Source organism: Oncorhynchus gorbuscha, linkage group LG02, assembly GCF_021184085.1.
Source record: "Oncorhynchus gorbuscha isolate QuinsamMale2020 ecotype Even-year linkage group LG02, OgorEven_v1.0, whole genome shotgun sequence".
Taxonomy (NCBI): Eukaryota; Metazoa; Chordata; class Actinopteri; order Salmoniformes; family Salmonidae; genus Oncorhynchus; species Oncorhynchus gorbuscha.
The window spans coordinates 38,464,722-38,582,189 of record NC_060174.1 but is presented as its reverse complement, the minus strand read 5'-3'; the positions used below and the strand labels follow the sequence as shown (position 1 = coordinate 38,582,189).

General features: G+C 44.4%; 2 protein-coding genes across 14 annotated transcripts; both read right to left on the bottom strand.

Moving 5' to 3' along the window:
* Window positions 1-1,048: 1,048 nt before the first annotated feature.
* LOC124002080 (PHD and RING finger domain-containing protein 1-like) lies at window positions 1,049-19,876 on the bottom strand. Of its 4 annotated transcripts, none has more exons than XM_046309352.1 (19): window positions 19,737-19,876; window positions 18,582-18,722; window positions 18,356-18,460; window positions 18,020-18,216; window positions 17,652-17,735; window positions 17,256-17,389; window positions 16,961-17,052; window positions 16,640-16,812; window positions 16,039-16,174; window positions 15,837-15,952; window positions 15,531-15,724; window positions 15,176-15,304; window positions 14,931-15,076; window positions 9,204-10,920; window positions 7,782-9,070; window positions 7,410-7,486; window positions 5,055-5,243; window positions 4,516-4,644; window positions 1,049-3,452 (listed from the first exon to the last, which is right to left on the bottom strand). In XM_046309352.1, exons 2-19 carry the CDS (start codon window positions 18,667-18,669, stop codon window positions 3,303-3,305), a joined length of 5,145 nt encoding a protein of 1,714 aa, XP_046165308.1. In that variant the 5' UTR covers window positions 18,670-18,722; window positions 19,737-19,876; the 3' UTR covers window positions 1,049-3,302. The 4 variants fall into 4 exon arrangements, with proteins under 4 accessions (XP_046165308.1, XP_046165299.1, XP_046165325.1 ...); XM_046309343.1 differs by having other exon boundaries at window positions 18,582-18,754; window positions 19,737-19,869; XM_046309369.1 differs by having other exon boundaries at window positions 16,655-16,812; window positions 18,582-18,754; window positions 19,737-19,869.
* A 7,970-nt stretch (window positions 19,877-27,846) lies between these two features.
* LOC124002038 (ras association domain-containing protein 8-like) lies at window positions 27,847-99,403 on the bottom strand. Of its 10 annotated transcripts, XM_046309263.1 has the most exons (9): window positions 99,218-99,402; window positions 92,978-93,085; window positions 83,733-83,818; window positions 59,221-59,312; window positions 35,909-36,115; window positions 34,068-35,044; window positions 30,352-30,517; window positions 30,164-30,271; window positions 27,847-28,495 (listed from the first exon to the last, which is right to left on the bottom strand). In XM_046309263.1, exons 5-9 carry the CDS (start codon window positions 36,009-36,011, stop codon window positions 28,464-28,466), a joined length of 1,386 nt encoding a protein of 461 aa, XP_046165219.1. In that variant the 5' UTR covers window positions 36,012-36,115; window positions 59,221-59,312; window positions 83,733-83,818; window positions 92,978-93,085; window positions 99,218-99,402; the 3' UTR covers window positions 27,847-28,463. The 10 variants fall into 10 exon arrangements, with proteins under 10 accessions (XP_046165219.1, XP_046165261.1, XP_046165252.1 ...); XM_046309305.1 differs by lacking the exon at window positions 59,221-59,312 and having other exon boundaries at window positions 99,218-99,403; XM_046309296.1 differs by lacking the exon at window positions 83,733-83,818 and having other exon boundaries at window positions 59,251-59,312; window positions 99,218-99,403.
* Window positions 99,404-117,468: the final 18,065 nt, after the last annotated feature.

Genomic DNA, 117,468 nt, shown 5'->3' with positions numbered 1-117,468 from the left:
AATAACCAGCGGTTATATAGGGTCCAGCTGTTTAACACCTCAGGAGTAAGTATTTGTATTAAACAGAAATCCCCTCCAAGTGTTGAGGTCGAGAGCAGGTCAACAGCAACAGCAAGTCCCGGACAAAGTAACATGTCCAGTGACACCAGTCGGTTCCATAGTAGCAGGCAGAACTGTATATGACAGGGTGGCTTGGGGACAGCCAGGTAGTCCTGAGGCTCCGAGTGGTTACTTTTTGCTAAAAAAAAAACACAATTGCTTTCATCTAGGAATGATTTTCACTGCTCGTAGTACTCGTCAGTTTTATAAAGTTGTCATGCTTTGGGTTAACTTTAGCCTTGAATAAACAATTTGAGATGCATAATACCCTGGAATTTCAATGGTGAGAAATAAAATGAATACCAATAAAATGATTTTATTAGATTGTCCTAGATATGTACAGTCGAGTTGGACCTCCAGGCCCAGTACGACAGTCAAGGCAGTAAGTATAGCACAGAGCAGCCAGAGGGGCAGAGAACCCTCTCCACTGGCTCAGAGCAAACCATTACTCAAACTTACAGAGTAGGTGAAAATTCCAGTCTTAAAATGAATTCCTTTGGAGAAGTGTAATGCCTGCTTTAAAGCTAGAATGTACAGTTGGCTGCTTGGACTGACCATATCAAAATTAGTTTTAACCATGAGGCTATACAGTGTTTGCTTATATTGGGTTCTGATGGGGTACAACAGTTGAACTAAGCTCATGAGGCATTTAAGTTATATTCAAGAATCAATGGGTACATATAAATTTAAGTCCAAAAATGAATGTAGCAACTGAGGATTCTAGCTTTAACATTTGACAGGACTTTAACTTCAATTAATATAACCCCCAGCCATATCATTTCATCGCAGTTTGAGATTAGCTACTTCTGTAAAGATTAGTAATATCCTGTTAAATATTATGGTATTATGTTAGTGGGTTCCTTTTTCAAAATGTTGCCCATTCAGTCACAAAATATATCTTCAGCCCACCCTTACATTTTGCATGTTAGTAAAACATGAACACAAAAAGTAAATTGGGACAAAAATGTATTTTATTTTATCATTTTGTGTTCCCTCTGAAGCACTTGCCCTAGGAGATCAAGTAATGAAGGAGAAAAAAACATACATTTAACTCAAGCACCTCCTTTCCCCACTCCTCTCAAAAACAAAGTAGGTAAGCTCAAGTCCAATCAAACCCTAGACACTTCAAGTAGATCTGAAAGGATCAGATACTGCAGGTACAGTATACACAATTTGGTAGCAACTCCATCTGGCCCTCTGATACACCAATCCAATCCTTTTAGGTCTACAGAAGTGACAAGCAGATATAATCTAGGGATCGATTTGAAATGTGAATATAGGTGTAGGACAAGACAGGTGCCCAGTCCAAGGCAGGTCCACACACATCCATTCTACTACACACACAGAATGGGAACATGCCAACGCCAAAATTGAAAAGATAGGGGGATATTCTTTAACGCACATTTCTACAAATAAACTTTTAGAGATCTAGAGGAGTCTTTGAAAATAAGTAGAGAAGGCCAACCGTTTTCAGGTACAGTTGTAAGTATTCATTAGCAGGAAGGAAGTGAACCACTTCCAACCAATGAGAAACAGTGATTACAGATGGCATGAATTGAATACCGTATGACTAGGGCCAGGGGTTTCTCCCATCTATGATACCTGACTAGGAAATCCTTTGGCCCCTTGTTAAGAGTGTTTGTCATGTCGTTACCAAAAACATCCTGGCCTTGACTAAGATTATGGACTATTACTTGATTAACAATTTCCAAGTTAGCAACTACAAGTATGGCAATATTTGCAAGGACTAAAACAAATCTAGTTTGTTTGTGACAAAGAACAAACTCTGGCCGACCAGTGTCAAGAATAAGGGTTATTGCACATTATTCAAACTGGAAAATAAGCGTTTGGAATTAGTCTTTCAGAAGAAATGTGAGCAAATAGTTGAGTTCATAACCAAGTGTGAATGTGTGAAGAAATGGGAAAAACATTGATTAGGTTGCAAGACAGGCATGATATGCTTTGTCTTATGACTTGTTAGCCTGCTACAAATATACAACAGAACTAGCCAATTGATTCTAGATGAAACGTTAAACTAAGAGAAAACAGGTGAAGGTGCAGTATTCACAAAACTTATATAAACTCCAGTGTCTGCTGGTTTTCACTAATCATTGGCAAATGACTGGTCAATTGATCAATTAAAGCTGATGATTGCAGTCACCTCACCTGGTTTCCTGTCTTAATCAAAACCTGATGAAAAAGGTAGGATTAAAACCAGTAGACACTTTGGGCCGAGTCCAAACTTAAGAAAATTCACAACTCCAAACTTTCTCAACAAACATGCATTGATTATCAATGGGAGATTTTTTGAGGAAGTCTGAGTTGTGTGCCTCATCTCAAGTTAGTATTCTGCCAATAGAGACCAGAGGAGCGTTGACAATCTGAGCACCACTGAAGAGGACAGCCACTATGTGCAGAGCCACATACTGTATGGTCAACCAGCACTCCATCGGATCCAGTTCCATAGCACAGAGACATTCACGAAAACAACAAACTTCATCCAGAACCATGAACAATATACATCTGTGAATTCCCGTTAGGCAGCTAACAACTGGAAGGGCGTACATAATGATCATTCAAAATCAATATTTACACCAATTCTAAAATAATTGTTTCTCCTTTTCAAAATAAATTGCCTACTGGTATTTTTCTGCATTGTGGCGTTCTTTTAAAAATACCCCTCTACTGCCCAAAAGATACAAAATAAAAGCCACCACTGCTTCTATTCAGACATTTTGCCAGTAGAAATAGCTGCTTCACATTATCCCTTAGCCTCTCTTGACTGAAAGGTGATCTGACAGAGCTGTCTCTTTAAGACAGAATCTCTGTGTTAGCCTCATACAGAGTAGACCAACAAAGTACATCTACATGGTCTGGCCCCGGGTGAACCTGGAAACAAATTCAATTCAAAACAGATGTTTGGCAGTCAGTGGTAATCAAAGTGCCAGACAACATTGGGTGCAGTAAAAGTTACTTGCACATCTTTCAACGAAACGCCTCTACCATGATTTTGTGAAACTGTGAATTCCCATGGACAGAACATAACTTTATCGCACCTAAAAACTATGAAAGACAAATCAAATTTGGAGCCACTCTTTCACTAAGTCCTTGCTTGAGTCCCCTTACAATCCTGTGACATAAGATAACAGAAATGATTAAATGAGTGAAAATGGCTGAATATGGCTGAGTGCTTGTGGATGATTTCATGGGGTCTCTGGATCGTTTATTCTATCAGTTTCTGCCTCCTCCTCTCCTTTCCTGTGTTTCCTGTCATGTTTGTATTTGTCCACATAGGCTTTGACCAGGTTGGCCACTTTCACTGGGTTGATCTCTCCACTCTTACTGTGGCAGACCTGGAATCACAATGGGAAAACAAATTATATACAAGTCAGAGAAGCAATTTACAAACAGTCAAATTATTTTATTTTTAATCCACTGTGAAACAAGGGCTGCATTCCAAACACTTAAAAGATACCCCCTATCCTCTCAGCCCTCAAATGAAGTGGACACTTCTGATGACATATCATGACATCTGATGTGTTTACACCTGCAGAACAAGGGGCGAGGGAGGAAGGAATGATTTTTAAAAGGACCACCCTTGCCCGGAAATTCGTCACTTGTTCATCCCTTGATGATTGTGTTTTCAGCCACCGGTAGCTTGTGGGTGCTTTATATGCACTACAGTCAATTATGATTGCATGTTTACTTATATTAACTATAGAATTATTAATATACGCCTACTTTATGATAGCTAGCAAATTAATTAGCTAACTAATGTTAGCCTGCCTAGCTGGAACTGCTGAAGAAAAATGTTTTATTTCTACAATTTCCAAAACAAAAACATTATTTTTACTAGACGTGTTTGTGCCATCATGTGCATTAGTAGCACAATTTCTAACCTTTTTACATCCGTTTTTACTTACACTTGTATGTTGACTTCTCCATATTGACATTGAGGTTTTAAGTTTTGGCTGACTTAGCGGATATTACAATCATCGCAAACTGAATTATGGGGTGTTTCAGGCCCCGGAGTGAACATTATTGTACATTCACAAACTCTATCAAAAACGAGGGCTGAGGGGCTTACATTCCAATCTTCCCAAGGGCATAAGGCGACGGTAAGTGGATGACGGTGTGTCTTATGAGTTTGAAACACAGCCACAGGCTGTCTTTCGTCATGTACTGCAAGAATTAGTGGAAGACTCAGTTGATTCTTGTAAATCTAAACTCTCATTTGCACAGGTTGAGACAAGCCCCTACATCAACCAATGAAAGACACCTGATCTAAAGATTTACTCCCATGATAAACATCTTTGGTATCATTATTATGTGCACGTTCTCCAGTTCCCGTAAAAAATCATTTTAATTCGGAATTGCATACCACATGACACAATTTGATCCAATTATCAAGTCTACCTTCTGGACAGCCTTGCGTACGATTTCCTTGTACTCGTCCTTCGTGATGTCTTTCTTCTGGTAGAAGGGTTTGATTGCCAGTTTCACCTCCTTTATGGCTCTCTCCTGCATGTGAAGCTTCTTTATGTACTAAGGATAGACACCGGTGATTAGTCAACATACACTACTACACAATGAAGGGGACTGGTCATTTGTTGTCAAGAAGTATATAAGGACATATATATATATATATATATATATAGTGCATTCAGAAAGTATTCAGACCCCTGGACTTTTTACAAATTTTGTTACGTTACAGCCTTATTCTAGAATTGATTAAATTGTTTTTTTTCTTCATCAATCTACACACAATACCCCATAATGACAAAGCAAAAAACAATGGACATTTCAATCAATTTTAGAATAAGGCTGTAACATAACAAAATGTGGAAAAGGTAAATGGGTGTGAATACTTTCTGAATGCACTGTATACACATAGATATCACCCAAGTGTGCATTGATACATTTGAAGACCATAATGGTCTTTCTCTCAGACTCACATTATCATTTCTGGAAGCATCATCCTCTCCTAGGGCTTCATTGGGTTCCCCCTGAACAGGTTTGGAGAGCCCTACTTGTGGTAGGCTGTTGGAGCTGGAAAGCGCACTGGGGAGCACTAGAGACGCACTGGCCCTCTTGGTGCTCTGAACCTTGGGGTCAGTGAGTGATGTAGCACCCAAGGCGGCCTCCTATGGGTGGGAAGGTTAACTGACTATGGGTGAATCCCAATTTGAGATGTGTGCGCAAGTTAAATGTTCACACAAGAATTAAAGATTTTAGGTATTGGTAAATTACAGTACAATATTAACATTTTTATTTTAAATATTGTATTTCATGTTCTTAAGTCACAACAGCAATATTACCTAACTAAACTAAATTACAAGCATTTCGCTACACTCGCATTAAATCTCAAACATCTATTGTCTCATCGAGACCTAACAGGAAATATGTTATTGTGCTGTTATTTCCAGCACATAAAAGCCTCTGACGTGTAACATTCCTCCGTTCTAAAGTTTCTATTTCCCAAGTAATGCTTCTACTTTCATTTCACTGTGAAACGCTGCTTTATCAGTTTCAGTTTCAGTTTCACATGAGCTCTCAAAAGACCCATGTGATCAGCAATGGCTTTACGCTGACAGCCACAACAACTGCTCTCCGAGTAAAAGAAAAGACAGACTGCCACCCTGTGGCCTGTCAGGAGAGATGCATGTTAATTACAGAAACATTTTGTGCTGAATGTTTTGGAGCACTAAATCACAGATATCTGTAAAGATCAACAGTACGTCTACTTTATATTATTGATATGACCAACCGGCAGTATGATGCTGTGACTAGGTGCCATTTCATAGTGAATTCCATACTGATTGATCATAACCAAAGTTCCCTCTAAACTAGACCCGAGACTGTTATGCAGCTCCCCCAAACTAACACACACGGAGAGAAGCACGATATTGAACTTCACTCAACTTTATAGAGTTTCCCTTTACTGTTGAAATTGTGAACAACTCAACGTAATATTAGCCACTTTCCATGCAACATATCGAAACAAAACGATCTATGCAAGAGAAGTTGCTGTTCGCAGAACGCTTCGGAGTAGGTTTATATTGCGCAGCCTATTCTCTACAGTCTACACAGACCAGTGCGGCGGCATTACCAATCAGAGCTGCAGTAGGCCTATATGCAACTAGGCCATTGCCACATATGGAGCTGTGCCATTTACATTGTACTGGACTGTTTTTACAGCTGTCGTCTTGAGTAGATGCGTTCGTTTTGAGATCAAAGCAAGAGCTGCATGTAGCCACGTATGCACATTTTGTTCATATCCTGTCAGTTAGTGAGTTATTAGCCCAGTTATATATTGCTGACTACAAGAACACAAAACGTGTACATTTCTAGACTTCTTTGAAAAGTGAGTTAAGTAAAGAGCTTTTTTTTTGGTCTTAAAGGGGCAGTGTTGTATTTAGAGACAACCAAGTAGCCAATAGGCTGAGGGTAGCATAATGTGTCTGATTCTCTGTAATAATGGTATGGAAATAATAACATATTTTATTTTGTAAAGTTGTTTTCTGCATCAAACAACATTTTCAGTCACATCCTTGTCTGAAGAACAAGTGGATAAACAGGTTAGTGTCCAGCCATGCATGTTTTTTTCTAAAGTCTCATGGAATGTAGGCCTACATTGAACACCACACATTGGCTGCTACTGTAGGCTGAATGATAGAACAGTTATTTCCATGTTAAAATGGGATGCATTTTGTCCATTGTTTTTGAATGGTAGGCCACTCTGGTAGACATACATTATCATCAAATAGCCACAGTAGCCTACTTGACCAGTATAAAAACAAACTTAAAGTGGGTACAGCCTCAGTGTTCACAGTAAACACGCTCTAGAAGTTGCACAGAATTTGAACTCAACAGACCTGAAATTTGCTCAGTGTCAAAAAAAATGAGGGAAAACAAAGTGGCCTTTTATTGTCCCCAGCACAAGGTGCACCTGTGTAATGATTATGCTGTTTAATCAGCTTCTTGATATGCCACACCTTGGATGGATTATCTTGGCAAAAGATAAATGCTCACTAACAGGGATGTAAACAAATTTGTGCACAACATTTGAGAGGAATAAACTTTTTGTGAGTATGACATTTCTGGGATTTTTAGTTCAGCTCATGAAACCAACACTTTACATGTTGCGTTTATATTTTTGTTCAGTGCACATATAAGCAGGAAAGAAAGGCAGCATACAGCAGTAGAGGCCTGAAGCACAAAATAGTTATCTAGGTGAGTAGGCACGAATGCATCTACGTTTCTGAGAAGTAAGGAAGAGGTGTGTAGGTGACGAGGTGGCTGAGCCATACCTGATTGGAAGCCTGGGCGGAGGAGGCAGGTCTGCGAGCTCCCTCCTGTTTGAGCTTCAGTTTGTAGAGGGCCAGCTCTGAGACAGAGAAAACACACACCCTATGACCCTCTCTGTGTTATGTGAATTAGAGGTAGTTTCTGAACCGGAGATAAACAGCTGACTAGAAAAACATTAAAGGTCTCTGATTGGGCCAATCCAGATTGGGGTAGGCTAAAATTGTATACAAAGTGAATTATGTTTCTTTGTCATATGCACAGGAACACTTGGTGTACACAGTACAATGACATGCTTACATGGAGGTTCACCTCTCCACAATGCAACAACAATAATAGAAAAGGTAGAATATTTGAAAATGTACAATAATACTCACTACTGCCAGTCTTCTCTGGCTGTGGTCCATCTGGTTCCTGTAGGTTCCAGGTGACTCTCTTCACCGAGGGTTTGGCTTTAACACCTGGCGTGACTGTCTTCACCTCTTCGCCCTCCTTCGCCTCTTTAACCCCAGCCTCCCCTTTCTCTTCTCCTGGCTCTGCTTTCTCACTCTTCACATAGTCCAGACTGTCCAGCATCATGTCCACGTCCATGTCATCAAGTTCATAGTCGGAATGCTCCTCTACCTCTTCCTTCACTGGGATGGTTTGGACAGATGGAGGGGTCTCTGTGAGGGCCTTTGGTACTAGAGGCAGGGATGGTGCCACCTGCTGGCCGGCTGTAGTCACTTCAGCCTGAGAAGGAGCACGGACAGGGTTGGTGCGGAGTGTTGAGAAGCTGGGGCTGGGTTGGCCTGTGGGGGGAACAGTGATGATGGAGGTCAGTTGTTGAGGCAGCTCAGGCCAGATGTGCTCATTCTTAGTTTCCTTTAATAGCAGGTCTTTTTGTTTGGTTATGTCTGAGGTGGGGAGGGCGCACGCCTCATTTATGAGGGGGGGAGGTTTTTCCGTTTTGATCTCCTTGTGCTCTTGCAAGTCCTTGAACTCGCTGAACATTGACAGAGGTTTTTCTTCCTTGATTGGTTTACTATCCAGTGATTCTTCAAACATATCAAAGGCAGGCAGTATCTCTTTTTTGATTTCTTTGAGCAGCTTCGACTCCTTGAGCAGTTTTGCTGAGAGAGAGGCGTGCTTCTCTGTTCTAAATTCATTGCCGTCACTCTCCTTTTTCACCTGGCAGACAGAGAGGACAGAGTGAGGTTTGAGTCCTGAAGAAGAAGGCGGCATCTCTTGTTTGATCTCTCGCTCTTTTCTGTCTTCTTCAGCCTCTCTCTCCTCTTTCAGAGTAAGCCCTTTCTCTTGTATCTTCTCTTTCTGTTCTTCTAGCTCTTTGGAGGAGGTGGTTGAGAAAGACCCTGGTCTGTGTGTGCCCTGTGACGACCCCTCTTCTTTTCTCCTCTCTCTGGACCGCGACCTGGACCTCGGCCTCTTCTTGTCTTTTGACCGCACCTCAAACCTGTTTTTTGACCCAGAGGATGATGGTTGTGATCGTGAGTAGTCTTTCCTCCTCTCCCTGGACCTGGACCGCGAGCGAGACTGCGAGTGACCTCGCTTCTTGGCATTTGATGGCCGACCCTTCTCTCTCTCTCTCTCACTCTCCCTGCTCCCCATCTTCTGCTTCCTACTCTGGGACCGCTCTCTGCTGCTGGAGCCGGACCCTGACCTCGACCTAAATCAAAAAATAAGAGTTATTATAATAACAGTATATACTAGAACACATTTCATAATTTATTATATTATTATTAAAAGCTCACAAAATCACTGCACACAGAATTTACATTATCACAGATTTACATTAGTACCTGGAGCGCCTCCTGTCTTTGGAGAGCGAGCATGACCGTCTCTTCTTCTTGCGAGACCTCTCAGAGGTCTCAGAAGTGGAGCTGTCTGATGGAGAACAAAGCAGTCTCCCCTCCCTCGATTCTGAACGCCTGGACCTTCTCTCACCCCCCTCTTCTCCTCTCTTACCCTCCTTGTCTCCCCTCTTCCTCCCTTGCTGCTCCGGGGCCTTGTCTCCTCTTCTCCTGCCTGCCTCTGGGCTGTTTGAGGTGGACCTCCGTTCCGTGGAAGACTCCCCACCTTTGGATGTTTTCCTCCCATGGCCTGAGGGCCTGGAGTTTGATTTAGACAAGGACAGGGACTTGGGGGGGCTGTCCTGGGGCTCTGACTTGATCTCGGTCTTCACCATCTTGTTGTTGTGGTGGCTGGAAGCTGAGCTGGATGACAAATTATCAGTCTTCTGGCTCTGGGGCTCTCGATTCTTGCCCCCTTGTTCTTTCCTCTCCTTCTTCCCAGGGACATGGCTCTGGGACAGGGGTGTGCTGGTGCCAGTCATCCCAGACCTGGGTGCGTTGTGTGGGCCGTGACCAGGCTTTGCCGTGTCTGCCTCGCTCTTCACATCCAGAACTTCTCCTGAGCCCTCATCCCTCTCCAGTGACACCCTATTTTCCAGTGCCTCAGCTTTCACCTGGTAGATGGTACATTCCTTGTGCGCCATGGATGGTTTCCCCCCAGCATGGCTCTCTCCTTCACTTTCTGAGGCGTTGGAGTCTGAGCCTGTTGGGTGGAAGGGGTCGTATATATCCCCCTCCTCCTCTTTGACCTGTGTGTGTGAGGTGGCCAGGGGCCTCTGTTTGCTGCTGCGCTCCTCTCTTCTCCTCTTCGCCGCCTCTTCTTCCGTGGACAGTGGTTCTTGACTGTTGCCGGTGGCAAACATTGCTGAGGCGTTGTTAAGCTGTCGGGCGTGCCACGCATTCCCACTGGCATTGATCCGGAAGCACACTGTGGATGCCAATGCCGGGTTGACTGGGGAATCAGAGGAAGAGGAAAAGGAGCTGGAGAAGGCAGACGAAGAGCCTGCTTGCTCTGGTCTCTGTCTCTGGCCCTCTGTCCTGCCCTGCTGCTGCTGATCCACCCGTGGCTGCCTACCCCTGTTCCCACCCAGGCTGTTCACACAGGCCTCAGGGAAGCCATTACCATTAGCACGGCTACTATTATCCCCCCTACTGACAATGCCATTCGTTAGCCCACCACTCTCCCGTTTTATCTTTGGTATCCTGGGAAGCACCGATACTGGTGCTTCCCATACTGGTTTAGGTGCAGCCTTCTTAGCCTGGGGCTGTGGTGGCACGGTCTCCCTCCCTCTTGACCGAGAGTCTGGGGTAGGAGTGGAGGTAGAGGTGGCTTCCCTCTGGGTCCTATGGGGAAGTTGTACACCAGTGGCCCCCCAGTGGCTCTGTCCAAGACTAGGGCTGGGTCTGGGAGGCGGGGAAGTCTGGCTGTGGCTGGCCGGGCAAGGGGATGAGGGGGTGAGAGGGGACGAGCAGGGCCCTGGGGAGCTGAGGGAGGGCCTGTTCAGGGGGCTACAGGAGGGTCCCACCACCAGGTCTCCGTTAGTGGGGAGAGAGAGGGTGCTGACCGCTTCTGGGTTAGGGGACATCCCTGAGTGGTTCTGGGCTACTGATTCACCAGAGCTGCTGCTCCTACTGCTGCCCAGCCTGGACGAAGATGACACACCCACTACAATACAAACACAAGACATCCATTTACTAACCCTTATTATGCTGTTTAACACAGAATCCAACAGACTTCAAAATGAATGATAGACAAGCAATAAAACTAGGGCTGTCCCAAACTATAAAAAAATATTTGTCGATGAGTTTTGTCCTGTCCCTGTCCTGTCCCATGTTTAAACTTATTTTTACATATATAGACAGACCCCCCCCCATGTGTTTGAATAAAACCAACTATATATGCACTGAGCTTGTCTGATGCTTTAAGCACACTGTTTGATTAAATGATTAGGACACACAAATTACTCAAGAAAGAGCCCAATGGTCACATGGTTAAAAAAAAGTGACAGTGTGCCTGTGTGACTGGCGCACGTTGTCTCCATCTCCTCCCTGCTGCAGCGAAAAAGCATTTTAGTTACTAACTGAAAAGTTCTGTTAACTACAGTTGAAGTCGGAAGTTTACATACGCTTAGGTTGGAGTCGTTGAAAAATGAGTTTTAATCACTCCACAAATTTCTTGTTAACAAACTATAGTTTTGGCAAGTCGGTTAGGACATCTACTTTGTGCATGACAAGTCATTTTTCCATCAATTGTTTACAGACAGATTATTTCACTTAATCACAATTCCAGTGGGTCAGAAGTTCACATACACTAAGTTGACTGTGCCTTTAAACAGCTTGAAAATTCCAGAAAATTATGTCATGGCTTTAGAAGCTTCTGATAGGCTAATTGACAACATTTGAATCAATTGAAGGTGCACCTGTGGATGTATTTCAAGGCCTACCTTCAAACTCAGTGCCTCTTTGCTTGACATCATGTGAAAATCAAAAGAAATCAGCCAAGACATCAGAATTTATTTTGTAGAACTCCACAAGTCTGGTTCATCCTTGGGAGCAATTTCCAAATGCCTGAAAGTACCACGTTCATCTGTACAAATAATAGTATGCAAGTTTAAACACCACGGGACCACGCAGCCGTCATACTGCTCAGGAAGGAGACGCGTTCTGTTTCCTAGAGATGAACGTATTTTGGTGCGAAAAGTGCAAATCAATCCCAGAACAGCAGCAAAGGACGTTGTGAAGATGCTGGAGGAAACAGGTACAAAAGTATCTATATCCACAGTAAAACGAGTCATATATATCGACATAACCTGAAAGGCCGCTCAACAAGGAAGCCACTGCTCCAAATCCACCATAAAAAAACAGACTACGGTTTGCAACTGCACATGGGGACAAAGATAATACTTTTTGGAGAAATGTCCTCTGGTCTGATGAAACAAAAATAGAACTGTTTGGCCATAATGACCATTGTTATGTTAGGAGGAAAAAAGGTGAGGCTTGCAAGCCAAAGAACACCATCCCAACCGTGAAGCATCGGGGTGGCAGCATCATGTTGTGGGGGTGCTTTGCTGCGGGAGGGACTTGTGCACTTCACAAAATAGATTGCATCATGAGGCAGAAAAATGATGTAGCTCTATTGAAGCAACATCTCATGACGTCAGTCAGTAAGTTAAAGCTTGGTACCAAATACTAATTGAGTGTATGTAAACTTCTGACCCACTGGGAATGTGATGAAAGAAATAAAAGCTGAAATAAATCATTCTCTCCTATTATTCTGACATTTCACATTTTCTAAATAAAGTGGTGATCCTAACTGACCTAAGACAGGGAATTCTTAATGGATTAGATGTCAGGAATTGTGAATCTGAGTTTAAATGTATTTGGCGTAGGTGTATGTAAACTTCCGTGTTCAACTGTATACATACAAAAACATATATGGGGGATTGAAAATGACAATTACATTGATGGATCAACAATCTATCCGCAACATTAAAGTTGATCCACCCACTAAAAAAATGAATTTAAAAAACCTCAGCAATGAAGTGGTAGGCCACACAATCTCTCAGAACGGGACCGCGAGTGCTGAAGCACCTAAAAATCGTCTGTCCTCGGTTGCAACACTCACTACAGAGTTCCAAAATGCCTCTGGAAGCAACGTCATCACAAGAACTGTTCATCGGGAGGTTCATGAAATGGGTTTCCATGGCCGATCAGCCGCACACCAGCCTAAGATCTGGAGCAGTGGAAACGCGTTCTTTGGAGTGATGAATGCTTCACCATCTGGCAGTCCAACGGACTAATCTGGGTTTGGCGGATGTTAAGAGAACACTACCTGCTCCAATGCATAGTCATAACTGTAGAGTTTGGTAGAGGAGGAATAATGGTCTGGGGCTGTTTTTCATGGTTCGGGTTAGGCCCCTTAGTTCCAGTGAAGGGAAGGCCCTTTTTCTGTTTCAGCATGACAATGTTTGGGATGAATTGGAATGCCTACTGCTAGCCAGGCCTAATTGCCGAACATCAGTGCTGACCTCACTAATGCTCGTGGCTGAATGGAAGCAAGTCCCTGCAGCAATGTTCCAACATCTAGTGGAAAGCACTCCCAGAAGAGTGGAGGCTGTTATAGCAGCAAAGGGGGACCAACTCCATATTCATGCCCATGATTTTGGAATGAGCAGGTGTCAACATACCTTTGGTCATGTAGTGTATATATGGATGATTTATAAAGCCAGGCACATTTAACTGTTAGATTATTGATTATAGACCTAATTAAGTTGGTTTGCCCTCTCCTCAATTTGCTTAGACAATCAGGCAATTCGCAATGGGACTAGTATTAATAGAGAACGTTGGTTATGTAATTATTACCCCAGAATATCCATTATTCCAGAGGACGATTCGGATGGGATTTGTTCTTTCTAAACTGCCCCATGTAATTATTTTTTCCAATAAAATGACAGTTATGACGGAAGCCTGGACGTGTTTTTCTAGACGTGAATATATTTCAACAAGTCGAGACGATAACAGGTTACACTGATAACTCCAGCTTGGCTCCTAAGTTGCTAAACCATACCAAACCATCTTTGGTATAGTGTTTCCATAATATTTTAATTGAGGAAGTGTGATCGTAGGATATTTTAGCGATCTGCAGCAGACGTCCTAAATGCCCCACAGCCTTCAGACGTGAGCTAAACAGTGCACTTGCACTTGAGATGCATTTTAAGGCTATGGATGCGAAAGTGAACTTTTAGGTCACGTTTAGGTCAGTTGTACGCTGCTTTGAGATCTATTAACAGCAAGGGTTACATTGAATAGGTGTAATATTTTTTACTGGTGCATTTGGCAATATGTTATTCATATGCACAAAACATATGAACAAAAGCAATCACTGTGAAAGTTGATGCATATATATATATATATATACACACATGCTATGCGCAGCACTTCGTTCAATTTATCGAATCAGTTATTGTTTTCTTGTTCAAACCGTGAGCAACACCTGTCCAACTAGATGTAGATTATTCTGTCTGGAATTGTTATTCTCCTGCCATTTACAAATTACTGACATGGCAGATTCAGACAGGACTAAAATGACAGATGTGGTGTTGTGCTTGTGCACATAATTACATTACCCGACCAGCCCCAGTAAAACTAATCCTGTCTGAATAGGGTTTAAGACAAGGGCTGTTTCCTCGTCTCTGCTGCTGCTGCCTCCCCCGCATTGTTCTCAATCCCAATATGCTGGTTCATTTTGCTGTTATGCACAGAGCAACATAGGGAAAGGCGCCAGTTCTACGGCACGCTGAAGATGATGTTTCAGTACTGTGGACAGTGACCATATCCATAAAATAATGGTTATATTACATAATATAACCATATTGAATTTCAGTGTCATGTCTTAGAGTGATGGACTATACCATCCACGTGGCCTCCGCAATGGATTAGTCCATTGAGACAGGCACGAATCTGAGTGCGACTGCTCGACTAAAGAAATCTTGGTCGACCAACAACCTATCGACCAAACCATCGACCAGTCAACTAAATGAGGTCAGACCTAAATAAGATGTTCACTAGTTCTTGAATAGCCAGGTATTAGATACGGAAAACAAACAAAAAATAGCAGAAAAAAAGAGAAAGGACAAGGGATTGAACTGAAGAAAGGAAGAAACCCTAGCAGCCCACCTGGTTTGGTAGCCTTGAGGGATCCGTCTCTGTTGATGACCACGTCTGAGCTGTCCATCAGCAGCATGCTCTGTCCTGATAGGATGCTGCCCAGAAGGTCAGGCACTGGGGCCAACGCCGCCACCTGGGGCAGGCTTGGGCCCCGCCTACAACACCATGGCAACCACAGGTCACACATGTACCATATTGAAGGACGTAACAACATAATGTGACAACATAACGTGGGAGGAGATGAGAAGGGGTACCTAGAGAGGCCAGCAGTGATTGGTCGGGCCACAGGCTGGTGCGAGCGGAGGGCAGAGCGAGATAAGCCATGCCTCTTAGCCTCCAGCAGTGATGTCATGGCCGAGGCATGCTCTTCCTCCTCTTCATTCCTGGGGTGGGATCAACAACCAATCAACATTCAGAACAGGGTTGGAGTGCATTCCACAATTGCTTGTTATTTTCCGAGTTTCTTTTTCTTTTTTAATTCATGGTTTTGTTAAAAATGATTGTTGTATATATGTTCAGTGTTGTTCTGACATTAGCTGGGGATTTCCACTTCCTGGTTGAATAAAGTACTATGTTATCTTATGGTTGTGAGTTGTGCCTGAGACAGACCTGTCAGTGAAGGGGTCCAAGTCAAAGGGGTCTCCATAGACAGAGAGCGAAGCAGCTCCTATGTCAGTTCTCATACTGCCCAGAGTGGTTTCTGTAGGCCGATACACAGAGGGAAGGGATGAGCCCCATTTGGGCTTCCCTATCCCCAGGTTATGGGCTATACGACCACGAGACGTAGGCTCCTTCTTCACCACCTAGAAACACACACGCAAATACACACAGCCAGATTGAACATGAGCACTCCTATCAATCTGTTTTAGGTACTATACTTTTCCTGCTATACGTGTTAAAAATGTAAAGTCTCACCATTTTCCTTCTGGACTTGGACCTCCTCACTCTCCGTTTCCTCCTCTTCCCCCCAGTGCCTGCAGCTTTGCCCTTCTCACCCGATGTCCTCTTACTACTGCCTTTCCTGCGCTTCACTGTGGGCACAGAGCAAATGCATCTATTTTAACAACCCAGATAGGCTGTGTATGTGTGGGGTGTGTGTGAGAGTGCGTGTGTTCACCTGTCCTGCGTCGTCGGCTGGATGGAGCACGGGGTGTGAGGTCCCGTATGTACACGGCTGTGTTGAGTCCTGCCACTACTGCGTTGATTGTGTCATCCAGCCAGGTGGACTGTGGCATCAGAAAACTGGGGGCAATCTGAGACCAGAGGTACACTGCATCACTCTACTGATTCTTGGTTGTCTATAGACAGGCTTTACTTGACATGAACTTCACAGCAGTCTGATGAGGCAGCCTGCAGCGTCACTATGAAGAGCCACCTCTCTCTCTCTGACTCTCTATTCTATTCCTGCATGTCAAATGTTACTTGGTGCAAGTAGCGCATTCAAACGAGACAAAATAACAGTTGTCATTCATCAAATGTTATGTAATACAATACTACATAGAACTACCCACCATACACGTTTCAACCCATGAGGGAAAACATCATTTTTCATTCTGTATGTACATTATCATGCTGCTCAATAAACAATCTTTGCATACAGCGTTCATATCAATACTGCATATCAGTACTACAGAGTACGGGATGCTGACACTAGTGGTGAGTAGCGGAGTGAGGGAGAACAAAGAAGCCAGTAGGAAGCAACACGCCTCATGCCAAACCTGTGCAGTGCGTGCCTGGGTGATGCGGTGGCGGTTGACACTGGCGCGGACCCTCTCGCTTTGCTGGGTGCGGGCGATGGCCCGGGTGGGGCCCGTTGTGCGGGGGCGGGAGCGACTGGTTGTGGGACGGGCGCTGCTCAGACTCTCCACGTCGCTCTGCTCCTCTGAACCCCCTGAGGAGCAGGAACATTGATGAGCTCTGGGATCTTGGTAAATGGACTGACCTGTACTGCACAATACCTGTTCTCAGGCTTTATACAGAGAGTATTGTCAACTTTTTTTCCTCAGAGGAAGACGTAATGACTCAATAGTACTGATTACTTGAATGGCGGTTGTTGGCTTGACACTCTGGGCAGAACCATTCCTCCACAGGGACAGCGTCTAGCGGGGGGGTCAGGCACTCCATGTGGTACCTTCCATGGAGCACAGACATGATGGGTTAGAGATTAGGGGTTAACATGGACATGATCAGATCATCATAAAAAAACAGGGGGAAAAGGCAAAAGGGTTCATTTTAATGACCAGAAGGATGTATTCTGATTTGCCGATGTCGTACAATCAGGAATTCATCATGAAAAATCCAAGAAAGATCAGGTGGTGTGTGTAGCTTGTGTACCCTGCATCACAGCCGTCACAGAGCAGCAGTCGGTCTTCACGGTCGCTCCCCCCACACACCTCACAGCTGGTCTGTTCCAGCTCCAGGTCTATCACCTCTTCCTGGCCCTCCTTCACTGGCTTCTGCACTGTGATCTGCACTCAACCATCACCACACACACATAGAGCAATGAGAGGATAGTGACTGTCTGCAGCTCCCATGCAGGATCCATATTTGGATACACAATGTTTGGACCATAATGTTCTTTGCCACAAAATAAATCAAATACCCTTCATGAGAAATGCACATGACATCTGTAGTAGCTCAAAGACATCCCCACCCCAACATGAAATCATGATCAAAGGCAAATATATGACTTATATTCAACTACAGAAAGTCTGAACTTTTATAACTCACCATTTTCTGCACTTTCCCACCATAACATTTTCTCAGGTAGATGTTATTGAAGACTATTCTATCCACAGGACAGGAGTTTGCATTCTGAGGGAAGAACAAAAACACGCTTGGAAGCACAACATTTGGACACACTTTAACATATCATGATTGTCTGACTTAACAAAAACTCAGTTTATAGGTTTGAAAGTGAAAGCTGAGGTGTGGTGACTCTTGTCCATAGTTTCAGTGATGATCATCAATTTGACAGGTTAATGTCTTTTAGTTCTTACAACAATATCATAATTTTGAGTGTGTACGAAGACTGAAGTGGGTAAAAGGCTTTGACCCCTTGACCCGTCTTCTTGCCCCCTCTGATGTCACCCACCTACCTTGGACCACTCAAGGATGCAGTCGAGGCAGAAGTAGTGTTTGCAGCTCTCTGGTGTGGCCACAGGCTGGCTGTGGAAAGAATTGAGGCAGATGGGACATTTCTCTGTGTCCTCATCTGAGCTCAGGCCTGCCAAGTCAGCAGACACTCCCCCCACTGCACCCTCACCCTCCTTCACAGCATCCTCCTCTTCATCATCTGAGAAACAAGTATGTTGCATGATCAGAGGTTATGAAACTCAAGTGGTAAGTTTATAAAAAGATACTAAAAGTGTATCCTGAACCATTACCGATTCTTTCCTATGAATACAATGGCCTACATCTCAATAACCTCTCACCATCACTATCATCCTCCTCATCTTCTTCTCCATCGAGGTGTTCTTCCTCACCACTGTCAGATGCTACCTCCTCAGATTCCTCCCCATCATCATCTGAGTCTTCATCTGGATGTTGATAAAGAAAAGTGGATGTACAGCCTTACAAAGTTAGCTCTCAGATTATTTCCAATAGTACTAAGATTCAATCATTAGGCTATTCATAAAATGTGGGGAAACGAGCCCATACCTGAGATTGCCCACAATGCTGGCCTTTTCCCTTTTCCGTGGGTAGCATTCCGGTTGATCAGCTCATCCTGGCTGTCCTCTTCGTCCATGGCTGAACATCAGAGAGCCTCCAGCACCAATATCTTGCTAAATCCCAAAGGCTCTGCTTAAGTGAGAGTTATGAATTGTCAGTAGCTGGAAAATACAATGACATTTAAATGAGTGCCACAGCTCTTCACCTGGTCCACCCGCAAACAAAGCTTTCCTGTGTACTCAGTATTGACACCTGCTACAAACAAGGACGCTTGTAGAAATATCAGACTAGCACTTCATTTAAATAGCGGTATGTGAAGGAGGTATATGAAAATCAGCAAGCATGTCACAAGTCAAGTGCTACTTGAAGTGGGCAGCTAGTTAGTCCATTGATAAGAGATTTAACACAAAGGTTAAAGTCTGCCAGACATAAATAACAAGCAGACTGACAAACGAGGTAAAAATGTATACCAAGTTCTCGTTTTCAAGATTATAGTAACTGTTTAGCTTAACTAGCTAACAACTGTTGCTGCTTCAGTTTCCTCAACAACAAACACGCTGCGCGACTGTGGTGGTGCGCTGCTGTGCATACATGCTGGCTAAAAGAGTTGCCTGTTGTTAATAGGTAAACTTAAATACGCTTCGTTACCTAACTACTTACCTTCTTGCAAATAAAACGTGCAATTTATGGAATATTCTTAGCTAGCTATGCAACACTAGCTAGCAATGCATGTTAGCTAGATATCTGCATTGTTTTGGAGAATAACCTGCTAACGTTAGCCTGCTAGCTAGCTAACGTTACCATTATTAGCTTGAGTCTAAATATAACTTGCAAGCTCGTTATCTTCGGTGCATGTGACATTCTTATACTATAATGTTGGTACATTAACAATTTCTCTTTATTTAGGCATACTGGGGCGGCAGGTAGCCTAGTGGTTAGAGCGTGGGCCAGTAACATGAAGGTTGCTTTGATCGAATCCCCTAACTGACAAGATAAACATGTGTTGTTCTATAGCTGAACAAGTCAGTTAACCCACTGTTCCTAGGCCGTCATTGTAAATAAGATTTAGTTCTTAACTGACTTGCCTAGTTAAATAAAAAATAAAAAAAATACTTCGAACATGCAAAGTGTGTTTACACCTACCCTAAACAGTTGTGAGTGACATGTTTGGCGTAATTTCTCAGTCCAGGATTTTTCTTGAGTGACATCGCTGGCTGGAGTGACGGAAATGGCCGAACGCACTCTTCTTCGTCTTTGGGATTGGGCTGGTGGATCGCATACACCACCACCTACTGTACTGGAGTGTGAGGCCAATCACAGCCTACCTACATTAAATTATCTTCATTATTTCTGTTCCTCTAAGGAAGTGAAATAGAGCCCTAGACAACACTTCCCTCCCCTTTCCTCCCCTCACTACACCACCCAAACCCCTAACCCTTCACATAATCTCTCCCTATCACACAGTTCACAAAATGTCAACACATGCTCCACCTTTTCCTCTGATAAACACCCATCACACAGACTTGTTTCATGTCTCCCTACCATCCAAAACGTGGCATTCAAACCTGTGTGGCCAAACCCTAGTCTATTCCACATAACGTCCTCACTGCTACATCACATTCTCCCCACTTCTTCCTTTATTGACCGGTGCATGCAATACAATTGCCTCCTTTGACTACTTGCATCCCACTCCCTTTGCCAAAGATCGAGCCCTTTTGCCCAGCTCAAGGACTTGAGTTCACTGCGTACCAGGTGGACCTGAATATCTACCCCCTCTCTCCTCACAGAACTCTTAGCCACCACATCGTCCTTCTCATTATACTCCACACCCAGCCAAATGCACTCAAATCGCTGTAACACTCTTAAAGATACAGTGTACCTGAAAATGTATCCATTCAATAACTCTTTGATACAATGTATGCCATTTGATACACATATTTACCAAGTATACTCTCATGTAGTGTGTTATTTTGGCTATAGGGGGCGATGTAGAGTGGCAGACCAATCTAGGTTGGATAGGTGAAAGCATCTTCGCCAGATAACGCAGGTTTGGTTGAAACTATTTTATACAAATGTCCATTTCTTCCAAGCCTAGATGAATAAGATTATGAAGTAGATCAGGCCAATTTGATTTAGGATTCACCCCTAGGTCTTTTGACAATGTCAAACTGCAGTGACTAAGCTCACTGACATAGCACACACCCCTGCAGCCACTGCAAGGGAATGTCATGAACCATTTTTTTTTAATGACAGGAAATTCGCTCTAAACTTATTTTTTTTCTCACAACCTCATGGCAAAATGTGTAGAATAGTAGGAGATTAGCTCTAAAACTGACATTTTTTTTATTATCACTGCCGCATAGAAAAAATGCTTTATAAAAAAAATGTTTAGTTGGGGGGGGGGGGGGGGGGGCGTCTTGCTCGTACCTTCCGGGGCCCTGAGAAACTGCGCTATGCCACTACCTATGCTAACCATTATGCTGCCTATTAGGCTAGCTAGTTTTCGGTTACCCATGCAAAGTCATCCAATCGTACAACTGTACTGTAGGCTGTGTGTAGCCGGACTGATAATAAGACTAATAATGGGCATTCCGGTTGCCTACATACTATGTGGCTCTGCCGCTCTCTGCTGGTTGAAGTAAAAATGACGTATTGCCTGGACGGGCCTGTAATAGGCTAAAAGCGTAAGACATTCCTGCTTAATTGTTGCTTTGTATCGTGTAATAATTTGTCCCTGTATCCGATTGTATCCAATCAAGTAAATGGTACGGTCTGGCATTTTCGACCAGACAATGTTATGTTCCTTTGATGTTGATAGCTTTGGCTTCGACTTCAAACAGGTCACTTGGTAATGTTATTGAACCCGCGCGCCAGTATCAATAAAGCTTCAGACACACACAGCACTATTTAAATATGTTTTTATATACACCGAATTATATGGTTGAATGAATAATGCAAATAGTGTCACGATTAAGAGAAAATTGTGTGAATGAAATGTATTCTGATTAACCCGCCTGAGTTGCCTCTCACTACCCCACTGACCAGACCACTGTGATCTGGTCGGACCAGACAGTACAGTAGTTAGAAGAAATGTGGGAATATTCAAGCTAGAAATATGTGTACAATTATTATGATTATGAAGAGAATTGTCAACAGCACAAGGAGGGAAGTACTAAGAAAACGGTAATATAATATATCAGAAAAATGTGAGTATCAATCTGTTTAAAACGTGTATTAAATAATGGTATTGAGTGTCGGGCAATTGTATCTGACATGGCACTTTGCGTCTTGCAGGGCATCTAAATAATTTAAGATGCTCCGTAACGCGCCTTGAATACTTCATGATTTCATTACCACATTAGTCTAGAATAGATCATACAGTCTGTGCCATTCGCGCTCTCTCGTTCTGGCTTCCACTACTGTAATGCAGCAGCATCCTTGGTACGTGCACAACCACACTCTCCTCATGGCAACACCGATCACAAGCGAACAGAGTTCAACCACTTTCAGTAGTAGAACGGGTAGAGCGCTCTTTCTCAAAACTGGTTAAATACACCTCCCTTGACTCAAGTGACCAATGTTGCATCACAGTTCGCCCGATTTTTTTCACTGGGGGAATCTAGTCGTGAAAGCCTTTCTGATTAATGTTGCCGATTGCAGAACATGTATGTCGTGGAAATGGTTCATTCCTAATGTAAGACGTGCAGAAATGAACGCGCCGCAACCCAACTATAACTCAGGAAATCCACCCAACCCATTGGTGGTGTTAAGCACACCCCTTGGAGCTGTAATTCGATGGTTGTCTATTGGACGGCCTGTACAGTGGGAATATGACTGCCCACTGGCTTTACGAGACGCCAGTCTCTGTTTGATTTGCATATGCAGTTCAGGTTGCAGATGCAGAGGAGATGGCATGGTTGGGGTGGCGCAAGTGGACTGAACTTCTGCGTTTGTCTAGGCCACACTGCTATTCTTTAAATGCACTTCACTTTAATGAAATATTCTACCTTCTTTTTCAGAAAACAGTTACAGTGTTTGCATGCATTAAAGTGTAGTACTCATCAGAGCTATTGGAGTTATGTTCTGTTACAAATGACCTGTTCAAAAATAAAACTTGGGAGATTGGTGAGTAGGCTGGCTATATTGTATATTTTTATCTGGTGAAATGTTGTATTCTGTTCAAAATGAGAATTATTTTCCAAATGTTTTTGAAATAGCTAGATACAATGTTTCACAGGGTGTATGATATGTTATAGGCCTGTGTTGTAGAATTAATCACTAGTGTTGATCATATTTGTCATTTTGACTGATAAGATTAAAAGAGAACCATGCTAAATATTTTACAACTGAAATGTATCGAGAATTCAGATGAAAATGCCAAAGAATAGCCTGCCAAACTAACTGAGATTGCCATATAGTTTTAAATCCAAAAGTTATTTTCAGCATTTGGAGTCACACTATGTAGGCAACTGCTTTGCCAAATTCCTAAGGCCACAATTAAGTGTACATCTGCATGCCATGTTGATGTCAAATAAGACGTATGATAAGGCTACTATTATTATTATCACTATGCTATTATTGTGTTTTACACACCTCCCCAGCCACTCATGTCAGCATTTAGTAGGATATCTTACAAATCTGAAATCAGGTAAGCCACTGACTAACGTACATTGCGACTATCACAATTCCACTGTGCGTGTGACAGCGGCTAACCTGGTTTTAGGGAGACTTCCCTGCCCCTCCTGCCGTCGTGGGAACTGCCCTGTCCAGACAGACTTTCTCTAAATGTAACGTATATCCATCCGCAAGCTGTACATCTAGTGCTATCTGACACCTATTAGCTTTTACTGCCCTCCTTGTGGCCTTTCTGAGTACTGTATTATATCCCAGGACACAGTCTCTGGACAGACTGTCAGTCAGAGGCCTTTATCATTAGCTTATTATGGACCTGCCGTCCTGTAGACCTTTCATGCCATCTACTGGGACTCTACTGGTGGTGAGTTTTTCTTTGGCATTGCCTTAGTTGACTTTTCTGTGTATTTCGTTAATTAGCATAGATACTTGTATCAATGTATATAACTATGTATACTCAGTTCCAAAACAATTAGCTTGACAATGTGTCCCCATGGGGGGAAAAAAAGTTAAATTTCTATTGAAATCATGTGGCCTCAAGTATATTTATTTCCTTCTTACTGTACAATTAAAAGCCTGTGTGTTGTTTCAGTATTGACTTTATTGCCTCCTGGATGACTCCCAGTAGATACTGTAGATATGTAAGTGATGTAAGTCAGACTCATTAACAGTGGCTTACTCAGCATGATGTGACCGTGCAAACGCTCACAGCACCACCCCATCAACAGGCAGTCATGCAGGCAGCAGGGCTATATCTAGAACATTCAGGACCGGCTACAAACAGCCTCTAGCCCCCTACCTCTTAGACCCAGGCACACGTGTACAGTACATTTGAAATGATTGGATAGGTATAAGCAGTATGGCAAAAGTGGAACTACCATCATAGGGCTTATACCTATCCAACCCTTTCAGATCTACACAAGTAAGTCTGTTTTTGGCAGGGCCCCCGTTCTTTCTAGTGATAACAACAATCAATGCCATGCCATGATTTCCAACCCACGTCTTGTCTAGATACATATTGATCTGTCTGGTTAAGGTCATTCTTTATAAAGTTTCTATATTTAAAAGGCAAAAGTTTCACCGGCCTCTTGCTGAAACATCCTAAACAGATTAGTTGAGAGAGGATCCATGATGAGTGGTACTGTATCTGTGAGCAAACATAATGCCCTCATTAGGTTAGCACCCTGCCAACCCATCCTAATCTGTTCATGTTCTACTGTTTCAGATTGCTTTCCTCAGGGCTAGATTTTGAGTGGGTGAGGTTGTGTGTGTTTGTGTGTGAGAGTGGTAGTGCCCTTGTGACTGTTCTGTCTGTACAGGCCACAAAGGGGATGTTTCCAAAGATTAGAGACTAACTGGATGTGTTTAAACTGCTCCTGAACTGGAAGGCCTTCCTGTGTGATAATCCCTAATAGGAAAACATCCATTTTACTCAGTCTGTGTTTTGGTATTTGTTTTTCCCCCACATCTCTCTCTTATCTTCCCATGAGACTATCACACAACATTAGCGTTTAGTGTTTCACTTCCAGTGCATACTCATGTCAATGTGACCCTGCAACAGCTCAGTGTGTGTCTGTGTGTGTGAGCCTCCCTTTCCCAGGTGTGGTTTAGTGAAGTCATACCAGATCAGAGAACTGTCCCTCTCTCTCCTTTCTTTTCCCTCTTCTCCCGCCCCCACCCCCCTCTCTGTCTCCCTGTCTCTCTAGACTATGGGAATTGTAGGGATTTGGGGCTTATCTATCCCCAGTCAAGCCAGACATGTCCTGATTTTATCACTATGATCCAATTCCACATAATTCATCTTAATATCAAAACTGTTATGCTCTTTCAAGTAGCTCTGACAAACATACACTACCAGTCAAAAGTTTGGACACACCTACTCATTCAAGGGTTTCTCTTTTATTTTTACTATTTTATACATTGTAGAATAATAGTGAAGACATCAAAACTATGAAATAACACATATGGAATCATGTGGTAACCAAAAAAGTGTTGAACCAATAATAATATATTTTAGTTTCTTCAAAGTAGCCACCCTTTGCCTTGATGACAGCTTTGCACACTCTTTGCATTCTCTCAACCAGCTTCACCTGGAATAACTTCCCAACAGTCTTGAAGAAGTTCCTACATATGCTGAGCACTTGTTGGCTGCTTTTCCTTCACTCTGCGGTCCAACTCATCCCAAACCATCTCAATTGGGTTTAGGTCGGGTGATTGTGGAGGCCAGGTCATCTGATCCAGCACTCCATCACTCTCCTTCTTGGTCAAATAGTGGCACACTTACTGGTTAAGTGTGCCTTGATTTTTTTTTTTTTTTACAGACAGTGTCACCAGCAAAGCACCCCCACAACATCACACCTCCTCCATGCTTCACAGTGGGAACCACACATGTGGAGATCATCCGTTCAAAAATCTCAAATTTGGACTCGTCAGACCAAAGGACAGATTTCCACCGGTCTAATGTCCATTGCTTGTGCTTCTTGGCCCAAGCAAGTCTCTTCTTATTATTGGTGTTATTTAGTAGTGGTTTCTTTGCAGCAATTTGACCATGAAGGCCTAATTCATGCAGTCTCCTCTGAACAATTAATGCTGAGATGTGCCTGTTAATTGAACTCTGTGAAGCATTTATTTGGGCTGCAATTTCTGAAGCTGGTAACTCTAGTGAACATATCCTCTGCAGCAGAGGTTTCTTTGGGTCTTCCTTTCCTGTGGTGGTCCTCATGAGAGACAGTTACATCATGCTTTTTGCAACTGCACTTGAAGAAACTTTAAAAGTTCTTGACATTTTCCTGATTTACTGACCTTCATGTATTAAAGTAATGATGGACTGTCGTTTCTCTTTGCTTATTTCAGCTGTTCTTGCCATAATATGGACTTTGTCTTTTACCAAATAGAGTTATCTTCTGTATACCAACCCCACCTTGTCACAACACAACTGATTGGCTCAAACGCATTAAGAAGGAAAGACATTCCACAAATGAACTTTTAACAAGGCACACCTGGTAATTGAAATGCATTCCATGTGACTACCTCATGAAGCTGGTTGAGATAATGCCAAGAGTGTGCAAAGCTGTCATCAAGGCAAAGGGTGGCTACTTTGAAGAATCTCAAACATAACATATATTTAGATTTGTTTAACACTTATTTGGTTACTACATGATTCCATGTGTTATTTCAGTTTTGATGTCTTCACTATTATTCTACAATGTAGAAAATAGCACAAATCAAGAAAAATCCTGGAAAGAGTTTGTGTCCAGACTTTTGACTGGTACTGTGTGTGCCTCAGCTACTCCCCCAACCACCGAGGTAAGGGTTACAACAGGCATGTAGAGAAATGCCTGACATTGACAAAGTCATGAGACAACTACTGAAGGGTGGAAAAAAGGTCTAAATATATGGGTGCACATACAGTATGTAAAGAGATGAGGAATCTTTTGATGTGCTTTTCTTGGGATTCCTAACAAGTGGTAGCAAGGACAAATATGTACAGAGCTGTGGAGCAGCTAAGCAGAGTTTGTTTCAGGACAGTGGTGGTTCATGTCAATCGTTCCGTCAGACAGCCACCGTGTTTACACAGGTAAACACAGAGAGAGGGAGAACGGTGGGACTGAGTCATCTGACGTGGGTCCAGAGAGAAGTGGGTTCGATCACTGTTTATGATATCACTTCCTGTAGTGGTGAAATCTCTAACAAGCTACATTACAGAGCAGAAAACTGAATAGACATTTTACTTTCAATGCTATCTAGTCTGCTAAATACACTATCAGGACCAGGGCTGCTTATCATAAAGGGTTGGATAGATTTCATTTGCATTTTTGATCATTTGCATAGTCTGTTAAAAGTAGATTGTACTTGTTCCTAGTTATGCACTCGTGTCATGTTTGCTTTGTGAATAAGTTCCTTTTTATTTTCCATGTTCAATTACCGAAGCAAGTCACTGTGGTTGAGATGAGAGAAGAGGTCTAGACTGGAGCCTGGGAAATGGCCAGTATATGGTAGGAGGAGGCACTTGAATAGAGAATGAGCATGCATTAAATGTGTATGTTCAGCCATTTTGTGAGTGGACATGTCAACATAGCATAGTAATCTCCATAGCAATCGGTGCTAGGTCACACATACTCTATGTCTATTGTATTATAATCACCCCCTCCTCCCCATAGCTGCAGGTGCCAGGATGTGTGCACTACTTCCCTGCCACACCAAGAGAGACATTTTTGTAACAGACTGTGTGAGCCACCTGTGTGTAATGAATGTATTGTGCTTTCTGTCACTCACAGTGCATTGGAAGACTTGCAGTAACCATTCAAAACAGCTCCTTATAGCAGCCATTATTCATCTAGGAATACCTATAATAAATGTATAATGCGTTAAACAAATGTGCCCCGTAGAAAGAGCGACTTGAGTTTTGAGTCAGCTTTATGCACTAGCATGTGAAATATTTAGAGTTGGACATTCCCAGCAACGGCCCATCCTTGCTATATGCTATTGTGTCACTAAACCAGGCCTGTATATGCAAGTACATCTGCAAATATGATGTGGTTTCTTCAATTCTTCAAAGATGACTTTCAGAGGCTTGAACGTTTTCATTCATTCAAAACACACCAACAACAGCCAGATTATCTAAAACATAATGCCTCATCTTTTATTATATTTAAATACACAGAAAAAGTAATAATTCTCTAGGTAAAAGGTTTCCTAAATTATTTTACATTTCATACATAGGTACTATGTATCTTACTTCATATGGTATACAGTAGCCAAATGCTGTAAATATATTTATGTAGTATATACAGTATGTATATAGTATGTCAGTGGAGGCTGCTGAGGGGAGGACGGCTCATAATAATGTCTGGAACGGAGTAAATGGAATGGTATCAACCACATGCGTTTGATACCATTCCATTGACTCCATTACAGCCATTATTTTGAGCCGTCCTCCCCTCAGCAGCCTCCACCGTAGCATATGTGGTAATCTGGATAATAATAATGACAGACAGTAGTTATAAAGACAAACAGGGGTTAAATAGAATATGTGGTGGTGACATTAAAGGGATAGTTCACCCAAATCACAAAAGGACATATTGGTTTCCATACCATGTAAGCAGTACAGACAATGCATGACAACAATCCATGCTTTGGATTAGTGTTCCTGGCACTGTTTCCTGTAATTTTATAATTTGGGTGAACTATCCCTTTAACTGAACAGTGAACAACTCCTTGGCCCTGCTGTCCCTTGTTTTATCTCCATGACGATTCTCTGGATGTCACGACTGCAAGACACACAAAAATAAGTGGGGATGATGTCTCCATTCATTTGGTTTGGTTAGGAAAACACTTTTCTCGAAACCAATTTTCTTTTTAAGGCGGAAGGAGAGCTTGCTAGATAGAGACAGTAAAGCATGCCCTGGTAGTGGGTAGAAGTTGGCCCTAACCATTGATTCAGAGTCTGATTCTGAGTTATTTAACCACCTAATGGATTGGGTCATAGGGACAACTTCTACCTCAAGCATGCTACTTATATTTCCCCAATAAAGCCAGAGAAATAGTCCAAATACCTCAGCAACCGGGAGGGAGGAGGTAGAGCGCGCACACACACACACACACACACACACCGTGGAAACCCATTCCAACCAGTTAGGAGGAAACCCAACATCCCACATATAGGGCCATGGCCCTGTTTTAGTACTTCTGAAATGCATTGTTCCATTCTCTCTCCTTAGAAGTAATCACTCATCTGAAATATCATGGAAACTTTACACTATCCAATCAAGTTGGATCAGAGATTACGTCATGGAAGGGAGGAAGGAAGGATGCATGTTTAAAGTTTTCATACAGGGCCCATGACCTCACACGGGAGAGAATGGACTGTGCAATACACCTTACAGAGTTCTGAGGTCTGGCTCTCTCTCTCTCTCTCTCTTTGGAAGTCAAAGGTCACCAACATACAAGATAATATGGAAGTAATCTCCCAAACAGAAACATAAAAGCCTCTCTGACACAATAATCAAAAATATATATTTTACACTACAGCCCGATTGGTCAGTCGTTGAGCCTCTTTTATCAATTGTAAGCAGCAAAAATGTGTATTTTTATTTATTTAAATGAGGCTCACTCTTTTATACAGAAATAGAGTGGTGACGGTGTAACAGTGTGGTTGTGTTGAAACACAGCTGTCCGTAGAGAATAAGCCTGTTGTTCTGAGGGTGGAGAGACACCCTGCATCGCTGGACTGACTGGGGCAGGGGACACAGCGACATACTGTGGGGAATCATGAAGCACTCACAGCTGCACCACCCGTCTGGATGTTATAGCACAGCTGGAGTGGAGGGAGCAGCAGGAGGCAGAGCTACTGGTAGTCCACAACATGCACAACACACAGAGACAGACAGACAGACAGACAGACAGAGAGAGTGGTGGAGAGTGGATAAACAGCTAGAGAGAGTGGTGATCGAGAGAGACAGACAGACAGACAGACAGAAACAGCTAGAGAGAGTGGTGATCGAGAGAGACAGACAGACAGACAGAAACAGCTAGAGAGAGTGGTGATCGAGAGAGAGACAGAAGTCAGGGAAAGAGAGAGCGGTTGGGACGAAACAGAAAGAGAAGAGGGAGGGGAGATGTGCAACTAAGATGTTAGCAAAGCAGAGTTGAATACCATGATTGTAGATGGACCAATTTAACACATAACCAGAATGATCAGGGAATCAGATAGCATTAGAGGCGTAAAGGGGCAGTCAGAGGACAGAAGAAGGTCGTTAAGGGAAACCTTCAGGGGCAGGGAGTGGGTTGAGTGCTCCATGCAGGGACCTCCACCCTTAGTAACAGAAAAGAGGGGTGTGGCCGCCAGGCATGGCCCAAAAAAATCAAGCCGAGGCAGGGGGGCAGAGCGGAGTGAGACAGGGCGGGGTAGCGGCAGGTAGAGTGTCACACATACACACCCTCAGGGTTGAGGCTGGACACCAGCGGGTTCTGCAGGTTGCGGGGGTGTCCCAGGAACTGCTTGGCTGTGGGGCGGGGAGGCGACTCTGAGGGGAGCAGACTCAGGCCTGGTGGAGAGAAAGATAGAGGTTTAAGGTGAGCAATCATCTGAGTGAGTGTGTGTGTGTGTGTGTGTGTGGATCCATACCTCCATTCCTATATCCTTCCTGTAGCAGGTGAGCTAGTTCTAGTTGGTCGCTGAGGTCTGTGCGTGAGTGTGTGTGTGTCGGCAGGACGCCCGCCTGCTGGATGAACTGCTGCAGGTTACACTGCCTCAACTCCTTGTTCAGCTCCTCCAACTCCTCCTGCTTCTCCTAAGGGACATAGAGAGGGGGCCAGAACAGTCACACCTAATCCCAAATAGACCCCTAACCCCTACACTGACACACTTAATGATCCTATAGGCATAGGTGTTGTATAGGTCAAAAGTTGAGAATGGGCTTTAATGAGCAAATCTCTCTCCTCATTTCTCTCAAGGGAAAGAGGATACCTAGACAGTGAGACAATTGAATGCACTCAAACAAAATGCGTCTTCCACATTTAACCCAACCCCTCTGAATCAGAGATGTGCAGGGGGCAGCCTTAAATCAACAGCACCCAGGGAGCAGTTGTTGGGGGTTAACTGCCTTGCACGAGGGCAGAACAACATATTTTTCCAACTTGCCGGCTCAGGGATTCAAACCAGCAACATTTTAGTTACTTGCCCCGCGGCGCCCCGCTGAAACTGTCCTCTGAAATGTACATAGGACAGTTTCAGTCATGTTTGTATTTAGATAAAGAAGCGGTGAGGTATTTCAGATAATCTGAAATGCTTAGTTGGAATATAAATCAATCACAAATATAGAGCTGACTGGCAGAGACATGAAATGTAATTTGCAAGGTTACTTGTGCAAGTTACATAATCATAGGAACAAAGGCAGACTAACTGGCGCTGAGTTCTTTCAAAGGCTGTACTTCCTATTCTCACCACCAGAGGGCAGCAACAGCCACAGCATTCATCTCAGATGTCAGATTTATTTAACTCGGCAAGTCAGTTACAAACAAATTCTTATTTTCAATGAGAGCCTAGGAACAGTGGGTTAACAGCCTGTTCAGGGGCAGAATGACAGATTAGTTCCTTGTCAGCTCGGGGATTTGAACTTGCAACCTTTCGGTTACTAGTTCAACGCTCTAACCACTAAGCTACTCTGCCGCCCCAGGGTGGCTTGTCATCATTAACAAACCTGCTGCATAAAACTCCAGCTCGCCACTGCTGCCTGCAATGGTGTAACATTCATGAACATACAGTTCATAAGCTTGTTGCAATCAGCAAAGTATGTTTAAGTGTATAGATGCCCATCAATTTGAATTGAACTTTGAATTGAACTGGATGAAAAGAAGAGAGAAGCCACTTGTCTTGCCAACGTCAACTCTAAAGTCGCTCTCGGGGGGGGGGGTAGATAGAGAGAGATGTGCTCTACACCCTGCCGGAATGGATTAGTTGTGGGAAACAATTGACACCTGCAGGTGTGTTTATAGTCACATGTACTGGGGTTGCAGTTGTGTTTGCAGTGTACCAGGCAGCAAGTGGGTCCTTCCTCCTTGGAGAACCGTTTATATAGGGCCAGGTAGCGGAGTGGTTAAGAGCGTTGGGCCAGTAACCGAAAATGTCTTGGTTCGAATCCCCAAGCCAACTAGGTGAAAAATCCCAATTGCTCCTGTAAGTTGCTCTGGCTAAGAAATGTTGTGACTGACTAAATGAGTCAATCATCATGACGATGTGGACCAAGTCACACTCCCACTTAGATGATCGACTTGCCTTCTAATGTAGCACAGCCATTACTTATGGATCCCCAGATGGGTTGTAATAGTCTAAGAGCGCCCATGGCCCTTTCTTAATGTGGGATGTAGCAAATGCACTCAACCCACATGAAATACATTAGAATATCATTAGCTACATAATAAGATGGGGTATTTGGTATTTGCACAATCAGAGTAGCCTTCTGTTTGTTTTCTTGGATAAACCTTCCAAAACTATTCTCCTACCTTGTCAAAAGCTGTTCTTCCTACTGAAACAGAATGTACAATTCTGGGTGTATCTGACCTGAACAGTAGCCCTGATCCACAAAGTGGCTCTGGTCGAGTATCAGGTTTCATGTGAATTATGATGAGGCTTGTGTTTCCCTCCAACTGGGTAAGGCCATTATTCCCCAGGCACAGCCTCACCACAACAGCGACATTAGAGCCTCACCAATCTGTTTTTTGGGGGGCAAAACCTTCCGATACTGATATATCTGCCAATACACTGTTTTACAGCTGGGAAATAAAACAAATTGCCACCCAAAAGAGCAATTGTCCACTAACTATGCTACAGACTTTGTGACAATAATGACACATAAGAATGTCCACAAGTGTTCAGATAAGCATGAAATTCCCTTTTTTTTCATCCTATATTTGAATATCAGTTATTGTGGAGTTATCAGCCGATACCGATAACATTAAAAGGCCGATACCGGCCGACAATATCAGTGAACCGATATACCAGTCCGGCTCTAAACAACATTACCGCCTCCAACTGTAAGCAACCAGACCTGCTTGTGTCCAAGTCAAGCCAAGAAAATGCAGTTGTGCAAATGACCAGTGGTGGAAAAAGTAGCCAATTGTCATACTTGAGTAAAAGTAAAGATACCTTAATAGAAAATGACTCAAGTAAAAATGAAAGTTCCCCAGTAAGATACTACTTGAGTAAAAGTCTAAGTTTTTGGTTTTAAATATACTTAAATATCAAAAGTAAATGTAAAAGTATGAATTGAAAATTCCTTATATTAAGCAAACCCAGACAGCACAATTTTCTTGTTTTTCAAATTGACGGATAGCCAAATTTACAGATAGCACACTCCAACACAAATGAAGCATTTGTGTTTGATGAGTCTACCAGATCAGAGGCAGTAGGGATGACCAGGGATGTTCTCTGGATAAGTGTGTGAATTGGACCATGTTCTGTCCTGCTAAGCATTCACAATGTAATGAGAAAATGTATGGAGAAAAAGTACATTATTTTCTTTAGGGATGTAGTGAAGTAAAAGTTAAACTTTTCAAAAATATAAATAGTCAAGTAAAGTACAGATACCCCAAAAGGTACTGTAAACTATTTTTACTTAGGTGCTTTACACCACTATAATTGAATAATGATCTTTATTCTGTTTTGATCATTTTCTCCATTTAAGATACAAGGATAGAAGGAATTAGAGGCACTGTCAATGTCATACGAATGAGAGTACAGATTCGTATATGGGAGAGTATATCCAATCGGTCCAGATGAGAACTAGGCTGTCACAGCTAATCATACCAGTCAAGCAAGTTCAGTCAGACACCCAACAGGGGTCACATTACAATTCATAGCAAACATTCTTCCAATTAGATACAAGTTGGATTTAAGTACAAAACATTGTTTAATTTTGAGAAAGTTTTTTTCCCAATAAATATACTGTAGATCTCCCCATCACCATTGGAGTCAGAGATCATATTTACTTGTTGTTGAGTGTCATTGCACTGATAAGTGTATACGTGTGTGTTTGCTGCAGTGTGCTGGCAAGAGGGAGCGAGGGTTCCTACACCAGTGGTTCCCAAACATTTTTGATAAAGTTTTTCAAATGTTCTTGTGATCTACCAGATCACAACGTAAGAGATCACTGCAGCCCACCATTAATTGATTGACTCACTTGGTTTCCCAGGCTTGAATCAGTTTGTTCCACACCATTGACCCCCCATTTGGGTACCACTGAGCTACACCCATTGAGCTTCTTGTGGGTACTGGGTAGGTGTGTGGGTGAAGGAGAGAGCAAGCTACACACCTCTCTCTAGGGCCCTGCCCTCTCTCCTTACCTGCAGCAGTGTTTCGGCCTTCCCCAGAGCCTTGTCCGTCTCTGATAACGCCCCCTCCAGCTCCTCGCTGTGCCTCCCCTGGCTCTGTAGCTCCGCCCTGATCGCCCCTAGGGACTCCTCACCCCCTGCCTGATTGGCCCTCCCAGGCTGGGCGGCGCCCCCTAGGCTCTCCCGTTGGATCTGCTGCTCAAGCTGGGCGGAGCGAGATGAGAAGTCGTGGAGTCGCCTGCCGCAGTCGTCCATCTTGGAATGGAGCTCCCCCAGCCTCCTCCTCATCCCCCTCTCTCTCTCCACCTCCGCCTGCAGCTCTTCCTCCCAGAACGTCTCGTGGGCCAACTCGGCCTGGTTCCTCCTGGCTGCCTGCTCCAGAGCTTCCATCTCCTCCGGGAGACGAGCCTCTGGGACAGGGGAGGGGGCCGGGGAGGCCCTGTTCCAGGACCGAGAGTCTCTCTCCATGGTTTCCAGCTGGGCCTCAATGGCCCTCAGCCTCTCCTGCTGTTGTAGAACCTGCCGGAAAACCTCCTCTTTGGACGGGCCCACTGGAGGGGAGGGAGAGGGAGAGTGGGGGGAGGGAGAAGAGGAGTGTGAGGAGGCAGCATTTTGGGGAGGGATGGGGCTGGGTGAGGTCCTCTGTTCGGGGGAGTCGCGGGGAGACTTTCTGATGAGCTGCTTGGCTTTGGTTCTGGGGGAGGTGGAGGGCCCCAGGTTGAAGGTGAGGGACTTCTTGGGCTGGTTGTGTTTGAGGGGCTCTGGGTCGGGGTGTTTGGGCAGGGGAAGAGGGGTGACCCGGTCCTGGCTGGTACCAGAACCAGACCCTGGTCCATCACTGCTACTGGGGCCGGTGCGGCGCAGGAAGAACTGGACATCGTTGCTGTGCTGGCCCAGCTTGGCCAGGGACTCAAGGGGCTTCTCATTGGCTAACAGTTGCCTCTCTGAGTCCCTCAGTCTCTGGATTAGCACATAGCGACCTGTCTGACCTGTGGCAGGAAGAGAGCGGGAAAGAGATCGGGAGAGAGAGGGAGAGACAGAGAGTCACAAATCACCACACATACCAGACATCACCACACAAATACACAGTAAGTGGGCATCATGTTGACACCCAAAGTTCCATAATATATACAGTTAACTGCTAGTTGCTCTAAATCTAGGTCTGCAGTCCTTCACTCATCTCTCTCTCTCTCTCTCTCTCTCTCTCTCTCTCTCTCTCTCTCTCTCTCTCTCTCTCTCTCTCTCTCTCTCTCTCTCTCTCTCTCTCTCTCTCTCTCTCTCTCTCTCTCTCTCTCTCTCTCTCTCTCTCTCTCTCTCTCTCTCTCTCTCTCTCTCTCTCTCTCTCTCTCTCTCTCTCTCTCTCTCTCTCTTCTCTTATCAATGAAAAATATGAGTAGAAGGCTGTTGTATAAGTCTTATACAGCATATAAACATGTTCAAACAAAGTGAAATCTCCATGAGGACTCTGAAATGAGGACAAGCTCTCCCTAATGACCTGGCAGCCGCTCACGCACAGAGGAAAGGAAACTGCAGTATGCGGCTTCAGTACAGCCTGAGGGTGTGGTGACAGAAGCTTGCTCCATACCAAGTCAACCCCTTGCCCCGTTCCCCCTTGGCACTTCTTTGAGGTCAGAAAGGATGGGATAGGTGGAAGACATATGGTAATACAGGAGTTCCACCTTGCCCTATGATCAGTGGGATTTTCACCATATTGCTGAATCCTATCCAATCTTTTCAGATCTAGTTAAGTGACTATGGTGTAGGGGCCAGTCAGGGTTGGTTTGGAAAGAGCCTTAAGGATGTTGAGGGACAGAACTTGCACCCTAGAGAGGAAGAGAGACTGAGATACTGACCAATGGCCTGAGCCAGTGCGATGACCACATCCTGGCAGGAAGTCTCCTCTGATAGGCCACAGACCACGCGCACCACTCCATCCACCCACACCTTCAGCTCCATCTGAGACACCACGCTATGAGATGTGACAAGGACTTCCGTTCAGATCCGCTTGGCTTGGCTCGGATTGGCTCAGTTTAGCATTGCATGGTACTACTGACTCCTCTCTGCAAGGAAGAGAAACATGGATAAGATTAAACAACACCCTCACAACCAACCAAACTATTATACACATTACACGGAACACGTCGAACTTCCACAACGGTATCTAGCCAAAGGGGGTGAAAAAAAGTAATCCCTCAAGACACAGCAGCATAATATTGTTGCTAACTTTAACACACCCTGTAGGCATCTGTGTCACATACAAGTGGCCCATTTCCTTCTCCATCTGTTGATTATTGAGGCTATGGGTTTAGCATCTCTCCTGCAGGCTCTATACATAACAGAGCCGTTTTGACGTCAGGCCCTGCGTATGTGTGACTGAGTCTACCAGTAGTGAATGAGGTTTATATTTCCAGCCCACTGCTCCTGGGGAGCTGAGCAGAGCCGAGTATTAGCGTTCCTGAAGTTTCCTGTTGGTTAGTCAGAGCTCTGATGGTACCCTCACGGACCCGAGAGCGTCAACACAGATCTGTAACCCCAATTCAATTCTCCACTTCCCTCCTTCAAAGACGTTAAGACAGCTTATTGCCAAAGGGACAGGCAGAATGCACTGTAGCCACTGTGTGTGTGTGTGTGTGTGTGTGTGTGTGTGTGTGTGTGTGTTCCACTTTGATGCCTCCCACCAGGAGCTGACCTGGCAGACCTGGAACTTCAGAGACGGTCTCTGGGAAGAGCAGCGCAGCCTAACATAGGATGAGATTTACCTTAAGCCTGAGTGTATTTCACAGTGACGAACAGGAACAGCACTTACCACTTCCCTGTGTGCCGATTTATGACTATGCTTGATCTGCTCTACACTAATAACAAGGCAATAACATGCGCAGCCTGACTCAAAGTCAATAAAGCACACACAGAGACCTTTTTTGATTTCTATGACAGTAGTAGTAGGCTAGGCCTATAAAGTGTCTCATTTGGCACATGATAACTCAGTAAGGCCAAGGACACCAATATGGCAGTGTGATCCTTAGAAAGGTTCTGTCAACATGAGTAATAGAACATATGACCCACTTGCTGTGTAACTGGCACACAGCACAGCTAGTGTTCGAGCTCCTCCCCCTAGCCTAGCTCCTCCCCCTCCTCTCGCTGAGGTGTTTTAACCCAAATCCTTTATTATCTCCTCCCCATTGAATGTTGACTGTGGTCCAGGCGCCACCTATACGGGAGCTGCCCAGCAGGAATGCAGTGACTTCATCTGACTTCATCCAGCTTTCTTAACAAACGTCATTATTACGGTTTATATACCATTACTAGCTCCCCTCCCTGTGACCTAGCTACCCCCAACATTACTCATGATGTGGTATTTACAGGCCAAACACTGGACGAGCTGGGTAGCATCAGGGGAGCTCATTTGGCAACAGGACACAGAACTATTCACAACACCACCACACGAAGGAGTCAAAACTAAACATTGCCACATTTTTATCTATCTTCCAGTTACTCACACAGGCTGTTTACATTTATAATGCAAGTCAGGGAGGGAGGAAGGGTTCATCTGCGTATCAACCTCACCAAAAGAGAATTCTAGCACTATGGTGGAATTGTCACGACTGGCCAAAATATTTTTTCACTGTACTGCAATAACTGTGTGCACATAAAAAACTCACACACAGACCAAAGTGTGTTCACTCTAATCGCGATGAGATAAAATGAGTCATCAATCTCTATCGCATTGCTTATCTCCTTCAATAACAGCCCTCTTTCCTTCCTCTGGTATCGGTCAGGCCGAGAGCAGTGGAATGCTACCTTACAGGCCTGTGTGAGAGAGAGACGCTGGAACAAACTCTCCTTTGTCTGTGAGAAGACTAGGACTCTAAACATATACTCAGTAACCCAGTAAATCAAACATGGCATCCAACACCAACCCATCACAGTGGCCTGAGAGAGACACACCGCTCAACACACTCAGGTAGGAAATGGGAACAAACACTACACCTGAATTCCACAAAATGGCTTCCTTTCCTTGTCACTTGTATTGAATCTGCCAAACTGGACGATAGATGGAAGTGTAAAAGTTGATATAGGCCTCCAAAGATTTCCTTTAATTTATCTAGTGTTTTCAGATGGTTGTAACATCAGGTGGTGAGATAAGGTGAGGACATATTAGATAAGAAGAGGGTAACGCTTTGGATTAACAGAGGTATCTGTCCCCTGACCCCTATACATTAGCTCAATCTCATATAGCCCCTCACCAAGTCTTATTATCCAAACGAGCCCTAGTGTGTTGGGGGTGTGGCAGGTTCCCACGCAGCCTATGACACCCTGTGACAACTTCGGAGTTGAGTGTGCCATGACAAGCTGCCCTCCCACAAAAACACACCTCCTAGACAGGGAAATGTGATCAAGCACAGCAACAGGAAATAAACCGACCACGTTACTGCCTGGCTATTCTCACGGTTTGTTTGTCACAGGAACAACGGTGGTATCTATGGGGCATTACCATGTAAAAAGCCCCATGAGCACTATCATGTGAAGTTTATAGGAGAACGTACAATTTGGTGTCAAATGTAAGCTAAGAGAAATAAGGCATATGTGTTTTTAAACCATTTTCCAGGAATTAGCTACATTTTTTTTTTTACTGTACTCTAATGTGATGTGCTGTCCAAACTTGTGAAGCATAAACGTCTGTAATTGGTTCAGATTTTGTCTGGCCAGGGCGGACTGACCAAATTTCAATTACTTTCAACATCCAAGGACGTCCACTGTCAGTCGGTGCTTGATACATTGAATAGAAAAAAGAGTAGGTGTCATGGGAGGTGTCAGTAAGACACCTCCCATGAGAAGCTGAAAGAAGTGACATAATATTGAGAGAGGAGAGAGGGAAAGGGGGAGAGTGAGAGGGAGGGGCTGTCAAGACTGTTGTCAGCGTCTTGCCTTGACCACTAGATGACAGAAAGAGAAAGAAAAAAACATTATGGGCTCAACATAACAACGTGTCAGTGGAAGGGAGGACAGTAGCAGGAGACCAGTGGAAGGGAGGACAGTAGCGGAAGACCAGTGGAAGGGAGGACAGTAGCAGGTGACCAGTGGAAGGGAGGACAGTAGCGGAAGACCAGTGGATGGGAGGACAGTAGCGGAAGACCAGTGGAAGGGAGGACAGTAGCGGAAGACCAGTGGATGGGAGGACAGTAGCGGAAGACCAGTGGAAGGGAGGACAGTAGCGGAAGACCAGTGGAAGGGAGGACAGTAGCGGTAGACCCGTGGAAGGGAAGACAGTAGCAGGTGACCAGTGGAAGGGAGGACAGTAGCAGGAGACCAGTGGAAGGGAGGACAGTAGCAGGTGACCAGTGGAAGGGAGGACAGTAGCGGAAGACCAGTGGAAGGGAGGACAGTAGCAGGAGACCAGTGGAAGGGAGGACAGTAGCAGGTGACCAGTGGAAGGGAGGACAGTAGCGGAAGACCAGTGGAAGGGAGGACAGTAGCAGGTGACCAGTGGAAGGGAGGACAGTAGCAGGTGACCAGTGGAAGGGAGGACAGTAAGCAGGTGACCAGTGGAAGGGAGGACAGTAGCAGGTGACCAGTGGAAGGGAGGACAGTAGCAGGTGACCAGTGGAAGGGAGGACAGTAGCGGAAGATCCGTGGAAGGGAGGACAGTAGCAGGTGACCAGTGGAAGGGAGGACAGTAGCAGGTGACCAGTGGAAGGGAGGACAGTAGCAGGTGACCAGTGGAAGGGAGGACAGTAAGCAGGTGACCAGTGGAAGGGAGGACAGTAGCAGGAGACCAGTGGAAGGGAGGACAGTAGCAGGTGACCAGTGGAAGGGAGGACAGTAGCAGGTGACCAGTGGAAGGGAGGACAGTAGCAGGTGACCAGTGGAAGGGAGGACAGTAAGCAGGTGACCAGTGGAAGGGAGGACAGTAGCAGGTGACCAGTGGAAGGGAGGACAGTAGCGGAAGACCAGTGGAAGGGAGGACAGTAACGGAAGATCCGTGGAAGGGAGGACAGTAGCAGGTGACCAGTGGAAGGGAGGACAGTAGCAGGTGACCAGTGGAAGGGAGGACAGTAGCAGGTGACCAGTGGAAGGGAGGACAGTAAGCAGGTGACCAGTGGAAGGGAGGACAGTAGCAGGAGACCAGTGGAAGGGAGGACAGTAGCAGGTGACCAGTGGAAGGGAGGACAGTAGCAGGTGACCAGTGGAAGGGAGGACAGTAGCAGGTGACCAGTGGAAGGGAGGACAGTAGCAGGTGACCAGTGGAAGGGAGGACAGTAGCAGGAGACCAGTGGAAGGGAGGACAGTAGCAGGTGACCAGTGGAAGGGAGGACAGTAGCAGGTGACCAGTGGAAGGGAGGACAGTAGCAGGTGACCAGTGGAAGGGAGGACAGTAAGCAGGTGACCAGTGGAAGGGAGGACAGTAGCAGGTGACCAGTGGAAGGGAGGACAGTAGCGGAAGACCAGTGGAAGGGAGGACAGTAGCAGGTGACCAGTGGAAGGGAGGACAGTAGCGGAAGACCAGTGGAAGGGAGGACAGTAGCAGGTGACCAGTGAAAGGGAGGACAGTAGTAGGAGACCAGTGGAAGGGAGGACAGTAGCAGGTGACCAGTGAAAGGGAGGACAGTAGCGGAAGATCCGTGGAAGGGAGGACAGTAGCAGGTGACCAGTGGAAGGGAGGACAGTAGCGGAAGACCAGTGGAAGGGAGGACAGTAGCAGGTGACCAGTGAAAGGGAGGACAGTAGTAGGAGACCAGTGGAAGGGAGGACAGTAGCAGGTGACCAGTGGAAGGGAGGACAGTAGCAGGTGACCAGTGGAAGGGAGGACAGTAGTAGGAGACCAGTGGAAGGGAGGACAGTAGCAGGTGACCAGTGGAAGGGAGGACAGTAGCGGAAGACCAGTGGAAGGGAGGACAGTAGCAGGTGACCAGTGAAAGGGAGGACAGTAGTAGGAGACCAGTGGAAGGGAGGACAGTAGCAGGTGACCAGTGGAAGGGAGGACAGTAGCAGGTGACCAGTGGAAGGGAGGACAGTAGCGGAAGACCAGTGGAAGGGAGGACAGTAGCAGGTGACCAGTGGAAGGGAGGACAGTAGCAGGTGACCAGTGGAAGGGAGGACAGTAGCAGGTGACCAGTGGAAGGGAGGACAGTAGCGGTAGACCCGTGGAAGGGAGGACAGTAGCAGGTGACCAGTGGAAGGGAGGACAGTAGCGGAAGACCAGTGGAAGGGAGGACAGTAGCAGGTGACCAGTGGAAGGGAGGACAGTAGCAGGTGACCAGTGGAAGGGAGGACAGTAGCAGGTGACCAGTGGAAGGGAGGACAGTAGCAGGTGATCAGTGGAAGGGAGGACAGTAGCAGGTGACCAGTGGAAGGGAGGACAGTAGCAGGTGACCAGTGGAAGGGAGGACAGTAGCGGAAGACCAGTGGAAGGGAGGACAGTAGCAGGTGACCAGTGGAAGGGAGGACAGTAGCAGGTGACCAGTGGATGGGAGGACAGTAGCGGAAGACCAGTGGAAGGGAGGACAGTAGCAGGTGACCAGTGGAAGGGAGGACAGTAGCAGGTGACCAGTGGAAGGGAGGACAGTAGCAGGTGACCAGTGGAAGGGAGGACAGTAGCGGAAGACCAGTGGAAGGGAGGACAGTAGCAGGTGACCAGTGGAAGGGAGGACAGTAGCAGGTGACCAGTGGAAGGGAGGACAGTAGCAGGTGACCAGTGGAAGGGAGGACAGTAGCAGGTGACCAGTGGAAGGGAGGACAGTAGCAGGTGACCAGTGGAAGGGAGGACTGTAGCAGGTGACCAGTGGAAGGGAGGACAGTAGCAGGTGACCAGTGGAAGGGAGGACAGTAGCAGGTGACCAGTGGAAGGGAGGACAGTAGCAGGTGACCAGTGGAAGGGAGGACAGTAGCGGAAGACCAGTGGAAGGGAGGACTGTAGCAGGTGACCAGTGGAAGGGAGGACAGTAGCGGAAGACCAGTGGAAGGGAGGACAGTAGCAGGTGACCAGTGGAAGGGAGGACAGTAGCAGGTGACCAGTGGAAGGGAGGACAGTAGCGGAAGACCAGTGGAAGGGAGGACAGTAGCAGGTGACCAGTGGAAGGGAGGACAGTAGCAGGTGACCAGTGGAAGGGAGGACAGTAGCGGAAGACCAGTGGAAGGGAGGACAGTAGCAGGTGACCAGTGGAAGGGAGGACAGTAGTAGGTGACCAGTGGAAGGGAGGACAGTAGCAGGTGACCAGTGGAAGGGAGGACAGTAGCAGGTGACCAGTGGAAGGGAGGACAGTAGTAGGTGACCAGTGGAAGGGAGGACAGTAGCAGGTGACCAGTGGAAGGGAGGACAGTAGCAGGTGACCAGTGGAAGGGAGGACAGTAGTAGGTGACCAGTGGAAGGGAGGACAGTAGCAGGTGACCAGTAGAAGGGAGGACAGTAGCAGGTGACCAGTGGAAGAGCCTTTGCTTATTTCTCATTTCTCATATGGAAAATGGTTGAAACACGTATAGGGGAGTCCTAAATGATTGACACCCCTGATAAATGAAGTATTCCAAAGTTCAGTATTTGGTCCCATATTTCTAGCATGCTATGATAACATTTAGCTTGTGAATCTACGAACTTGTTGGAAGCATTTGCAAGTCTTTTTAGTTGTGTTTCAGATCATTTTGTGCTCAATATAAATGAGTGGTTAATAATGTATTGTGTCATTGTCACGTCTACTCCTGCTCCACCTCTCCAGCGCTCGACGTCTCTAGTTTTACTAACCATCAGTCCTGGCAACCCATCATATACGCGCAGCTGTGCCTCAAGTGTTCTCTCTACAGCTCTCATGGACTCCGGTGCTGCTGGGAACATCATCGACCAGGCCCACGCCTCCTCCCTGAACTTAACCTAATATCCGCTCTCCTCTCCTTTTCCTGTCCCAAGCCCCGGATATGCGACCATTGGGATCCGGCACAATAACGCACATCACAGCACCACTCACTCTCACTGTGGGAGAGCCTTCACGGAGAAGCTGGGGGTCATGGTCAGTCTCACATCCGGATACTGGCCTCTTTCCCATGGGCAGGTGGAGAGGACCAACCAGGACCTGGTGGGGGGGGTTCCTTATGAGTCACTGTCTGGACCGGTAGGGGGAGTGGGCCTCAGAACTCACTTTGTCACTCCTCCACCGAGATGTCTCGCTACCAGTGCGTCCTGGGGTACCAGCCGGCCCTGGCCCCGTGGACACCGAGCCAGATCGAAGCCCATGCGGTGGATGAGTGGTTCCGGCGTGCAGAGGAGGTTTGGAACGCTGCCCACGAGAGGTTCCAATGCGCCGTCAACAGACAGAAGGGTCAGGCGGACCGCCACCATAGTGAGGCTCCCGTGTTCCATCCTGGTGATCGCGTCTGACTCTCCACCAGGAACCTCCCGCTCCGCTTGCCCTGTCGGAAGCTGAGTTTATGGGGCATTTCAATGTCCTCCGGAGGGTCATTGAGTTAACATACCGATTACAGCTCCCCACTAACTACCAGATCTGACCCTATTTTCATGTTTCCCTCCTCAGGCCGATGGCTCCTGGTCCCCTGGCTGATGCTGTCCCCCACGACACCCCTCCACCTCCCCTGGATGTTGAGGGAAGCCCTGCCTATGCCGTCAGATCCCTCCTGGACTCCCAACGTCGTGGGGGTCGGCTTCAGTACCTGGTGGACTGCGTCCCATCATTAGGTACATCAGTCCTTAGGTGTTATTGTTTTCTACCTCATTCAGTACTGTTCTCATGTCATCAGTCCTTAGGTGTTATTGTTTTCTCCCACATCCAGTACTGTTCTCATGTCATCAGTCCTTAGGTGTTATTGTTTTCTCCCACATTCAGTACTGTTCTCATGTCATCAGTCCTTAGGTGTTATTGTTTTCTCCCACATCCAGTCCTGTTCTCATGTCATCAGTCCTTAGGTGTTATTGTTTTCTCCCACATTCAGTACTGTTCTCATGTCATCAGTCCTTAGGTGTTATTGTTTTCTCCCACATTCAGTACTGTTCTCCTGTCATCAGTCCTTAGGTGTTATTGTTTTCTCCCACATTCAGTACTCTTCTCCTGTCATCAGTCCTTAGGTGTTATTGTTTTCTCCCACATTCAGTACTGTTCTCATGTCATCAGTCCTTAGGTGTTATTGTTTTCTCCCACATCCAGCACTCTTCTCATGTCATCAGTCCTAATCCAGGCACTTGTCATCTCCCGTCTGGATTACTGCAACTCGCTGTTGGCTGGGCTCCCTGCCTGTGCCATTAAACCCCTTCAACTCATCCAGAACGCCGCAGCCCGTCTGGTGTTCAACCTTCCCAAGTTCTCTCACGTCACCCCGCTCCTCCGTTCTCTCCACTGGCTTCCAGTTGAAGCTCGCATCCGCTACAAGACCATGGTGCTTGCCTACGGAGCTGTGAGGGGAACGGCACCTCAGTACCTCCAGGCTCTGATCAGGCCCTACACCCAAACAAGGGCACTGCGTTCATCCACCTCTGGCCTGCTCGCCTCCCTACCACTGAGGAAGTACAGCTCCCGCTCAGCCCAGTCAAAACTGTTCGCTGCTCTGGCCCCCCAATGGTGGAACAAACTCCCTCACGACGCCAGGACAGCGGAGTCAATCACCACCTTCCGGAGACACCTGAAACCCCACCTCTTTAAGGAATACCTAGGATAGGATAAGTAATCCCTCTCACCACCCCCCCCTTTAAGATTTAGATGCACTATTGTAAAGTGACTGTTCCACTGGATGTCATAAGGTGAATGCACCAATTTGTAAGTCGCTCTGGATAAGAGCGTCTGCTAAATGACTTAAATGTAATGTTAAATGTTATTGTTTTCTCCCACATTCAGTACTCTTCTCATGACATCAGTCCTTAGGTGTTATTGTTCTCTCCCACATTCAGTACTGTTCTCCTGTCATCAGTCCTTAGGTGTTATTGTTTTCTACCACATTCAGTACTGTTCTCCTGTCATCAGTCCTTAGGTGTTATTGTTTTCTCCCACATTCAGTACTGTTCTCATGTCATCAGTCCTTAGGTGTTATTGTTTTCTCCCACATTCAGTACTGTTCTCCTGTCATCAGTCCTTAGGTGTTATTGTTTTCTCCCACATTCAGTACTGTTCTCCTGTCATCAGTCCTTAGGTGTTATTGTTTTCTCCCACATTCAGTACTCTTCTCATGTCATCAGTCCTTAGGTGTTATTGTTTTCTCCCACATTCAGTCCTGTTCTCATGTCATCAGTCCTTAGGTGTTATTGTTTTCTCCCACATTCAGTACTGTTCTCCTGTCATCAGTCCTTAGGTGTTATTGTTTTCTACCACATCCAGTACTGTTCTCCTGTCATCAGTCCTTAGGTGTTATTGTTTTCTCCCACATTCAGTACTGTTCTCCTGTCATCAGTCCTTAGGTGTTATTGTTTTCTACCACATCCAGTACTGTTCTCCTGTCATCAGTCCTTAGGTGTTATTGTTTTCTACCACATCCAGTACTGTTCTCCTGTCATCAGTCCTTAGGTGTTATTGTTTTCTCCCACATTCAGTACTGTTCTCCTGTCATCAGTCCTTAGGGGTTATTGTTTTCTACCACATCCAGTACTGTTCTCCTGTCATCAGTCCTTAGGTGTTATTGTTTTCTCCCACATTCAGTACTCTTCTCCTGTCATCAGTCCTTAGGTGTTATTGTTTTCTCCCACATCCAGTCCTGTTCTCCTGTCATCAGTCCTTAGGTGTTATTGTTTTCTACCACATCCAGTACTGTTCTCCTGTCATCAGTCCTTAGGTGTTATTGTTTTCTCCCACATCCAGTCCTGTTCTCCTGTCATCAGTCCTTAGGTGTTATTGTTTTCTACCACATTCAGTACTCTTCTCATGTCATCAGTCCTTAGGTGTTATTGTTTTCTACCACATTCAGTACTCTTCTCCTGTCATCAGTCCTTAGGTGTTATTGTTTTCTCCCACATTCAGTACTCTTCTCCTGTCATCAGTCCTTAGGTGTTATTGTTTTCTCCCACATTCAGTACTGTTCTCCTGTCATCAGTCCTTAGGTGTTATTGTTTTCTACCACATCCAGTACTGTTCTCCTGTCATCAGTCCTTAGGTGTTATTGTTTTCTCCCACATCCAGTCCTGTTCTCCTGTCATCAGTCCTTAGGTGTTATTGTTTTCTACCACATCCAGTACTGTTCTCCTGTCATCAGTCCTTAGGTGTTATTGTTTTCTCCCACATCCAGTCCTGTTCTCCTGTCATCAGTCCTTAGGTGTTATTGTTTTCTCCCACATTCAGTACTCTTCTCCTGTCATCAGTCCTTAGGTGTTATTGTTTTCTCCCACATCCAGTCCTGTTCTCCTGTCATCAGTCCTTAGGTGTTATTGTTTTCTACCACATCCAGTACTGTTCTCCTGTCATCAGTCCTTAGGTGTTATTGTTTTCTCCCACATCCAGTCCTGTTCTCCTGTCATCAGTCCAGTCCTCAGTACTGTTCTCCTGTCATCAGTCCTTAGGTGTTATTGTTTTCTCCCACATCCAGTCCTGTTCTCCTGTCATCAGTCCTTAGGTGTTATTGTTTTCTCCCACATCCAGTCCTGTTCTCCTGTTCAGTCTTAGGTGTTATTGTCATCAGTACTGTGTCATCAGTCCTTAGGTGTTATTGTTTTCTCCCACATTCAGTACTCTTCTCCTGTCATCAGTCCTTAGGTGTTATTGTTTTCTCCCACATTCAGTACTCTTCTCCTGTCATCAGTCCTTAGGTGTTATTGTTTTCTCCCACATTCAGTACTCTTCTCCTGTCATCAGTCCTTAGGTGTTATTGTTTTCTCCCACATTCAGTACTGTTCTCATGTCATCAGTCCTTAGGTGTTATTGTTTTCTCCCACATTCAGTACTGTTCTCCTGTCATCAGTCCTTAGGTGTTATTGTTTTCTACCACATCCAGTACTGTTCTCCTGTCATCAGTCCTTAGGTGTTATTGTTTTCTCCCACATCCAGTCCTGTTCTCCTGTCATCAGTCCTTAGGTGTTATTGTTTTCTACCACATTCAGTACTGTTCTCATGTCATCAGTCCTTAGGTGTTATTGTTTTCTCCCACATTCAGTACTCTTCTCCTGTCATCAGTCCTTAGGTGTTATTGTTTTCTCCCACATTCAGTACTCTTCTCCTGTCATCAGTCCTTAGGTGTTATTGTTTTCTCCCACATTCAGTACTCTTCTCCTGTCATCAGTCCTTAGGTGTTATTGTTTTCTCCCACATTCAGTACTCTTCTCCTGTCATCAGTCCTTAGGTGTTATTGTTTTCTCCCACATTCAGTACTGTTCTCATGTCATCAGTCCTTAGGTGTTATTGTTTTCTACCACATCCAGTCCTGTTCTCCTGTCATCAGTCCTTAGGTGTTATTGTTTTCTACCACATTCAGTACTCTTCTCCTGTCATCAGTCCTTAGGTGTTATTGTTTTCTACCACATTCAGTACTGTTCTCCTGTCATCAGTCCTTAGGTGTTATTGTTTTCTCCCACATCCAGTCCTGTTCTCCTGTCATCAGTCCTTAGGTGTTATTGTTTTCTCCCACATTCAGTACTGTTCTCATGTCATCAGTCCTTAGGTGTTATTGTTTTCTCCCACATTCAGTACTGTTCTCATGTCATCAGTCCTTAGGTGTTATTGTTTTCTACCACATCCAGTCCTGTTCTCCTGTCATCAGTCCTTAGGTGTTAATGTGTTCTACCACATCCAGTCCTGTTCTCCTGTCATCAGTCCTTAGGTGTTATTGTTTTGTCCCACATCTAGTCCTCTTCTCATGTCATCAGTCCTTAGGTGTTATTGTTTTCTCCCACATCCAGTCCTGTTCTCCTGTCATCAGTCCTTAGGTGTTATTGTTTTCTCCCACATCCAGTCCTGTTCTCCTGTCATCAGTCCTTAGGTGTTATTGTTTTCTCCCACATCCAGTCCTGTTCTCCTGTCATCAGTCCTTAGGTGTTATTGTTTTCTACCACATCCAGTCCTGTTCTCCTGTCATCAGTCCTTAGGTGTTATTGTTTTCTACCACATCCAGTCCTGTTCTCCTGTCATCAGTCCTTAGGTGTTATTGTTTTCTACCACATCTAGTCCTCTTCTCATGTCATCAGTCCTTAGGTGTTATTGTTTTCTCCCACATCCAGTCCTGTTCTCCTGTCATCAGTCCTTAGGTGTTATTGTTTTCTACCACATCCAGTCCTGTTCTCCTGTCATCAGTCCTTAGGTGTTATTGTTTTCTACCACATCCAGTCCTGTTCTCCTGTCATCAGTCCTTAGGTGTTATTGTTTTCTCCCACATCCAGTCCTGTTCTCCTGTCATCAGTCCTTAGGTGTTATTGTTTTCTACCACATCCAGTCCTGTTCTCCTGTCATCAGTCCTTAGGTGTTATTGTTTTCTACCACATCCAGTCCTGTTCTCCTGTCATCAGTCCTTAGGTGTTATTGTTTTCTACCACATCTAGTCCTCTTCTCATGTCATCAGTCCTTAGGTGTTATTGTTTTCTCCCACATCCAGTCCTGTTCTCCTGTCATCAGTCCTTAGGTGTTATTGTTTTCTCCCACATCCAGTCCTGTTCTCATGTCATCAGTCCTTAGGTGTTGTTTTCTCCCACATTCAGTACTCTTCTCCTGTCATCAGTCCTTAGGTGTTATTGTTTTCTCCCACATTCAGTACTCTTCTCCTGTCATCAGTCCTTAGGTGTTATTGTTTTCTCCCACATTCAGTACTCTTCTCCTGTCATCAGTCCTTAGGTGTTATTGTTTTCTCCCACATTCAGTACTCTTCTCCTGTCATCAGTCCTTAGGTGTTATTGTTTTCTACCACATCCAGTCCTGTTCTCCTGTCATCAGTCCTTAGGTGTTATTGTTTTATCCCACATCCAGTCCTGTTCTCCTGTCATCAGTCCTTAGGTGTTATTGTTTTCTACCACATCCAGTCCTGTTCTCCTGTCATCAGTCCTTAGGTGTTATTGTTTTCTACCACATCCAGTCCTGTTCTCCTGTCATCAGTCCTTAGGTGTTATTGTTTTCTACCACATCTAGTCCTCTTCTCATGTCATCAGTCCTTAGGTGTTATTGTTTTCTCCCACATCCAGTCCTGTTCTCCTGTCATCAGTCCTTAGGTGTTATTGTTTTCTCCCACATCCAGTCCTGTTCTCATGTCATCAGTCCTTAGGTGTTATTGTTTTCTCCCACATTCAGTACTCTTCTCCTGTCATCAGTCCTTAGGTGTTATTGTTTTCTCCCACATTCAGTACTCTTCTCCTGTCATCAGTCCTTAGGTGTTATTGTTTTCTCCCACATTCAGTACTCTTCTCCTGTCATCAGTCCTTAGGTGTTATTGTTTTCTCCCACATTCAGTACTCTTCTCCTGTCATCAGTCCTTAGGTGTTATTGTTTTCTCCCACATTCAGTACTGTTCTCATGTCATCAGTCCTTAGGTGTTATTGTTTTCTACCACATCCAGTCCTGTTCTCCTGTCATCAGTCCTTAGGTGTTATTGTTTTCTACCACATTCAGTACTGTTCTCATGTCATCAGTCCTTAGGTGTTATTGTTTTCTACCACATCCAGTCCTGTTCTCCTGTCATCAGTCCTTAGGTGTTATTGTTTTCTACCACATTCAGTACTGTTCTCCTGTCATCAGTCCTTAGGTGTTATTGTTTTCTACCACATCCAGTCCTGTTCTCCTGTCATCAGTCCTTAGGTGTTATTGTTTTCTACCACATCCAGTCCTGTTCTCCTGTCATCAGTCCTTAGGTGTTATTGTTTTCTCCCACATTCAGTACTGTTCTCCTGTCATCAGTCCTTAGGTGTTATTGTTTTCTACCACATTCAGTACTGTTCTCCTGTCATCAGTCCTTAGGTGTTATTGTTTTCTACCACATTCAGTACTGTTCTCTGTCATCAGTCCTTAGGTGTTATTGTTTTCTACCACATCCAGTCCTGTTCTCCTGTCATCAGTCCTTAGGTGTTATTGTTTTCTACCACATCCAGTACTGTTCTCCTGTCATCAGTCCTTAGGTGTTATTGTTTTCTACCACATCCAGTCCTGTTCTCCTGTCATCAGTCCTTAGGTGTTATTGTTTTCTACCACATTCAGTACTGTTCTCCTGTCATCAGTCCTTAGGTGTTATTGTTTTCTACCACATCCAGTCCTGTTCTCCTGTCATCAGTCCTTAGGTGTTATTGTTTTCTACCACATCCAGTACTCTTCTCCTGTCATCAGTCCTTAGGTGTTATTGTTTTCTACCACATTCAGTACTGTTCTCCTGTCATCAGTCCTTAGGTGTTATTGTTTTCTCCCACATTCAGTACTGTTCTCCTGTCATCAGTCCTTAGGTGTTATTGTTTTCTCCCACATTCAGTACTGTTCTCCTGTCATCAGTCCTTAGGTGTTATTGTTTTCTACCACATCCAGTCCTGTTCTCCTGTCATCAGTCCTTAGGTGTTATTGTTTTCTCCCACATCAGTCCTCTTCTCATGTCATCAGTCCTTAGGTGTTATTGTTTTCTCCCACATCCAGTCCTGTTCTCCTGTCATCAGTCCTTAGGTGTTATTGTTTTCTCCCACATCCAGTCCTGTTCTCCTGTCATCAGTCCTTAGGTGTTATTGTTTTCTACCACATCCAGTCCTGTTCTCCTGTCATCAGTCCTTAGGTGTTATTGTTTTCTACCACATCCAGTCCTGTTCTCCTGTCATCAGTCCTTAGGTGTTATTGTTTTCTACCACATCTAGTCCTCTTCTCATGTCATCAGTCCTTAGGTGTTATTGTTTTCTCCCACATTCAGTACTGTTCTCATGTCATCAGTCCTTAGGTGTTATTGTTTTCTACCACATCCAGTCCTGTTCTCCTGTCATCAGTCCTTAGGTGTTATTGTTTTCTCCCACATCTAGTCCTCTTCTCATGTCATCAGTCCTTAGGTGTTATTGTTTTCTCCCACATCCAGTCCTGTTCTCCTGTCATCAGTCCTTAGGTGTTATTGTTTTCTCCCACATCCAGTCCTGTTCTCCTGTCATCAGTCCTTAGGTGTTATTGTTTTCTACCACATCCAGTCCTGTTCTCCTGTCATCAGTCCTTAGGTGTTATTGTTTTCTACCACATCCAGTCCTGTTCTCCTGTCATCAGTCCTTAGGTGTTATTGTTTTCTACCACATCTAGTCCTCTTCTCATGTCATCAGTCCTTAGGTGTTATTGTTTTCTCCCACATCCAGTCCTGTTCTCCTGTCATCAGTCCTTAGGTGTTATTGTTTTCTACCACATCCAGTCCTGTTCTCCTGTCATCAGTCCTTAGGTGTTATTGTTTTCTACCACATCCAGTCCTGTTCTCCTGTCATCAGTCCTTAGGTGTTATTGTTTTCTACCACATCTAGTCCTCTTCTCATGTCATCAGTCCTTAGGTGTTATTGTTTTCTACCACATCCAGTCCTGTTCTCCTGTCATCAGTCCTTAGGTGTTATTGTTTTCTCCCACATCCAGTCCTGTTCTCCTGTCATCAGTCCTTAGGTGTTATTGTTTTCTCTCACATTCAGTACTGTTCTCATGTCATCAGTCCTTAGGTGTTATTGTTTTCTACCACATCTAGTCCTCTTCTCATGTCATCAGTCCTTAGGTGTTATTGTTTTCTCCCACATCCAGTCCTGTTCTCCTGTCATCAGTCCTTAGGTGTTATTGTTTTCTACCACATCCAGTCCTGTTCTCCTGTCATCAGTCCTTAGGTGTTATTGTTTTCTACCACATCCAGTCCTGTTCTCCTGTCATCAGTCCTTAGGTGTTATTGTTTTCTCCCACATCCAGTCCTGTTCTCCTGTCATCAGTCCTTAGGTGTTATTGTTTTCTACCACATCCAGTCCTGTTCTCCTGTCATCAGTCCTTAGGTGTTATTGTTTTCTACCACATCCAGTCCTGTTCTCCTGTCATCAGTCCTTAGGTGTTATTGTTTTCTACCACATCTAGTCCTCTTCTCATGTCATCAGTCCTTAGGTGTTATTGTTTTCTCCCACATCCAGTCCTGTTCTCCTGTCATCAGTCCTTAGGTGTTATTGTTTTCTCCCACATCCAGTCCTGTTCTCATGTCATCAGTCCTTAGGTGTTATTGTTTTCTCCCACATTCAGTACTCTTCTCCTGTCATCAGTCCTTAGGTGTTATTGTTTTCTCCCACATTCAGTACTCTTCTCCTGTCATCAGTCCTTAGGTGTTATTGTTTTCTCCCACATTCAGTACTCTTCTCCTGTCATCAGTCCTTAGGTGTTATTGTTTTCTCCCACATTCAGTACTCTTCTCCTGTCATCAGTCCTTAGGTGTTATTGTTTTCTACCACATCCAGTCCTGTTCTCCTGTCATCAGTCCTTAGGTGTTATTGTTTTATCCCACATCCAGTCCTGTTCTCCTGTCATCAGTCCTTAGGTGTTATTGTTTTCTACCACATCCAGTCCTGTTCTCCTGTCATCAGTCCTTAGGTGTTATTGTTTTCTACCACATCCAGTCCTGTTCTCCTGTCATCAGTCCTTAGGTGTTATTGTTTTCTACCACATCTAGTCCTCTTCTCATGTCATCAGTCCTTAGGTGTTATTGTTTTCTCCCACATCCAGTCCTGTTCTCCTGTCATCAGTCCTTAGGTGTTATTGTTTTCTCCCACATCCAGTCCTGTTCTCATGTCATCAGTCCTTAGGTGTTATTGTTTTCTCCCACATTCAGTACTCTTCTCCTGTCATCAGTCCTTAGGTGTTATTGTTTTCTCCCACATTCAGTACTCTTCTCCTGTCATCAGTCCTTAGGTGTTATTGTTTTCTCCCACATTCAGTACTCTTCTCCTGTCATCAGTCCTTAGGTGTTATTGTTTTCTCCCACATTCAGTACTCTTCTCCTGTCATCAGTCCTTAGGTGTTATTGTTTTCTCCCACATTCAGTACTGTTCTCATGTCATCAGTCCTTAGGTGTTATTGTTTTCTACCACATCCAGTCCTGTTCTCCTGTCATCAGTCCTTAGGTGTTATTGTTTTCTACCACATTCAGTACTGTTCTCATGTCATCAGTCCTTAGGTGTTATTGTTTTCTACCACATCCAGTCCTGTTCTCCTGTCATCAGTCCTTAGGTGTTATTGTTTTCTACCACATTCAGTACTGTTCTCCTGTCATCAGTCCTTAGGTGTTATTGTTTTCTACCACATCCAGTCCTGTTCTCCTGTCATCAGTCCTTAGGTGTTATTGTTTTCTACCACATCCAGTCCTGTTCTCCTGTCATCAGTCCTTAGGTGTTATTGTTTTCTCCCACATTCAGTACTCTTCTCCTGTCATCAGTCCTTAGGTGTTATTGTTTTCTACCACATCCAGTCCTGTTCTCCTGTCATCAGTCCTTAGGTGTTATTGTTTTCTCCCACATCCAGTCCTGTTCTCCTGTCATCAGTCCTTAGGTGTTATTGTTTTCTACCACATCCAGTCCTGTTCTCCTGTCATCAGTCCTTAGGTGTTATTGTTTTCTACCACATCCAGTCCTGTTCTCCTGTCATCAGTCCTTAGGTGTTATTGTTTTCTACCACATCTAGTCCTCTTCTCATGTCATCAGTCCTTAGGTGTTATTGTTTTCTCCCACATCCAGTCCTGTTCTCCTGTCATCAGTCCTTAGGTGTTATTGTTTTCTCCCACATCCAGTCCTGTTCTCATGTCATCAGTCCTTAGGTGTTATTGTTTTCTCCCACATTCAGTACTCTTCTCCTGTCATCAGTCCTTAGGTGTTATTGTTTTCTCCCACATTCAGTACTCTTCTCCTGTCATCAGTCCTTAGGTGTTATTGTTTTCTCCCACATTCAGTACTCTTCTCCTGTCATCAGTCCTTAGGTGTTATTGTTTTCTCCCACATTCAGTACTGTTCTCATGTCATCAGTCCTTAGGTGTTATTGTTTTCTACCACATCCAGTCCTGTTCTCCTGTCATCAGTCCTTAGGTGTTATTGTTTTCTACCACATTCAGTACTGTTCTCATGTCATCAGTCCTTAGGTGTTATTGTTTTCTACCACATCCAGTCCTGTTCTCCTGTCATCAGTCCTTAGGTGTTATTGTTTTCTACCACATTCAGTACTGTTCTCCTGTCATCAGTCCTTAGGTGTTATTGTTTTCTACCACATCCAGTCCTGTTCTCCTGTCATCAGTCCTTAGGTGTTATTGTTTTCTACCACATCCAGTCCTGTTCTCCTGTCATCAGTCCTTAGGTGTTATTGTTTTCTACCACATTCAGTACTGTTCTCATGTCATCAGTCCTTAGGTGTTATTGTTTTCTACCACATTCAGTACTGTTCTCCTGTCATCAGTCCTTAGGTGTTATTGTTTTCTACCACATTCAGTACTGTTCTCATGTCATCAGTCCTTAGGTGTTATTGTTTTCTACCACATCCAGTCCTGTTCTCCTGTCATCAGTCCTTAGGTGTTATTGTTTTCTACCACATTCAGTACTGTTCTCATGTCATCAGTCCTTAGGTGTTATTGTTTTCTACCACATCCAGTCCTGTTCTCCTGTCATCAGTCCTTAGGTGTTATTGTTTTCTACCACATTCAGTACTGTTCTCCTGTCATCAGTCCTTAGGTGTTATTGTTTTCTACCACATCCAGTCCTGTTCTCCTGTCATCAGTCCTTAGGTGTTATTGTTTTCTACCACATCCAGTACTCTTCTCCTGTCATCAGTCCTTAGGTGTTATTGTTTTCTACCACATTCAGTACTGTTCTCCTGTCATCAGTCCTTAGGTGTTATTGTTTTCTCCCACATTCAGTACTGTTCTCATGTCATCAGTCCTTAGGTGTTATTGTTTTCTCCCACATTCAGTACTGTTCTCATGTCATCAGTCCTTAGGTGTTATTGTTTTCTACCACATCCAGTCCTGTTCTCCTGTCATCAGTCCTTAGGTGTTATTGTTTTCTCCCACATCTAGTCCTCTTCTCATGTCATCAGTCCTTAGGTGTTATTGTTTTCTCCCACATCCAGTCCTGTTCTCCTGTCATCAGTCCTTAGGTGTTATTGTTTTCTCCCACATCCAGTCCTGTTCTCCTGTCATCAGTCCTTAGGTGTTATTGTTTTCTACCACATCCAGTCCTGTTCTCCTGTCATCAGTCCTTAGGTGTTATTGTTTTCTACCACATCCAGTCCTGTTCTCCTGTCATCAGTCCTTAGGTGTTATTGTTTTCTACCACATCTAGTCCTCTTCTCATGTCATCAGTCCTTAGGTGTTATTGTTTTCTCCCACATCCAGTCCTGTTCTCCTGTCATCAGTCCTTAGGTGTTATTGTTTTCTACCACATCCAGTCCTGTTCTCCTGTCATCAGTCCTTAGGTGTTATTGTTTTCTACCACATCCAGTCCTGTTCTCCTGTCATCAGTCCTTAGGTGTTATTGTTTTCTACCACATCTAGTCCTCTTCTCATGTCATCAGTCCTTAGGTGTTATTGTTTTCTACCACATCCAGTCCTGTTCTCCTGTCATCAGTCCTTAGGTGTTATTGTTTTCTCCCACATCCAGTCCTGTTCTCCTGTCATCAGTCCTTAGGTGTTATTGTTTTCTCTCACATTCAGTACTGTTCTCATGTCATCAGTCCTTAGGTGTTATTGTTTTCTACCACATTCAGTACTCTTCTCATGTCATCAGTCCTTAGGTGTTATTGTTTTCTACCACATCCAGTCCTGTTCTCCTGTCATCAGTCCTTAGGTGTTATTGTTTTCTACCACATCTAGTCCTGTTCTCCTGTCATCAGTCCTTAGGTGTTATTGTTTTCTCCCACATCCAGTCCTGTTCTCCTGTCATCAGTCCTTAGGTGTTATTGTTTTCTACCACATCCAGTCCTGTTCTCCTGTCATCAGTCCTTAGGTGTTATTGTTTTCTCCCACATTCAGTACTGTTCTCCTGTCATCAGTCCTTAGGTGTTATTGTTTTCTCCCACATCCAGTCCTGTTCTCCTGTCATCAGTCCTTAGGTGTTATTGTTTTCTACCACATCCAGTCCTGTTCTCCTGTCATCAGTCCTTAGGTGTTATTGTTTTCTCCCACATCCAGTCCTGTTCTCCTGTCATCAGTCCTTAGGTGTTATTGTTTTCTACCACATCCAGTCCTGTTCTCCTGTCATCAGTCCTTAGGTGTTATTGTTTTCTCCCACATCCAGTCCTGTTCTCCTGTCATCAGTCCTTAGGTGTTATTGTTTTCTCCCACATCCAGTCCTGTTCTCCTGTCATCAGTCCTTAGGTGTTATTGTTGTCTACCACATCCAGTCCTGTTCTCCTGTCATCAGTCCTTAGGTGTTATTGTTGTCTACCACATCCAGTCCTGTTCTCCTGTCATCAGTCCATTATTCACCTGCTTTCTGACTCCCGGTCTGTTACATTACGCTCATTTTGGAGTCACTTTTATTGTATATTAGAATAGAATATGTTTCTTAACACTACTACATTAATGTGGATGCTACCGTGATTATGGATAATCCTGAATGAATTGTGAATAAGGATGAGTGAGAAAGTTCATACCCCCAAGAAATGCTACTCTCTCGAAATGACCAAAAAACAGGGGATAACTGTAAGTTGCTCACTCGTCATTATTCATGACCCCTACCTTTCTGGAGAAAAAAAATGAATCGTGCACATATATCCTGGGATAATGTAAGTATGTCAACAAGACGTCCAGCAGCCTCTGACAGCTTCTCCGACCCCAACTGTCTTCATCGCGACTTCACCACATCCTTACAGCGGCATTTCAAGGCCTGACTAACACTCGTCTATGTGGTTGTGGAGGATCCACACAGACCACTGACACATGTTCGGAAACACATCCACCACCACTTTCCAGGTTTTCAAAAACACAAAAATCCACCCAGGCCCTCCACACCCAAAAGTCTCAGAGAACAGGCAAAAGAGCAGCCCAGAAACATCCCCCGCCCCGACCCCGACCCCATCCCCTCAACCCACCCTGAGTTGCTCAATGCTGCTCTGCTCATGCTCATGATCTCCTAGTTCAGTCCAGATCCACCCAGAGAGACAGAACAGTGATTCCAGACATGTGCCCTTCCCTTCTCTCACCTTCTGTTTTCATGCCTCTCATCATCATCATGAAGCCTCCAACATGGCTGCTTGCTACACACTCATCATTATTCCAGTGGAAGAAACAAACACTGACACACCGTCTGGCGCTCTGAAGGCTAAAGACTCTTGCCACAGCTTGTTCTAGGATTGTATAGGGTGAATAATGAGGTGTTGCTCCTCAGAGGAGAGAGCTCCTTGTCCTGATAACCTCGAACCATGGTTACCATAGACACATTCCTGTGGCTACTAACTCACTTGATAGATCACTGTAAACACACACACACACATTCACAAAGATTCACACACACACACACGCACGCTCACGCAAACGCACACAGATTCACACAAGTACGCAGTGTTTCAAAAGTATCTATAATCTGATTACAATCTTTTTGCTGGTAGCGTGACTGCTGACGCAAACGCACACAGATTCACACAAGCACGCACACAGTGGTCCATGCCAACCAATTCTAGGTTTCCATCGTACAGTAGAGGTGATGGTCATTCATTGGTGACATTTGCCTAGTTTAATGTCAGCCAAGCTACTAGGGTCAGCACTTAAGGGGGACAGGAACACACATCTACATTCGACAGAGCACAAAAAACTCAGTACAGGTTTTCCTCAAATGACCAGCATCAAAGCCCACACCGACACACAGCCTCCATAGGTACTCCACAGCTGTTCATAGAGGGGAACACGCACACACACATTCACAAAGACACACCTACTTGCTGTACGTCAGACCTTATAATAAAGGATATGGGAAAACTTTCCGCATGTGCTTTAGGATATGAATCCGATCCAACGCCTTCCCCTTAGGCAGTGAAAAGCAAGGAGCGGTATGGGTGGATGTGTGCCCACACTAACTGCGCTACATGCTAATTCAAATCTATCCCCGCCCCTCAGAGAGAAAGCACTGTTGGCACCAAGGCCCAAAACTATTATTGTACAATCACTGAGAGAGAGAGAGAGTATCCCTTGTCACTGAGTAGTCACATGGAAGAGAGGAGAACAATGAGGAACAAAGGCCAGTGTACAGCACACACACCCTCAAAGATGATGCACGCACACACACACACACACACACACACACACACACACACACACACACACACACACACACACACACACACACACACACACACACACACACACACACACACACACACACACACACACACACACACACACACACACACACACACACACACAGAGAGTTTCAAATGCATTCTCTTTTCTCTTTCTCTATGAAACACAAACATTAAAACTGAATCTCTGTTCTCCCTAATATCCTCGCTCACAGGCAAACACACACACACAGTCCTTGACACATCAACAGCCAGTACCAGTGTAAGTATCACCCCCAGCCTCCCTGAAGTAAACAGTGTGATAATGAGTGTCATTCTGGCGGTCTGGACAGTGGGCAGTGCCCTAGCGACGGGAACGGCTCTGCCTGCTGTGCCACTCTCACCTCCGGGCAGAGACAGTAAACAGCTGGCACCAACCACCCTGGTCCCATCTGCACTTTGGAGAGACTCATTGTTACAATGGTCACAATATATTCCTCTGGGTTCCTCTTGCTGTGCACCCCAGAGACACTGATTGCTGCTCCTATCGGTAATGTACAACAACATAGTCTGTCACAATGGGCTCCACATATTTATGTCGTCCTCACGCTCGCTTTGTTTGTTCGGCTTGACACTCATTCCCAGCTTTGTTGGTTCTGTCCGTGTTGTCAGGCCGTCTGTTTTGTGACCATTCTGCCCCATGTGGGACAGCGATAACGCTATAATAAAACTGTTGATTCAACTTTTTATTCCTCCAACATCCATTCCCTCTATTCTTCTTCTGTCCCTCCATCGTTCAGAGCAGCTCCACAAGTGAGAGAGATTAGACTAATAAAACAGCCAATTATGTCAAATCATCGTCATCTGCATCCAGCAGGGTTCTGACAACATAACCGGATGTCTCCACTACAGAGCATGTATAGAAGAAAAGGTGACACACACGTCCAGTGGTTTGGAGCAGGTGCTAGAGGTCAAGGCACAGGCTCAGCAAAAAAAATTAAAGACTCAAGAGTCGAGAAACATTACAAAATGTTGTTTCAATGAATCACATGGGAGCGTACCGTAGATCTGAGTGTGCAGTCTTCTTGTACCTTTTTTGTTGTTGCAACAGTCCAGAGCAAGCAGCCCAGCAGTTTCTAACTTCCTTGGATGTCTGAGGAGGAGAAAGACAAGATGCTGTCACATTCTGACACTCTAAACATAGACATAAAAAGCCCACAAAACTGCCTGCTGCAGTAGGCCATACCTAAGCATATGTGTTCACATGCAGAAGTGATTAGCAGTAGCTTTGTCCTCCTACAGAGCTGCACTCACTGACTGACTGACTGACTGACTGCAGTAGAGAACAGGGAGTGGTCACAGGCCCTGGAGGAAATAAGATCTGTGAACTCAAGCCTCCACATGCTGGCCTAAAAAGGACTTTAATTCCTGGAGAACTTTTCAAACAGGACCACACCTCAGACTCGAGCGGATTAACCTTTACGGTCTGTGACAATGTAATAAAGAGGTTTGAACAACAACAAAACCTCAACGAAAGGTTTAGTTTATTAGGAGGTCTTAGCGGTCCCTGTGTGTGGAGGTAGAGGCAGGTTTTTTCTCCTGATTCACAGTCTGTATAGCTGTGTGTGTCACGTTTTTTCTCTTACACAGAGGTGGCCAGGCTGCTCTGGCCTCTCTAGACAGCCTGGTCTCATAGACTAGACGTACCATAGTAAAAGTACATTCGGGACACTCAAATTAGCATGATACTGTATGTTACGTTTGGTATGGTTACACAAGACAGAAGGTTACTTGAGTAAATAACGAAAGTAAGTTGCTTAGTCGGTCAGGTTGATGGGTGGAGGTATAACGCAAACGTCTAGCAACCCAAAGGTTACATATTCAAATCTCATCACGGACAACTTTATAATTTTTGGTAATTAGCAATTTTGCAACTACTTACTACTTTTTAGCTACTTTGCAACTACTTAGCATGTTAGCTAACCATTCCCCTCACCTTAACCTTAACCCTGTAACCAACTCCTAAACTGAACTTTAACCCTAACCCTAATCCTAACCCCTAGTCTAGCTAATGTTACCCACCTAGCTAACATTGGCGTTAGCCAACTAGCTAACGTTATTCACAAAACTTGGAATTGGTAACATATCATATATGTTTTGCACATTTGTAACATATTGTACGAATCGCAATTCGTCACATATCATATAAATTGTAATACGTAACATATCATACCAAATGGATGACAGACATCCAAAATGAATACACACCATACGAAATGTAACATATCATACTAATTGGCATGTTCCGGATTTACATTTAATTTGTTATATCTACCCCTGAGTCCAGGTTGGACACATCTTGCTAATTAGACTGAGCAGTTGCCTGGTTTTCCAGCGAATGGAGCGCAGAAACAACTCATGAATAATGCATTTCACAGCACATTAATTTGGCAAATATTTCTCTGAACAAATCCCAAACACATGTGACTGATTGGCAGAACCTCTTTGAAAATATCCCCTCTGTCTGTCTGTGGTAGCACTATTCAGATGCTAATGACTTAGCAGGAGGCATCATAAACTGTGGTAATAAGTGGTTTCAGCCACTCGTATAGAAGATCACTTCACTGCTACAGACATCAATATCAACTCATTATACTGATTGGCTTGCTGAAGCCTTATGTCCTCCAGGTTTGTGGGTTTATTTGCTGCAAGAATTAAAACATTTTTTTATAATAAATGTGTGTTCTCAAAGCCTGTCAACAGCGTTTTAGTGGTAAGTTAATAATGTGGACACCTGTGTCTCTACGGCTCTGTGAAATGGCAAGGCATATGCCAGCCAGGCATTGTTGAGCAACAACTCACTCAGTTTAAAAGATGCAGAGTAACCATCCAGTTGGATACATATAAACCAACAGTAGCAACATATAGTATAAACACCAACAACGATAAGGCTAACGGACAGACGGACAGAGACAGACACACAAGACATTCAGAGTGTCAGTCCTGCAGCCGAACAGCACAATGTGAAAACCACAGTCTGGGTGAAATCCCAAAGATCATCAACTAGCTACCAAGAATGGCAATACTGACAAAGGAGTTGATTTCTCGTCATCACCAGTCAGAGACAATCAGTGGGACAGTGACTTGATGGCAGGTTTCTACTCTAAACCACAGAAAAAGCACACATTTGGGCAAAACGGTTTATATAGTCATGCCCAATCAGAGGTTATGGTGTGGTTTAATCATACCAAGAGAATAATATAGGTTTTGCTCACACTAATGACTCATCCACTCACTGGCCTGACTAAATTCACTGTTTTTGGCTGATTTAACTAACTCAACAGTTTACCCCTCTATGTTCACTAGACCAGTGTTTTCCAAATGGTGGGTCAGGGACAACTGGTGGGTCACAGCTGATTCCTTTTCAGTCGTTACATACCACTTCTCCATACTATGTCATGTATTTCCTGTGAATCTAGTAATGTTTTATTCCCCTGTTCAGAGAGATTTCTCTGTCACTTGCATTATTTACCAAACAGTACTGATAAAGTAGCAGGTGGCCACTAGATTCGGTAGTTCCTGCTATACTGCCACACTCTTATCCATTGTGCTGGTCAATTGTGTTTATTAAATAGATCACAACATTTCCTTTGCAACTTTGGGTAGAAAACCAAAAGATGTGGCTCATTATGAAAATAAATTGTGTTGTCATCTTCACAATTCAAGCCAGTCCTCCTTGAAAGTAATTCAGTTTGTCCTTCTTTTAAACTTAATCACAACAATGGAGCCGGAGAAGAAGGCTGACGTTTTATGTGTCCCCAACCGATTGTGTTTTTGTTCGTATCTTTACATTGTTTGTAACTTGTTTTTTAACTTATTTTGTACATAATGTTGCCGCTATCGTCTCTTATGACCTCAGGACTGCGATTACTCACCATGGACTGTCAGAATAATTGTTTTCCTTTAACGAGTCTGATGAGCCCGACGCGAACAATGTATTGCTTTCTCGGGAACAGGCCCAGATCCCTGTGATTTGCGTGAAGAGGAGGCAGAGCAAAAGGGGCCAGAGGGTGGGCTGCCTTCTGAGAATTCGTAGGCGATCATATAAACCCCCACTTCCTTCCATTCTGCTAGCAAACGTGCAATCTTTTGAGAATAAATCATTGACATAGGCGGAAGATTAAACTACCAACGGGACATTGAAATTATAATATGTTATGGTTCAAATGGTTGTGGCTGAATGGCAAAACTATCAACAAACAGCTGGCTGGTTATACGATGTATCGGCAGGATAGAACAGCGGCGTGTGGGAAGACAAAGGGAGGCGGACTATGTATATTTGTAAACAACAGCTGGTGCACGATATCTAAGGAAGTCTCAATGTTTTACTCATCTGAGGTAGAGTATCTCATGATAAAACGAAGACCACACTATCTACCTAGAGAGCTTACATCTATATTCTTCGTAGCTGTCGATTTTCCACCACAAACCGATGTTGGCACTAAGACCGCACGCAATGAGCTGTATACAGCCATAAACAAACAGGAAAACTGTCATCCAGATGTGTCGCTTCTACTGGCCGGTGACTTTAATGCAGGGAAACTTAAATCTGTTTTACCTCATTTCCCACCAGCATGTTAAATGTGCAACCAGAGGGGGGGGGGGAACTCTGGACCACCTTTACTCCACATACAGAGACACATACAATGCTCTCTTCGCCCTCCATTTGGCAAATCTGACCATAATTCTATCCTCCTGACTCCTGCATAAAAGCTAAAATTTAAGTAGGAAGCACCAGTGACTAGATCAATAAAAAAGTGGTCAGATGAAGCAGATGCTAAGCTACAGTACTGTTTTGTTAGCACAGACTGGAATATGTTCCAGGATTCCCCCAATGGCATTGAGGAGTACACCACATCAGTCATGGGCTTCATCAATAAGTGCATCGATGATGTCGTCCCCACGGTGACCGTACGTACATACCCCAACCAGAAGCCATGGATTACAGGCAACATCCGCACTGAGCGAAAGGCTAGAGCTGCTGCTTTCAAGGAGCGGGACTGTAACCCGGAAGCTTATAAGAAATCCTGCTATGCCCTCCGACAAACCATCAAACAGGCAAAGCGTCAATACAAGACTAAGATCGAATTGTACTACACCGGCTCTGACACTTGTCGGATGTGGCAGGGCTTGCAAACCATTACAGACTACAAAGGGAAGCACAGGCGAGAGCTGCCCAGTGACATGAGCCTACCAGATGAGCTAAACTACTTCTATGCTCGCTTAGGGCAAATAACACTGAAACATGCATGAGGGCACCAGGAGATCCTTAAGACCGTGTGATCACGCTCTCCACAGTCGATGTGAGACCTTTAAACAGGTCAACATTCACAAGGCCACAGGGCCAGACGGATTACCAGAATGTGTACTGCGAGCATACGCTGACCAACTGGCAAGTGTAATACCAACATGTTTTAAGCCTGCCTAAATGTCTACCGACCCATAGCACTTACGTCTGCAGCCATGAAGTGCTTTGAAATGCTGGTCCAGGCTCATATCAACACCATTATCCCACTCCAATTTGCATACCACCCCAACAGATTCACAGATGATGCAATCGCTATTGCACTCCACACTGCCCTTTCCCACCCGGACAAAAGGAACACCTATGTGAGAATACTATTCATTTACTACAGCTCAGAGTTCAACATCATAGTGCCCTCAAAGCTCATCAATAAGCTAAGGACCCTAGGACTAAGTACCTCCCTCTGAAATTGGATCTTGGACTTCCTGACTGGCCACTCCAGGTGGTAAGGGTAGGTAACAACACATCCGCCACGCTGATCCTCAACCCAGAGGCCCCTCAGTGGTGGGTGCTCAGTCCCCTCCCGTACTCCCTAATCACTCATGACTGCACGGCCAGGCTTGACTCCAACACCATCATTAAGTTTGCTGATGACACAACAGTGGTAGATCTGATCACCGATGATGATGAGACCGCCTATAGGGAGGAGGTCAGAGACCTGGCCGTGTTGTGCAAGGACAACAACCTCTCCCTCAACGTGATTAAGACAAAGGAGATGATTGTGGACTACAGGAAAAAGAGGGCCGAGCACGCCCTCATTCTCATCAACGGGGCTGCAGTGGAGCAGGATGAGAGCTTCAAGTTCCTTGCTGTCCACATCACCAACAAACTAACATGGACCAAGCACACCATGACAGTCGTGAAGAGGGCACGACTAAACCTATTCCCCCTCAGGAGACTGAAAAGATTTGTAATGGGTCCTCAGATCGGCTATGAAAAGCCAACTGACATTTACTCCTGATGTGCTGACCTGTTGCACCCCCTGTGATTATTATTATTTCACCATGCTGGTCATTTATGAACATTTGAACATCTTGGCCATGTTCTGTTATACTCTCCACCCGGCACACCCAGAAGAGGACTGGCCATCCCTCATAGCCTGGTTCCTTACTAGGTTTCTTCCTAGGTTTTGGCCTTTCTAGGGAGATTTTCCTAGCCACAGTGCTTCTACACCTGCATTGCTTGCTGTTTGGGGTTTTAGGCTGGGTTTCTATACAGCACTTTGAGATATCAGCTGATGTAAGAAGGGCTTTATAAATACATTTGATTTGTGTCCAGGAAACGGATCCTTTGTGTGCTGTTTATTCCCTTCAAAAAGGGCCTGGGGTTAGTCACTGCTAGACCATTCCTGGTGAACAACCAAACAATTAGGCTACAGCAGTTCTAATGCTTTCAATGTTGTGGTCTATAAGGGTCTTCAAATGGTAAAACTCCCAAACACACACTGTATAGTGTTTTGCTATTGTAACGGTATTGGGTTGAAACTACTTTTTAGTCCTTAGCTCATTTCTCCTTCAAAGTTTGGGGCTTTTAGGAAAAGTGTTCATATGAGAATTGCATAGGGATAGCCATCTCATAGATCGGCCACTTATTGGACTATTCAATGCTAGTTGGGTTTAAGCATTAGGTTGCTATTAGGACAAATTAATTTGTTTCATGGAGGACTAGCTTGAAATGTGACGATGACGACACAATTTATTTTCATAATGAACCAAATCTATTGGTGTTCTGCAAAAAGTTGCAAAGGGAATGGATTGATCTATTTAATAAACACAAGTGACCAGAAAAAATGGATAAAACAGTGTGGCAGTATAGCATGAACAGCAGCATATAGTGATGCTACTTTATGGTAAATAATGTAAGTGACTTCAATTATCAATTTCTCTGAACAGCGGAAAAAAACATCACAGGGAATACATGACATAGTATGGAGAAGTAATACTCCAAGCTACAGCTTTATAATACTTGTAAAACATAGAGAGCTAATACTGTATAGTGTTTGTTGGGGTGGGATTGGCATGGGGTGTGGGGGGGTCCGTTGTGTCTTTTGACCATTTCTTTGGGATTCCTCATGTCTTACTCAATGGCAGGAAGAAGTTTGGTACAATCCAGATGTTGGTGCTATATTTATTGAATATTATCTGAATACTATTGATTAAAATGTCCAATTTGGGTGAGATCAAGTATCTTAATTTCTCAGTGATCAAATTATATTTCTATAATGCTAACCGTACCTGTTACTAACTACAAAAAAAAAAGATTTCAGAACAATCTGAGATGGTGGGTGTCGAAATCCTCTTTCTTGTGCTTTTTGAGGTGGAACAACCCATCTGCTTCTGTTTAATTGGTGGGGCGGTAAAACTCTGTTTTAGGTGGGAGTTTGACAGACATCAGCAGGAAATACAGTTTGGGAAGAGCTGAACTATGTAGCAGGCCCAGTTTTAGTGGCTAATAAAGAAAACAATAGAGGCTTACTCATAGTTCCTCAGACCTACCTCATCCATAACTGACCTAACTGGATAAACACTTTATTCACTAATGTAAAGTATACAGCAGGCAACGTTTTTGTAAATAAATGAAGATGAAAAATAGAATGCTACTTATCGTGCCTCAGCCCTATACAGCCCCTCCACTGATATGAGAAACGGAGAAAGTGAGGAGTGACTGGTGTGGCTATTGAGCTCTACAGAGTACAGGAGGCCTAACTGTTAGCAGAGCTACTAGGCTACAGCCATAGACTGCTGATGGGCACCTATATGTGTAATTATACACTCTATACCTGACTCAGCACAACCGCAGGCCTGGAAGGGAAATCACACACACACACACACACACGATAAAACACATTCTGAAGTGGCTGAATTTGAATAACTGAAAAAGGAATAAGAGAGTAGAGAAAGAATGTCAGACAGAGAAGAGAAGGAAATTAGCCTAGATCAGAGTTTCCCAACTGGCCCCCAAAGTTTTCTGAGCAAAAACTATTCTTGACATAAAAGACTGTAAAAACACCCGCAAATCAGGTCCAAGTGATTCCCACGCATACTATATGTGATAATATACAAATGTAAGCAAGGTTTGAAATGATTATGTTTTAGTCAAATATTATATCTGTTTGGGCTGCTTACATGTCACTTTACAGTCTACAAGTTATTTGTAATTATGTTCCAGTCCCCTGACATCCATTCAAGAAAATAATTGTCTCGCTGCTGAATCTATTTGATGATCGCTGGCCTAGATCATATCATGTTGATGCTAGATTTGTGCCCAAAATCTAGGACTTAAATTAAGAACAGAGAGTTCTTTATTCCTACCTTAAGGATAAAAATGGTATCCTTAAATTGCACTAATGACAGCTCTATTCGTAAGCCCTGTCTGTCTGTCTGTCTGTCTGTCTGTCTGTCTGTCTGTCTGTCTGTCTGTCTGTCTGTCTGTCTGTCTGTCTGTCTGTCTGTCTGTCTGTCTGTCTGTCTGTCTGTCTGTCTGTCTGTCTGTCTGTCTGTCTGTCTGTCTGTCTGTCTGTCTGTCTGTCTGTCTGTCTGTCTGTCTGTCTGTGTGTGTGTCTGTGTGTCTGTGTGTCTGTGTGTCTGTGTGTCTGTGTGTCTGTGTGTCTCTGTGTGTGTGTCTCTGTGTGTGTGTCTCTGTGTGTGTGTGTCTCGGCCACCAGTACCAATGGGCTGGTCTCATTAGTAATTTAAGGCTCTTCCCATGTTTGCAAACATCAATAATTAAATCCATTTTTTCTTTTCCTTTTGGGGATTTAATGTTCCAGCAGTATGCTCCAAAATGTTCCAAATGATACCCATTTAAAGTGTTACAATGTTAAATATCAAACACGAAGTTAAAAGTTGTCTATAGCCTAAAACCAAACAACAAATGGAAAGACTTTTGGGATCCAGTCCAGACTAATGCAGGTGTGTATACTTTAACAGGGCTGGACAGACGGTAATAATATATGACTCCAAAACATGGAGTTGTCAGCTAGATGAATGTTATAACAGATGAGCTCTGTTCTGCATTCCACCCAGTTAGGTTACCTCCCAAGTCACCCAACCTGGCTGGGGCCATGCAATGTTAACAATAGGGCATTTCCGTGTAAAAATCCCCATGAGCGCTAGCATGTGAAGTTCATAGGAGAATAGACAATTTGGTGTCAAATGATAGATAAGAGTAGATGTTTGTGAAATTAAGGAATATATATACATTTTTCAACCATTTTCCATCCTAAATATTAAGAATAAGCAAAGGCTCTCATTTCTGGTAGAACAGACAGAAAAGGCTTCTTAGACAACATCTACCAGAAAAAGTCCTAAAAGATACTAGAAATACATCAAAAGACTGTGCCAAATAATATCAACATTTATATTTAGTTTTGCGGAAATGATTTACCATCTGTAATTTTAAGAAATATTACCAAGTGTCTTGTCTTTCTTTAAGATATTTTCTCATTTCTCTCTCTCATGAGGAGGGAGGATAATGAAAGTTCACAGAAGTAACAAGTCAAGGTAGACCTACCAATTATGTGATACTGTTTTTGCTGATAGCAATTTGGTTTAAGATTTATTAAGTGATTAAAACGTGCCGTTCTGTTACCAAATCGGAACTGAATTGGCTACAATAGGAATTCTTAATAGTCAGACACTAACCACAGTTGGGTCACATGCTACTGTCCTCCCTTCCACTGTCAGCTCATAACTGTTTTCTTTCTCTTTCTATCATGTTGTGGTCAAAGCAAGTGTATGAAACCAGTCTGGACACCCCCCCTCTTCTCTCTCCAGTTAATGTCACCTTGCTGACACCTACTCATGAACCCCCTCACTTTCCATTTACTGGAACTGAGCACCGACCGACTTTAGACATCTAAGGAAGGTGAAAAGGAAGGTGAAAAGTAGTTGAAATTTGGTCAGTCCAAATCTGAACCAATCATAGACATCTGTTTCACAAGTTTGGACACCACAGTACAGTACAAGAAAAGAAAATAAAAGTTCAGTAAAATACAGTACTGTACTGTAGAGTAGAGTACAGTTTAGTACAGTATAGTAAAGCACACTGGAGTAGAGTATAATTTACTGTACTCTACTGTACTGTAATGACCTATACTTTACTGTACTACTGTATTGTACTGAACGCTACTGTGCTCTACTCTGATGTCCAAACTTATGAAACAGAGACGTCTATGATTGTTACAGATTTTGTCCGGTTTGCCCAACAGCAACTCAACACTGGTTTCAATTCAACTGAACTCAGCTTAGTTTCTATGAGGACCTAGTTCCATTTCTTCTCCCTAACACGAGGGAAATATTTTTCAATGTTCCTAACCTGGGGTCATGCAATGGATACTGTAGTCAACCAACAGCAAGCTCAATCCCATGACACTAAACACGTCTTAGTTTCCTACGGATCCATTTATTCTCCTTCATTTCATCTCCTAAACACTAGTGAAACATTTATCAAAGTAATACACAGATTATGTAATAAACAGGTGTTATAGATTAACATGTGGCTCCCATGGTTAAGTTCAGGGATATGCAAACCTAACACACACATCTAATAATGGCCATGGGATAGTGGGATAGGAGCAAACACAACACAGGAATGTGTGTGTGTGGTGTGGTGTGGTGTGGTGTGTGTGAGTGAGTGAGTGAGTGAGTGAGTGAGTGAGTGAGTGAGTGAGTGAGTGAGTGAGTGAGTGAGTGAGTGAGTGAGTGAGTGAGTGAGTGAGTGAGTGGACCTTCAGGTGAGGTCTGTACTTGAAACAGGATTGTGAAAGGACAGAGGTAAGGTCGCGGGGGGAGTAAGGTATGGGTTTAGGGGCAGAAGGGGTTTAGTGAGAGGGGAGCCGAGTACGTGGATGTTTATGGATGCTACGAAGGTATTATTGTGTGGGTCATGCCGTGGGGATCTATAGGTGGATGTAGGGCTAAGAAGGGCTAAGGCCACTCATTAGGACAGATTTATAGAGTGGTGCGGAGGTGTCAGCCACAAATCTCTCTTTCTCATTAAACTGGGGGACGAGTAACGATTATCGCTCTCCAAGTGGCGGGGTGAATGGATGGAGAGGAGGATGTAGATTTATGGTGGAACTCTTTGTATCCTAGACACTTTAATGGAACAGGATTGTACATCTGCCTCGCTCTGTCCCAGCCCCAAAAACCTCACTTTCACCCCTCTTAACACACACAGACAGACACACACACACACACACAGACATGCGCATTTGCACACACTGAGATAAACCTGCAGTTTGGTTTACACACACACAGTCAGGGATCCATAGTTGACACTGGCCAGGCTGTTGAGATTGATTTATTCTGGGGAAGATATCTCAACCCCCTGCGAACCAGGAGGGAGACATGGGGGAGGGGTTAAGCTTTTCTTTGTGTATGCCTGGGATACATTTACAAAGTTAATTTCCACGCACACAGCTCAGGCACTTTTTAATATTTCAAAGCTAAAGTGTCTATGGTGGTACAACCAGTCCACAGTTAACAGTGCAGGGTGGAGATCTAGCCAATTTTGACATTGTGTCTGTGGAATCTAGTGGAAACCGCTTATTTTTATTGATTTTATTTTATCTTTATTTAACTGGGCAAGTCAGTTAAAACACATTCTTATTTTCAATGATGGTCTAGGAACAGTGGGTTAACTGCTTGCAACCTTCCGGTTACTAGTTCAACGCTCTAACCATTAGGCTACCCTGCCGCCCCAGGGTAGCCTAGTGGGTAGCCTCAATCCCGTCATCCGGTTTGACGGGATTGAAAATCACTGCACCATTTTAAGCACCGCCTTCACCAAATCCTGATTTGCTGTTTGTAATCACATAATCACATAATTCTACGTGATCCTTGACAGATTCTCACCGTTACATCTGTCCAGGGTTTCCAGGTCTATTTAACCTTTCCAGCCCAATGACCACTCAAAACCCACCCAAAAGGCGTGAAAACTAGCTCAACATTTGTTTTCCACAGCAAGAGAAGAGTTGCCACATTTAAACAATAATCCTTTTCCCATAACGTTATCGAGCCAATTAAGAAGGAATATCGAGGTAATCTGTAATGATATTAGAAGCAAAGTTTGGATAAGAACTATGACATAATAAACTCATTTTAATATGTCGCAAGAGAGAAAATAATTTGCCCTTATTAAACTCGCCAGATCATTTTCCATCAATGACTGTCGATTTTACTCATTTGACTGCTATGATTAAATGAGTTAATGTGTGGTCCTCACCGTGAAGCATTGAGGAGGAGGTGTGATAGTGTGGGGATGCTTTGCTGGTGACACTGTCAGTGATTTATTTAAAATTCAAGGCACAGTTAACCAGCAGGGTTACCACAGCATTCTGTAGTGAGGTGCCATCCCATCTGGTTTGCGCTTAGTGGGACTATCACTTGTTTTTCAACAGGGAAATGACCCAAAACACACCTCCAGGCTGTGTAAGGACTATTTGACCAAGAAGGAGAGTGATGGAGTGCTGCATCAGATGACCTGGTCTCCACAATCACCTGACCTCTACCCTATTGAGATGGTTTCGGATGATTTGGACCGCAGAGCGAAGGAAAAGCAGCCAACAAGTGCTCAGCATATGTGGGAACTCCTTCAAGACTGTTGGTTGAGAGAATGCCAAGAGAGTGCAAAGCTGTCATCAAGACAGGCAAAGGGTGGCTACTATGAAGAATGTATTGTTTACATTCTTAGTAAACAATTTGTTAAACACTTTTTAGGTCACTACATGATTCCAAATGTGTTATTTCATAATTTTGCTGTCTTCACTATTAGTATACAATGTAGAAAATAGTAAAAATAAAGAAAAACCCTTGAATGAGTAGGCGTGTCCAAACCTTTGACTGGTACTGTATAAATGAATAGGCTACTTGATGGCCAAAAGATGCAAATGTATAATTATCCACATTTAATGTTAGTTTAATTGAGGACTTTTCCCCATAACAGAAGCTCACGATGGAATTCCATAACTTCTGTTCCAATAACTTTGATTTAAAATTTCCACTTGTTAAATAGCCTACCTACAACTGGTAAAAAGTTGTCATGATGTGCACGTGTGCTGATCTGTCTCCTCTCGCTCACGTGACTCAGCCAATAGTGGACTAAGCTGTATGATGCAGTGATCTCTCAACACACACCTCCAGCCCTCCCACCACTCACTCAGCAACAGCCTGTCCCACTGCCTGATAGTCAGCAGTAGCAGGTCACACTGAATATATTTGGATTTGTTTAAGAGAAACACCATCCGCGGATGTTTAGATGTGTTACCTGTTCATGGAGAAAACGTTGACCTACTTCTATGATGTTCACAGATAATAGATCCCGGTTTAAAGGGGGGCTAAACTTTCTGATTTGGCCTCTGCTTGTTCTGTGCAACAGGGAGTGACAACTGAATGCAAGCGTCACAAACACAAGGAAAGTGCTAAAACAGTTCTAGCATTTCTGTCTACGGGTAACAGACTCGATCCGCTCAGTTTTACACCAACAAGAGTAGGACCAGCTCACCTGCTTTTACACTATGATCTATTAGATGTTCAATGTTTATTCTGTATTTGTTTGATTTAAAATGGAATAAGTTTCACCATATTAAAACGAGAGTTCAGTTCATGTTACAGGGTTTGACCTTAAAATGATGGACAGACGTAAATGAATCACTAAACACATTACATAAATAATCATCTTCAGAAATTATTTTAAAAAGCAACAAAAATAACTAGGACGTTACTATGATGGTGAAAACTTGGAGAAATGGTTAAGTGGGTTGAGCTCTTCATTGAAGTGACACAGGGTTGATGGAGGGACATGTCAAAATGCTGAATTTTGGCACTTTAGCAAGCCTTTAGTCATAAAATTGAATTCTCCATGTGGTCTATATTAAAGGGTGTTTCATTTAATATAACAGACTGAAAATATCAAAGGCACTCTTTTCATGGAACGACCCAGTTGCACTCACTCACCCTTCTAGATAACCTAAACAGTTAACCAGGTCTTATGTCTTGAAGTTGCCTAGGCTAGCTAGTGCTAGCTAATTGCTTTGGCCAATTAGCTTCAGCCGGCTGGTGGTGTGACATTGGATGGCCTATGTCTGGGGCTAGTTTGGGACCATCAATAAATTACATTTGGTCTTAATGGTGACTCCATGTTTACATAAAGGCTAAAAATACATCTAAAATAAATAAGTCTTCAACTCTACTTAGAGGCAAGTTTCACTTAAAATGAACCTTACAAATAGCAGTGTTGGGCAATTTGGAAAGCTACAGTCAGTCAATAAATTATAGAATAATACTTGTAGGAAAGGTTTTTATCTTTGGCTCAAAACCTGTTGATACTATACTATTAGAAAGGTTCAAAATGTATGTAAAACATGACAGGACAATTTAAAAATATATGGCACATGGAAACCAAATGAGGATGGTCTACGGTGATAGATGGGATGTGATGAGAGTGGCTGAGGGGTGGGACTAAGGAGCTTATGTTCAGTAATGTATTATTGTTATGTGATTGCTGCATATAAAATGTGTCTGCAAAATGTGTATGTAAAATGTACATGTAAAATGTATGTAAAATAAAAAATCATAATAAAAAAAGATGTGTCCTCCGAACAGGGGGGTGGATGGGTTAATAAAAATACATTTTGTATTCTTTATATACTCTTTTAAAATCATAGATTTAGTACCTTCACAGCTTGCCTTATGCTTGGCGCCTAAACCCCTCTCTCAGGCCTCTGTCTGTGTGTGTGTGTGTGTGTGTGTGTGTGTGTGTGTGTGTGTGTGTGTGTGTGTGTGTGTGTGTGTGTGTGTGTGTGTGTGTGTGTGTGTGTGTGTGTGTGTGTGTGTGTGTGTGTGTGTGTGTGTGTGTGTGTGTGTGTGTGTGTGCTCCTCAAACACAACACCCCATCGCCATGTCTCCGCCTGGCATCACAAGACTCTCCCAGGGGATTGTGGGATGTTTGCGTTGCCACGGTAGCACGACAGTGCTGAGGAGACAAAGCTGCGTCAAGATAAATCTCACGAGACGCACCACACACTGCAAAAAGGGAAATCTAAGCAAGCCTAAATATTTTATATTGAGTGATAATTCACTTAAAATATTTGTTTTCTTACCAAGATAAATGATCTAACGTCACTGGCAAATCTGAATTTATCTGATTTTAAAATATTAAGGACAAATATCTTTAAGACATTTTTAGGTTAAAATAAGCAAAATGATCTGCCAATAATGTTAGATCACTTAGTATTTGTTTTCTTTCCAAGCGAATTATAAGTGAATTATCACTCAATATAAGATATTTAGGCTTGCTTAGATTTCATGTTTTGCAGTGCGTGCACACACACACAGCCTGTGGTCTCTACATCCACAGGTGTCCGGAAGCTTGGCAACACTGCCAAGGACACTGACAGAAAACACACACACACACTTGTCTTCAGGTCAGGGTGAAAGAGGTGAAGCAGTAAGAAACAGACAGGGCCAGCGGTGAAGTTGAGAGTGCAGTGGAAAAGCACACCACCGTCACCCAGGTAGACTGTTGTCAGTAGCAACAAATCCTGAGGTGTGTGTGTTTTCAGGTTGTAGTCTGACAGTGAGCGAGTTTGTTGCTACTGGGGCACCAAGCTCTTGCTCTTTCACTGCCGGACTAAATGACCACAGCCTGACTGTCCGGGACTTTCCATTAGAACTTCTCTCTAACTGGATGACTAAATGACCACAGCCTGACTGTCCGGGACTTTCCATTAGAACTTCTCTCTAACTGGATGACTAAATGACCACAGCCTGACTGTCCGGGACTTTCCATTAGAACTTTTCTCTAACTGGATGACTAAATGACCACAGCCTGACTGTCCGGGACTTTCCATTAGAACTTCTCTCTAACTGGATGACTGAATGCAAACTTGCAGCAATTGGTATCAAACATTTCACTCCAGAAACACAAACAGACTGAATGCTATTGGTTCCTGCTACGCAGTTAGGGCCACGTTTACAAAGCAATGTAAACATGGCTTATTGAAAGGACTGATGAGGTAACATATCAAAGAGCATAAGCATAAGAGAAAGAGAAAGAAGAGATATTGTGTGTGTGTGTGTGTGTGTGTGTGTGTGTGTGTGTGTGTGTGTGTGTGTGTGTGTGTGTGTGTGTGTGTGTGTGTGTGTGTGTGTGTGTGTGTGTGTGTGTGTGTGTGTGTGTGTGTGTGTGTGTGTGTGTGTGTGTGTGTGTGTGTGTGTGTGTGTGTGTGTGTGAAGAGTGCACGTGAGGAGAGCAACACTGGATCAAACTTTTATCACCGCAGTGCGCTCTCCTTCCTGAGCCAAGCACAACTCACTCACTCGCTAAAACACGTAAGAAACAAGCAATACTTTCCATCATGCAAACATTCCTATACTGTTGCCTTGAGTTGAGTCCACTTTCAGTAGGTAGCCTAGGTCTCATCGTGACAGGCAAAACCACTTCACAAGCTTGAGGACAGTCACTATGTACACCATCATCATGAGTTAGAGGAAACTGACTGCACTCACCAAGATTGCATTACATTACAGCTAGACACACACACACACAATTCATAACAGAGGCAGAGAAAAGGGGTCATGCTTCTCCATTGATGTATACTGATGTAATAAAAGGCCATTAAAAATAACATCACAGCCATCCCTCAGAGGATGCTCCATTCTCTCCATTCAAAACACACCCAGCCCAATGTTGTGGGAAATTAACCATAGTGCAGGTTTAATCCTGTGTGTGTGTGTGTGTGTGTGTGTGTGTGTGTGTGTGTGTGTGTGTGTGTGTGTGTGTGTGTGTGTGTGTGTGTGTGTGTGTGTGTGTGTGTGTGTGTGTGTGTGTGTGTGTGTGTGTGTGTGTGTGTGTGTGTGTACAGACAAGAACGAAACAACCAGGCTAAGATAAGAGGGGAACTTAAATGTGATGTCACTGACTGAGGAGACATCTGGATGATGTGCTTCATTTTAGAAAACACACACACCACAAACACACACAGACACACACATAGCCAATTTTAAAACACAATCACTTCCCTCCCTCCCTCCACAACCATCTATTACCACTGACACCATCTCACAAACACTGACAAACAGACACACACACCGACAGACTCGCATACTGGCACAGTCACACACTGAACACACTGAGAAACCAACATACACAAACAAATCCAATAAAAATGTATTTGTCACATGCCCAGAATACAACAGGTGTAGCCTTACAGTGAAATGCTTATTTACAAGCCCTTAATGAACCAGCAATGCTTTAAGAAATGTGTATAAAAATTGAGTAAAAAAAAGATACAGTGGAGCAAAAACGTATTTAGTCAGCCACCAATTGTGCAAGTTCCCCCACTTAAAAAGATGAGAGAGGCCTGTCATTTTCGTCATAGGTACACTTCAACTATGACAGACAAAATTAGGAAGAAAAATCCAGAAAATCACATTGTAGGATTCTATATGAATTTATTTGCAAATTATGGTGGAAAATAAGTATTTGGTCACCTACAAACAAGCAAGATTTCTGGCTCTCACAGACCTGTAACATTTTCTTTAAGAGGCTTCTCTGTCCGCGACTCGTTACCTGTAATTAATGGCACCTGTTTGATCTTGTTATCAGTATAAAAGACACCTGTCCACAACCTCAAACAGTCACACTCCAAACTCCACTATGGCCAAGACCAAAGAGCTGTCAAAGGACACCAGAAACTAATTTGTAGACCTGCACCAGGCTGGGAAGCCTGAATCTGCAATAGGTAAGCAGCTTGGTTTGAAGAAATCAACTGTGGTAGCAATTATTAGGAAATGGAAGATATACAAAACCACTGATAATCTCCCTCGATCTGGGGCTCCACGCAAGATCTCACCCCGTGGGGTCAAAATGATCACAAGAACAGTGAGCAAAAATCCCAGAACCACACGGGGGGACCTAGTGGCGGAGATCTTTGTGGGCTATAGTCGGCCTTGTCTCAGGATGGTAAGTTGGTGGTTGAAGATATCCCTCTAGTGGTGTGGGGGCTGTGCTTTGGCAAAGTGGGTGGGGTTATATCCTTCCTGTTTGGCCCTGTCCGGGGGTGTCCTCGGATGGGGCCACAGTGTCTCCTGACCCCTCCTGTCTCAGCCTCCAGTATTTATGCTGCAGTAGTTTATGTGTCGGGGGGGGCTAGGGTCAGTTTGTTATATCTGGAGTACTTCTCCTGTCCTATTCGGTGTCCTGTGTGAATCTAAGTGTGCGTTCTCTAATTCTCTCCTTCTCTCTTTCTTTCTCTCTCTCTCTCGGAGGACCTGAGCCCTAGGACCATGCCCCAGGACTACCTGACATGATGACTCCTTGCTGTCCCCAGTCCACCTGGCCATGCTGCTGCTCCAGTTTCAACTGGCCTGGGCCCTAGGACCATGTCCCAGGACTACCTGACATGATGACTCCTTGCTGTCCCCAGTCCACCTGGCCATGCTGCTGCTCCAGTTTCAACTGTTCTGCCTTACTATTATTCAACCATGCTGGTCATTTATGAACATTTGAACATCTTGGCCACGTTCTGTTATAATCTCCACCCGGCACAGCCAGAAGAGGACTGGCCACCCCACATATGCTCTCTCTAATTCTCTCTTTCTTTCTCTCTCTCGGAGGACCTGAGCCCTAGGACCGTGCCCCAGGACTACCTGACATGATGGCTCCTTGCTGTCCCCAGTCCACCTGACTGTGCTGCTGCTCCAGTTTCAACTGTTCTGCCTTATTATTATTCGACCATGCTGGTCATTTATGAACATTTGAACATCTTGGTCATGTTCTGTTATAATCTCTACCCGGCACAGCCAGAAGAGGACTGGCCACCCCACATAGCCCGGTTCCTCTCTAGGTTTCTTCCTAGGTTTTGGCCTTTCTAGGGAGATTTTCCTAGCCACCGTGTTTTTACACCTGTATTGTTTGCTGTTTGGCGTTTTAGGCTGGGTTTCTGTACAGCACTTTGAGATATCAGCTGATGTACGAAGGGCTATATAAATAAATTTGATTTGATTTAGTGAATGACCTGCAGAGAGCTGGGACCAAAGTAACAAAGCCTACTATCAGTAACACACTACGCCGCCAGGGACTCAAATACTGCAGTGCCAGACGTGTCCCCCTGCTTAAGCCAGTACATGTCCAGGCCCGTCTGAAGTTTGCTAGAGTGCATTTGGATGATCCAGAAGAAGATTGGGAGAATGTCATATGGTCAGATGAAACCAACATAGAACTTTTTGGTAAACTCAACTCGTCGTGTTTGGAGGACAAAGAATGCTGAGTTGCATCCAAAGAACACCATACCTACTGTAAAGCATGGGGGTGGAAACATCATGCTTTGGGGCTGTTTTTCTGCAAAGGGACCAGGACGACTGATCCGTGTAAAGGAAAGAATGAATGGGGCCATGTATTGTGAGATTTTGAGTGAAAACCTCCTTCCATCAGCAAGGGCATTGAATGTGAAATGTGGCTGGGTCTTTCAGCATGACAATGATCCCAAACACACCGCCCGGGCAACGAAGGAGTGGCTTTGTAAGAAGCATTTCAAGGTCCTGGAGTGTTCTAGCCAGTCTCCAGATCTCAACCCCATAGAAAATCTTTGGAGGGAGATGAAAGTCCGTGTTGCCCAGCAACAGCCCCAAAACATCACTGCTCTAGAGGAGATCTGCATGGAGGAATGGGCCAAAATACCAGCAACAGTGTGTGAAAACCTTGTGAAGACTTACAGAAAATGTTTGACCTCTGTCATTGCCAACAAAGGGTATATAACAAAGTATTGAGAAACTTTTGTTATATTTATTTTCCACCATAATTTGCAAATAAATTCATTAAAAATCCTACAATGTGATTTTTCTGGATTTTATTTTCTCATTTCGTCTGTCATAGTTGTACATATGATGACAATTACAGGCCTCTCTCATCTTTTCTAAGTGGGAGAACATGCACAATTGGTGGCTGGCTAAATACTTTTTTGCCCCACCGTAAGAATAAAAATTGAAAAAAAGGCACAAATAATTAAACAGCAGCATTAAAATAACAACAGTGAGGATATATACAAGGGGTACCGGTAAAGAGTCAATGTGTGGGGACAGAGGTTAGTCGAGGTAATTGGGGTAATGTGTACATGTAGGTGGAGTTAAAGTGACCATGCATAGATAGTAAACAGAGAGTAGCTGCAGTGTAAAATAGGGGTCTGGGTAGCCCTTTGACTAGCTATTTAGGAGTCTTATTGCTTAGGGGTAGAAGCTGTTAAGAAGCCTTTTGGACCTAGACTTGGCACTCGGGTACCGCTTGCCTTGCGGCAGCAGAGAGAACAGTCTATGACTAGGGTGGCTGGAGTCTTTGACAATTTTCAGGGCCATCCTCTGACACCGCCTGGTATAGAGGTTCTGGATGGCAGGAAGCTTGGCCCCAGTAATGTACTGGGCCATACGCACTACCCTCTGTAGTGCCTTGTGATGGAAGACCGAGCCGTTGCCATACCAGGCAGTGATGCAACCAGTCAGAAGGCTCTCGATGGTGTATAACTTTTTGAGGATCTGAGGACCCATTTCAAATCTTTCCAGACTCCTGAGGGGGAATAGGTTTAGTCTTGCCCTCTTCACGCCTGTCTTGGTGTGCTTGGACCATGTTAGTTTGTTGGGGATGTGGATACCAAGGAACTTGAAGCTCTCAACCTGCTCCACTACAGCCCCGTCGATGAGAATGGGGGCGTGCTCGGTCCTCATTTTCCTGTAGTCCACAATCATCTTCTTTGTCTTGATCACGTTGAGCACATTGAGGGAGAGGTTGTTGTCATGGCACAACACGGCCAGGTCTCTGACCAACTCCCTATAGGCTGACTGATTTCTAGTCTCTCCGTTGACAGTGATCAGGCCTGCCACTGTTGTGTCATCAACAAACTTAATGATGGTGTTGGAGTCGTACCTGGCCATGCAGTCATGAGTGAACAGGGAGCACAGGAAGGGACTGAGCACGCACCCCTGAGGGGCCCCCGTGTTGAGGATCAGCGTGGCGGATATGTTGTTACCTTCCCTTACCACCTGGGCATGGCCCGTCAGGAAGTCCAGGATCCAGTTGCAGAGGGAGGTGTTAAGTCCCAGGGTCTTTAGCTTAGTGATGAGATTTGAGGGCACTGTGATGTTGAACAATGAATAGCATTCTCACATAAGTGTTCCTTGTCCAGGTGGGAAAGGGCACTGTGGAGTGCAATAGAGATTGCATCATCTGGGGATCTGTTAGGGAGGTACACAAATTGGAGTGGGTCTAGGGTTTCTGGGAAAATGGTGTTGATGTGAGCCATGACCAGCCATTCAAAGCACTTAATGGCTACAGACGTAAGTGCTACGGGTCGGTAGTCAGTTAGGCAGGTTTCCCGTAGTGTTCTTGAGCACAGGGTCTGCTTGAAACATGTTGTTATTACAGACTCAGACAGGGAGAGGTTGAAAGTATCAGTGAAGACACCTGCCAGTTGGTCAGCGCATGCTCGCAGTACACATCCTGGTAAATCCGTCTGGCCCTGTGGTCTTGTGAATGTTGACCTGTTTAAATGTCTTACTCACATTGGCTGCGGAGAGTGTGATCACACAGTCGTCGGGAACAGCTGATGCTCTCATGCACGTTTCAGTGTTACTTGCATCGAAGTGAGCATAAAAGTAATTTAGCTCATCTGGTAGGCTCGTGTCACTGGGCAGCTCTCGCCTGTGCTTCCCTTTGTAGTCTGTAATGGTTTGCAAGCCCTGCCACATCCGATGAGCATCGGAGCCGGTGTAGTACGATTCGATATTAGTCCTGTATTGATGCTTTGCTTGTTTGATGGTTCATCTGAGAGCATAGCGGGATTTCTTGTAAGCTTTTCGGTTAGAGTCCCGCTCCTTGAAAGCGGCAGCTCTACCCTTTAGGTCAGTGCGGATGTTGCCTGTAATCCATGGCTTCCGGTTGGGGTATGTACGTACGATCACTGTGGGTACGACGTCATCAATGCACTTATTAATGAAGCCAGTGATTGATGTGGTGTACTCCTCAATGCCAACCAGAGATGGTTGTACATTTAACATGCTGGTAGAGATTTGGTCAAATGTATTTAAGTTTCCCTCCATTAAAGTCCTCGGCCACTACGAGCGCCGTTTCTGGATGAGCGTTTTCCTGTTTGCTTATGGCGTATACAGCTCATTAAGTGTGGTCTTAGTGCCAACATCAGTCTGTGGTGGTATGTAGACAGCTACAAAAAATACAGATGACAATTCTCTTGGTTGATAGTGTGGTCTACAGCTTATCATGAGATACTCTACCTTAGGCGAGCAAAACGTTGAGACAGATATCGTGCACAAGCTGTTGTTTACAAATATACATTGCCACCCCTTGTCTTACCAGAGGTTGCTGTTCTATCCTGCCAATACATTGTAAAACCCGCCAGCTGTATATTCTTCATGTCGTCGTTCAGCCACGACTCAGTGAAACATAACACAGAACCCAAACCGGCTGCGCGTGTGAGCCATTGTTTATACATTTATTTTGTACCCCAACACCAAACGCGATCACGACACGCATGTTAAAATATTTTTTTTAACTCTGAACCAATTATATTCATTTGGGGACAGGTCGAAAAGCATTAAACATTTATGGCAATTTGGCTAGCTTGCACTTGATATTGCACTTGCTAGCTAATTTGTCCTATTTAGCTAGCTTGCTGTTGTTAGCTAATTTGTCCTGGGATATAAACATTGAGTTGTTATTTTACCTGAAATGCACAAGGTTGTCTACTCCGCCAATTAATCCACATATAAAACTGTCAACTGAATAATTTCTTGCCATCTCTCCTCCTTCCAGGCTTTTTATTCTATTGCAATTGGCAACATTCATAAATTAGGTGCATTACTGCCACTGACCTTGTTCGTCTTTCAGTCATCCACGTGGGTATAACCAATGAGGAGATGGCATGTGGGTACCTGCTTCTATAAACCAATGAGGAGATGGAAGAGGCAGGACTTGCAGCGCGATCTGCGTCACAAATAGAACTGACTTCTGTTGGCGCGCGCAAGCAGTGTGGGTGCAATAATTGAATAATATAGATTTCTCCATTTATTTTGCATTGCTCGCGCACGCCATGCGAGCGGTGTAGTCAGCCTGTAAGATATTACAGTTTTTAATGTCCCGTTGGTAGTTTAAACACACATGCACACACAGATAACACATGAAGTATGGCTGTTTACTCAAATCAAATCCATTTTGTTAGTCGCATACACATATTTATCAGATGTTATTGCGGATGTAGCGATATGCTTGTCTCAGGGTTAGCCAGGAAATAAAATCACCTCTCTTTTTCTCTCTGGCTCCCTCATTGATCCACAGGACAAGACAACAACTACAGACACATAATAAGACGCTATCTCGAAACACACGCACACATAGGCTAGGATAATGAGTTATGTTTTAGCATGTGTAGCCCTCCATAAATCGATCTTTAATCTGTGAGGGTAAAATGAGCTTGGTGACGTGCAGGCTGTGGAAGAGACACCCATGGCTTTATCATGCCTTCTCACACACACACATATATAGACATACAGACACACACACACACACACACACCAGTACACACACGGGTTGGACAGACAGTTCCAGGTTGTGCCATGTTACAGAGGAGGGGGCTTAGCACCAACAGATACATTTAAGGACACAGTAGCCTGATCAGGGACACTGAACACACACACACACTCACATACATACATACATACACACACACGAAAGAGGATTTTGACACACACCATTTCAGATTGTTCTCAAGTCGTTTCTGGAGTAATTAACAGATATGATTAGCCTTCCTGAAACATTATTTTGTTGAAATATAATTTGATCTTTGTGAAATTAAGCTAATTGATTGCACCCAAATTTCCCCTTTTTATTTATAGGATTCATGATACATAGTAAATATAGTACCCAGCATCTGATTTGGATCAAAGTTATTCCTACCAATGAGTACGATATGCCACACATGGACACCCCACACCCTATGCCAATCCAACATACAGTATCAGTTCTCTATGTTTGACAAGTAGTTTGAAGCTGCAGCTTGGAGTATTGCTTCTCCCTACTATGCAATGTATTCCTTGTCAATCTGGTGATTTTTTTTAACCTTTATTTAACTAGGCAAGTCAGTTAAGATCAAATTCATATTTACAATGACGGCCTAGGAACAGTGGGTTAACTGACTTGTTCAGATGCAGAACGACAGATTTAAACATTGTCAGCTCAGCGATTCAATATAGCAACCTTTCGGTTACTGGCCCAACACTATAACCACTAGGCTACCTGCAGCTCCTGATTCTCCCCTATTCAGAGAACACAACATTTCCTTTGCAACTTTGGTTAGAAAAACAATAGATTTGGCTCATGATGAAAATAAATTGTGTGGTCATCCTCACAATTCATACCAGTCCTCCATGAAAGTAATTCAGTTTGTTCGTCTTTTAGCAACCTAATGCTTCAACCAAACATTCCCTGAAAAGTCCTGTATGGTCCAGTGTGGCTCTGTTGGTAGAGCATGGCGTTTGTGCCACCAGGGTTGTGGATTCAATTACCGGGTCCACCCATATGAAATATGTATTTTGGCATGACTGTAAGAGTCACTTTGGATAAACGCGACTGCTAAATGGCATATGTATTAGTACAACTAGTGACAGCTCTCTGAAGACTTTTCCTACAAGCCCAAAATGTTGATGGAGAAATGGGCTAGAGACTCAAATAAAATAAAATAATGTAATTGCATGGCAGTCTTATGAGTTTGGATCTTTTACCATCGATGACCATAACATTGAAACCATTAGAATTGAAATAGCCTAATGTTTTCCTTGTTCTAGCAGTACCTACTCTAGACATGTTTTTAAGGGAATAAACCACACGCAAAGGTCCGTTTCCAGGACACAAATCAAGTGAAAAGAAAGACAAACTGAATTACTTTCATGGAGGACTGGCTTGAATTGTGAGGATGACCACACTATTATTTTCACCACGAGTCAAATCTTTTGGTTTTCTACCCAAACTTGCACTTCTGGGTAAGCTTTTACTCAGACACAATATGATGCACTTAGAATTTAAAAACAAACTTCCTCACAAACTACTGAGGAACATTCAAACACATAAACTCCCTCATACAAACACACACACTCACGCAGAGAAACACACACGCTCTTTCCCAGAACAAAATGTGTCACACTCACCAGGTGTGGAAATGTCTTCCTTCTCAACTCTCGCTCTCGTTCTAGCTTTTTCTCTCTCAGGTAGATTCCACTCGCTCCTCTGAGCTCTGGAGAGTGGGATCAGGAAGTGTAGTCCCAACAAAAGAGGGAGGGAGTGAGTGAGTGTTTCAGGGGAGGTAAAGTCCAGCAGGGGTCAGAGTCAGATGAGGTGGCTGGAGATTAAACCGATCTGTCTGTCGGTACTCCTCTGTTTCTATCTTTCCTCTCCCTTTCCGGTTTCTATCTATCGGTCTCCCTCACTCGTTCGCTGGCTGCTTCAGGAATGCAGCTCTCCTGGATGTTCTCACCACAACAAAGATCTGAGACTGCTAAGCCTCTCTCGCGCTCTCTCTCTCTCTCTCGCTCTCTCATTCTCTCTCGCTCTCTCTCTCTCCAGCTCTCTCTCTCTCTAGCTCTCTCTCTCCTGACACTCTGCTGACAGGGCAGGCCCCTCCCCTCTCCAGGTAGTGGTTAGTAGAGGAGTCTCTCTCTCTGCCTTTCTCTTTCACTCTTAATAACACACTCAGAATTTAATTTGCTGTATTGAACTGTCTTAATATTCACAGCGTACACTGCATAGTGTATGTGTGTGTATTTATTTATGTGTGTTTGTGTACATACTACCTGAGGAAGTAGACTTCCTCCCTCTGGCCTCTGGTCACATGAACAGCTGACTATGTAAATTAGTTTCTCAGGTGATGTTCTCTTCCTGGAATGAGGTCACAGTCCCATGTCCCTGTGTGTGTGTGTGTGTGTGTGTGTGTGTGTGTGTGTGTGTGTGTGTGTGTGTGTGTGTGTGTGTGTGTGTGTGTGTGTGTGTGTGTGTGTGTGTGTGTGTGTGTGTGTGTGTGTGTGTGTGTGTGTGTGTGTGTGTGTGTGTGTGTGTGTGTGTGTGTGTAAAGGTGAGTGTGTGTTTAAACAGTGAGGGAGCCTCTCCCAGGGAGTGCAGGGCAAACCTGACCATTTGGGTTGGGAACACACACATACGTCCTGCCCTCCAGGACATCTATTGTACAGCACCCGGTATTACAGGAAGGCCAAGAACCTCAGACACCTGAGCCATGGCCTGTTCACCCCTCTACCATCTTGTAGGCAGAAAAAAATAGAGGTAAACCCGGGAGACTGAAAAACAACTTCTATCTCCAGGCCATTAGACTGTCAAATAGTCACCAGTAGCTGGTCTTCGGCCAGTACCCTGCCCTGAACTTTAGTCACTGTTACTAGCCGGCTACCACCCAGTACTCAACCCTGCACCTTAGAGACCGTGTGTGTGTGTGTGCGTGTCTTGTTCTGCTAAGCTACTTAGGCTGGGTTTGGAACCATGCCAGACCAATTAGATTTTGTTGTGTTGAAATCAACAGACTGAGCATTAGATTAATTTACAGACTAACCTGAAGACTAATTTACAGACTAACCTGAAATGATTCATAACCATCTTTAGCTAAACACATTCACAAACACAGACACATTGACACTAAAATGCAAAAGGATTGGTATATGTTTTTCTTGCAATAGCCCGTGTCCCAAATGTAATACCATTTAGACGAGGCTAGACACAGCTTTTTACTTCAGCCAGAACTATCAGAGTTTGCTCACATCTGAGACACAAGCTTTTGACACATTTAAGAGCTGAGATGCACAACAGATCCTGCCTGTAATTCTCTCTCACACAAACACACAGAAGGCCACTTCTACAGTAAAGGGAGAGTACCCTAGAGGTTCAGCTGATAGTGGCCAGGGTGAGAAAAGCAGAAGGTGTCAGAGGGAAGTAACTTTTTAAAGGGACAATTTCAAGAAGTCAGTCTTTTTCCTAACGATTAGAGCCAACTTAGTTGGGAAATCCCAAAAGTCAAACAGAGCCAACTGGACAGGGCAAGTTGGGTTAGTTGTGGGCCCTGTGATATAATGAACCATCTGAAGGCTTGGAGAGTTCACTGTCACCTTCCAGGCATTCCTGAGGTTGCCTTCTCCCTCTATACCTCCCTTTTCCATCACCCCATCCCTCCCCCTCAACCACCCCTACTTTTCTATCACATTCAACACCCCATACCCCTTCTCCATCCCTCCAGTTTGCATCCAGCAAAAAGAAAGCAAGAACAGATGTCTAAAAAAGCTTAATCTTCACATTCAAACCCAATACAGATACATTTCCTCCCTCTCACTGTTCAGTCCCAGCACACAAAAGACTTAGAGAGCATTCCTAAATCCACAACCCGGATCACCAGACGCATCCCTAGCCACGTCCTCAGAGCATGTACAGACCAGCTGGCTGAGGTGTTTACGGACTTATTCAATCTCTCCCTATCCCAGTCTGTGGTCCCCACTTGCTTCAATATGTCATCATTGTTCCTGTACCCAAGAAAGCAAAAGTAACTGAACTAAATGACTATCGCCCCGTAGCACTCACTTCTGTCATCATGAAGTGCATTGAGAGCCTAGTTAACTTTATAAGGCTAGTGGGAGGACTTTTCAATGCTTTTCTATGGAAAGGTCTAATAATTAGGACCCAGATTGCAGTTCCCATGGCTTCCACTAGATGTCAACAGTCTTTAGAAATTGTTTCATGCTTGTTTTTTGAAAAATGAAGAAGTATTCGTATTCTTTCGAAGTATCCCTCAGAAGGACTCTAGTCTATTGGAGCGTGTGAATGAGTGCACGCTCCTCTATCCTTTACTCCGATATTGAACACAGTTTATTCTGTCTTAAATTTGATAGATTATTTACATATTAGGGTACCTGAGGTTCGAAATGTTGTTTGAATTGTTTGGACGAAGTCTACAACTTTTTAGATTCCTTTGTAGGCATGTTGGAACAGGTGTATTTCTGAATCAAACGCGCCAAATAAACTGACATTTTTGGGATAAAAAGAAGGACGTTATTGAACAAAACTACCATTCATTGTATAACTGGGACCCTTTGGATTGCAAAAAGATGAAGATCTTCAAAAGGTAAGCGATTTATTTCATCGCTATTTCTGACTTTCGTTATGCCTCTGCTTGGTTGGAAAATGTTTGCGGCGCGCACCGGTGAGGGCGCGCACTTGGTTATTTATCTCCGGGAATGGACATACTATTTTCCGTCTTCAATTTTATTGTTTATTTGCATATTAGGGTGCCTGAGGATTGATTAGGAACGTTGTTTGACTTGTTTGGACAAAGTATATTTGTAACGTTTGGGATTCATTTTGTATGCATTTTGAATGAGGAGAAACCAGCGGATTATTGAATGAAGCCTGTCAACTAAACTGACTTTTTGGGGATATAAAAGACTTTATCGAACAAAACGACCATTCATTGTGTAACTGGGACCCTTTGGATTGCAAAAAGATGAAGATCTTCAGAGGTACGTGATTTATTTTATCACTATTTTAGATTTTTGTGACACCTGTGCAGGTTATGAATTCATGTTAATGCAGGAAGTGGCTGAGGCGCTGTCCTCAGACGATCAAATGCTATGCTTTCGCCATAAAGCCCATTGTAAATCGGACAAAGTGGTTCGATTACCAAGATTCTACGCTAAAGAATGGTGTACTTTTGCATTTCATGAAAAATGTATGGAGTAAAAAGTACATAATTTTCTTTAGGAATGTAGTAAAGTAAAAGTAAAGTACAGATACCCCCAAAAACTACTTAAGTAGTACTTAGCCGGCCTCTGCCAGCCTCTGCCCAGTACCCTGCCCTAAACTTTAGCCACTGTTACTAGCCGGCAACTACCCGGTACTCGACCCTGCACCTTAGACAATGCTGCCCTATGTACATAGTCATTGAACACTGCTCACTTTAATAATGTTTACATACTGTTTGACCTGCTTCATATGTATTGTGTATACTGTATTCTAGACACGGCTCATTATATATAAGTACTGCTGTGCACACATTTTCTAATCATATATTGTCCATTGCTCGTTCTAATATTTCTATATTTCTTAATTCCTTTATTTGTATCGTCTGGATTGTGTGCATTGTTCTGTATTGTTAGGTATTACTGCACTGTTGGAGCTAGGAACACAAGCATTTAGCTACACCCTCGATAACATCTGCTAAATATGTGTACGCAACCAATAACATTAGTTTGATTTGAGAATGATAAATAGACCGGTCTTTCCTGGGACTCTCTCAATTAGGTCCTGCGGAGGGTAGTGGGCTGAGTTTTTTTTTGTTGGCTGTTCTGCATCAGTCTTGAATAGCATTGTCTAAGGCTCAACTGTCTCCCCTCCCCCTCTTCAGAGATTAGACCTCCCTCTCTTGTTCCCCCGTTTCCCAGAAAACCTCATTCAGCAAGTGGGAACAGGACAGATAGACACTGCACTGGGCAAAAACTGGTTAAATCATCCTTGTTTCCACGTCATTCCAACCCCTAAAAATCAACGATGGAAAATGTATTAGATTTGCAAAAAGTCATCAACGTCAGGGCATGTAGTCTTTTTTTCACCCACTTTTTAACCAAAATCCAATAACATGGTGAAAACGTTTGTTGATTTCACTGTAAATTCACGTTAGTTGACAACTCAACCAAATGTAAATCAAAACTGGACGTTGAACGGACATCTGTGCCCAGTGGGACAGGTCTTTAAAACAAACAAGAAGTAGAATCAGACAGGGTCCTGTTCAATAGGAGCAAACATGAGAAAAAATGTTTACCTAAAAAGGGACTACAGTCCAATAAGAACATTGATATTGTTTTTCCTTTTTTTCCAATGTTTGCTTCATTGTTTGTCCAATTGAAGCCATCCCTGGATTGTAATGACACACTGAGTTTTGAACTTTTGTTGACATAGACATGTTCAGGGTAAGTAAGACCAAGGTAATAGTAATGTTTTGTTTTTCCTTCCTAGCAGAGCTATCATTATGGTCAGGGTCAAACTATAGCTCCTGCATTGTAGCTCTGCTCAGTGTATCATTAAGATGGGCTGGATGGCTTTCTCTTAAGTCTTTGCATGGTTTGCTCTTAAATATAGGCAGAAAACCTGGCTCAATGCCCTGAAACCTGGCTCAATGCCCTGAAACCTGGCTCAATGCCATGAAACATGGCTCAATGCCTTGAAACCTGGCTCAATGCCCTGAAAACTGGCTCAATGCCCTGAAAACTGGCTCAATGCCTTGAAACCTGGCTCAATGTCCTGAAATCTGGCTCAATGCCCTGAAACCTGGCTCAATGCCCCGAAACCTGGCTCAATGCCCTGAAACCTGTCTCAATCAGGGAATAATGTAAGTCTATCTTTATGATCTCATTAGGAAATCATAATAATTAGTGATGCATCGATATGACATTTTTGGCCAATATCGATATCCAATATTTTCCTTGTAAAGAAAACGATACCGATACGGATAACCGATATTTAAAATTTTAGTGGCCTTTTAAGCATTCTAGTACAGTTAAACAGTTAACACACACACATGGACGCAATGGTCTAAGGGACTGCATCTCAGTGCAAGAGGTGTCACAACAGTTGTTGGTTCGAATTCCGGCTGTATCACATCTGGCCATGATTGGGAGTCCTATAGGGCGGCACACAATTGGCCCAGCATCGTCCGGGCCATCATTGTAAATAAGAATTTGTTCTTAACTGACTTGCCTAGTTAAAAAAAGGTTACACACACACACACACCACTGTTATTTTGTTGGCATTTGCGTACAGTTGAAGTCGGAAGTTTATATGCACCTTAGCCAAATTCATTTAAACTCAGTTCTTCACAATTCCTGACGTTTAATCCTAGTAAAAATTCCCAGTCTTAGGTCAGTTAGGATCACCACTTTATTTTAAGAATGTGAAATGTCAGAAAAATAGTAGAGAGAACAATTTATTTCAGTTTTTATTTCTTTCATCACATTCCCAGTGGGTCAGAAGTTCACATACACTCAATTAGTATTTGGTAGCATTGCCTTTAAATTGTTTAACTTGGGTCAAACGTTTCGGGTAGCCTTACACAAGCTTCCCACAGCTTCCCACAAGCTTCCCACAATGGGTGAATTTTGGCCCATTCCTCCTGACAGAGGTCAGGGCTTTGTGATGGCCACTCCAATACCTTGACTTTGTTGTCCTTAAGCCATTTTGCCACAACTTTGGAAGTTTGCTTGGGGTCAATATCCATTTGAAGACCCATTTGCGACCAAGCTTTAACTTCCTGACTGATGTCTTGAGATGTTGCTACAATGTAGTCACAACATTTTCCGTCCTTATGATGCCATATATTTTGTGAAGTGCACCAGTCCCTCCAACAGCAAAGCACCCCCACAACATGATGCTGCCACCCCCGTGCTTCACGGTTGGGATGGTGTTCTTCGGCTTGCAAGCCTCCCACTTTTTCCTCCAAACATAACGATGGTCATTATGGCCAAACTGCTCTATTTTTGTTTCAACAGACCAGAGGACATTTCTCCAAAAAGTATGATCTTTGTCCCCATGTCCAGTTGCAAACCTTAGTCTGGCTTTATTATGGTGGTTTTGGAGCAGTAGCTTCTTCCTTGCTGAGCGGCCTTTCAGGTTATGTCAATATAGGACACGTTTTACTGTGGATATAGATACTTTTGTACCTATTTCCTCCAGCATCTTGACAAGGTCCTTTGCTGTTGTTCTGGGATTAATTTGCATTTTTCGCAGCAAAGTACGTTCATCTCTAGGAGACAGAATGCGTCTCCTTCCTAAGCGGTATGACGGCCGTGTGGTCCCATGGTGTTTATACTTGCGTACTATTGTTTGTACAGGTGAACGTGGTTCCTTCAGCCGTTTTGCTCCCAAGGATGAACCAGACTTGTGGAGGTCTACAATTTTTTTCTGGGGGCATTTGATTTTCCCATGATGTCAAGCAAAGAGGCACTGAGTTTGAAGGTTGGCCTTGAAATACATTTACAGGTACACATCCAGTTGACTCAAATGCTGTCAGTTAGCCTATCAGAAGCTTCTAAAGCCATGACATAATTTTCTATAATTTTCCAAGCTGTTTAAAGGCACAGTCAACTTAGTGTATGTAAACTTCTGACCCACTGGAATTGTGATACAGTTAATTATAAGTGAAATAATGTGTCTGTAAACAATTGTTGGAAAAATTACTTGTGTCATGCACAAAGTAGGTGTCCTAGTCCGTGGGGCGACGCACAATTGGCCTAGCGTCGTCCGGGTTAGGGAGGGTTTGGCCGGTAGGGATATCCTTGTCTCATCGCGCACCAGCAACTCCTGTGGCGAGCCGGGCGCAGTGCACGCTAACGAAGGTTGCCAGGAGCACGGTGTTTCCTCCGACACATTGGTGCGGCTGGCTTCCGATTTGGATGCACGCTGTGTTAAGAAGCCGTGCAGCTTGGTTGAGTTGTGTATCGGAGGACGCATGACTTTCAAACTTCGTCTCTCCCGAGCCCGTACGGGAGTTGTAGCGATGAGACAAGATAGTAGATACTAACAATTGGATACCACGAAATTGGGGAGAAAAAGGGGTAAAATTAAAATAAAAAATGTCAAATTTAAAAAGTAGGTGTCCTAACAGACTTGCCAAAACTACAGTTTGTTAACAATAAATTTGTGGAGTGGTTGAAAAATGAGTTTTAATGACTCCAACCTAAGTGTATGTAAACTTCCAACTTCAAGTGTATGTCCCCGTTACCAGTAAAACATAATCTAAACATATTTATTTCACTTACTTGCTGTGCTGTTCTGTTGTTCATTTGTTCAATCATTTCATTCTCAACCAGGATTTCGATGGAACTCCGTTTGGGTCAAATAACATGACAATCTGTTTCAGTAGCTATAGTTAGCCCCCGGGGCGACAGGGTAACCTAGTGGTTAGAGCGTTGGACTAGTAACCGGAAGGTTGCAAGTTCAAACCCCCCGAGACAAGGTACAAATCTGTCGTTCTGCCCCTGAACAGGCAGTTAACCCACTGTTCCTAGGCCGTCATTGAAAATAATAATTTGTTCTTAACTGACTTGCCTAGTTAAATAAAGGTTTAAAAAAAGGTTTAAAAAAATAGCTAGGTGTCATCATCTAAAATAACCCTAATTTATAAGACAGTTCTTATTTGATTTATGGTGGTCGGACCCATCTTTGTGAAGCTAGCCACAATAAGGATTAGCCACAATAGTGGACTTTGTGGTTGGCCTTCAAAATAAAATAATTATAATATTTGTATTAATTTGCATCACTGTCAATGACATACTTTTACTTTGAAGGCAAACTGCAAATTCCACTATTGTGCCTAATCCTTATTGTGGCTAGCTTCACAACACATATCCCGAGTCGGTCGAGTCTCACTAGCCAGATAAAGCTAGCTGGCTGTATATAACGTTCACTTTGGGCAACAGGGTTAAGTAGCTGGCTAGTTATTTATTTTCATGAACTGAAGTTCAATTTCAATAGGCGAACATCAAGTGGCAACCTAGTTAATACTTACTCACAAGGATTCCTAAATCATTGCTAAGTATAATGAAAATAACTGCAGTTTCTACTGGTCATTGTTTTCAGGCTGGTTGTATTGGTGCTAGCTAGGTACCAAGCTAAAGCCAGCTACCCCAGAAGTTGCGGTCAAACAAATAATGCTTTATTACCAACGGGGTATTGTAAACACATCGTTTGTGGCCGATGTTTGCTTGTTTTCAGACTTTTTTGTACAGCTTAGACAGTGCTACTGTAGCTTTTTTGACATGCAATGACCCATACGGCGTTCCATAGTAAGTATGTCGTGAAGCTAATAGCAGTGACGCTATTACTGTGTAACTCTGGTAGTGCAACATCTAAAAAACAGCGCACTTGGTAGTGTGTACTGGTGCTCGACCAGTTGGCGAAAGCCAACATCACCCACGACAGAGAATGGTTGATTTTCAAGGGCAATGAATTCCATGATCTTGCCTTTGAGTTGTCTCGCTGAAATGTTCTTACTCTTTAAATGACTGCTCGACTTGTTGACTGCTCGATCCACACAGCAGACATTGTGGGCTAGGTTAGGAAGGCTGTGTTGCACATGTAGCGCAAAGTTTTACGTGGTGTTATTACGTTATATAGGTATGCACGTTAGCTTTGACATCGGTTTTTAACATCGGCTTTAAACTAGACATCGGGTCGATACTGATGTTGCCATTTTTAGATAATATCGTCCGATTCCGATATGTTCACCGATATCGTGCATCCCTAATAATAATCCCACCTCATTTCATCTGTACTACTACAACAGGCCATTGTCTTGTCTGTGCATTAAAACGGTTTATATATCAGGTCAACAATAGGAAAGAGAGAAGCGAACCTGGTAGCCTGTATCTCTTCCTCTGCTGTCATCCAGTCTAGACCAGTTTGGTGTCATCCCACAGCCAGTGCAGGGAAGGGCTCTCTCGCTCAGTCATGCATGGAGCACCTCAGTGTGGAACACAAAAGCCAGTCAGGGTTTAAGTCAACAGTACGCTCAAATCACACACTGACCCCAAGCCCCAACCCTCAGCTCCTCTGTATTGTGGGAGTTCTGGTGGTGGGGGTGAGTGGGATAACAAACCGCCAGGCCAGACAGAGAGAGAAACAGAAAGACAAGCAAATGAGGGACAAGCAAGTGACAAGCAAGTGAGGGAGAGAGAAAGAGAAAGAGAAAGATGGATACAGACAGAGATGGACAGACAGATGATCAAATAAAACACACACACACACACACACACACAATTGTTTTATATTTTGTGTTAAAATAAAGAAAATTATATGTGCCTCATTTGCATAAATATACTGGGTATATTTGCATATATTACTTAATTAATATAAAAGGGTGGAACAGGGCTGTACCTACTGCACTCACCTGCTCTGTCTAGACCTACTGCACTCACCTGCTCTGTCTAGACGTACTGCACTCACCTGCTCTGTCTGGACCTACTGCACTCGCCTGCTCTGTCTAGACGTAACTGCACTCACCTTCTCTGACTAGACGTAACTGCACTCACCTGCTCTGTCTAGACCTATGGCACTCACCTGCTCTGTCTAGACCTACTGCACTCACCTGCTCTGTCTACACCTACTGCACTCACCTGCTCTGTCTAGACCTACTGCACTCACCTGCTCTGTCTCGACCTACTGCACTCACCTGCTCTGTCTCGACCTACTGCCCTCACCTGCTCTGTCTAGACATACTGCACTCACCTGCTCTGTCTAGACCTACTGCACTCACCTGCTCTGTCTAGACCTACTGCATACACCTGCTCTGTCTAGACCTACTGCATACACCTGCTCTGTCTAGACCTACTGCACTCACCTGCTATGTCTAGACCTACTGCACTCACCTGCTCTGTCTAGACCTACTGCACTCACCTGCTCTGTCTCGAACTACTGCCCTCACCTGCTCTGTCTAGACCTACTGCACTCACCTGCTCTGTCTAGACCTACTGCACTCACCTGCTCTGTCTAGACCTACTGCACTCACCTGCTCTGTCTCGACCTACTGCACTCACCTGCTCTGTCTCGACCTACTGCCCTCACCTGCTCTGTCTAGACCTACTGCACTCACCTGCTCTGTCTAGACCTACTGCACTCACCTGCTCTGTCTAGACCTACTGCATACACCTGCTCTGTCTAGACCTACTGCATACACCTGCTCTGTCTAGACCTACTGCACTCACCTGCTATGTCTAGACCTACTGCACTCACCTGCTCTGTCTAGACCTACTGCACTCACCTGCTCTGTCTCGACCTACTGCCCTCACCTGCTCTGTCTAGACCTACTGCACTCACCTGCTCTGTCTAGACCTACTGCACTCACCTGCTCTGTCTAGACCTACTGCATACACCTTCTCTGTCTAGACCTACTGCATACACCTGCTCTGTCTAGACCTACTGCATACACCTGCTCTGTCTAGACCTACTGCACTCACCTGAGCTGTCTAGACCTACTGCATACACCTGCTCTGTCTAGACCTACTGCACTCACCTGCTCTGTCTAGACCTACTGCACTCACCTGCTCTGTCTAGACCTACTGCACTCACCTGCTCTGTCTGGACCTACTGCACTCGCCTGCTCTGTCTAGACGTAACTGCACTCACCTTCTCTGACTAGATGTAACTGCACTCACCTGCTCTGTCTAGACCTATGGCACTCACCTGCTCTGTCTAGACCTACTGCACTCACCTGCTCTGTCTACACCTACTGCACTCACCTGCTCTGTCTAGACCTACTGCACTCACCTGCTCTGTCTCGACCTACTGCACTCACCTGCTCTGTCTCGACCTACTGCCCTCACCTGCTCTGTCTAGACCTACTGCACTCACCTGCTCTGTCTAGACCTACTGCACTCACCTGCTCTGTCTAGACCTACTGCATACACCTGCTATGTCTAGACCTACTGCATACACCTGCTCTGTCTAGACCTACTGCACTCACCTGCTCTGTCTAGACCTACTGCACTCACCTGCTATGTCTAGACCTACTGCACTCACCTGCTCTGTCTAGACCTACTGCACTCACCTGCTCTGTCTCGACCTACTGCCCTCACCTGCTCTGTCTAGACCTTCTGCACTCACCTGCTCTGTCTAGACCTACTGCATACACCTTCTCTGTCTAGACCTACTGCATACACCTGCTCTGTCTAGACCTACTGCATACACCTGCTCTGTCTAGACCTACTGCACTCACCTGAGCTGTCTAGACCTACTGCATACACCTGCTCTGTCTAGACCTACTGCACTCACCTGCTCTGTCTAGACCTACTGCACTCACCTGCTCTGTCTAGACCTACTGCACTCACCTGCTCTGTCTAGACCTACTGCACTCACCTGCTCTGTCTAGACCTACTGCACTCACCTGAGCTGTCTAGACCTACTGCACTCACCTGCTCTGTCTCGACCTACTGCACTCACCTGCTCTGTCTATACCTACTGCACTCACCTGAGCTGTCTAGACCTAGCTGTCTAGACTGCTTCATTAATTGCGGTTGTTGTTGCAAAATTCAACGTGTGTCAATAGCAGGATGCCCTCAGATTAAAAATCAACAGGCTAAATTTTTGTCAAGACAATGCATTAAATCCTTGACCAAGCTTTAGCATTCGTATAGATGCAACGGAAAGATAATGTATTCCATTCAGCCCATTTCAGCCACTAACGGGGTGTGTTTGACAGGTCATTACAAACATTTCAGTAGAAAAAACAACACAAGCAAGAGTATGAAAGGGTCGCAGGACTAAAATGAAAGCAATCAATCTAGCCAGATTTAAGTGACAAGTGGATTTTGTAACCCTCAAACACAGGAAATAGATGGCTGAAAAAGACAGATCCTCATGTGGGGGTGCATGTGCTTTGGTAGTGGAAGGGCATGAACTCCCAGTTAGGGCAAATGGACCAGTCAGGTGATTAGAGGTCAGAGGTCAGGGGTGAACAAAAACACAGAGTAAGACTAACAGAGAGTGTGTGAGGTCCCCTAATGCAGGCACTGACGCCCGGTCTCTGTCTGGTTCTCCCTCTCCCCCTGTCTCCCTGTCTCCCCCTGTTTTCCCTGTCTCCCTCTCCCCCTGTCTGTCTGTCTCCCCCTCTCCCCCTGTCCGTCCGTCACCCTGTCCGTCTGTCTCCCTGTCCGTCCGTCTCCCTGTCCGTCCGTCTCTGTCTCTCTGTCTGTCTGTGCCATTCTCTCTCTCTCTCTCTCTCTCTCTCTCTCTCTCTCTCTCTCTCTCTCTCTCTCTGATGTTTGGGGAAAGGGCTATCTATTGTTAGAACAATAAGTCTCAATGGCTTTCACTCCACTTCTCTTTCTCTTCTGTGGATCAAATGATTCATCTTGCTGTGTGTGCAGTGGGGTGGCTGGTTGAGTCAGTGTACGTCCCACCCTCACCCTCCCCTTCCCTCTGCACACAACCGCCAGCCTGGGGAACATGACACTGTCTCCACTCACATAATGGACTTGTATTGTTCTTACTGCACATTTATTTTATAGATATCATCCTCACAATATGCCGTACGTCTCATATTCTAGAGAGTGGCAGTGTAAAAGGGCTCATCAGAACCTGGCATAAAAATAATCTAGTAGCCTAAAGAATCTACAGAAACACTAACACCACCAGTGGTGACATCATACAAAGCACCATGCAGCAGGGAGCAACAACACGGCCCAAGTCCCCGTTTCTTCTTAGTCAAGTATTAATGTCTACGGATAGATGAAGCCATGACACACTCCACCACAGCTTCCTGTGAGCCCACACACACTCACACTCATGGGGGCGCACACACACACAAACAAACACACTTAAAATCTTGAGTAGATAAACAATTATTCACTCGTCACAGACCAGCTGTTTCCCAAACTGTCCAGCCAGTCTGCCTCCGGTACATTAGCCTCCCTGTCTAGATCCAGCCAGTCTGCCTACGGTACATTAGCCTCCCTGTCTAGATCCAGCCAGTCTGCCTCCGGTACATTAGCCTCCCTGTCTAGATCCAGCCAGTCTGCCTCCCGTACATTAGCCTCCCTGTCTAGATCCAGCCAGTCTGCCTGCCGTACATTAGCCTCCCTGTCTAGATCCAGCCAGTCTGCCTACGGTACATTAGCCTCCCTGTCTAGATCCAGCCAGTCTGCCTCCGGTACATTAGCCTCCCTGTCTAGATCCAACCAGTCTGCCTCCCGTACATTAGCCTCCCTGTCTAGATCCAGCCAGTCTGCCTCCCGTACATTAGCCTCCCTGTCTAGATCCAGCCAGTCTGCCTCCCGTACATTAGCCTCCCTGTCTAGATCCAGCCAGTCTGCCTCCCGTACATTAGCCTCCCTGTCTAGATCCAGCCAGTCTGCTTCCCGTACATTAGCCTCCCTGTCTAGATCCAGCCAGTCTGCTTCCCGTACATTAGCCTCCCTGTCTAGATCCAGCCAGTCTGCTTCCCGTACATTAGCCTCCCTGTCTAGATCCAGCCAGTCTGCCTCCCGTACATTAGCCTCCCTGTCTAGATCCAGCCAGTCTGCCTCCCGTACATTAGCCTCCCTGTCTAGATCCAGCCAGTCTGCCTCCCGTACATTAGCCTCCCTGTCTAGATCCAGCCAGTCTGCTTCCCGTACATTAGCCTCCCTGTCTAGATCCAGCCAGTCTGCTTCCCGTACATTAGCCTCCCTGTCTAGATCCAGCCAGTCTGCTTCCCGTACATTAGCCTCCCTGTCTAGATCCAGCCAGTCTGCTTCCCGTACATTAGCCTCCCTGACTAGATCCAGCCAGTCTGCTTCCAGTACATTAGCCTTCCTGTCTAGATCCAGCCAGTCTGCCTCCCGTACATTAGCCTCCCTGTCTAGATCCAGCCAGTCTGCCTCCCGTACATTAGCCTCCCTGTCTAGATCCAGCCAGTCTTCTTCCCGTACATTAGCCTCCCTGTCTGTCTAGATCCAGCCAGTCTGCTTCCCGTACATTAGCCTCCCTGTCTAGATCCAGCCAGTCTGCTCTGAGTATAACCTCTCCCCCGACTGGTCTCCCCTGACTAAAAAGATGCTGAAATGAACCTGGTAAGTCTGCTCTATTGTGTAGGAACTGACTGATCTGCGCAGGTCAAGTATCACAGGACAGCCAGGTCAATCGAGCAGTGTGTGTGTGTGTGTGTGTAACAGTAGATCCTCTGGCCATTAGACAGACAAGACAAGAGTGCACCTGTGGGAGTGGCCGAGAGCTCTGCTTCTGGCGTTGTCACGGATACCAAACACAGCCAAAAGAGGACAACACTTGAATGCGGTTGCCATGCAAAAATGTGAGAAAGTGGCCTAATTCACAGACACAGCCCAAAGATTGTGTCGGGACAAGGCCAAAGGAACACAGACAGCTCACAGCTGCAGTCTCAAAATCGCAGCTTTCTCTACTGCACGGCCAATACAACCCAATGATTTTAAGAACACAAATCTTGAGACCACAGATGTCACGCCATCAGTTTAAATACAATTTTTTTCCATAGACTTTCACTGAAATTAAGACAACTAACTGTAAGGTCCATGTTGAGGGCTAATGCAGCTTTACACCAAAATTACCTGTCAATTTTAATTTCCCATGTAAAGGAAATCCACCATCAATCTAGCCAGAAAATGAATCATACTCATTGATTATTAGTCAGCATGCAATAATAACAACATGACTCTATGACTCCTTAAAGATGTTCAGAATGTAAATAGCCTACATGAGAGCTTTGAAAAATGTACCCTCACCTGGTATGAAGACAAGACATTTGTGCCAATGTTAGACCTGCATTCACCTTTAGACACTCAAGTGATTGCTCTGCTCTTGTCGTTACCATGGTAATGTCTTTAATAGATAAGCTACTGGTAAGAACATTTTTCATCAGTTGCCAGAAGACAATGTGAATGCCACATAAGCAAACAAAAAGTTCAATTGCAGACTGATTTTATCATTCGTTTTTTTGTTACAATCTGCCTTAGAATGACATCAACGTCTATTACTTCACATATATTAAACACTCTTGAAAGCAACAGTTTGACAAAGACAGCCAACAGAAAAAGACACAGAGCAAACTTGCAAAACATGGGACAAAAAGCCAACAACTACTCACTTTGTTTAGTAGACTCCAACCGTTTGTCTGGGTCTCTGTGGTGTGAAAGAGGAGCAAGAGAGAGAAACAGCCCTGTCACTGTGAGAGAGTGTTACACTGCTACCTGATCCAGTGGAGTGAATAAGAGCCCCCCACACACTCAGCGTGATGTGGAGGGGAGGGGTGGGAGCAGGAGAGAAAAGTAAAGTGGTGCCGCCATTCTCTGTCGCCCTGGAGACCAATGCTCTTTCAAAGAAATCGACCAATGACAAACACTGGTGATTGTGTTGAGACAAAAAAGTCACATGACTGCAGTTCCCTTAACACAAAAAACAGAGATAGAGAGTGTGAGAGAGAGAGAGCAAAAACGAGAAAAGAGACAGGGAAGATTTTATGAAAAAGACAGAGAAAGAGAGAGAGACAAAGAGAGAGAATAATCGAAAAACAAACAGAGAGAAACAGAGAGAAAGAAAGGGGGATTGAATGGAAGTCAAAAAGGGGGCCAGACACTGAAGAGGCCACCAGACCAAGTCCTGTCCCCATTCAAGGGGGGGGGGGACAGATTTTAGTCCAGCTCAAACTTTAACTCCCTGCCTGCCATTACGCCCTTTAACCTGCTAACACCCCCACAGCCTCACTGTGCTTGAGGCAGAAATTGCCATTAACCACAGGCCAGCATACCCCATTCCACCAATCCAAACCTTAGGCATTACATTTACATTTAAGTCATTTAGCAGACGCTCTTATCCAGAGCGACTTACAAATTGGTGCATTCACCTTAAGACATCCAGTGGAACAGCCACTTTACAATAGTGCATCTAAATCTTTTAAGGGGGGTGAGAAGGATTACTTTATCCTATCCTAGGTATTCCTTAAAGAGGTGGGGTTTCAGGTGTCTCCGGAAGGTGGTGATTGACTCCGCTGTCCTGGCGTCGTGAGGGAGTTTGTTCCACCATTGGGGGGCCAGAGCAGCGAACAGTTTTGACTGGGCTGAGCGGGAACTGTACTTCCTCAGTGGTAGGGAGGCGAGCAGGCCAGAGGTGGATGAACACAGTGCCCTTGTTTGGGTGTAGGGCCTGATCAGAGCCTGGAGGTACTGAGGTGCCGTTCCCCTCACAGCTCCGTAGGCAAGCACCATGGTCTTGTAGCGGATGCGAGCTTCAACTGGAAGCCAGTGGAGAGAGCGGAGGAGCGGGGTGACGTGAGAGAACTTGGGAAGGTTGAACACCAGACGGGCTGCGGCGTTCTGGATGAGTTGTAGTGGTTTAATGGCACAGGCAGGGAGCCCAGCCAACAGCGAGTTGCAGTAATCCAGACGGGAGATGACAAGTGCCTGGATTAGGACCTGCGCCGCTTCCTGTGTGAGGCAGGGTCGTACTCTGCGGATGTTGTAGAGCATGAACCTACAGGAACGGGCCACCGCCTTGATGTTAGTTGAGAACGACAGGGTGTTGTACAGGATCATGCCAAGGTTCTTAGCGCTCTGGGAGGAGGACACAATGGAGTTGTCAACCGTGATGGCGAGATCATGGAACGGGCAGTCCTTCCCCGGGAGGAAGAGCAGCTCTGTCTTGCCGAGGTTCAGCTTGAGGTGGTGATCCGTCATCCACACTGATATGTCTGCCAGACATGCAGAGATGCGATTCTCCACCTGGTCATCAGAAGGGGGAAAGGAGAAGATTAATTGTGTGTCGTCTGCATAGCAATGATAGGAGAGACCATGTGAGGTTATGACAGAGCCAAGTGACTTGGTGTATAGCGAGAATAGGAGAGGGCCTAGAACAGAGCCCTGGGGACACCAGTGGTGAGAGCGCGTGGTGAGGAGACAGATTCTCGCCACGCCACCTGGTAGGAGCGACCTGTCAGGTAGGACGCAATCCAAGCGTGGGCCGCGCCGGAGATGCCCAACTCGGAGAGGGTGGAGAGGAGGATCTGATGGTTCACAGTATCGAAGGCAGCCGATAGGTCTAGAAGGATGAGAGCAGAGGAGAGAGAGTTAGCTTTAGCGGTGCGGAGCGCCCGTGATACAGAGAAGAGCAGTCTCAGTTGAATGACTAGTCTTGAAACCTGACTGATTTGGATCAAGAAGGTCATTCTGAGAGAGATAGCGGGAGAGCTGGCCAAGGACGGCACGTTCAAGAGTTTTGGAGAGAAAAGAAAGAAGGGATACTGGTCTGTAGTTGTTGACATCGGAGGGATCGAGTGTAGGTTTTTTCAGAAGGGGTGCAACTCTCGCTCTCTTGAAGACGGAAGGGACGTAGCCAGCGGTCAGGGATGAGTTGATGAGCGAGGTGAGGTAAGGGAGAAGGTCTCCGGAAATGGTCTGGAGAAGAGAGGAGGGGATAGGGTCAAGCGGGCAGGTTGTTGGGCGGCCGGCCGTCACAAGACGCGAGATTTCATCTTGAGAGAGAGGGGAGAAAGAGGTCAGAGCACAGGGTAGGGCCGTGTGAGCAGAACCAGCGGTGTCGTTTGACTTAGCAAACGAGGATCGGATGTCGTCGACCTTCTTTTCAAAATGGTTGACGAAGTCATCTGCAGAGACGGAGGCCTAACTATTAGGAGGATGGGAAAATATCTGACCCTGTATCAGTGGTTAAGGATAGTCCCATATCCTCCCTGTATTTCCCATGGCTGAGAGGATCAATGCGCTCTCCACCACTCTACACCACTGTGTGAGCCTGACGAGAAGTGCTACAGCTTCAGTTGGTCCTACGTTCGGAAACAGCTGATATTCCACTTAATTATCTGTTGTTGACACCATTCTGGTGTTGTCAACTGGTCTGCTGATGATAACACGGTCACAGGTGGCTGGTGTACCGTGTGGTTTGATAAGAATGTGACTGGCTTCTGAAGCGCTGTAAAAGTGCAGTGCAGAATAGCGCTGATTTCCCAACAACAGCTAACGTGTAGGAACGAGGGAGAGTGAAATACATGTAAACGGGCTCAACAGAAAAGATAGCTGTATATTTGCACTCACACGTCCCTCACCTTTTCAGCAATACTTGAGCATGTGATCTGTTTCACTAAATGACCCTACTTCAGCAGTAAAACGCTCTCGCCAAAAGGGGGGTACACACCACAGGGAGAACAGACAGGTCTAAATGGCTAGGGTTGATTTATTTGAAGTGGGTAATGGAGAGTTTTGACTGGAAGTGGACTGCTCTGTGATAGCCCTGTAATGGCTGCTGAATTAGTCTTTTAGTAACAGCTGTACCATAGATCTCAGTTTAGCACGGATGTTTAGGCTACATACAGCAGCAGGTAGACATCACCTAGCATATTTGAAAATTAGATTTATCCCCAAAATGAACAATGAATGACCTATTGCACTGTAGCCTAATAGTAATAGAGGGTAGCCTAATAGCTATGGATCTGGCATGCTCTTTGAATGGATATAGCCTATTGTAAGCTTAATAAAAGTAGCCTTATAACATCCCCATAATCAGAGACTGAACAATGAGACATTGTGTTTGAGCAGCATGTTCTGTAAATACTGTGTTCCAGTATAATAATGACTGACTGACTGTAGAGATAACCTGGAGCTGACAGGAGGAACCAGAAGTAGCCTAAGTTATGTTTTTATGGGCCTTTCAATCAGAGGAGAACATGTGAGTCACAGCTCTGATTAGGCTGTTGCAAGAGTACAGGCAGGATTAAGTACACTAACACTTCAAACTGCTCTGACTGAGACAGAGGAAGAGTGTATATTGAGATTCACCCAGTGAGTAGCCTAATTGGGGTGACGGGAACAGGGAGTACCTCTATGGATCTTTCCACAGAGTGGACTGCTGTGGGAGTGAGTTGTTTACTTGGGGTCATGCCCATGAACGGAATGCACTCTGTCTACCCCACAGCTAAGAGTGTGTAAGGATGAGTGATGTGTGTGTGGGTGATGTGTGTAAAGTGCTATCTCCAGCTGGTACACAAGCCTTTTTGTTTTCCAATGGAAAAGCAGCTGGACAGATGATTCAGTGTGGGGGGATTTCAGGGAGGAGGAGGGCAAGGAGGGGGCAGACCTACAATTAGATACACATCTTTTGTTTCATTACAGCAATATGATAAGACCCAATAGACACTGGGGGAGGGAATGTATTCATATCATGGGAAAATACACCATGAACATACCAAATTATGTTTTTGCGTTTCACTGAAGTGCAGCTCCCAAAGAAATAGAAAGATGCAAATGTGGCTTATTTTGCACCGCAGTTTTTAGATTGCAGAAGTAAACTGTTACTTCCACCATTAGGAGATGACGAGGAGCAGAATGAAAGGACTAGTCTACAGATCAGGGGGATGGGATATTGACTAACAAAAAGACTAAGATACAAAAAGCGCTAACTAAGTTCATGCTGAAATACCTTAATGGCATTCCACAGCAACAACGGCGTTCTTTGCCGTTTAAGATTAGGGAGGATGGTTTAGGGAGGATGATTTTTGGGGGCCTTATGTGTGTTACACCATATTGGATAACTGTCATTCATATTCCATTCACCTTCACCATTCACCTATCGATAGGTTTAGGCTACTACATAGTGACACATTCAATAGTGACACATTCAATACCACCTTTCACATTCTTGCCTGCATCTAGCTGATCTGGGGTTTAATCATTAGTCCAAAGAGTTGACTAACAGCGCTGCCTCAGGACCTGGACGACTTGCCTTAATAGAAGGAACCATGAATTCTGCTCTGTATCAGAGAATACTACAAGAGAATGTCAGGCCATCCATCTGTGAGCTGAAGCTGGAGCGCAGTTGGGTCATGCAGCAATACAATGATCCAAAACACACAATCACATCTACATGAAAATGTCTAAAAAGACACAAATTTGATGCACTTGTACTGACCTCGCCTTCTGGATGATAGAGGGGTGAACAGGTTGTGAATGGGGTGATTGATGTCCTTGATGATATATTTGGCCTTCCTGTGACATCAGGTGCACGCAGTTGGCCCCCAGTGATGCGTTGGGCAGACCACACCACCCTCTAGAGAGCCCTGCGGTTGTGGGCAGTTGCCGTACCAGGCAGTGACACAGCCCAACAGGATGCTCTCAATTGCGCATCTGTAAGGGTGTGTGAGGGTTTTAGGGGCCAAGACACATTTCTTCAGCCTCCGGAGGTTGTTGGACCTTCTTCACCACACTGTCTGTGTGGGTGGACGATTTCAGATCCTCAGTTATGTGTACACCGAGGAACTTGAAGCTTTCCACCTTCTCCACTACGGTCCTGTCTATGTAGATAGGGGCGTGCTCCCGCTGTGGTTTCCTGAAGTCCACGATCAGCTGCTTTGTTTTGTTGACGTTGAGGGAGAGGCTATTTTCCTGGCATCACTCTCCCAGGGTGTCATTGTTGGTAATCAGGCCTACTACTGTTGTGTCATCTGCAAACTTGATGATTGAGTTGGAGGCGTGCCTGGCCAAGCAATCACGGGTGAACAGGGAATACAGGAGGTGGCTGAGCACGCACCCATGTGTGGCCCCTGTGTTGAGAATCAGCAAAGTGGAGGTGTTGTTTCGTACCTTCACTTCCTAGGGGCTGCCCGTCAGGAAGTCCAGGCCTCAGTTGCACAGGGCGGGGTTCTGACCCAGGGCCCCAAGCTTAATGATGAACTTGGAGGGTACTATGGTGTTGAGCTATAGCCAATGAACAGCATTATTACGCAGGTATTCCTCGTCCAGATGGGAAAGGGCAGTGCGATGGTGATTGTATCGTCTGTGGCTTTATTGGGGCGGTAAGACATTTTTATTGGGTCTTGGGTGTTAGGTACAGGAACAATGGTGGACATCTTGAAGCAAGTGGGGACAGCAGACTGGGATAGGGAGAGATTGAATAAGTCCGTTAACACTCCAGCCTGCTGGTCTGCGCATGCTCTGAGGACACAGCTAGGGATGCCGTCTGGGCCGGCAGCCTTGCGAGGGTTAACACACTTAAATGTCTTACTCACATCAGCCACAGAGAAGGAGAGCCACAGTCCTTTGTAGCAGACCGTGTAGGTGGCACTGTGTTATCCTCAAAGCATGCAAAGAAGGTGTTTAGCTTGTCCAGAAGCAAGAAGTCAGTGTCCGTGACATGGCTGGTTTTCCCTTTGTAGTCCATGATTGTCTGTAGACCCGGCCACATACATCTTGTGTTTGAGCGGTTGGATTGCGACTCCGTTTTGCCTGTTTGACTGCGTTACAGAGGGAATAACTACACTGTTTGTATTAAGTCCAGTGTAGTTCTTTGAGGGCTGTCATGGTATCGGCTTGAGGGGGAATATACACGGCTATGACTATAACCGGAGAGAATTCTCTTGGGAGGTAATACGGTCAGCATTTGATTGTGAGGTATTCTAGGTTGGGTGAACAAAAGGACTTGAATCTCTCTGTGTTATCACAATCACACCATGAGTAGTTAATCATGAAAGATACACCCCCGCCTTTCTTCTTCCCGGAGGGTTCTTTATTCCTGTCTGCACGATGTACTGAGAACCCAGCTAGCTGTATGGACGGGGCCATGTTTCTGGTCGTAATGATGGTGAGTTAACGCCGCTCTGATATCCAAAAGTTATTTCCGGCTGTATGTAATAACACAAAAAAAATTATGGGCTAATAATGTAAGAAATAACACACAAAAAAATCTAAATATTGCAAAGTTGCTTAGAAGCAGAGCTGCCATATCTGTCAGCGCCATCTTACATTTGGTTTTAAATATTCTTAAGTATCAAAAGTAAATGTAATTGCTAAAATTGATTTGAGTATCAAAAGTAAAAGTATAAATCCTTTCAAATTCCTTATATTAAGCAATGCAGACGGCACCCTTTTCTTGTTTATAAAATGTATGGATAGCCAAGGCCACATTCCAACACTCAGAGGCAGTAGGCAGTAGGGATGACCACGTGTTCTCTTGATAAGGTGAATTTGACAAATTTCCTGTCCTGCTAAGCATTGAAAATGTAACGAGTACATTTGGTTGTCAAGGGAAAATGTATGGAGTAAGAAATACAATATTTTCTTTAGGAATGTAGTGAAGTAAAAGAGTTATTATTTATAATGAGAGCCTACCCTGGCCAAACCCAGACACCCTATGGGACTCTCAATCACAGCCTAATGTGATGCACCATGGATTCAAACCAGGGACTGCAGTGACGCCTCCTGCACTGAGATGCAGTGCCTTAGACCACCGCGCCACTTGGGAGCCCAAGTAGGACTTACCAAGTAGGACTTAATTAGAACATAAAATAATTTTCACAACAATTTTACGCTGCAGCTACTCTCTGTTTATCATATATGCATAGTCACTTTAACTATACATTCATGTAAATACTACCTCAATTGGGACGACCAACCAGTGATCCCGCACATTGGCTATGTTATGCAGGTGAATGAGGACCCAAAAGCGACTTGGCGAAAACAGAGTCTTTAATCCAGTTTAAGGAAATAGCAATACTCCTAGACAAATCGGAGCGGTAAATAAAGCATAAAAAACAATTCCACTCGTAATCACGAGAACTGACTGGAGACTCGATAATAAACTGCAGGTTGCCTCGGGAAGGCACTTGACCGTAGCAGACTCAGACACCTGCTCACCACGCAGCATCTGAGGGAAACACGACACGACAGGGCGATACAAAGACACAGCACGGTGAACAATATACAAGGATCCGACAGGACAGAAACGGAAAACAAGGGGAGAAATAGGGACTCTAATCAGGGGAAAAGATAGGGAACAGGTGTGGGAAGACTAAATGATTGATTAGGGGAATAGGAACAGCTGGGAGCAGGAACGGAACGATAGAGAGAAGAGAGAGAGAGAGGGAGAGAGAAAAAGGGGAACGAACCTAAAAAGACCAGCAGGGGGAAAACGAACAGAAGGAAAAGCAAAATGACAAGACAATATAAGACAAAACATGACAGGCTAACCGGGCTATCTGCATTGTGTCCCGCCACCCACCACCCACCACCCGCCAACCCCTCTTTTACGCTACTCTCTGTGCATCATATATGCATAGTCACTTTAACCATATCTACATGTACATAATACCTCAATCAGCCTGACTGTATGTAGCCTCGCTACTGTATATAGCCTGTCTTTTTAAAGTTGGTTTATTTCTTTATTTACCTATTGTTCACCTAATACCTTTATTGTACTATTGGTAAGAGCCTGTAAGTAAGCATTTCACTGTAAGGTGTTGTTGTGTACCTGTTGTATTCAGTGCACGTGACAAATAAACTTTGATTTGATTTGACTGCTCTTGGCCATACCACACCGTAGACCGTATGTGGCCGTAGACACACAACTATAAGGACTGCTGTTTTCCCACAGAACACTATAACAGCTGGCATTCTCCCACTGCTATGGCAGATTATTTATTTCATAGGAAAAAGCAGCAACATCATGCACTACATAGCCGCGGGTCTATATCAGTCTGCTAATACAGGATTAGTAAAGGCCCAGTGCACTAGTTTTGTGGAAAAAAAATAACCAAATGTATATGTGTTTACCAGAATTTGTAACTTGAGTCTGATAACTATCTGTACAAAACAGTTAATCTGATAATAATTGTGGAATATAGAAATAGTTGTTTGACATACTGTATTTTTTCCTCTTTCTTGAAATACTTTGCAAATGCAACTTATTTCTATGTGAAAGCTGAAATGGTCTATTAATTCCTTTTCCATTTTAGTAGACACTCTTATCCAGAGCAACTTACAGTAGAGAGTGCACACATTTTCATACTTTTTCATATTGGTCCCCCGTGGCAATTGAAGCCACAACCCTAACATTGCAAGTGCCATGATACAAACTGAGCCACATCACCACATCATCACAAACCACTTGATGTCTCAATGTACTCAATTGCTGTATTGTACATTGTTTTTCTTCATGGTGATGGAAAGTCTACAGGTACAAACCTAGATGAGTAGCCTAAGTACAATACATGAATGTACATTTACATTAAGTGGTTTGTAAGGATGGCAAATTAATACAGCACATTAATACAGTGGTTGTTTTCCATATTATTTGATCAAGAAATGTGTTAATTTGATATGATCTTTTGTGTCTTTGCCCATAACTTTGCAACATCCATTAGAATGACAATGGCAGAGACAGGGACAGGGCAACAACTCTTACAAATCCATCTATTGAATCCTGCAAGATACTGTTCTTCATTATAAACTGGGTGGTTCGAGCCACGAATGCTGATTGGCTGACAGCCATATGGCTGACAGCCATAGTATATCAGACCATATACCATGGGTATTACAAAACATTTATTTGTACTGCTCTTATTACGTTGGCAACCAGTTTATAATAGCAACAAGGCACTTCGGGGGTTTGTGATATATGGTCAACATGCCATGGCTTAGAGCTTTGTCCAGGCACTCCGCGTTGCGTATTCAACCTCTCCTTGGTCCTTATTGCTTAATTATACAACCTTTTTTTGCCAAAGCAGAGATGCTGCAATTTTTTATCCCTCTACAGACTCTACAGATGTCTATATCGGCCCGCTAATACTCGTAAAGGCTAAGTGCACTCCTCTTGTAATTATGTAGAGTACCAGTCAAACGTTTGGACACACCTTCTCATTCAACAGTTTTTACTTATTTTTCCCATTTTCTGTATTGTAGAATAATTGTGAAGACATCAAAAGTATTAAATAACACATATGGAATCATGTAGTAACCAAGAAAATTTTATATTTGAGATTCTTCAAAGTAGCCACACTTTGCCTTGATGACAGCTTTGCACACTCTTAGCATTCTCTCAACCAGCTTCATGAGGTAGTCACCTGGATTGCTTTTCCAACCATCTTGAAGGAGTTCCCACAAATGCTGAGCACTTGTTGGATGCTTTTCCTTCACTCTGCGGTCCAACTCATCCCAACTCATCTTGGGTTGAGGTCGGATGATTGTGGAGGCCAGGTCATCTGATGCAGCACTCCATCACTCTCCTTCTTGGTCAAATAGCCTTTACACAGCTTGGAGGTGTGTGCTGGGTCATTGTCCTCTTGAAAAACAAAATGATAATCCCACTAAGCACAAACCTGGTTAAACATTGCTAACACAATTCTAAATAAATCACCAACAGTGTCAACAGCAAAGCACCCCCACAACATCACACCTCCACCTCCATGCTTCACGGTGGGAACCATACATGCAGAGATCATCCGTTCACCTACTCTGCGTCTCACAAAGACACGGCGGTTGGAACCAAAAGTCTCAAATTTGGGACGGACAGATTTCCACCGGTCTAATGTCCATTGCTCGTGTTTCTTGGCCCAAGCAAGTCTCTTCTTATTATTGGTGTCCTTTAGTAGTGATTTCTTTGCAGAAATTCGACCATGAAATCCTGATTCACGCAGTCTCCTCTGAACAGTTGATGTTGAGATGTGTCTGTTACTTGAACTCTGTAAAGCATTTATTTGGGCTGCAATCTGAGGTGCAATTAATCAGTGTCAATTTTAGCATGTAAATCTTAGTGGGACAAACTCAACAAAAAAAAGTAAGATGCATGCCAGCAAAGACACTACACAACACTAAACAATACATTAATTGCACTATATGCAGGGACAAGTGGTGCCCACAAACTGTTAGGGCCTACATCTTACCACAGCTACACCTGGCTATCAGCGGAGCTTTGTCTGGCAGCGAAACAATTCATTCAGACTCGTTTACTGTCTTTTTAAAAACCATAGCTGATATGGCTGACTTGCTTAAACAAATGTGGTTTCTACTGACAATTGAAATGTACAAACTATGGCATAAGGGGACGATGAGCGGATAAGAGGCATTACGTAATTTCGATTAAGATATTAATGTGTGAGCTACAGTAAGATGGACGTAGTTAATAGAACTATTTGTTCAGTACTTTTGAAATGTACAGCGACAGAATGCAGAACATGGGATGCTCTTACAGTATTTTCCCATAGGATAAAGGGGGCATATAAGCAGACAATGAAACCTCTTACAATATTAAATGATGGCATTTCTCAAAAACAGGTTACAGGCTGCAGCACCACCGTGTCAGAACATTAATGTTAAGCAAAATGAAATGAAATAGACCAAATGATTAGGGTGAGGCACATGGGCTACTAAAAGCTTACTACACAACATACACTTAGAATGACTTTCTTAGCTACAGTATACATATCTCTCTGGCATCGCACATCATTTATGAAGCAGCATAAGACATTTCTGGACTTGTTGTGATGTGCTTGAACAGGAAAGTGGCGCGGCGGTCCTCCATGGGCAAATTTTGTCATCAAAGAGAAAGATTCTGGATTAACAGTCCCGAGTTGAATGACCGTTCAAAGACGTGTTGCAATACAGTTGCAATACTTGCAGTTAGCCACTGTCAACGATTCCTTCCAAACAACTCATTGTTGAATTTGCGATTTCCAACTTGTTGTGTAATGTTTATGTCCAACGGCCGATGAGCACCGATACATTTTTATCTATATATTTTCTTCTTTATTTCTCTTGATATGACAAGGATTAAGAAGGATTTGTCAGTACACTTGATTCATGATGATGACTGCTAGCTAAGATTTCTGTGGCCAATGACATAGAGCCTTCTTGGAAGAGCACTTCTAATGTAACGCTATGGCAGTGCCCAAAGGCCTCACATTGTTGACGCCTAAACTTACTAAAGACAGTGACAGTGACCCCATGAGTGACAGAACACGGAGTCAATCACGGTGCAATGCTGAGCCAATCACAGTGCAATGCTCCTATTTTCTGCTGGCCTGCCCCACCACCACAGAAAGCACTGAGCTAGGCTGAAATACCTGCATTTTGGAGCTGACTGTTTGTACGCGGCTTTATTAACGCAATAATATATATATATTTTACATTGTTTGCAAACTGATATGTGACACATATTAATGCCACAATAACATGCAAAACAGGCCACCCCCAAATTAAAATCATATATATATATATATATATACATTTTTTTATTTTATTTTGGGGGGAAATAATGTGGGGCTCAAAACAGGCTCTGCCCCACCTGCCCTGAATCACGGGATGCCACTGCAGTTAATTACCGATTTCTGAGGCTGGCAACTCTAATGAACTTATTCTCTAAAGGTAACTCTGGGTCTTCCTTTCATGTTGCGGTCCTCATGAGAGCCAGTTTCATCATAGCGCTTGTTGCTTTTTGCGACAGCACTTGAAGAAACTTTCATGTTCTTGACATTTTCCAGATCTTCATGTCTTAAAGTAATGATGGACTGTCGTTTCCCTTCACTTATTTGAAATGTTGTTGCCATAATATAGAAATGGTCTTTTACCAAATAGGGCTATTTTCTGTATACCAACCCTAACTTGTCACAACACAGCTGATTGGCTCATTCAGGAAAGAAATTCCACAAATTAACTTAACAAGGCACACCTGGTAATTTAAATGCATTCCAGGGGACTACCTCATGAAGCTGGTTGAGAGAATGACAAGCGTGTGCAAAGATATCAAGAAGAATCTCAAATATATTTTGATTTGTTTAACAGTTTTTTTGGTTACTACATGATTCCATGTGTTATTTCATAGTGTTGATATCTTCACTATTATTCTTCAATGTAGAAAATAGTAAAAACCAAGAAAAACCTTGGAATGAGTAGCTGTGTCCAAACATTTGACTGGTACTGTGCAAAATTTGCTATTAATATTTTTTTGCAATTCAGATTTTTCAGGGGGAGCTGCAGCATCCCACACCCCTACTTCCCACAACTATGATGCACTGATAAATAGTTTACATTCATCTAAGTCTTTATCTTTCAGACCAGCACAAACCCGTATATGTAATGGATGTCACACTAAATCATAATTGTATTGCACTAAATGAAGGTAACATTCTTCACAGTTTAAAGCTGGTCTCACAGGCTGACATAAATATATCACCCTTACCTTTTAACCTTGTCAGAGAGGAGGAGCGGCAGGTGCCAGTACAGCTAGGAGCGGCCAGAAGGATGGAGAAGATGGAGGAGGCGGTTGTTTTGTTTGAAACTGATGGCTCGTCGAGTGGAGATGAGAGAAGGAATGGATTGCCGTGGCTGACAAGAAGGGAAATAAGAGAAGTAAAGTGGGCGTGGAATCTAGTGAAGCCTTGCTCTGCAGACTGTATCGCCCCAGCCTCCTGCCTGCTGTGCCAGTGGGAGGCGGGGACAAACAGGCCTGGGCAACTCCAGTCCTCGGGGGCCTGATTGGTGTCACACTTTTTCCCCTGCCCCAGCTAACACACCGAACTCCAATAATCAACTAATCATGATCTTCAGTTAAAAATGCAATTTATGTAAATCAGCTGTGTTTGCTAAGGTTGGGGAAAAAGTGTGACACCAATCAGGCCCCCGAGGACTGGAATTGCCCATGCCTGTACCTAGACAGTGTCCTTCGCTACCGCCTGTTGGGCACGGTTTCTTGGGTACACAGTAGGCGGGCGATCATGCAGGAACCAATGGGATGCGCGGGGCGTTCCTGCAGATGCATAAATGCCCACATGCAGGAACTCCCTGAATGGCGGGTTGCAGTTGCACACTATTGGTCAGATCTTGTACAACTGTTTAACCATAGTGAAGGAATTGATCCCATTGACACATCAAAATATCAACCTGATATTTACATACTTGTGCAAATATTTCAATGGGAGAAACATTAATACATTATGGTTATTGGAGGAGGCAATCAGAAACTGAAAACAAATACACACACACACAAAATTAAGCTGTCTAGCGTGGCTTACTTAGATAACATTACTGTAGCTGGCTAACAGGTGTTTTTTGTGCAGGTGTTTTAACAATTTTGTCTCTTAGGGGATTATAGCAATTCGGGGTTCAAACTACTTCGTCCCTTATTTCAGGGTTATTTTTTACAAGTTGTAAAGTGAAAAGTGGATCAGCGATGGCTAGAAGGCCGGTGACGTCGATCACCAAACTCCACCGAACAAGGAGAGGGACCGACTTCGGTGGAAGAGGTGACACCCCAGGCCAGTGTGTGAACAACAGTCTGATTGACATCTTAAAGGGGTAGTGTCCGGAGAATGAAACAAGTTGTTGATGATGATGATGACTCGTGTCCAGGCTGGCGTATGCCGTTTATTTCCTTTTCTTGAAAGTAAAGACATAGATGCTAGATTTGGAAGTTTTTACTTTAAGTGCATTTGAATATCATAAAGTTGACATATTTATATTGAACTACAAAACAACAGATAGTTCTCATATCCGCTCCCCTTCCTTTAACAGTATTCCACAAACTTCTCCGAGCAACAGGTTCACTCCTTCTTCTGCCCATTTTTATTTCTATTTTCCTGCCTATGCCAAGAAACCAATGGTCTCATCGCTCATAGCAACAGTAAACAACCGCCTTGGAAAAACACTTCACATCCCCAACATAATCAGAATCCATGTAGGCCCACACATACAGAGGTTGAGCTAACCATAGATACTATATGATACCTGTATGATACCTACATAGATACCTCAATTTCGTATCGGGCCTAACAACACCAGTGCCAATATATATTCCAAACACTCAGGCATTATAACTTAATATTGGCTATGGTGCTAACAACAACTAACACAATTTGGTGACAACAAATCAGTTCTATGTAGGTTACCTTACTTTAGTTATTTCACAATGAGAAACTGAAAGTTGTATAATGCTTCAGTGAATTGTCTGTGAAATCAAATTGTAGCAACTTGTAATAACCTACAGTTTTTGTCATATAAATGTTCAAAGCTAAATGGTATCTGGCAGGCATCTATTGCAAATTCCATTTGCAAATATTAAACCCTAGCCAGCAGCTCTAGCAGCACTAAGCTAAGCTACACGTGCATTGGCTTGTTGGCTACATCAATGAACATGATCTTGATCTCAGTTTTTAATGCATAGGCAAAGCATACACTTAGATTGTTACAGCAAAGATTAGGGCAGAGGAACAGATGAGATAGGCTTACATGGACCAGGGATGGTGTCACAGAGAATGAAATTCAAAAAACCTTCTTCGCTTGCATAGGCGCCTGAGCAATGGCGCAAACGGAGCAGCTGTACCGACACTTTCAAAATATGTCACATCTGCTACTACAACGCCCTCTACTGCTCATCCTGTGTCTCCTTGACCTGCCGTCACTCCCCCAGTACTCTCTCATCCTCTCCCTCTGTGTAATTGTGTGGGCGGAGATGGGTGTACTGGAGTCAGAGCAGATCCCACCAGTTGCAACCTGATCCATAATCAAGACCTCTACAAATACTCAGCCCTGCCACTTCCACACTGCCAGGTCATAATCTCTGCTCAGTCAGTCTACGTTTCTAGCCATTTGTTGCTATTCAGATCCTGTCATGCCCGTTTTCCTTGACTGATGCGGTTTTCCTCTCCATTACAGTTTTGCCCGCTCTGACTCTGGCCCCTGTCTCCAGTCCCACAACTCGTCATCCTGCTACTCTGTCCTGGATTCCACACTCTACTACTCCCTTGAATTCCCTTCCGGACCTGCTTACCCTGTCTCAACCCCTCTGGCTCCAGCCTCAGCACCTGGTTTCCAGCAACATGCCCGAGCTTCCCCTGATCTGCACTTCATCTCCCCCTGTGTGTCAATAAATACCTTGGTTATTTCATCCCATTCTCCTTGTCTGAGTCTGCTCTTGGGTTCCCCTGTTCCACCCTGCATAACAGTACAATCTGACAAAAGAGATGAACCCAGAAGACTCTGCTACTCTCCACCAAACCCTCGTCGGCCAAGGCGCCCTGCTCGAGCGACATGACCAATCCCTGAAGACCATTCTGGAGCACACCAAGGAGTATTCACAGAGCCTTTCTGACCTACAGGGCCGACCCTTTTCCCAGGGCTAACAACCAGTTCCAAGTACTTCTCCTCCACTCCAGGAGCCATTTGTTCTGACTCCCAAGCGTTGGCGACCTCGGAGCTTGCAGAGCCTTTTTGGGACAATGTTCACTAGTATTTGAGCAACAGCCCTAGTCTTATGCTAGCAAACAGGCCAAGATTTCCTTTCTGATTGGCTGCTTCCGTGCATCAATACTTTCCTCGGCCACGGTTACTGTAATTTAATTATACCAATATGTATTCATTAATTTAATTCCCTTTATCTATTTTATGAGAATTTGTAAGATTCTTGTTTGCATAAAATAGTCGGAGACCAGTCTTTTCAACAATAGGTAACAGAATTTATTCTTGGAGCGTGCTGCCACGTTACCACGAGCAACAGTTTATATACAATAACATGACGTCATTTCATTGCTTAATAGAATCCCTCCTCTCGACCGGGACAAAGGGAACTTTAAAAGTTCATTCTGACCCCCCTAGCACATACACACAACACAACTGAATTAACTTTTGACCTCTCAACATTATCGATCACCACTTAGCTGACAGTTCTAATTAACAGAAAAGACAGTGAGTGCATTCCTAGGTTATCTAAAACACCCCAGAGCTAAGTTTCGTCGGTTCAACCACAGGTTAACTACCTTATCTGTTTACTTAATCCACAACCCCTTTCTTTCTTCCTAGTTGGAATGGTGTTCATTAACTTTAATTACTCCTTGTCCGTGTCACACAATCCCTTCTTAGGAACTCGTATTTTTAATCAGATATAATAAAACAGAGTATAAGTTTACTTAGTTACAGTTCCAATTAAAATGATTTGTTCAGTCATTTAATCATAATTTTCCTAACAGTTCCCCATCTGCTTCTCCTACTCCAGATTTACAGAGGAGATGAAGGTCTTCGACTACCCGGTCTGCGGTAAGGATGCCGCTTAACGACTCCTGTCCCTCCGGCAAGGCCCCCATAGTGTTGCTGAGATGGCCTGTGAGTGTCACACCCTCGCAGCTGAGAGTGGCTGGAATGAGGCCCTTCATGGAGCATTCCAGAACGCACTCACCGAGACCCTCAAGGACGAGTTGGTGTCCAGGAATGATCCTGATGGACTTGATGAACTCCTCTCTCACTATCCGCATCAAAAACAGTCTCTGTGAGCATCGAGGGAGAGGGTAGGTAGGGTTGCATGTGCCTTGTCATCCTTCTCTGACTGCATCCCATCCCCAGGCTTATGCAGATCCTGAATCCATGCAGCTCGGCCAGGCCTGTCTCTCTCCAGAGGAGAGGCACTGACGAATCAGCGCTAGGAGCTGCCTATAGTGTGGCCCGGTTGGTAACTTTGTCTCCACTTGTTCCCTGCATCCAGCAAAATAGGGGGCTCGGCAGTAGTGGGGCTGTTGAGCCAAATTGCCTGCCCATCTTTCCCCAGACCTCTTCTTGAAGGCAACCTTGTGTGGCAGAGCCAGGCTTTTCCTCTGTCTACTCTCATCGATTCGAGCACCGTCGAGAGCTTCCTGGACCGAGGTGTCGTTACCCAGTTGGGCCTGGACACTGTCCCACTTGATTCACCCCTCGAAGCCAACACTTTCAATGGACAGCTCCTCGCCCGTGTCGGTGAGAGAATCGTTCCTGTCATCCTGCGTTTCTCTGGAAATCACAAGGAAAAGATCCGTTTCCACATGATCGAATGTTCTTACTCTCCCCTGGTTCTTGGCCATCCTTTGTTGAAGCTACACAACCCACAGATTGACTGGACCGCCAGAAAGGTAACCACTTGGAGATCATTTTGTCACAGAGACAGTTGCGTATGGACCATGCCAAGGTCATGGCAGTCAGTGGCCTGGGCTTTCCAACCTGAAGCAGCTACAGCGTTTCCTGGGGTTTGCAAATTTTTAGACGTTTCTGTCATGTTTTGTCTTATATTGTCTTGTCATTTTGCTTTTCCTTCTGTTCGTTTTCCCCCTGCTGGTCTTTTTAGGTTCGTTCCCCTTTTTCTCTCTCCCTTCCTCTCTCTCTTCTCTCTATCGTTCCGTTCCTGCTCCCAGCTGTTCCTATTCTCCTAATCAATCATTTAGTCTTCCCACACCTGTTCCCTATCTTTTCCCCTGATTAGAGTCCCTATTTCTCCCCTTGTTTTCCATTTCTGTCCTGTCGGATCCTTGTCTATTGTTCACCGTGCTGTGTCTTTGTATCGCCCTGTCGTGTCGTGTTTCCCTCAGATGCTGCGTGGTGAGCAGGTGTCTGAGTCTGCTACGGTCAAGTGCCTTCCCGAGGCAACCTACAGTTTATTATCGAGTCTCCAGTCAGTTCTCATGATTACGAGTGAAATTGTTTTTATGCTTTATTTACCGCTCCGATTTGTCTAGGAGTATTGCTATTTCCTTAAACTGGATTAAAGACTCTGTTTTCGCCAAGTCGCTTTTGGGTCCTCATTCACCTGCATAACAGAAGGACCCGACCAAGG

What these genes read in the sequence shown, in the direction of transcription:
- LOC124002080 (XM_046309352.1), bottom strand. Translation starts at nt 18,669, where the DNA reads ATGGACGAAGAGGACAGCCAGGATGAGCTGATCAACCGGAATGCTACC. An exon ending in AGCCAACAACCGCCATTCAA is followed by an intron (nt 16,813 to 16,960) that starts GTAATCAGTACT and finishes CCTGCTCCTCAG; the next exon opens with GGGGTTCAGAGGAGCAGAGC. An exon ending in CCGCCCAGGCTTCCAATCAG is followed by an intron (nt 5,244 to 7,409) that starts GTATGGCTCAGC and finishes TCCCACCCATAG; the next exon opens with GAGGCCGCCTTGGGTGCTAC.
- LOC124002038 (XM_046309305.1), bottom strand. Translation starts at nt 36,011, where the DNA reads ATGGAGCTGAAGGTGTGGGTGGATGGAGTGGTGCGCGTGGTCTGTGGC. An exon ending in GGAAGGATATAGGAATGGAG is followed by an intron (nt 30,272 to 30,351) that starts GTATGGATCCAC and finishes TCTCTCCACCAG; the next exon opens with GCCTGAGTCTGCTCCCCTCA. An exon ending in GTCCAGCCTCAACCCTGAGG is followed by an intron (nt 28,496 to 30,163) that starts GTGTGTATGTGT and finishes TGTGTCTTGCAG; the next exon opens with TCGTGACATCCAGAGAATCG.